This window comes from Phragmites australis, chromosome 8 (assembly GCF_958298935.1).
Source record: "Phragmites australis chromosome 8, lpPhrAust1.1, whole genome shotgun sequence".
Lineage (NCBI taxonomy): Eukaryota > Viridiplantae > Streptophyta > Magnoliopsida > Poales > Poaceae > Phragmites > Phragmites australis.
Genome location: NC_084928.1, coordinates 33,734,313 through 33,876,926, shown reverse-complemented (window position 1 = coordinate 33,876,926; position 142,614 = coordinate 33,734,313). Strand labels below are relative to the sequence as shown.

The window sequence follows — 142,614 nt, the reverse complement described above, 5'->3', positions numbered from 1 at the left end:
AGCGACTTCATCAGTGCATCACACACAGTGTTATTATTACAATGTTTAACTTAAACAAAATAGGAAGACCTCAAAGCCCTTAACTAAAGCACACTAGCAAAACACAGCGAAGCTCCTATCTTCCACAGGCAATCGACTGGGGATCCACCAGCCTAGCAATCTTCATCTTTATCGATGTAGTAGTCTGGTTCTCCTTTATTATCTGAGTAGCGTTTGATATATATTTGGATGGCAATAACAAGTGTGAGTACATGTAGTACTCCGTAAGTGTGAGAAATAAATGACATGCAAGCTTAATTAAAGGAACATGCTGCGACATGTTAAATTTGCATAAACGCCAACTATGTTATTGTAGAGTTGTAAAAGCACCATATTTACCTATGTGATTCATAACTAGACTTCCAACTCCTAGAAACATCTCCGCATGTTTTCTAACCACCTGCCAACCAACAAAACCAAACACATCCATCTAATCATGTGAGGATCCAAGTCTCTCATGAGTGTGAGCACAACTGATATATTAGATTTTACACTCTACAGAGGTTGTCCAGCTTCCCCATGAGTCGTGAATTCCTTATTTTCGTGTTCGTGAAACACTTAACACATGCCCATGGTGTGTCACCGGGAATATCACTGTAAGGTTATTACAAAGTTTCATCCAGTATGTGCACACCCGCTAGGTTTCACCACCGTCAAAGTGGTATTCATGCCACCCAGAAGCCCCTTTTGCGTCTTGTAGTTTTCATCAAGTTTTCACACTTCCCTTCCACTACACATCTCACACCACTAACCAAATGGTTCTGGCCTTAGCTGTCCCCACACATCCGTTCTTTCGTTTGGTACGCACAAAAACTAGGATCCGCTAATTAATAGGCCAAGCCTATCTCATACTAGGTCTTGTGCTTGGTTCGATATTTCTTGGGTTGTCACTCCATGAACAAGTCCTTACTTAGATCACTTGAGCAAATACTAAACCAACTACATAACCATCATCATCAACAACACTACTTTATTCAAGGCCTAAAGTTCCATGATGCTATACTATTACCATAATTCCCAACTCATAGTTGCATAGTTTATTAGTCATGTTTAACCATCAACACATGCATACCCTTGTGCGAAGCTAAGCATAAGCTACCCCACATAACCACTACTGATAACTAGGCGATAAGTAATATATGGTACTCCCTCCGTTTCGCAATGTTTATCTATGGCCTCGGAAGTATTTGTCTCAAATTGTTTGTCCATTGCGGTAACCAAGGATGTTTATGGTCTATTTTACTGCTATACCCTTGAGTGTATGCATGCATTTACTCCAACGCTGGTGAATTACTTGCTCTCATCATTGCATTGATTAGGGGTAACATGGTCATATCACTGCCATTTTTCACTCGATTTCAGTATTTCTTGGTTTGTACGCAATGATGGGTGTGGACAAATATTGCGAAACGGAGGTAGTACATGGTACTACAAGTAAATAGAATTCAGTATTAACAGCATGCATGTTTGAAATAAAGAACACATTTGAAAAACAAGGATAAGAATGTTCAATGGCACTTGTCTCTTCCAACTTGCTCCTCAGACTTGGTCCTTGTGATTCTCGAACTGCTCTTCGTCTGCTCTCGACACACATCAGAAAAGCACACAACAAAACTAAATAAGAACAGTACACCAAACATCATTAAAACAATTTAAAAATACTATGGTTGGATAAGTATAATTTTAGAAGAATTTAGACGCAAGAATCACCTAAATCAGAGTTAGAATAGAAGAGAACCAACTTTCGAGAGATTGATTAGGTTGAAAATGAAAGACTGGTTTACTAGAGTTATCTTCCTATAGGAATAGGCATTATCACGCAATCATTATGTCAGGCTTGACAACATCATTGCACAAGGTTCAAAAAGTATAGGGCTACCTAGTCTTCGCTGACTGGCTAAGGAAGATGATTTGGTGTTGACTTGGCATCCTATGCAAGCACTGTCTTGGGTTAAAGAAGGGGTACATGGAGATCTAGTCTCGACCACCTATGATGGATCAAAAAGGCCAGAGGTTGCACTTATGGACTAAGGATACTACCAGTGACTCTGTGTAGCGGCGGTGGCTCGGGTTTCGTCGGAGATGACGATCGGGCACGTGGCCACTGACATCGATGTTGGGCTTTAGTGGTGTTTCAACGAAACTAGGGAAACATAGTTTAGAACATGGAAAGTCTAACTCAAAGGTATGGTAGGTTTTAGAAGGGGTCATTCGAGGTAGCAGCATAACAACGATAAATGCTCACAGCTTCGATCGTGGCCGTGTCCAGATGCATGCGTTGTTAGAAATTGGCTATGAAATTTGAGAAACCGTTTGAACAAAGACTTCCATATATTCTAGGAACACAATTCTATAGTACGGGTTTTGGTAGATCATCCCTTGAGAGGAAGAACGATCAGTGGAGATGAGATAGGTGGTGGTTGTGATATTCTGTAGTTGGCAATCATGTTTCGATTGAGTCGCTGCACAACCGGTCAAAGGCTCCTAGGGTCACATAGAAGACTTCATGGAACATGTAGTGACACATATAACACATCCATACGGCTTCTGGATTGACTGGGAACGCGATCGCAAACTCGGTGTGCGGGCAGAACGCATCTAGAAACCAGACAGCGAGCATATCGACCTTGATCCCAGCATTTGACTGCTCTACTGGACTACCTGGATGGTGAGAGCGTTGGTAACATCATGGGTCATGCTCTGGTGAAGGGGCATGGTGATTTGACCTCTGGTCAGCCGGGAACATTGATGCCAATCGGCGACGGCGCGGTTGTCCGCGACGACGACAACCATGGCGGCGTAGATCGGGGTTTGGCCGGGGCTAGAGTTTCGCTAGGGACTTAGTATGATGGTAAAACATGGGTAAAGAAGGAGAAGGAGGGGTCCTCACCTTACTTTGATGGTCAGGGAAGGTGGATTCACGGATACGATGATGGCAGCGGCGACGGCATTGACGAACGGCAATGCACGGACAGGGAAGCTGTGGTGGCTAGGGAATGGAGGCATGGAAAGGAGGTAGGGGAGGACGTTCAACACCTATTTATAGGGCTAGGGGCGGCTGGTTGAGGTGGAGTACAAGACGGACACGATTTCGGTTCGAGTTCGAGTCGGTTAGGATTTGTTTTTTCGGAGCTCTCTATTCTGAGGACGATATCTCCACTTTTCAGACTCCAAATTGAACTTTTTTTGGATTCTAAATTGTATTACTCAAAAATATCTACAACTTTTTTATTCATTGGAACTTTTGAAAACGCCATTTTGATTTCCAAAAATATGTCATAATATAAACTATTTGAACTGAAACTTATCTGCGCAACACTGATTTTGGGGCCATAACTCCTATCTCTATTATCCAAAAGGGGACTTTCGTAGGTTCAAATCGAAGCCCTCAACGAGACCTACAAGTTTGGTATTGTCAAGATTTGTATTTGAGGAAATCTTAATCTCCGAAACTGCATGGGAAGATGAGGTTGTCTAGGACTCTGCGAATATCCACAGATTTCGTGGATCGTTTGTGTTGGACCTTCTAAATGACTTGTGTGCTGTAGATGACTTGTGTACTGGCTAAGAGCTTGGGCTTGGGCAGGATTTGGTCTAATGACACCTTAGATATATCTTGGGTTTTAGAAAAGAAACTTTTGCAGAGAAATTTAAATAGAGTTTGAATTTGAATTGAGCTTAGAGTGAATTTGAGATAAACGAAAAATGAGGTTGAACAAGAATAGGAGTAGATAAGGAATTTAAATTTGGATTTAGATAGAATTTGAGAAATAGGAGAGATTGGCTTTAAAGAAAGATCTGGATAAGATTTGAATTGAACTAGAGAAATATCAGGTATGATCAAGAATTGAATAGATGATGAATTTAAGGTTTTGAATTCTAATCATTAAGATCCTTAACTAATTTACTATTGAGTTTTGTAAAAACCGTTTCAAAAATTTTTCACTCAAAACACCAAAGAGAAAGAAAAAGAAAAAAACTCTAATGTATTTACCTGGCTCCTCGGTACTAGTCGAGCAGTGATTCAACTATAGTTTGCGAGCTTATGACTTATTTATTGTTTACAAGAATAATGATGATGTCGGGAAGTATGAGTTGTGAGGATGAGGCGAGATGTGGGCTGTGATAGGGGTAGCTCGGGAGAGGAACTCGAATGCCATAGACCGCTTGCATCGATTAAGCATCGACCGTTGTTGCAGTTGGCTCTAGCACTTTTCATACTAACCATATATCTAATATAGGAATGATGAGCCGAATACCTTGTGTAGCTGTGATCCTTTGGCTTCAATGTCTCGGGTGTTGTCTTCATAATAGGCTTGTAAGGGTATCTAGTTTGCTCGAGGAGTAATTCTAGATAACCCCTGCACCTCGAAGCACATGTCCCAATCGGTCAGAGTTTACTTGGAAAATATTGTCACGAGTACCCCCTTGTGTGGGCATGTGTGATCACGCAAGCCGAATGGTTCTCGAGCCGTGTGGGTAAAGATGTACCCCTGCAGGGTGTAAGAATAATTTGAAATCATGTGCTCTCGATCATGAGTATGCTTCTGTCCATTTGCAGCAGTCGTAGAGTCCGATGATGGATGATGGTATGGTATGTTAGGAAATGGTTGGTGATGAATATTGTTGAGATAGGATGGTTCTGTTTCAGATATGTTCATGATGTTGATTTCAGGATAGAAGCGTATATGCGATTAAGTGTAGATGCTTATACTTTGTGTCAAAAATTGCTTTTGCATATGAATCTACTTAACCTTGCGGTCGATTCCTTGCTAACTCATCCAAATGCACAATCCTTAAAGTCAGGCTATTATATGCACCCATTATGTATTAAGTTATGCAAGTACTTTCATACTCATACTGTTTTTACAGGTGCTACATGTGAGGAGGAGCTAGTGTTTAGTTACTTCATGCCTGTCGATGTTGGTAACGGGCAGGAGTAGTGCAAACTACTCAAGTGACAAGGTTTTGGGGTGGTGCCTCAGGACAAATGGCTTCACCCATCTTTTGTTGTTCATAGATTTTGTTTTTCACTGCATAGTAACTCTAGGTGGCCAGGAAGTGAGACTTTTCTTTTATCCTCCTAGTGTTCGAGTGTTGTAAATTATTGTAAATGACAATCCTCTGAAGAAAAGTATTTATGCTCCAAACTTGTACCGAATTGTATACATATATTGGTTCCATTCGTATACGTTTTGATCAAATGTCAAAATAGTGGGTCAGGTGTAGGTAGCCTAACCATAATTAGAATAAGTTTGTCTTGTATGCGTGTTGTGCCTTGTCTACTGTCTGCTTAATGTGATAACCTTGAGCTACATGATGCTTCTTAATTTATTATCTTAGTAAGAATTATGAAAAAAAATATTATTTTTTATTATGAATTTTAGCTATTGATTAATTGTATTTTACATAGACTCTTTATTTAGGTATTTCATTTATTAAGACTATATTTGATATGGATACTTATTTTTTATTTTAACCCTAATTTTAATTATTATAATTTTTATTTAGACTCTTTATTTATATATTTTGCTTCCCAAATCGTATGAAAATTGAACAGCTGATTTTCTATAATTAATCGTATTTGATATAGACTTTTTAGTTTTTAAATTTAGCTATTTATTAATCATATTTGATATGAGCTCTTTGTGTAATATGGACAGTTAGATGTTCGTAACAATGAATGATCTAGATTTTTTTTTTCAATTAACATGATAATTTTGTGACTTTGAGAGCAAACAAGATTGATATTTTTCTCATAAATAATAATATAATGGATTCGTTTGCCTAGTTATCACAGTTTTAGCGGTACAAGCTTCTACTGCTTCTTCCTACGTGCTTTTCATATAGCAGTACACAAGCACTTTCTTTCTGGAATGTGCGGTTTCTACGGTACGGTCTACGGACAATATACTCGGGTAGCGAAAATGTATCCATCGCACATTATAGTAATGAATGGGAGAGTAACAGTGACCTATTGGACGGCATGTGTCATCATGTATATCGTATTAGAACAATATATTAATGCATAAATGAATTAATTACTGAAGATATTACTCTCCCTGTATGTGGAAAACGTGTGAGAACCGCGTCCATCTCAACAGAGACAAGTTTGATTTAAATTTAAATTTAATAGAGACAAGATAAAATGATTCAGGTATTGCAAGTCTATAACTTCTATAATTCTTATGTTACATAAAATTTATGTTAATTACATATAAAAAGAAAACCCTTGATTATATAAGAATTCCAACTTAAAAGTTATTAGGAAATTACAGCATATGAGATATGGTTATTACAAAAATATAAAAGAAAAGAAAAGCCCGCAGCCTTATCACCGTGGATGGATACTTGCGGAATAATTTAACTTTGATATATGTTTTCGCTTCAAACGTGACATGGATTCATTTTTCATATGCTCAATCCGCTTAGCATTTATGCATCATTTATATTGCATAATCACCTAGCAAAATGTAGTGAAGGATGTTTTTAGTGTCTGAGTTACTATTAATAAGTGCATATAATTTATGTACTTAGCGTAATGGAGACAAAATGTATTTATTTATTTATTTGACATGTGTCCGTGTTTCTTCTCATGACATGGTGTTCATTAGAATAGAACTCATTGGTCGAGCAGAACTGGAATGGAACATTTCAATGGTATTTTAGTTTACATGTTATATGTGGTATATGATTAATTTCATTTGTTTTAACTCAACTTTTATTACTACTAGCATATCGAGGTACTCGAGAATATAGAGTTCGTACTTTTGCCCGGTTTACATGGCGCACCTAGATGTAATGTAACTGAGATGGCATGGTGTTTGTAGATATATAACCCATGTGCTGAGCATAAACAAGACAAAAATTATCTATTTACATATTTCAATTCACCCAGACTTTTATTCAGGACATGGAACCAGTATGCATAATTCAATCTAGGCAAGGTTTGTTAGTTGATTTTTCTAAGTCCGTATTGGTGCTTATGACATGTATTCACCAAAAAAGAACCCATGTGCGGAGCACATAGTATTTGAAATATTTTCTTTACATGGTGTGTTTCGACGTGATATTTTATTTACATTTGTTTATTTTGGCTCAACCTCCATTACTATTAACACTTTGTGGTGCTCACTAATAGAGATTGAGCCCATGCTTCTAGTGTAACTGGGACAAGTGTGATTTGTTATGTTTTTTAGAATGCCGGTTGGTACTCATGGCATAGTATTCTTGCGCATAGAACACATGCAACGAGTGCAACAGAGACTTATTTTAGTTAGATTTGTTCTTTGGTGCATCATTTCATAGCAACACATATTTGTTGGTAAGACCGAATCGAAGGAACAAGATGCTCATCCTGTCCTGGCTTTGTATCCATGACTATAGATTAGGGTCTTCATGCATCTCACTCGTGACCTGTATCCATGAAAGGACCGACGTAACGAAGCCTTTGCACCTACCCTTTGTATCCATTGTAGGGAACAATCCAGAGGAATTTGCGATTTATATCAACTTGTTGAGCCTCCGCGTAAGAACCTCCTACGAGCGTTACTCTTCTATCTTCGCTGTTGCTTTCTCTGTAAGATTAAGAGTGGTAACTAAAGAAGGGTGAATAAGCGTTTTAATAAATTTCTTACGAAATTGATGATCTTCTCTTATTCGAATATCCAATGTACCTCTACAAGAGAAACACAACAAAACATAATATAAATACACAACGAAAAAACTACACATACACAAAAATTTCGAAAACTCTGAAGAAATATCAAAAACTAAACTAGAAGATTTAATAAAAAGTAGGTTTCATAGTTGGAATCGAACACTAGGTTCCACAGTAAATAAATCTATAACTCATCCCTATATGAAGGTTGAATATTGAGAAAAGATCACTTAAAGATCAAGAAATGAATATCGGGTGAAGAAGATCTCCTAGATGATAGTCTAAAAACAAGGAAAGTCAAGACCCTATCACATATACATGTGTATGTGAATTTTATGTCTTTAGCATCAAGAAGAATAACATCTCAAGGTGTTAAAATTTTAACTTAAAAATAAAAATAAAAAACAACACTGAAGAGAAAAAACTTGTATACAATGCAAGAGAACCAAGCGAAAGAAACTAGAAGGAGAGAAATTCAAGCATATAAAACAAAATAAATTTTATTACTCAAAGAGGTCAACCCTATTTTTAGCAGATTATAAATATTTTTCTCTCAAAACTCTCATATATTACATAGGCTAAGCACTCATCACCCTCTCTTCTAAAATCCTAGCACAATACTTTCATATGGGTGGCATAAGGGGCTCAAATGGCTGAGTTATCCTCTCGTACAACCCTACCTCTTTATTTATAGACTTAGAAAATTTGATTCCTAAGTTTTCTAACTTTTTTCCAAAATACCTCTCTTGTAGTATACTCTTACCTAGCATCAAGAGTATTTTGGTCTATTTTCTTCTCTATTAATCGGACGGCCTCAGTGCCTTCACGACTTAGCTTCGTCTCGACGCAAGCTTTATGATGATACCACATACCCATCCAGTCCTCCCACAGTTTTGAGACCAAACCGCGAAACCTTAGCACACTTCTCAAAGTGTGACTAGCCGCCACTTGCCTCCACCTGAAGCAAACGCTCCAATGATAATGTGTGTCCTCCGTCTTGTGATCTTGACTGCCAGCAAGTCTCTCTCGCTCCCGATTCCTCAGGCCACCTTGTCACTTGCACCGGCATCCTCTTCACTTGACTTTGTCAACACGTCGTCTTCATCCTCCGTTTCATACTTTGCTTGACCTTCATGTGTACAGCGAGGATCACCCTTGACTCCGCTCAGTCCTCCTTGATCATCCAACACTAAGCACCCGCTTAGCTTCGATCACCCGCCGTCGACTGGCAAGTCCCATCCATCACCTGCACACCTTAAAACAAGCAAACATATTTCTCTACACTCTAAAACATCTTCAAGTTAACACAAAATCAAAAACTTCAACCCAGAGCACATCCTACAGAAAACATGAACACTGGATGTTTCGGTGTGTTCTGCTCTTGAATACCGGATCATCCGGTGAGTGTAACACTATCTGTTCCAGGAAAATTTTGCTCTCTGTAATAAAAGGTCCGATGAAAGCTTCTGATGATCTCATGTCCATCACCGGATAATCCGATGTGTGTTAATCCACCAAACCACCCTTCTACAACCTCTCTGCAACAAAAGGTCTGGTACATTCTACGACGTTCACAATCTCAGCACCAGACTATCCGACATACATAATCAAATTTGGCGCCAAAAATCTCCTCTCTGTAGAAAATACTCCGGCGCTCTCAAAGTTCATCACTGGACCATCCAGTGTCTGTTTCTATTTCTGCTTCAGCACTGAAAATACTCTAGTGCTCACTTCATCATAACAGCGGACTATCCGGTATGGTAAAAAACCACACACCGGATGCTCCGATGAGGTATAATTTTTTGACTCTGAAATAGTCAGCTCTAATTTAAATTTTAGTTAGTCATAAATAAGATCACACACATAAACTCATGCCAACCAAATTATTTCAAATCCAACATTATCAATAACTCATTATATGCAAACTAAGACATATTCAACTTAATTTCTCATTCTCTATTGCTCTCATGCTCAGGCTTTCTGCGCTCTCTTGGCCAATAGTCTCTACATGAATAACTCTTCACCCTCAACCTTTTCTCGGTATTTAGAGCAAGATGAGAGGTGGTTCGCTTGTGGGAGGATACGGTGACTTCTCCCAGTGATTTCTTTTTCTTTGATTTGTTTATTTGTCTTTGAAAATCTTAAGCGGCACTTGTACCCATGATTACAGTTGTTGGGCATGTTGTGTGCATAATGTGCAATAGATTTTTTCATTTGATTGTCTCAGGAGACCTACCGACTAGAGCCTCTGTGTGCATTGGCTGCCAAGTGGACCATGCTTCAGTTTGAACACTTTCATTTTAGTACATGTAGAGCTAATTAACATCTCTACCTGCCCATGAATGTGTATCCTTCATGGGAAAAATACTCTCTATAACTGACATGTGGGCCTATTGGAAAGATAACATTTTAGAACTAATATTAGCATTAGTCATCCATTGTGACTTCCCAATTTGTTTGGAAATTTTTTGTTATACTTTATTTAATTGTTTCAAATTAGAACAGATTTTAGTAGCTTTTTTTTGCACAACTAAGAGCTCTTGACATGAGCTATATGGTATTTAAGATGAGTGTTGACGTGTAAAGTTGTCACGCCAACATACTGAGCACCTCATGTGCAATATCTGGCGAGCAGCATCTAGGATACCCCGGTCGTGGCACTGTATCGTCGGACCTTCGTCGTCACCCACGCTCGGGAGAGACCCGTCGGAGTGTAGATGGTCGGCGGCTTGTCCTTGGTCGTTGGAATCAAGAACATATAGCAATATAGATTAGAAAGAGAATGGGACTACAGTAACTAGGCTTTGCCCTTCGGTGATCTTACCTTCCCTCGAGTCCGATCTCGGGAAGGCCAATGCTACGCCTTGAACCACTCGGCCATCTCTCCTACATAATCTTCTTATTGACCTGAAACTGAGTGAATAGCGAAAAACGAAAGGTAAAGTAGATTGATTTGATCGATTAGTTGATGTCCTCAATCGGCCATGACCTTCTCATATTTAAAAGGCAGTATGTCTTAACCGTAAGAGATCAGAACTCCTAATTCAAACCGAATAAGACTTACAGGTATGATTTGGCTATGCCTATCTGATCTTCAAACTTTCTATAACAAATATATATATTCCATTTAAACACGTAAAACTCTCATATATCTACCCGAATACGTTTTAATGTAGTTCCATCTTTTTAGATTTGACCAACTCCTCTATCTGTCTGGAGACCAACTGCAGGAACAAACCATGATCATTGGTCGTAACCACTGATCGTGTTCACTGGTCTGAAATTACTATTCACCAATCTGAAATCAGTGTTCACCGGTCTAAAATCACTATTCATTAGTCTGAAATCATTGTTCACTGGTCGAAAATCACTATGTATTGTTCACCGGTCAAAAAAAATTTAGAACTGAAATTCTTTATAATATGTCAATTTTGATCAACGACAATGAGGTAATTATTTTTTTCTGAGGTATAATGCGATGGTTTGTGTGGTTTGATTTTGTTTTCCCTTCGGGTTTGTCCAACTGAGAGATGGATTCTTTTCACTTGGAACTAATTTTTGTTAGATCTTTCTCGCAAAAGATTTGTTAGATGTAGCATTGTTTGTGCTAGTATTTGATTTTATTTTGCAACACAACTTTTGTTGCTTGTATGAGCGGTTTGTGTTGTTTGTATCAGGCTAACGTGCGATACCCTTCTCATGATGTGGCATGGCAAGGGGGTGGCACCTCTATTTGCAGTGCTTAGGAGACTAAAAATATCTAAGAGTCCATGCTTTTCCTAAGCAAATATTAGGGCCTAGAAACTTTCATAGGTTGTTTTATTAGCAATTCTAAAATGCAAATGCTCCCTAGAAACTTTCCAAGGTTGTTTTGTTTACATATGAGCATGATCGCAGAACAAAACGATCGATAGGTAGTCAGGTAGGCAAGCTTCTTAGGTTAATTAGTCCAGTTAGCGCAGGCTATGATGACGAACATATAATCGATTCACCGCCATGCTAGTGGGAAATGAGTTGCAAGAAAAATTAGGACCTATAAAAAAGAGAGATGGGGATGAAAGGAAGTAGTAGTTGTCCTGATAATTGACAGGCAGACCAAATCAAAGAACCAAGTGCAGTCGCTGGTCTAGGTAGTCCTCTACTCCTTATGCATCATGTGGCACGCATGTAACTGATCAGAAAACAATGTGGGGCCATGCTATTTAAATATTATTTAACGCTAGACAATCCAACACGTCAAATCAACCCGCGATCAGAGAAAACCTCTGACTTTAAAAAATCAATTTTGAGATCGTAAAATCGACGACCAGAAAAAACTCATCTCAGGATTGTAAAAGACCCATTCTGATACTGTAAAAACCGTCAAGCATGATCGTAAAAAATTCTCGTGACTATAAAAACTGTGTAGTCTATAAAAAATAATAGGATTTTACGGTCGTGGATGATGGTTTGCTTGTTTGATGACTAACATGCTAAATAGCTTATTTATCACGCTAGAAGTTAAATATGTATTCTTTAATACAAAAATGTGCTATTGTTGTTAAGTCTTTGTATTCAAGGAAAAGGTGTAACTAGCTAGCACTCTTGCAGTACCATAAGTCATGTTGTTTGTTCCTTTGCCCTGTATTCTTTCGGCAATGCTTCTTGTTGAGTCATGTCTTCACTATCCTTCAGAATCAGACATTGTCGTTTAATCATCAGTTTAAGTTATGCGGCAAGGATTCGAAAGTGTAGTACTCCACATTGGCACGTACCTAAAATTAGACTGCTCTGTTCCTGACGAAAATTATCCGACAGATCAGGTCACCAAGAAGTGGGTTATGTGAGAATGCCCGCACAGGGATGCAAAACAAAAGCTGAACGCCAATTCACAACTGAATGAACAGAGCTGCCAAAAAAAAAATCTCCTCCTTCAAGGTTCAATTTTGATATTAGTTTCGAAACTTCTCAATTGTAATGCAAGATGGTCAAATGACAAGATTATCAATTATCAAAAATCTACTAGAAGAGAATCAAGAGATCGAGCTCCTAGTTGACCAACGAAAAGCCTAGACTTGTACTAACTCATCTTTTGACCTAGGACGCCCCTCTGTCGGTATTTTTCACCATCGACATGATGAGAATGCTTCAACTCGCAGTCCCTTTTTTCCATCTCGGACCACCATAGACAACGCCCTTGCCTGCCGGCAACGTCAAGCACTGATCTAGACAATGCAGTACTGATGGTTGCTGCTGGCCATTGCTGACCAGATAGATCATGTTTGTACAGTTGTACTACTACAAAGTTCACCATATTGTACTGCACTACCGCCGCAATGTTGGGTGCAAATATGCATCCATTTGGAATCGGCTGGTGAACTGCTAGATTGCTTTCTTGTGTATTTTTCTCTGTCTTGAACAGTTCAAGTTCAGGCTACTAGCTTCAGAAAAGCTGGAGGACCAACCATAATTAGGTGGACAGACCAACACTTACATGAGACGGCAGTGCTTCTGCTCGCAGCTTCACTCTAGATTTAGAGTTCGTAGATTAAAATAAAATAGTTTAAATCTATATTTTTAATTAAAATAAAAATAATAGCTTACCTAAACAATACCCTAATCTTAGCTTCACAAATTCTTAAAGCTAGTAATACCCATCTTTAAAAAAATCTTGGAGCTAAAATTCTACGAAACAGACTTTGAAAATGAACTTTGGTGGGTCCACCGTTGTCCCACGGTCCCACCTGAGCTTTCCATGGAAGCACTTCCCTTCGTGTAGCTCATCTTGTTCTTCAGGCTCCCTGTTCTTGTCCGTTGCTTTCGAGCTGCCCAAGGACAAGCTCAGGCTATCTAGCAGGCACAATCGGCTACCTACCTCGACACGGAGTGCTGCATATAATACCATGGAGGTGGTCCACAGTCCGTACATGAAGTAATCAGCTCAATCATCTGGTAAGCGAGGCGAGTGTCTACACTTGATTAGTACTAGCATGCTATAACTGAACTTCTCTTAAAATCGAAAAGAGGCAACTAGAATTGCTAGACGATGAATTAACGCAGCATTAGCACCGACCAACCATGATCTGAGCAGATCACTGAACGCGCTTGCTATAAGGGACCATGCAGCATGGGCAGGTTTGGTGGCCGCTCGGCAGAAATGTCGCTGATCCATCGGTCGATCTGGTTGGTGATCAGAGCCTGTGAAGCGCTCCAGGTCAGTAGCCACTCGAGCTCCCCCTGCAGCAGTCGAACAGTTGGCGAGCGCACTGCGGATCTCGCTACGCCACACGTAGTCGCCCCTCTATCTTTAGGCGACGACGACGATTCGGTGCGTGCCGAGGCGATCCGCGGCAAGAGAGAGGGAGAGGGAGAGAGAGTCGAAAGGTGCCTCGTGATCTCGCTCGACTCTACTTTGGGCTAGCTGCCGCACCGTGTCGACGAATGTTGAAGAGAGGTGGTGCGGACTTTGGCGTCATTTACATGTAACTTTTGAGATTAGGATGAGTGGACAAGCAATTGCGTGCTAGATTGCCAGTAGAATGAGATCGTGTTGCAAATAGTATTATAGCCGATACTTGCCATGGCGAACGAAATTATATGAGGCCATGTTCCTCCCCCACCTCATCCCTATCTTCTACTTTTGCAAAAATTAGAGGGCTAAGAGAAGGCTATAAAAGAGTGGTAGCCGGTAGAAGGGCGGCTGAGCCCCTCTCGCCCTCCTAGAGATCTGCCGCTGCATACTTGCTAGCAGAACTATTAGGAATCAAGCACGATGTGATTAAATATCAGACATAATTTTTACGTAAAAAATTTTTATGGAAAAAAATCATAAACGTCAATCGATGATCCTCGCTATATCAGAATGTGTACAATACAGAGAATATGATGAGCATCTCAACTCTCCTTATAGCTTACAAGATATATTTATAGAGGTGGACACATATAACTCGAGTTTAATATGGTCGAGTCTAATATAGACTGTTTCAGAATGTGAACCGAATATATCCCTTGTATGGTCAAACAATAATTCGGATCACAATATAACAAATTCTATTTTATAGCAAATGAAGAATCATCAATGAACTCTCTTCAATAATAAATATCACCAACGTAAAAAATCTCTTGGACTCAATCTGTAACACCAACTAAACTTAAGCATAGCTCAAATTTAAAAGCAAGAACTGGTTTTATCATCATATCAACAAGATTATCATGAGTGCTTATCTTGCATATTTTAATATCACCTTGAGCAATGACATCTCGAATAAAATGATATTTCACATCAATATGTTTTGTTATTTCATGAAACATCTAATCTTTTGTGAGGCAAATACCACTCTAACTATCATAGAAAATATTAACGCAAGAATTATCTCTATAAAATTTAGTGTACAAACCTCTCAGCCAAACAGCTCCTTTGTATGCTTCAAAAAATAGCCATATATTCAGCTTCAATAGTTGACAAAACAACAATAACATGCAAACAAGATTTTTAACTAACAGTACAACCACCAATGATGAAAGCATAACATATAAGAGATCTCCTCTTATCCAAATCATCAGCATTATCTGAGTTAACATAATCAACAAGTCAATCTCTAGATTTTCCAAACTATAAAAAAGCATTAGAAGTACCACGTAGATATCCGAAAAATCATTGAACAGCCTTGCAATACTCTTTGCCAGGATTAACCATGAATCTACTAACAACACTCAGTGCATGAGATAAATCAGGACAAGTGCAGACCATGGCATACATAAGTGAATCAACTGCACTTGAATATGAAACTCTAGATATTTACTCAATATCATAATCTGACTCAGGACATAAAGCTGAAGATAATTTAAAATACGCAGCCAATGGAATACTCACTGGTTTTGCATTATGCATATTAAAATGACAACAGATCTTCTCAATATAGCCTTATTGACTAAGATATAACTTGTCGGCTTTTCTATCTCTAATGATCTACATGCTAAGAAATTTCTTTGCTGCACCTAAATCCTTCATATCAAATTCACTACTCAACTGTAATTTCAATTTGGCTATTTCTAACTTATCCTTTGCAGCAATCAATATATCATCGATATAGAGAAGCAAATAAATCGCTGAACTATTAACAGTTTTTAAATAGACATAACTATTATAATCAGAATGCTTAAAATCATTAGAGAGCATAAAAGAGTCAAACCTCTTGTACCACTGTCTAGGGGATTATTTCAAACCATAAAAAGATTTCTTTAATTTACGGAAAATATCTTTTTTCCTAGGAATAACAAAACCTTTAGGTTGATCTATATAAATATCATCATCCAACTCCCCATGTAAGAATGCAATTTTAACATCTAATTGCTCAAATTTATAATCATGTATAGTAACAATACTGATTAAAGTGCGAATAAAACTATGCTTCATAACACAGGAGAAGACATCATTATAATCAATACCTAAGAATATGGCTATAATCTTTTGCAACCAACCTTACTTTATACTTTACTGATTCATTGGAAGAAATACTCTCATTTCTTTTGAAAATCTACTTGCAACGAATATACTTCTCTTTTGACAATTTTACTAAATCTCAAGTCCTATTTTTTTTCCAAGTGACTCCATTTCATCTTGCATTTTAGTCATCTAATTATTGCAATCAGTAGAAGTAATAACCTCATTATAATTAGAAGGTTCTATATTACCTTCAACTTCTTCTGCACAACTCAAAGCATAAACAACAATATTATACTCCTTAATTAACCTCTTAGCTGGATTAATTTATCTTCTAGGCCTGTTAACTGCAATAGAATGTTGTGTAGGTTGCAAAATGGACAAAGAATGTACAACACTAGATGAATCATGATTAATAAACACTACTACAGAAATAATTTAGTGAGACGCCCTATATAGACAGTTACTATAAAGCCATCCATACAAAGATTATCATAGACAGCTCTAAGTAAGAATCGTCTGTGATAATGACGAGGTGCCTCCGAAAGTGGAGGACACTTTTAGTACAGATAGTTCCTATTAAGAAGCGTTTGTACTCTTAATACAAACGACTCGTATTTAGAGCCATCTATAATAAAATGAATATCACATATAGCTCCAAACAGGAACCGTTTGTACTATTATTACAGACGACTCGTATTTAGAGTCGTCTGTGATATTCGTTTTATTACAGATGACTATAAATACGAGTCGTTCGTAAAATTAATGCAGACGGCTCCAAACACGAGCCGTCTGAAAAAATAGCCGAGAGTAGGTGGGACACTTTAGTATAGATGGCTATAAACATGAAGCCATCTATAATATTAGAGTACATCATCTCCTACCTCCAGATCGAAGCAGAATAGTATCGACTGAGTGAAGAATAGTGTGCAGCTTTTGGAGGAAGAGGCTGGCGATTTTTAAGAAAAATTGTTAGATTTCGATGAAAACTTGAAGATTTATTGGCATTTGTTACTCCAAGGTAAACATTATGTTCTAATTTAGTTTAGATGGTCTAGATTTGGTTTGAAGAGCTAGCTACATCTAGATCTAGATTTTTTTCATGATGATATGGTTTTGTTTCTATTCATTATTATAGATGATGTAGATTTGTGTTCTAATTTAGTCTTATATTTTATTTTATTCATTAGATGATGTAGATAATTAAGTCTACATCTACATCTAAACTTAGATTTTTTTTTTCATGATAATCTAGAATATATTAGTTGTTCTAGGTATATATGAAGTTCAAAGTATAGATCAATGTTTAATTATGTGTTATTTTTTTAGATAAATTTTGGATTTTTTTATATAAATATAAAATTATCAATAACTATATAGTATTTAACGACAAGTTTTGAATTACCTGTTGTTTCATTCAAAGGTCATGAATATGTATATTACTATATGACTGATATGTTTGCTTGTGGTCTTTGCTAGCCCTTCATTACCAATTGGCTTGTCAGCAGCTGGTAATTTGTGGAGGATCTCTCTCTCCCCCTCTCTCTCTCACTCCATTATTTTGTACGAGTTCCTAGTTCAATAATTCTGTCAGACAAAAGAAAGTATGAAGTCATTTCAATGAAGTATGGCATATCGGCATGCTTTTAGCCTGTTGAGCTTACCATCTATAATTGCACTCCTGGCAATATAGTTATTTCAATCTTATTGATTTCAGCACTTCTGGCAATCTCCACAGTCTTTGCGCCAATCACAATTAACACGACAAAAAGAGCATATAAGTTATTCAATGGTGCATAGAATGATCTAATTGGTGTTTTCAATTCGAACAGTGTGCTCAATCATAGAAAGTGCATCAGCCATTATCTGGCATGGATGGCTATAGTCAGTGAGACCATTTATGACATGTACATATGCATATTTAGTCAACTCCATAATATCATAATGGTACATTATAGTTCTTTTAGCTTTGTTCCAATCTTAACTGTGAGAAGATCCTTAGAAGTAGCACCCATAACAAGAGACTATAGGATCCATTTATTCGAAAAAGGGTGTATATTTGGAAAGGGTAGTCGACTATAAGCCTATACTATATATCCACATCTCATTATCTTTTTTATTTTCTTTCTGAGATTGATACGCATTCTATTGCCACATATATATTCTAAGCTTTCGAATTGTCAATTTGGGTTTGTTCCTAATAAGCATGTGACTATTCCTATTTTGAAGATGCATCTGGAGATGAACTTGAACTGCCTCTGGCCTCTTCTCCTCAACAACAAAAGGGGGTCACTGCTCAACAACATGCAGAGGCCACTTCTCAGGAGCAAATAGAAGAAACTTGGGCATAGAAGCGAAAGCGAGTTGGCCGAGGCAAAAACCAAATATCCACGGGTCACTACACCATAACTCATATCAATGAGGCAGATGTGCCAACACAGTCTCAATAAGCTCAGGCGACATTCCGTAGAGCATGCATCTCACTTGGACGAACAAGGGTCAGGATAACTGTCGGAGGGTGAACTCCTGTCGCAGGGATCCCGAGAGACCCCTTTTTAGAGATTCGGCCGGGGGATGATCCTGAATGAGTTCGTCGGAGAAATAAATGGAAGTGGAAATAAATGCAACGGCCGGTGGTGGGGGATGATCGACCTAGTGCAAGGGAAGTAAATGCACCGGAGTTTAGACAGGTTCGGGCCGTACGGGGGCGTAATACCCTACTCCTGTGTGGATGCAACATCCTTCCCTGAGGGGGATCCCTCAGGGATATGCCTGGTTACAAGACTATATTGTCTAACTAAGAGCTTGAGGCTCCCTTGTTCTAGCTCTGCTCAGGCTTGCTTGTAGTGTTCTTCGTCTAAGTGTGGCACAGTCGATTACTTGGGCTTGTTCCTTCCTACGATGCTTCGAGTCAATCCGGTGTCTTGGTCCGCCCTCCTCTTCTTTCTGTACGCCCATCCTTTTATGCACTCGCTGGTCACGACATACCCCAAACGGGAAAGAAGGGGCACAAGTTCCAAGACGTCACGACTGAGAAAGGCGTCATCATTTCCTCTGGGCGAAGTGACAGGGGCGGTGGAAAAACACGGCGCGCGTCCGACCACCCGTCACTGTGGACGCCCTGGCGCCGGGCGCCATTGAGAGGGCCCACCGAGCAGCCACAGAGGCGCCCGGCACGCCCACCCTGTCTTGTTCCTCTGCCAGGGCAGGGTGGCAGGCAGAACGCCTTGATCCTAGCAACGTTATCCCGAGATACACCGGATGGTACAGGACGGGACCCGTGCAATTAATGGCCCCACGCCTCTCTGCCAAAGCATGGCAGGGACTGACACTGCGGGGGAGCAGTTGGGGATGTCAGGATGTCAGGCCACGCATGCCCATTAAATGTGGCCTTGGACCTCTGAATGGTTGACACCTCGTCGGTGGGCCCCTCGGGGGCCCTTCTGGGTCGTCGGGGCACCGGGTGCTCTCGCACGAACCTTCGGGGAACCGAGTGCTCGGGGGCTGTCACGTGCAACCCCGAGCACCCTCTCCCGAGCACTTTTGCACGAACCTTCGGGGAACCGAATGCTCGGGGGCTGCCACGTGCAGCCCCGAGCACTCTCTCCCGAGCATTTTTGTACTGACCCTCGGGGAACCGGGCGCTCGGGGGATGCCGTACGTAGCCCCCGAGCGCTCTCTCCCGGTACTTAGCTCTTCTGACCATCGGGGGACTAGGGTACTCGGGGGCGAGTGGGCACCTCCCCGAGCACTTTCTTCCCGGTACTTGGACTCTGCGGGTCATCGGGGAACTGGGGTGCTCGGGGACCAGAGGCTGTGGCCCCGAGCACCTTCTCCCGGAACTTAGATTCTGCGGGTCATCGGGGAACTGGGGTGCTCGGGGACCAGAGGCTGTGGCTCTGAGCACCTTCTCCCGGAACTTAGATTCTGCGGGTCATCGGGGAACTGGGGTGCTCGGGGACCAGAGGCTGTGGCCCCGAGCACCTTCTCCCGGAACTTAGATTTTCCTCATCCCGCAGGAGGGACCTCGCAGGATGGTGACACGTGGCGGACGGCTGGCCTGACCTTGGGACTCAGGGACCCCCGATTCCTGACACACCGACAATAACCTACCCAAACTAGAAGACCATGCCGCAGAGCGAGAAAAGCTTCTTGTGGGAAATAATTAAAGTCCAATTTTACTTCCCTGAAGGATGCTCCTTGGAGGATGTAGAAAGACATACAGTAGCCAAGATGGTCAAAGCTTAACTCGTCATTATAACCTTCATAAGTGACAGGTCATAACTGTGACCCGTCACTTATGATGATGTCATAAGTGATGGGTCACAGTAATGACCTGTCACTTATTATAAGTCATAAATGACGGGTCACGGTTATGACTCGTCATTTATAACTGATGAACGGTTTTTGTGTTTTTTGATACGAAAAAAATCAAAAAATATATTTTTCACCGAGCCAACCCAATTCAAAGCAATCACCACTCGCCACATGTCCCTGGCTATTTTTCAAGCTATTTTCATAATGTGCGTACCATGGAAATCGAACTCACGACCTACCCTCGCGCGCATCTCCGTCTTACCACTTTACCCTCGCTTGCGTTCTAAAGAGAGTAAGATGTTTTATCCTTTTAACCTTTTTACAGAAGGTCATAAGTGACGGGTCATAACTGTGACCTGTCAATTCTGACTTGTAATAAGTGATGGGTCATAGTTATGATCCATCACTTCTGAGCTTATACAATAGACACATAAACCAGTTGACCCATCACAGTTATAATGTTTTTTTATTCTATAGAGATCTACAGAAAAAGTTACATTTGATCCCCCACTTCGTCAGGTTCGGCGAATTTTTCAAGACCAAAAATGGCTTGAAAGATTGAGTCCTCGCCTCCAAAAGTTTATGCACCATTTTCGGAATGCGTGTTTGTGTCTATAGCCGTCATCCTTATATCAAACTTGAGAAGAGTTCCTATTCTAGTGTTTGTGAGGTCAGAAAAAATAAGAAATACTTGTGAATACACTAATATAAATGAAATTGTTTTAGAAAAATGATATTTGATTTTACCATTTTACTACACATTTTATGGTTTGCAAATCAATGGAAATTGTACTATTGGATACAGAAAATTATATTGTTATTATTTTTAATTAATACTAGCTAGATTTATAATTGATACATTATGAAGGATATATTAGACATGTCACAACTACGTAAAAAACTGAAGAGTTGATGGGCTAATACATCTAATATTATTAAACTGATTGACTAATACATCTAATCATTGACTAATTAAGATTCCTTCATCTGTTCTCAAGGGTCAAAACTTATCATTAGTGATGAGTCAAAACTTGACCCATCACTAATGACTCTCTTGGATGACCCTCACTAATGAGTTAGTCATTAGTGATAGGTCACAACTTGATATGTCACTTATGACTAGTTCAGGATAATCCGTCACTGATGAAGAGCCATAAGTGATGGGTCACAACTTGACTCATCACTTATGACTGGCCTAGGATGAACTGTCACTGATGACGAGTCATCAATGATGTGTCACAACTACGACCATCATTTTTAACATAAGTGACAGATCATATTACGATCCGTCACTAATTTTATTTCTTTTTATCTATTTTTCACATAGTGTCCATTGGAAATCGAGCCATCAGTAGACATCATCAGTTTTATCTTTTCCTTGGCATACAATGCCTCATAAACTTCTTTCAAAGTTAGTGTATCATGACTGTATAATATGATATCTCTAAAGTTTGTAAAAAAATTGAGCAATGAGCATAAAAAAATAAGACTCAAGTCTTCATCATCATATTTTATCACTATGGACCGAAAGATGATTCAACACGGAATCACCCTATTGTAATTTATGCATGAACAACTTCATCTTTAGATGCATTTTGCTGATCAGATCCTTAGATAAACAGATCAATTCCAGCTTTAGCTATAAAGTAGCAGCAATTTTTTCTTGTAAAACCTTCTGCAAAATATTATTTAATAAATAAAGATGAATTTATGACAAAGTCTTACTATCTTTTCTATTTTCTTTATCGGATCAAGACTTTTGATCTTGTTTCAAAAATTATCAATCACGTTATTTAGATTAATATACGTAAAAATAACTCGTATCTTAACTTGCTAGAGAGAAAATTTTGTATCTTAGTCTAGCAACAAAATATCTAAACCATAGTCGTGAGCGCGAAGCAATATAAGCCAGAAAACAAAGCGTGAAGCTGAAATCCTGGTGCACTGAACTGGGTGCACAAAGCAAGAAGTTTGATTTTTTTCCCTTTCGAGAGAGCGTCACCTCGAGACTTGGATGAACTTCCTTTTCTCTTTCCTCGGGTAGAGCAGACGCACGAACAGCCTTTTTTTTAATCTTTTGAACTCCGAGGTGAATCGGAAAGTGGTCAGCTGAACGGGTTGGCTGCTCGGGACTTGGGCCGGCTGGGAGATCAAAGCCGATGATTGGGATGAATGCTTCCGTCAGGCCGGGAAACGCAGCAGATGTCTCTCTCGGAGCGAGGCAGCAGATTTGTTTCGCGGGGATCGAAGTACAACACGGCGAGTGTGGATGAAATCGTCTGACTTCAGCACGACGAAGTCAGGAATGAACAGGGAAATATGGCAAGTAAAGTCAGGAGTAAACAGTAAAATATAAAGGACGAATAATATTATGATTTTAGACACTGTATGAATTAAAAATGTTAGAGGATAAATAGTACTATAGTAAAACAGTGTAGCAATGATGTAGCATATCCGTCCATTTCAAATTCAACGGTTTACATCAATTTGAAGTTATTGACTTTACCAAATCAGAGGATCCTATTCTGGCATGTGAATCCGATGAAGAGTGCCACGAATTTGACAAATCCCAGAGCGATGCCTTCTCAGCTGGAGGCACGATATCAAGCCGCGTGCAGGATAGTGCCAAGCAGTAGTTGACAACAATACGCTCAGCGATGGCGCGAAGATCTAGAAGGCGCCAAAAAACGATAAGTGATGAGTCGATGTAATTTTTTTCTCGTTTCTCAGATATATCAATCTGGCTCTGATTTCACTGGTTAGAAATCAAACACAAGATATAATTTTACTTGAAAAACTCCTCAGGAAAAAAAATTATATACGCCTATTTTCATTATATTAGAGATGTATACAATACAATAAATTACAATAAATATAGTAATTTTTTTTATAACTTATAAAAAATATATATATATGGATATATATAACTAAGTCTAATACAAACCGTTCTAAAACGTGAGCCGAAAACTTCACACGTATAACCAACAAAAATTTAGATTCCAATCCAATCAGAACATCCGAAGATGGCGGGTCATGGAACGAGCCCCGCCGCCAGCGTGTGTGGGACGCGACGGGTCAACGTCGGACGTGAGCGGAGCCGGTTGCCGTGTCTCGTCGACCCATGCTTGGCTTGCAAGCCACACCACGCCACACCACGCCCCGACCAAACAAGCCACACCGCGCGCGCTCGGCCCCGGCGTTTCTTCCCACCTCGGCAACTCCCGGGCCCCGGCGTCCTTGCAAACTTCCAGCTCGCCGCGACCAAACACGGGGACGGGCCGGGCGGCAAGCGTGAACCGCGTGACAGGGGTGCGTCGTGTGTGCAAATGGCGAAGCCAAGGGGTAGGTGGACGGGCCGGGGCACGTGCGTTTATTCGGCTCGAAATTATCCGGGTCCTCACTCGGCACACGGGTTTCATTCATCAGCGCAATAGCGCCCCTACCTGTGTACTTGTAAGCATTGGCGGAGCGAAGAGGTGTTTTGGGTATGTTCGAACACCAAAAAAATCCTAGATATTAATGATATCTAATTTTATATTAGATATAAAATTATATGGCATTAATCTAATTACACGTGATCAGTTATGTTATTATACTTGTGCATACTCACCGCTTGTTCTTTGACTCTGTCAGTACTGTAAGATGCACGTATTAGGACTTCTATTTGAAAGAGTATCTCTAATCGACTTTCTAAATCTCGCTTTTTATATCTCTGTATAGGGAGTCTCTCTAAAAAATTATCTTTATTTATCTATATTGTTCAACCGATTTCTTAAATCTTATTCTCTAAATTCTATTTATCTATATTTTATTAATATCTTATAAATAGAAAATGGCATATAAGCGGTAGGGATGAGCTTTCAGATGGCGCGAAAGATATTTCACTAGAGAGGAGGATAACAGTTATCGATGACGAACGAGGGGAGGTGCTCTTGTCCTCCTTAGATATGGTGAGCGAGAGAGACAATAGCGAGCTCGATATAAAGCCAGCTAAATCTGATTTTTTTTTTACCGAATCATCAAATTTGGCTATAACAACTCATTTAGCAAGTCGGTCAGAGATGTTGTAAGACACGTAGAAAATAAGGACCTGTTCGGAAGGGAATGATTTGGTGCAGAAATTTATATGATTTAGCATAAAAAAGACGCTAAATGTCAAACTAAAATGAAATAGTATATTTTACAGGACGTACACTATAAAACGACTATCGCCACAATGTAGGATGTCGTTTACCACGAACCATGACTCAAAGCAAACTAAAAAGTAGCTATTCCGCCGACCTACTTACTAGTTGAAGGGGAGTATGTTGGTTTAGCTCAACTTCTCCACCGCCATTTTAATAATAAACATTACTAAAAGTTAGTTTCTTAACCGAGAAATAAGCCTAACTTAGGTGGTTAGGAAAGATAGTTTAACCTCTATTAGCCTAACTTAAATGGTTAGAAAAGATAGTTTAACTTCTAATCACTAGAGATCAAATTTTAGATTTCTTTCTTGTGTATCTCACTTTACTAAAATTTCTTTTAGTGGTAGGTAGTATTTTTGTCGATATGAGACGTCTGTGGTGACTTTATTAATCTATAAGTTCCGTATTTCCGATCTTATATGGATACCGTGTAAATATATGTGATGGTATAAATGTGTACATATATGTGTTTACAAGTTATACTAATATTTTTTAAAAAAAAATAGTTTCTTAACCACCGCATCTCACGCTTCACCTCTTACATCGCTGTCCTCATATGCCCTCAAAATCATATTAAAAGCCCCCAATAAATCCCATGTTTCTCAATCGGAAAATGTCAACCCCATTTCAAAAAAAAAGAAATTAATAAAGGAGCACCTAGTCTTTAACATTACATATGCAATTATGCAAAGTACATCTAGAATTCTACAATAGTACATCACAAATACTAGAATTATGCAAACTACATCTAGACTCACGAATTCACAATACTGACGTCGGAATTCAGCAGGCCCGTCAAATGTGAAACCAAGTCAAAGGAGAATTAAGCCATGTAAACATATGAAAAGTCAAAAAGGAAGAGGTCAAATGGCAAATTTGCCACTCCCAGGTCCCAGCTAAAGGCAAGCAAAAAAATAAACATTTCTAGAAAGCCCCCTGCACTTTGCAACCACCCCAGTTAGCCCCTCCATCGCCGCCGGTTTTCCCAGTTTATAACCAACCCCCACCTCCTCGGCTCCGCCCACCAAATATTCCCACCCCCCCGGCTCTCGCTTGCTCCGCCGCATGTCAAGCATGGCCCACCTGCAGCTCTCGGCGGTCGCCGGCGGCGGGCGGCCGGCGGAGGCGTGCGGGCGCGGTGACGAGATGGAGGACGTGGCGCTGCTGGACTCGTACGACGAGGAGATGGGGACGCCGCCGGGCGGAGGGGGCCGGGAGGAGGACGCGGAGGCGCACGTGCGGGTCATGGGCATGACGTGCTCCGCGTGCACCAGCGCCGTCGAGGGAGCCGTCTCCGCGCGCCGCGGCGTGCGGCGCGTCGCCGTGTCGCTGCTCCAGAACCGCGCCCACGTCGTGTTCGACCCCGCGCTCGCCAAGGTGATGATGAAACCCCACGCGTTGATGTGGCGTGTGATCCTTGCGTGCTCGCGCCCGTGGAGGCGAGGTTCGTACGTCTCCGGAGCGATTGGGAGCTCGCTGACGCTTGCGGGGTGGTAACTTTTTGAATTCAGTCCTCCTAAATTTCAGGCGACTGAAAACGAGGGGCTTCTAGTCGATGTGTGTGAATGGGTGTGAACGTGCATGGCGTTCTTCTCCGTGCTAATTCTCCGTCTGCGGTGAGAAGGTCGACGGGCGGGAGGGCAGGCCGGCCCGGCGGAGGACGCGGGTGCGGGTGTGGGGCGGCGAGGTGGCGGGGACGCCACCGGCCGCGTGGCGGAGGACCGCCGGATGTGCCAGTGCCGGGGCGGGGAGTCGACGGTCCCGGCGGGCGCGGATCCGGCGGCGGGGACGCCGCCGGGGGCGGGCGGGGCGGGGGAGCGAGGGGAGGCTGTCGCGCGAGAGAGAAATGTCGCGTGAGGGAGCGGAGGCGGGAGGTTGAAGAAGATCTGCGCGCCAAGGAAAAACGGTCGCCTGAAAAATAGCATCTCTTTTTAATTATGTTTTTTTGGGGTTAAATTATTGCGTCTGCGTTTGCGATGGTTGGGCTGAGTTAGCGTGTTAGAATAGGAAACTGCATCGCGTCTTTCGGCTCGGGAGCGTGTGGTTTTTTAGTAGCGGTTGGGGAGTCAGGCATTTGCTTCATGAAGTATTTACTTCATGGGATCGAGTGAAGTGGGAATGAGCTAATAATTTTTGGTTTAAGTTGAGGGATGCGGTATTGTGAGGTCGACACCTTGGGCTATTCAATGTCTGTAAAATGCAGTGTTGGTTCTGTGATTGGCTATTCCAGTGCTATAAGTTTTGTGGTCTTTTTTCGCTTTTGGGATTGCGTGAGCTGTAACATTGTTGGATGCTCGTGATGGACTGTGGGTTGTCTCATTTTGGGAGTTCAAGGCTGGCACTTAGCTGCAGTTGGTTGATCGTACAGGTCGAAATGGGGATTCTGGTTAAGCTGCACTACAATAGCTTTTGATTGGCTGTTAAGCAATGGAGCTGCTGAATAATATTTTCATAAAAAAAAGGTGCTGAAGTCAACTTTAGCTCCTTAGTTCTAGGAGCAATACTCACCATGTAGGTTCAGGAAAGCTACACTACTATGGTAATTTTACTCGTTATGAAGTAATGCCATCTATCTTGCATAGTTGCATGGCAATTCCACCATGTTCTTTGGGAATTACAATCACTGCTTCCATATTGTTCTTGCCTTTTTTTTTTAATTACAGGCAGTGAGCCTCCCTTTTTGAGAATTACCTTCTTCGTTGTGATATAATGATTTGTTAGCCTATTGTTATGCTGGGAATTGCACACAGACTAGTTTAGCACTTCCTTGACTGGAAATCACTGAGTGATGGTTGGTGTTCATAAGAATACTTGTTGAGCTGTGGAACAAGTGATGATTAGCTTATCGCTATGGTGGCAGTGAAGTTGAGTGTGTTCCGTGCATCACTCTTTACTGGCACTTAAAATATGGTATTGTTGACTGTTAAGAAGAGTAGTTATCAAGTTGTGGAACTAGCAAGTTTGTATATTTTTGGACTAATACTCCTCCTGTAGTAATATTACGCAAATACACCCTTTTTTCTAGGTCCAATTAAGTACAGTAGCTTGTGCATCATCACTTACATTTTTTTCGTACTACCAATTGAAGATATACATATAGTTTTTTTTGTGGTTGTTAGAACTTAGAAGCCATTCTAGCCTTGGAGTTCAGTATTCGTCTGAAAAATTGGATGAGATGTACTTTATTTGTTAAAATGTGCCACCATTGTTGGAATTTTGACCATGATGGCCAATATACTTGCTAGACTCATAGCTTTTAGCTCTTGAGTGCTATTACATCATATTTAAAGCTAAAATACCTAGGCATCTAAGGAAAGCACGTATCTGTGATCCGCATGCATATGTTTTGGCTAGATTCTGCCCATCCACATTGATTGGCTTATTTGGGTCACTTCAATTGCTGCAACTTTATTTTGGTAACTTATCTATGCAGGTAGAGGATATAATTGAAGCTATAGAAGATGCCGGATTCGAAGCCGAAATTATCCCAGATTCTGCTGTCTCTCAGCCTAAGTCACAGAAGACTTTATCAGCTCAATTTAGGATAGGAGGAATGACATGTGCTAATTGTGTGAACTCGGTTGAGGGTATCTTGAAAAAGCTACCTGGTGTAAAAGGAGCAGTTGTTGCTTTGGCAACATCATTAGGGGAAGTTGAGTATGTTCCTTCTGCCATTAGCAAGGATGAAATTGTTCAGGCCATTGAGGATGCTGGTTTTGAAGCTGCATTCTTGCAGAGTAGCGAGCAAGATAAGATTTTGCTGGGACTGATTGGTTTGCACACAGAGAAGGATGTAGGAGTATTACATGATATTCTTAAGAAAATGGTTGGCTTGCAACAGTTCGTTGTAAATACTGTCCTCTCAGAAGTTGAGATTGTATTCGATCCAGAAGCTGTTGGTCTAAGATCAATTGTGGATACAATTGAGATGGGAAGCAATGGGAGGTTGAAAGCGCATGTTCAGAATCCATACACTCGAGGGGCTTCAAATGATGCACAGGAGGCCTCTAAAATGCTTAATCTTCTCCGCTCTAGCTTGTTCCTTAGTGTAAGTTTTAATCTTGCCTCTTTATTTTTTTTCTCACCCAAGAAAACATGCAGTTTAGGCCAATGGTTTAAGCAGAATGCATGTTTAGTGATGATTTTTTTGGAACGTGCTTGTTTAGCGATGATACCCTTGGCATTGTTATCAGTAGGGAAGGCAGGGCATATCTGTTGTGTCAGCAGCAGGCAGCATAAGATAGGGCATTGCCTGCAAATGACACTTCCAACATATTTAGTTATTTGGGAAAACAGAATTAAATATTCTTGATTCATATTTTTAGTTATGACCAAATGGCCCTCCTGTGGCATCTGACTCAATGGGTCCTATCTGACCATTGGCATATTTAAATAATGTTTTGCTGCTTATTTTTGCTTGCATATGACACCCACCAAGACAAGATGCCTTAGGGAGGAAAAATGCTGTTCTAATTTAATGTTTGGGAAAGTAGTAAAAGAGGGTATTCACATCTAATTTGACAGTTAACTAGAAAGTAGGGGGCAATGCAAAAAACCAGGGGTCCATTTTTCTAATAGGATTATACATTGGGTGTTAGATAATACAACTAAAATGTTGGGGTGTTAGATATTTTCATTAGTTGTATTTTTAAGTTGCTTCCCACAATTACAAAATACTTTTTAACCTGTTGTATGCTGCTGCTTGCCCCCTGACTGTCCTATTGTTTCCTTGCACCAGATTCCTGTATTTTTTATACGTATGGTCTGCCCCAGTATACCTTTGATTAGTACATTACTAAGCATGCACTGTGGACCATTTCTTATGGGGGATTTGCTGAAGTGGATATTGGTAAGCATTGTACAGTTTGTTGTCGGCAAACGGTTCTATGTAGCGGCTTATAGGGCCCTGAGACATGGCTCTACAAACATGGATGTGCTAGTGGTTCTTGGTACCACCACATCATATGTATACTCTGTTTGTGCACTCCTTTATGGATCATTCACTGGATATCAACCTCCCGTATATTTTGAGACAAGTGCAATGATAATTACATTTGTGTTGTTCGGGAAATATCTTGAGGTGCTTGCAAAAGGGAAGACATCAGATGCTATTAAGAAGCTGGTAGAACTGGTCCCTGCTACTGCTCTTTTGCTTCTGAAAGACAAAGGTCTCTAGTACAATTTTATTCCTTGTCATATATACAATTACACGACACCATCTAATAGTTCTATAGAAATGCGTCTTATATTATAATTATACACAAACTCACATTATTCATTTCAAATCCAGAAGGAAAATATGTCGGGGAGAGGGAGATTGATGCACTGTTAGTCCAACCTGGTGATGTCTTAAAAGTGCTTCCTGGTTCAAAGGTTCCTGCTGATGGTGTTGTAGTTTGGGGAACAAGCCATGTCAATGAAAGTATGATAACTGGTGAATCTGCACCCATCCCCAAAGAAGTATCCAGTGTGGTGATTGGGGGAACAATGAACTTACATGGCATCCTTCATATACAGACAACAAAAGTAGGATCTGGGACAGTTTTGAGTCAGATAATCTCTCTGGTTGAAACTGCGCAGATGTCCAAAGCACCTATTCAGAAATTTGCCGATTATGTGAGTACTCTTTTTTCTACATGGTATCCAACATTTGCTTTATCAGTAGGTATCACATGCCCTGCTGATCATGCAGTTTTCCTAATGTAACTTGAAATCTCGAAGCATTGTTTACGAATTACGATCTGTTTGCTGTTTCCTGCAGTTGAAATGATGCACATGTGACACTGTTTATATTCCCATTTTGTGTATTTAAATGCGTTCTAGAGGACAATAGTTTACTCTTTCTCAACTTTTGAAGCACATGTTCATTTCGTACATTGCTTTCTACTTCTATTGTTACTTGTCATAACATATTTATTTTATCAGAGCTCCTAGAAGACTAGTTTACTTGCGAAAAAAGCCTTATGCCTGCTGAAAGTGTCACATCATATTTAAGTTGACTATTGATTATTGCTGACCTTACCTCCATTATTATTTTAGGTGGCTAGCATTTTTGTTCCAATTGTCATCACGTTGTCTGTAGTAACATTCTCTGTGTGGTAAGTTCAATAAATACTGTGTAATTTGGTGTGATGTTATATCCGAGTTTCTCACATGCGCATTGGCTACTTATGTAGGTTCTTCTGTGGATGGTTTGGAGCATATCCAAATTCATGGGTTGCTGAAAATAGCAACTGCTTTGTTTTCTCTCTCATGTTTGCCATATCTGTTGTGGTGATTGCTTGTCCTTGTGCCCTTGGTCTGGCAACACCAACTGCTGTGATGGTGGCAACTGGAATTGGGGCTAATCATGGAGTGCTTGTAAAAGGTGGAGATGCATTGGAGAGGGCTCAAAATGTAAATTACGTGGTTTTTGATAAAACAGGGACACTAACACAAGGAAAGGCTGTTGTAACAACTGCAAAGGTTTTCTCAGGAATGGACCTTGGAGATTTCCTCACACTAGTAGCATCCGCAGAGGTGAGGCAGGCCTGATCTTAGACTATTCGTATGATTAACAGCAAGTTGTTTGAAAAATTACTTGTGTTCTGCTGTTTTTATTTGTATACTCTTTCAAATCAGTATGTTGTGAAAACATTTTACGTATTGCTCATTATTTTGACAAGTCAATGTTTTTTTTGTGTTTTGCTCTGTACTCAGGCAAGCAGTGAGCATCCTCTTGCCACAGCTGTTTTGGACTATGCCTTTCATTTCCATTTCTTTGGCAAGATTCCTTCATCAAAAGATGGCATTGAGCAAAGAAAAGAAGAGGTGTTGTCTCAATGGCTGCTTGAAGCTGAAGACTTCTCTGCAATCCCTGGCAAAGGAGTTCAGTGCTCTATCAACGGGAAGAATGTTTTGGTCAGTCAAAAGCTACCATTGTCTTTCCAAGTTTCCATGTCCTTTATAAGTACTACCTTGTTCCTCCACTCCGTTATATAAGGCATTTAGCTTTCCAGTTCTGCTCCAAAACATAGCATGCATGTAGATTTAATGCTATCTCTCCATTTTGCGCTGTTTACTTCATTGTCCTAAGCATTTATGCAGCATGACCACCCATACAAATTATCATCTCAAATATTTCCAAGGCACATAATAGAAGGCACTTGCGCCATTTTTTCGCTCTCTTGAGGATTCCTCTAATTAAGAACTTTTTAACCTCCTTGCACAGTCAAAGTATGGCTTATTTGAATGGACCAGAGAGATCTGATAGCAGTGTTATAAAATGCTAGTTGAGTAAATTGCTGATTATCTGGAAGATAAATGTTTTCAGGTCGGAAACCGTACTTTGATTACTGAAAACGGTGTAACCGTTCCCCCAGAAGCTGAAAGTTTCTTGGTAGACCTGGAAGTGGATGCAAAAACAGGCATTCTCGTGGCATATGATGGTGATTTCGTGGGGTTGATGGGTATTACCGATCCCCTGAAAAGGGAGGCTGCTGTTGTAGTGGAAGGACTAAAAAAGTTAGGTGTTCATCCCGTGATGCTCACAGGGGACAATTGGAGAACCGCCCAAGCTGTTGCAAAAGAGGTTAGTCTCTGATTCTATTTTCGCTTCGAATAATTCATAAGGTTCATTTGTTAGCTTATCTTTTCATCTGTTGGCGTTATTGTGCTTTGGCAGGTAGGCATTGAGGACGTGAGAGCTGAGGTCATGCCAGCCGGAAAGGCCGACGTTGTTCGCTCCCTCCAGAAGGACGGGAGCATCGTTGCCATGGTTGGGGACGGCATCAACGACTCCCCAGCCCTGGCAGCAGCCGATGTCGGGATGGCTATCGGAGGGGGCACGGACATTGCCATCGAGGCGGCGGACTACGTGCTGGTGAGGAACAACCTGGAAGACGTCATCACTGCGATCGACCTCTCCAGGAAGACTTTCAGCCGGATCCGCTGGAACTACTTCTTCGCGATGGCCTACAATATTGTCGCCATCCCCGTCGCCGCGGGCGCGCTGTTCCCCGTCACCGGGCTCCAGATGCCGCCGTGGCTGGCCGGCGCCTGCATGGCCTTCTCGTCTGTAAGCGTAGTATGTTCCTCGCTTTTGTTGAGAAGGTACAGAAAACCGAAGCTGACGACTGTATTGCAGATAACTGTAGAGTGATTGTTATGAATACTATATCTCCCTTTACCGTGTTAAGAAATGAAATGAAAATGGCGTCTTTTTGTAAGTTGTAGATTTTCAGTGGGTTCTGTTGCTTTACATATTTTTCCTTACCATTCCCCTGGTAATTTTGGGTTATCAGTGGTACCATGGCAAATTCTCATTCGTAATTACAATGCCTTCGGTCTCTTTTTGCTATCTTTTTGCTATACATATCTAAGTATGAGAGGTAAATAATGAGAGATAAAATAAATTTTTAGAATATATAAAAGATAAATATTAAAAGGCAATTAATATGAAGGAATGAAGATAATTTTTATACAAGGACTGTTCGATCAACTCGGTAGATATTCGATTTGATCATAACTCATGTATTTTGTAAGTATAGATATAGATATGGAATAGATTCAAATCTCATCAAAATGATTGATAAAGGACGTGATTTGTTGGCCTGGAAATTAAACGATACGGGAAACCCCAAAGTACGAACGATTGTGCACATCTTGTGGGCGTCGGTGTGTTCGGTGTTGGGGCTTTGCTAATGGAGTATGCCAAAGAGATTACAGAAATATCGGATGGGTTCCGTCCGCCGCCGCGCGGAAGAAGGCGGTCCCGCTGCCGCTGCCCACGAGAACGGCGGCCACGGCACGGGGCCACCCGCCGCGCCGTCGTTCTTCGCCCCTCGTGCACGCACGGTTTCACGGATTGCGCGGGTCCCGTCCGAGCGCAGCCCTCGCGGTAAGGTGTTGCCGCCAGCCGCGCCGTTCTTCCGGCGTGGAATGCCCGACGATGTTAACGATGAGCGAGCCATGAGCGACCTTTTTTATTTTTAAATCCGAAATTGCAAATATATGCTTTCTTTTTGAAATTTTGCAACTCTCCGTTGGAATTGGAATGCATATATTTGCAATTTTTGGATTAAAAAATTATAAAAATAAAAAACTCATCCATGGGCCATGCACGTGCAAATTTCTTGGGCCCGTTACGTATTGGGCCGCACCCACACCACAAAGAAAAAAGAGTAGCCCGGCAGCCCATGGATAACGGAACCTGACGGGCGATAATCCTGCCCGTAGTTTCAGGGACTCCACCGATGACGCAAAAGGCAACCATGCATGCATCTGGAATGTTCAGGCACGTACAGATTTCTTGGCTAATCTACTACGATTTCGAGTTGCATGCCATGATGGCACACTCTTTCACCATTGGCCACAAACGCTGCTTGAGTTGAGAACGAGCTGGGATAGTGGGGCGCAGTGCCATTCTTACGTGGAATCATATTACGATACCTCTCTCTCTCTCTCTCTCTCTCTCTCTCTCTCTCTCTCTCTCTCTCTCTCTCTCTCTCTCTCTCTCTCTCTCCCCCCTTGAGTTGAAATTCCTACGCGAATGTATATATATCATATGTCGTCACATACTCTAACCGAAAATGGATTCTAGTGATCGATGACGTGCCCGCAGAACATATTCCCCAGAAGGGTGTACTGGGTGATCAATCACAGATAAAACTAATGAAGCTAGTTAGTGATTGAGAATAATACTAACACACAGTGGAGCCATTTATGCAGACGCGCGAGCAGCGGATCAGCGGGCTTGATTAGTGTTTGATCAATAATCCAGCCGAGTCTGCCAGGTGTCAGGCAGTAGGGGAAGCAACGAAGTTATGGAGGAGGCTTCCTCCTCCCCATCGCCCTTTTTTCCCCTCCTTTTTCTCTTAAAAAAATGGTGGGGGAAGGGGCTAAGGGGAGCGACAATGGCAGTGGGGCTTGAGCCTATCACTGAAGATCTGCCTACCCTGAAAGATCCGCCACTGGTGTTATGTGCCTGCGGTAGTAATACTCTTTTCGATCAGATTTACTTATTATTTTTTAAATTTTATGATTTTTGATGTGTAATTTTTACTATTATTTTCTATTAAAAGATAGTTATAATATTTAATAAAAATATAATATTGTGAAAATATTTTTCAAAACAAATCTACCCATATAATTTTTATATTTTCTAACTAAATATTCTAAAAGTTATTAACACTCAAAGTTTTAAAGATTTAATAGAATTTTAATTAAAATAATAAATATTTATGATCGGAGAAAATACGTCCAACCCACGTTGCATGCTGCTCATATAATATCGCCCTCAACTCGTTGAGCAAATCGTCTGGCAGAAGGGCAAGCTATAAAGTTCAGTTGAAACGACCGACACTACTGCTCTTGCCGCGCTGGTGATCAACGGGTCATTTGCGTGCAGGCCACATACATATTCTGCTACGTTATTTCAGAAAGGAAATTTTAAAACAATAGCTCGGTCGTGGTACATGCACCCTGATTTCTCTTTCGCGTCGGATCAGATCACATCAGGTGCAGCATATGCACGCAGGCGGTATTCGGCCAGGTAGAAGAGACGTTTCCTCCGAGCTCTCACCAGCCGTGCGCTCTTTGGCCGCTGGCGGCAGCAGAGCCCAACTCCAACACGGCCATCGTCGACCTCTCACATCACATACCGGCCTCACCCACCGCATCAGCCCCACAAGCCAGCCGCCCTGGAGTGCTACTACTTCCTCTATTTTTAAATACTTGATAATTTTAATTAAACACGTATATCTAGGTAATGAGGGAGGTAACAATGTGGATAATATGGTAGGAGTATTTTAGGAAAGTATAAGAAAATATGTATTAGAAAACGTGAATTGTTAAATATTTACTAACAAAGTTTTAGTTAAAAATGTTAATTTTTTGGAAAGGAGGGAGTAGTTGGAGACTTGCTGGATTCCAGATTCTGCGTCGGACTGTAGAAGGCGAGATTCTCTGTGGCGCTCCGTTTCCCTCTCACCCACTCGCGAGTGCATGCACCTATCATGTACAGTGGTTTTAATTTAATTTTACAATCTTTTTTGTTCGCCTAAAAAATACTAAAATTTGTAAAATTTCATCGAAATTTTGATTATTTTCACTCAGTGAGTGTTACATATCAATAAAAATTAAAATTAAATATTTCCTTTCTCTTAAAATTCGTGAAATTTTAATACTGATCTGCGTGTGTCTGGCCAGGGTCGTTTGGGGGTGCGCGGTCCTGGCAGGCCTTTTGGGACCCGTGATCCCAGGGTGCTCCGTTGCCAAACGGAACGCGGTACGCTTCACCGTTGGTGGAAAGCCATGCCCTTTTCATTTTTTACACAGGCTCATCGTGTGAGAAAGAAACCGCAAGAACACGATCGAACGCAGTTATGTTTCAGCAGAGACCGGGCACACATCATCCTCTCCAAAAAAAAAAACCAGAGAGATCGAACACACACCCACGACACTAGAGAATTTATACCTACATTTCTAGCTCAAACCTAGCAGATGTGAGTAAAATTAGCGAGAGCTCTGTCAAATAATAGTTTTTAGTGTTTAGTGTTTAAAATATTTTTATAAAAATAATTCTCTAAAATAAACTAGACGTGCTGATTTGTTTTTCTGCATAATCACTTTTTACATAGATTTTATCCTAAAATATTACTATAATATCACTTTCAACTACAAAATCACTCCATATAAAATATTACTATAATATCACTTTCAACTACAAAATCACTCCATATAAAATATTACTATAATATCACTTTCAACTACAAAATCACTCCATATAAAATATTACTATAATATCACTTTCAACTACAAAATCACTCCATATAAAATTTAATAACTTCATCAATGAGGCTTTATATTCAAAACTAGCACACACACGCACATAAAATTTATTTTCTCGAGGCGGTGTGCCCCAGCGGAGCAGACGCACGCACAAGCCAACAAGCCCAAGCGGCGCTATAAAAGCAGCCACCTTGCGCCTCGGCCACACCCCCCGTGGGAGAGAGAGAGGAGGAGGAGCCAGTGAGCCACCACCCCACGGAGGCCACACACGCGCGCACTCGCCGATAAGCGGCGGCCCATGGCTCCTTCCTGCTCCGCCCCCTCCCGCCCCAGGCGCCACCACCCGTCTCTCCTCCTAATCCTTTCCGTCTTCGCCCTCCTCCTCACCTGGAACCCAATCTTGGCAGGTGGGTGGTTCATTCGTCTCAGTGGCAGCCGTCCACATGCTTCGTTCTTGCGTTTTATTTTTCTGGAACTTTCCTGACCAGTGGATTTGCTAAACTTGAACAGGGGGACTGGAGCTTGGAGGAGACGACCTGTACAGAGAGATTCTGAGGGACGAGACGGTGCAGAGGCTCAAGGAGCTGGGCAAGGTCAGGCTGTCGATCGATTCTGGGTCCTTGGAACATTAAGTTCCTGATCCACTTTTCCAGCTCGAGACGCGGGACTCTTGTTGGGTTGTTTCGGCTGTTCAATCGGATAACATGGAGTTCAGTCGTTTTCTATTTACTAGTTGCATGCTCGCACAGTTGAACATAGGAAGATTTATGGAGTCATATGGAAGAATCAAAGTAATGAACAGAGATTTGGAGTGCTCTGGTGTAGATTGCACCTCCCCTTTTTCTGAATTCTGAGATTCGGCAGCACAGGAACACTAAAGATCACTTTATAAGAATATGAACACATTAACTGATAATAATTTTCCTCGCCAAAAAAAAAAAAAAACTGATAGTACTTGCTCCCTCAAGAGAAGATGGGTATTTCATCTTGTAATGAAGATATTCCAGGCCAAATCACGCAGATACTTAGATGTATCCTTTTCTTTTTTCCTTTTAGCAAACAATTAGCTTGGGTGCAAATACTACATTTTTTTTTCAAGTTTTCGTCTTTCGTTTCGTCGTGATTCTTGGTCATTCCATCTAATATTATCCAAGCCTTGTTTTCTGGAGAAGATAACCTTAGTGCCTTACGCTATAGAGGTTGCTCAATTTTAAAGTTCTTTACCTGAACTTTTAATTAGCTGCAGCGACAAATTCCTGGTTTCCAAGATTTGGTTTGTTTTCTAGCAAGATTCGTCTTTTGGCTATGGGACCTAACATTTCAGCTATGCATCTACAAATTTTTGACACGGCGTTGATTTTTATGAATCAGATATCCGATGGCGAAGGTTACCTGGAAAGGACTTTCCTGAGTCCGGCTGCCATCAGAGCCACTGCTGTCATCATCAGTTGGATGAAAGATGCTGGACTTACCACGTATGTGTGTCTGCACTTACAATCATTTTCTCGAACCTTCATCTTGACTTACCTACCAATCTCTGTTCAATATGTAGGTGGGTTGATCAAATGGGAAATATTCATGGTCGATTTGAGCCGGCCAATTCTACCAAAGAGGCCTTATTGATTGGATCTCATATGGTGAGTATTTTTTTTATTAGTTCCGTGACTTCACTAGTTAAAGAGCAATACAATATTGCAATACCTGATATTTCTTTCCTTTGCAAAAACAGGACACTGTCATTGATGCTGGCATGTATGACGGATCTTTGGGTATTATTTGTGCAATCTCTGCTCTGAAGGTTTTGAAAGTTACTGGGAAACTGCAGAGGCTAGCTAGACCAGTGGAGGTTAGAGAATTTTCTAGCGTTTCCAGTACAGTAGTCTTGTTACTATTATATCATATCATACGATAGTATGTTTGTTTGCTCCACTACAACTTTGTGAGCGGGTTTATGCATGATGAGCCACATGTGTCCTATAGATACGACACTCATCTGCATAGAACTTGTCTTTTTACTCTTTTAAATATTTGAGGAATATTTCACATTGTTTCCTAGTCGCTTCCAGTCAGCATAGTTTTAGTACCATCTTTTATTCAGTTTATCTATATTTAACTTTGAGATGTTGATCGGATAGCTAAGTTTAAAAGTACTTAGGAGGTTCCCTCACACTGTTACAACATAATCAGGCATGGCGAAAGACTATTCAGAATATGTAAAAGCCAGGAGGAATCTAGTTTTATAATGTATCCATCTTTTGTTATTCTAGCAATCCTGATAGTCAGAATGCACAAGCTGTCAGGTGTCATGTATGTGATTCATGCAAAACAAATGCTAAAGCATCATCTCTAGATCAAGGCCGGCATGTTTCAGTGTGCATTACAGCGTCAGTAATTCTTTTTTGAAACAAGAGCGTCAGTTATCCTGTTACTGCATGATTCCAATGCTTTAAGCTAAAATGGCTTTAAGTAGTATATCGAACCATGACAGAGCATGCTTTGGTTAGCATTATCGATGTCTGAAATATAGCCATAACAGAGCCTGGTACTCACTTTTCCTCGGTAACCCTCAGGTTATTGCTTTCAGCGACGAGGAGGGTGTTAGATTCCAAACAACTTTTCTGGGAAGCGCTGCTGTAGCTGGTACACTACCTGAATCAACTTTACAAGTATCTGACAAGAGGTTATCCTTTTCGCGTAAACCAACCGAACTATTTTGTGAAATGGTTTACTGATGCAGTCTACATATTGTATTCAACTTCTTCAGTGGCACAACCGTGCAAGATGTTCTGAAGTTGAACTCTTTTGAGGCTACTGCTGCTGCTCTTAGTCAAGCCAGGTACAACCCGGAGTCTGTGGGGAGTTATGTTGAGGTATGAAGGATTTCTATATCGTTTTCATCTAGTTACCTGACAAAGTACTTACAGCTTTTTTTTTTTTTTTTTTTTTTTTTTTTTGGCGCTAGGTTCACATGGAACAAGGGCCAGTTCTGGAAGCCCTCCGTTATCCTCTTGGTGTTGTAAAAGGAATTGCAGGACAGACGCGGTTAAAGGTGCGTTAGAGTTCTGATATTCTGAATAAGTAACTACTCTGAAAGAACTACATCAGCCAAAACTAAAATATGACCATGCAGAATTGTATGGCACACTATCTAAGATCAACTTTTGCAAAGCAATCAGCATGCTTCTTTCGTTATGAGTCTTTTCTTGGCAAAGTGTATTAGTAGTCAACATGAATCAACCAAGAACAAATAATGAATAGAAAATTAATTAAATAAGCACCTGGGTATTAGTAGTCAACATCCGTCTTATTTCTTAAATGTTACTTCGTGTGCCATCTAAATCAAAGAATCACTTCTAGTTAAGAGTATGGCTGTCGTAATTGCTCTGTTTAATGTTGACTTCAAATATTCAAATCACTGTGTCCACTGTGGTTGTAATATTAGGCTGTCAAATATCCAGTCCCTATAGCACAGCTAGGCTAAATTGCTGGTGCTTGCTTGTTTCCAAGTGTAGATGCTGAACTTCAATTAAAAAGAAATAGTTCCAAACTCCCAATGCTTAGTATTTTTTTGGGGTTTTTTAGGTAATAGTAGATGGTTCACAAGGGCATGCTGGCACAGTTCCAATGAAATTGCGCCGTGATCCGATGGTTGCAGCTGCAGAGCTTGTTGTGACTCTGGAGAGCCTCTGCAAAGAGCCCAACAAGTTCCTGGCGTACGACGAGGACTGCGGCTGCTTCACGGAGGAGTCCCTCGCCGGGCTAGTGTGCACCGTCGGCGAACTACTGACCTGGCCTAGTGCCAGCAACGTAATACCGGGCCAGGTAAGCTACTACCACCTTGCCAAGCATTCTTCACCCTGCTCACCTGGTGGTTCAATCATCTGAATCTTGGAGTCCTGCCTGAGACAGGTCAACTTCACGGTGGACATCCGCGCGATGGACGACAAAGTGAGGGAGACGATCGTCACGAGCTTCTCGAGGCTGGTTCTCCAGAAATGCGACGACAGATTGGTTGACTGCGCCGTCGAGCAAAAGGTGTGGGAAACTGAATCGCCGTTCTTGTCCATGATGTGTGCGCAGGTGCAGATTTTGTGCGAACTGAGTTGAGTCTGACCTGTTATCTCCAGCACTCGGCGCCGGCGACGCCCTGTGATCCGGGGCTGACCTCCCAGCTGAAGCGCGCGGCGCGGTCAACCGTGTCGGCGATGTCGGGGCGCACCGCGGCCGGCGAGACACCGATGCTGATGAGCGGCGCGGGGCATGACGCGATGGCGATGGCCAGGCTCACCAAGGTAGCACCGACGCGACGCGTATGCGTGCACGTAGATCAGTTGGGTTTCGGCACCAACTGGTTCCGGATGGCTTTACTTATACACTCTCGAGTCTGTGGCTGCAGATCGGGATGCTGTTCGTGCGGTGTCGCGGGGGCATCAGCCACTCGCCGGAGGAGTCGGTGATGGACGACGACGTCTGGGCCGCGGGGCTCGCACTGGTTAACTTTGTTGACCAGAACGCGGTAGCAGAGCTGGAAGCTGAGCAGAATGCAGCAGCGGAGTCGTGATCATGGTGGTGACGACCGACGATTCTTTGGCGCTTGGTAGGCCTGTAGCCTGCAACTGTACATAGACTGTCGTTCGATCGAGCAGAAATAAAACACTTGTGCTTGTGTGAACCGTAGCAACTGGGAAAGGCGCACGTCTTATTTTTTTTCCCTATACTGCTCTCTACGTTTACGCTAGTTTGGACACGGATTCCTGTGCTTGTGTGAACCGTAGCGACTGGGAAAGGCGCTCGGGGCTTCGTGCGTGTGGATGGGTCGGGTCGCGTCGCGCGTTGGACGACACAGGTCGGGTGCCCCGGCCCGCCGGCGCGCGGCAAGCTGAGCCGGTCCTCGCCGCGGACGAAACCAGGAGGCGCGGGCCGGCTTGTTGCGCGTGCAGAAGGGGCGGGGCAAGAGGCCGGGAGAGTGATGCGGCGCGCGCATTTTATTTTATTTTTCAATATTTATAAAACTATATACCTATTTTAAAATATTATATATCTAAGTTATCATCGCACGTAAGTTAGGTGTCATAATTAAAAAATAAAGATATCACTCTTTTAACTGGCGATAGCTAAAAAAATAAAAAAAAACACTTCAGTTTCATTGCTCATAAAATTTAGAATATTATCGAAATAGTTATAAAAAATTCTGAAAAAAACGTTTGTTGTAGAGGATGCTATGATCTATCTTTACAATAAAATTCAACTCAAACCAATATTTTTACAATGAGAAAAAAGATAAAAAAAATTATACACAGTATGTGTACAATGAAATTTATCTTTCTTGTTTTTCATTATACAAATCATATTTTTGTCTGAATTTTTTTATAGGTAGATCATAGTATCATCTACAATATATAATTTTTTCATGATTTTCTATGACTATCTTGAAAGTGTTTTGAATTTTTCATATTTTTGAAAAAATTTAGAGCTAGATCACAGTAACGCCCTGTCGTCCGATTAACGTAAATAGACATGTGCTTTTACAAATATTAAAAAATTAAAATTAAAATTAAAATAAATAAATAACGCTCACGCAGGGGCGGGGCGAGGGTTGTGAGCCCACGGAGCCAGGGCGAGCAACAAACGGTTGGCTACTTGGCACCGCGCGCCGGGCCGCGAATCCAGTTCGAGGTAGGCGAGTGCAGATTGGGCCGTTGCGGTCGGTGAGATGGGGCCGTGCCCCGTGCTAGCCGAAGAAGCCTTACGGCCGGTTTGGTAAGGTTTCGTATTCTTCTCTAAACGATTTGGTACCAGTTTCTTCAAACGTTTATTTAGTGAATTAAAATTAATTTGTATAATTTTTTAGTTAGTTGTATGAATTTTGATTCTCGAGAGAATGAAAGTTGTAAATAATAAAGAAGTGATTTAGAAATGAGTGAAACCATATTTTATATGTTTATCTCTCGAAGTGTAAAAAAGAGAAGTATTTCTTTCGTTTTGGATTTAAATCACTTATCAAAAGTACCATTTGACAGGTATTTTACTAATTTTGATCAGAATCTAAAACGTTTCTGTTGCTAAACACGTAGCTATGTGTTAGTGCTCCCGCCCGTGTGCCGTGCAGTATGGTGAGTCGGGACGGTAGTTGCGCGTGACAAAAGAGCCCAAGAGGCAGCCTACACGTCGAGAGGGCTGTGTAAAAGGTTTGGCCAAATTTTACACCTTTAATCACCATCAAATCGGGAGGTTAAATGGACTTTTGCCTTTAATAAAAGGACACTTTGGATCTGCTTATATTGAGAGTAAATTTGCTTGGGAAAACTTTTCATTTTCAATTTTTAAGCTTAAAAAATGAAATTATGATTACACAATCTGCAACCGTGCCAATCTCCCTCCCAGTAGAGACGTCTCCGTGCCAGAGTTGACTTTGTGCCCACGACTGAAGGCCCTCCTCGCTATTGTGTGTTCATATTTGTGCTCTGTATGTCATGTTATTGTGTTACAACTACAAAAAATATCTTCACTACTGACTCTAAATTGACTTTCACTATCAATTTTAGAGCTAACAGTAGGCAACAGGCAACTATCACTACTGACTGAAACCTTCAGCCGGCAGAGATAGTTCATACTCAAATCGACTTTTTTGGCAAAAAAACAAAAAACTTCTTTTTGCACGACCATGCACCCCTACAATTTTCCGCGCGCGTGCGGTTCTGGTATTCGAACCCGGGATTACTCAGCTCGTGCGATACATTTTTACCATCCCACTGGAGAAGTGCTTGTGATGACAATAGCATATGCAATTCTTTTGATCTCTTTTGTCTGAAAGTTGAAATGATTTTTTTATATCTAAATAACATCAAATGAAAAAAGTTTTCAACTAGAAAGTTGTAGATCTCATCGAAGACTATATTTTTCATATAAAGTTTGTCCCTATTCGACTTCATATGAAAATATTTTGATTTTTTAAGATAAGGTGTCATATATTATCACTATCAGTTCGTAATATAGACCAGCAATTATACCCATTATTACCGTCGATTGGTAACACGGACCAGCAGTGATACTTGATAAATTATCACTGCGGTTCGTGGCTAGAGCCAGTAGTGATAGTCAATCCATCATTGCGGTTCATAAGAAGGACCAGCAGTGTACTATCACTTTCAGTTCGTGGCTAGAGTCGACAATAATAGTCAAGTTTTACTGCTAGTTCATTTCGAATGTACTTTTAGTGCCAGTCTTTGATATGAACCAACAGTGATACTCTATCATTACCGTCTCGTAAGGAACCGACAGTGATAGACTAACATATAAGTTATATTTTGTAGTAGTGTGTGTTCATATTTGTGAAACATCTCAAAATTCTATGGTTAAGCAAATAAAAATAATCATTGCATGCATAGTTCTTCATAACTTCATTGAGATAGTGTTTTTAAGAGATGAAGATTTTGAGATGTGTGATTAAGATGAAAACTTCATTCTAAGGCATGCATCTTCATCTTAAGGAAGTGATCACAATAACTTAGGAGACAAAACTCGTGACATGAATGTCTTTCGTAATAGTATCGTTGATGCTTTATTTACTATGAGAGAATAGATTGTTAATGAGGTTATTTGTAAGGACAAAAGTATTTTTTTATAAATGATGTATCATTTGTTATTTCAATTTGCGAACTCATATTTAAAAATATAAAAAACATCATACAAAATAATAAATAGAAAAAAAAATGCACTCACAATAGCTAGGTGTATTATAGACATTGCACACAACAAAAATACCAATCCAACTCTTCCACAATCCAAAATGCCAAACAGCCTCAACTTTTTACAATCCACCTTATAAAAATATATAATATGTAAGCTGCTTTTTAAAGTGTACAGGTAAAACAAACCTGCCCTAAGTCATGACAGACACCTCTATAAGGCTTAATAACTAAGATGTCCTGGAATTAAATTCAGAGAAGTCTACAGGTAAGCCCAGGACCGTTCCTAACATTTTGGAGGCCCAAGGCGTACAAATGTGGAGGCCCTCTATATCAATATGAACATGCAGCAATATTTTTTCTTTGTCAATTATGAAGCTAATATGACTAGTGAAAAGAGCATTACAACATCAGAAGTAGCGATTATACATATATAAATCTTACTTTGGCAATACACGGTGAAATGCTCTTACAGCTCTCCCCTTGCACGGTTGCACCCGACATTCCCCATCTTGCGATCTGGCTTAGCCCTTTATTTACCGCTCTCTAGACTTCCCATTATACAGAGCAAAAATGCTCTAATTTTATCCCTTTGCGTCAAAAGCTCCCGAGATGAAATGTTCTAATTGTCTCTGCCACAGTTGTTTGGGAAAACATGCTATCGGTCATGAGAGAAAGGAGGTACAGAGAGTGACAACAGGGAGAGAACATGAATGGGACTACAATAGATTCTTTAAATCTCACTCCCTATATCTTCATATATAGAATAGTTTATTAAAAAAAATTCCTCTCTATTCTCTACGCATTCCAACGACTTCCTAAATCTCACTTCTTAAATTTCACTCACCTATATTTTATTAGTATATTATAAAAAATAATATTTGCAATGACTATATTTGCTATCTGCCATATAACTAAATCACCCGGAAAGAAATAATGTCAATCCACCGAACAAACTTCGATATTGCTACAAACAATATATAAAAGCAAAAGAAGAAGAAAACTTATAAGAAACCATTTTCAACATATATCCATATACTTCTCTGGAAAAGGACAATTCCAAATGCAAAACTAGCATATTCTTGTCCACTCTAAACAACTGATATCTTGCATACCGCTGCTTCTTTTTATAGCAAAGCAGAATTACCACAGTAGCACAAACCTTGAGCAACCGTCTCTTGTACTACTTCCAACAAAGAAATAGAGAGAGCACCTAAAGTGGAAGAACACAAGTCAGCATACCAAATTGCTTAAGCTGGTCACGCCGATGATTAAGCATGGCTAAAGTTGGACCTTGATGCACCAAAAAGCGAAGCTAAGGGTGTGCTTGTTGCCTATATGGACCGTATATATAGGTTGGGAGAAAGCAGACTGAGTAGAGTTATGTTTGTTAAAAAAAAAGTATTTAGTTGGTTATATTGTCTAGACAGGCTGAGCTGAGCTGAGTTTCTGTTTAGTTGACTGAATCTGAGTTCGTATGAGCGGATGTAAGAGCCAAGATTCTGATTGTTTGCTCGCATTAAATTGATTTTATGATACTAACAAGTGGATCTGTTTGTATGAGTGAATGCAGTAGTCTACATTCGTCATGCCGTTTAAATCGAGCTTCCCTTCCGAGACAAACTGTGGACGTACATTTGCATCCACCGAGTCAGACTGGAATAATACATATAGGCAACTAAATATATTTCTATCTAAAATTATACGCATCCACCAAACAAAAATCCATTTATACGGATAACCAAATCACCCCCTAAGCCTAGAGACCAAACCTGAGGCTACTCCACACAGGACTTTCTCCTATAACTACTGCATGAGAAAGTTCTTCAGCTCGCAGGCACTCGGCGTGCACCAGAATGCACAAAAGACGGAGAGGTGTGCAGCGAGGAAGTCACGCAGCTTTTGGCAACTGACGATGGACCTTTCCTCCAAAAACTACCTTTCTCCAACCTATGAGAGTTAGCTCCCACTCCACAATCCTGAAGGAGCATGGTGGAAGAGCTGCTGTTGTCGTAGCAAGATCTTATGGATGCCAAATGAGTGGCTGGATTCCGTTTTGCAATTGAATAAGCTGGAGGGTTAGTGTGGCCAGCGAGCTTCAAAGCAAGTTCTCAGGAGTTGAAGAAGCAGACAGAAAAAAAATCTTAAAAGTCGAAGCTTCTAGATCTAGGATGACGGCAAGGGTACCTGTGTCAGCCCCGAGCTCTTGGTGAGCCACCTGTGGCGACTCAAGAGAAAGACGAGGACGCCTCCAGATACCTACTGCGGTGGGCGGACAACGGCGGTGGTGGTGGGCGGATTGATAGTTGGATCTAGAGGGACTGGGTGTGTTCAAGCCGACGGCAACAGATGGCCCGAAGGCGGCTCTGGTTGGAACCGATGGTGTGAAGAAATGCCGAGCTCGTTTGCCGGCAGATGAAATTGGCGAGCATGGAGAGAAAATGGCGAGCCCAAAAAATAGCGAGAGGGAGTAGAGAACCGGTTGGAGATGGGTTTTTTTTTTGTGCCGATTTGCTATTTCTGTCGATGGGGAGCCGGATAGCAACTCGGCTAGAGTTGCTCTAAGGTTATCCAATTGTTGTTGCAATGCTTGAAAAATAAAGGAAAATATTTTGTACTACCGAAAGATCATGTGTTTCAAAATTTATCACTGAAAAAATCTGGCCCGTAAAATACTACCTAAAGATCACCATTATGTTCTTACCGCTGCATCACATTTCATTTGCTTCGATGGTTTTTCTCTTTTATTTTGCTCAAGACCCATATGTGAAATGGTGACTTTACCCTTTGCCAGGCCAGAGTTTCTGCTCTTATAAGCCAAGTGATATGTTCTCCCCCTGCTTGTAGATATGACAATTTTGGGCATTAACCAAATCTCCAAAATCTAACTTGGACCATTCCTTTTCTTTTAACAAATATGATATGTAAAATTATTATACTTAAAAACTATTTTTCACGGTAAGTCCAGTTATACCATTTTCACATGTCCAATACAAATAGTTCCTTCTAAATCAGTGAGCAAATTTGAAGAGGTATCACTGAACTCTTCCTAAAACGTTGTATATTTACTAATGTGGGAGTTGTGAGTAGATCGCAAAATGTTGCCATTAGCCCAGACACATAACACCGCTATTGGACTAGCTGCCACACCGAAACTAGTACTAATTAAGGATTCATTTGGTTTGTGGCAACAATTTGTCATACCTTCGGTAATCATATTTGGAATTTTTTCATCTATATCTCTATAGTATAAGCTGCACGTGCAATTCATTAAAGAGAAAATTCTTTTGTGCAGGTAAGGAATTTAGAAGGGTACTTATTAAAATGACAAATTTATTATTTGTACACACTACTACACAATGATTTGTACACACTACTACATAATGATTTATACAGACGGTTCGAAAATCTCGTGTGAGACGTTTTTTTATCCATTTGTACTAAAAGGTTTGTACAAATTAGATTCCTAAGTCAAATATGCAATATCTAACCTTATGCGAATCTTCCTTACTATCTCACATATCATCGATTATTGAGAGAAAGGATATTCTTTCATTTTGATCCTTGTTTTCTAAAACATTTAATGATTATTTGGACTTCAAAATGACTTAATGAAAAAGTTATCAACTATAAATTTGTAGATCTTATCGAACTATAATTTTGATATAAATTTTTTTTCATGCAACTCTGGATGAATATTTTATGAATTTTTAAATATCTTATTAAAAACATGCAAACCGACAAAGTACAGATAATTTCAAACAATTTTAGTTTGTAACCGTCTGTAATATTAGTACAAACTATTTGAAACCGTCTGTATTGGAGCGTCCTACTTTTTATTGTTATTTTCTCAAACGGTTCTAGTTTAGAACCGTTTAAATGGATTCTATAGTATTGAACCATCTATGATACTATTTGCACAAACGGCTCTGTAGATCTATCTGTATAGAGATGTCCTATTAAATGGATTCTATAGTAGTGACATTTTGCACTGGGCTTCTAAGATATAAAAGGAATTATGTAAGTGTTATACAATTCGAGAGGATACAAACTGATATATAAACCTTAGTTGCAAACATGGGTGGATGCAACAGGGGGCTAGGGGGCTCCAGCCTCATATCCTCGGAAACACTTGAGAGCTCGTACAGGCCCCTACAATTTTTGGCATTAAAGAGAAAGAAGAGGAGGAGGAGGAGAAAGAGAAGTAGGTGAGAAAAAAGAGGAGAGGAAGGAGGAGAAAGAAGAAGTTAAGTTCTACCTAAAGTTTGGCTTTGAATCGGTCATTGCTTGCAAACAATCTCGACTGAATGCAGTTTACACAATTTGAAGGTTCTCTTCGCTACTGCTATATCATATGCAGATAGTTCGTTTGTTGGTAGGACCTGGTTTACCATGGCATCGCACTTCTTGTCAAGCTTGTACAGGAGATTAGTGGCGAAGAAGAACCGTGTAACACTATTTTTATGCAGGGCAGAGGGGTCAGGGCTTCAGTTCTCCTGACATATTTCTTGAGAACATAGAGTAAAAGGGTCACATTGAACGTAATCATTTTCTGGGAATGAAAATTGTAACAAAATTATTTTTCTGCAATAGCTAAGAGATGAAGAACACTAATCCATGAACACAAGTGGAACTGTGGAATTGGCCAATCACCAGTGAACAATCCAGTAGTATTGTTAAAGTGTGAGAGAATTATCTTCTGTTACTCATCAACTTAAACTTTTAGGATAATTAATTGGTGCATGCAACTCAATACATATTATATTTCGGTGTCATTTTGAAAATAGGCAGGTGTCCTGCTTATTTCAAACCTATTTTAAAAGCAAACACTGATAGTAACTTTTGACCGTGGTTTCAGATATACATACAATCGGTTTGGCGAGCAGGCACTGGACAAAAAAGAATAAACGTGGGATTATTTGTAGAACTGAAAGTAGAACCGTTTACTTTGAAAAGTTGCCAATTTGGTTTAATTTTACTTTAGTTTAAGAGAAGTAATGTTTTCACCTTCCTGCAAGGCATTGAAGTCTGGAGAAGGTTCTGCCTTCTGCGTGTGCATCCCCGGTTCCACTCGTCTCTCCTGCAGGCTCCAGCTGGGAATCAGGGAGAGGTATAGTCATGGGATGAAGGATTGCATGCAGGACTTTCACTTTCACAGGTCCAAATCAATCATAGGGTTGTGTGACCAAAAATGCCCTGCCAAGATTCTCCCTCTTTTGTAACAAAATAAAGGTTCGTTCCTTCTTGTCTCCCTGCTGCGTGTGCGTGCAGCGTGCATTCAGCAAAGGGAATTGAATATTTTGCTCCGGGAAAGAAGGCAAAGCAAAAGATATCATGGATGCATGGAGAGTTACACGTACGTACGTGCGTGTGTAATAAGCATCTCTATATCTCTGCCTCTCGCTCGCAGTTCACATACGTACGAGCGAGGGTAGAGACGTAGAGTAGCCAGTAGGCAATACACGTATGTAAGTTCATCTTCTTGTACAGTGTTGTGGTAGTACTGTCGTTGGCTAGCTCGTAGACTCGCAGTGTAGTAGTGCAGCTACATGCTTGCGTGCTTGTATGTAGAAACTAGTGATGTATGCATGTGCTGGTAATATCGATCACCACTTATGATGACAAGTGATAGAGCTACCGATTATGACTGAATGACGTTGAGATGTATATCGACTGACGTAGTACACACTAAATGTAAGCTATCCCATTTTTAATTACTAGCTAGAAAATTATCCAAATATCTTGTTCCTGTACTTTCACATATAAACACTATTACAGGATCAGTAAAAATAGATAAAATGTCATAAACGGTTTTTAGACATGTCATTAATAAAATATCCTCATATGATTATTAAGATAGACGTGTTTGTAACATGAGCGCCATCTGCGTATACCAAAATTCAGTGACGATTTTTATAAATCTGTTTGTTTTTATCATACAAACATAGATATATTTTCTAAAAAAACATTATATGACATTGTCACAGATAGATTCTTTTAAGATCACTGTGTCTATACGATAGATACAAATGGATTTTCTGAAAACTCGTATATAGTTAAAGACCTGTGTACTATTTTAAATTTAACACCTCGCTCTCCGACTTCCCATACACACCAATCACTCATCTCCCCTCACTCTTTGTCTTTCCATACACACAACCGTTTGTCTCTCCTTGCTCACTGAATATAAAGCGATGAGGAGCTCATCTTCCTCGCTCTCCCTATTGCCATATGAGAGTTCATTCCGCGACGGTTAGCTAGAATTTTTTCCACGTCAGAGGAGTGATATCTAGGCGTTGAATACCCTTCCCTGCACTGAGATGAGTAATGTAGGGTTTCCATCGCGGTTTTGTTAGGGTTTGCTTCGATATGTGTAATTAAGGGTAATGTGGTGTTTCCGTCGCAGATCTGTAATGTCTTTTTTCACTACTATCATAGATTTGCAATGTCATTGTTCATTACTATCAGGCGTTGGCATGATGAGTTGTCCATATGCCTTCTTCCATGGTGCGGATGCTTGGCGTCGATATCGGTCGTGTGGACTATATATTCTTCACTGTTGTGAATGGCACCTCCGTGAACCCAGTTTTTGCTATGAAATGCGTTCTACACTATGTTATTTCATAAGGGAATTTCTCAATTGTTGTTCGTCATAATAGAGATATTTTAGTGAATTGCAAGAATGGTTTGAATGCACATTTCTTGCTTAACCATGGCTGGCGATTTGACAGCAATGGATTTTAGTTTTGGTATATGACTGAGTTAGTCAGAATAGAGCTCAATCTGGATGACTGCGAGATGATGATTAAAGATGATGTTTGTGTTGACATTATGTTGAAACGCAGACGACTGAGATGATGCCAATCATTTCTGGAAGATGGCATCATCCAATGATGTCAATCATCTCATCCTTCTAGAAGACGACGTCAACAATGTCAATCATCTCGTCCTTCTGAAAGACCGCATGAGATAAAATTAGGGATTGTATATAGCTAGCTAGGTTTATGTTCTGAACAACAAGTGATGTGCTGAACAATGTGAGATGTTCTTATTATTTGTGATATGTAAATGACTATCATGATGTTCTAAACAATGTGTGATGTTCTGAACAATGTGTGATATTGTGATGTTCTTATTATTTGTGATATGTAAATGCCTATGATGTTGTTTAATTTATATATCATGAAGTGTGTATGCCATAGCATGAGGGTAATCAATAAGCAAAATAGCTTATCAGGGAAAAGGGTCATACAGATGATTTTTTTTTAAAAAAATCCATCTATCACACTTTATACAGACAAATAGATTTTTTATTTTAGAAAATCCGTTTGTGACCCTTGTAGGATCATGGAGGCCAACTAGAAAGAGGGTGAATAGGTGGTTCTAAAAATTATAGCAAGATTTAACCGATTCTAATGCAGAATTAAAAAGATTGGTTACAACACATATAAGCCTCCCAAAATTTATATCTCAACAAAGTGATCAATTCTACGTCTATGTTAAGGTTTGCAACCTAGAGTTATATGCGAACAATTATAATTTTAGGAATGCGAATTGCATAAAGTAAATAATATTAAGGAGATACCAAAATTTTTACCGTGGTTTTGGAGACTTGCCAGTCTCCCCTAATCTACATTGAGGTAGGTTCAAGCCTTTAACCGCTCCTCTTTCAAGTCACCAATTCTCACACTGAGATGGACTTGACTTTTAAGCCAGATTAACCTAATGAACCACTTACTATCTCAATTCCACTAGAGTTGCACTTTACCTCTCCAGCAATGCGTGCACAAAACCTCTCACAATCACATTGGGCCTTCTCACAAGCTTCTTTGAGAAGATCACCGAATCACAATGCTACCACACCGTATAGGTGTTGGCAAACACCAAGAGTAACAAGCCATGACAAACTTTACTCTCACCAAGTGCCTAAAACTCAATCTATAATGCAAATGTACTTGCTTGTCTCACAACCCTCTCTATGTACAACACATGGACAAATATGCGAGAATGACTTCACTTAACTCAAGGATGCTCAATGGGGTAGGAGAGTATCTCCAAGTCACTAGATAAGAGGTATATATAGGCCACACCACCAAAACTAGTCGTTATACCCGAGATGACCCAAACCTCTTTATTTGGTGGTCAGACCGCAGTACATAACCTAGTCAGACCGTCACTCATGGCAACGTCTCTAAAATTAGCCATTACAATCTTTTCAGGCCTCTAGCGGTCAGACCGGCCACTTTGGCTGTCTGGCAGTCAGACCGCTAACCGTTCCAGAGAGATGAAAGTTCTCTGTAAGTTCCAGCGATCAAACCACCAACCTCTCTAGGAAAATGAAGTTTCCCTGTCAATTCTAGCAGTCAAACAGGCATTCTTGGCAGTCAAACCGCCACTTCTAGATCAACATAGGTGACACACAAAAAAACATAACTTTTCAACCCGGTGTTCGATTTTGGTGATCTTGTACTCTACATAAAGCTTATTGAGAGAGTTACACATCTTAGCTGATTGCTTGATCCTAAATACATTGGATAAAACCTATAAACATAGTCCAAAGATCCACCAAAAGAAAAACTACATGAACCTCAATCATCTGCAAAACAAATTTGCAAACTAATGGTTCCGTGCGACCAAGGGTTAAAGCATTCACTATGACAATTTGCAAAACACATTGCAAACTTAGTGACATGCCACACGGAGTAGGAACATGGACTTGAGCTATTTGCAAAACACATTTGCAAACTATAGCATCTGACGAAAGAGAGTATGCACATGCAAGATTGAGCTTATCAACACATGGTAAAACTCAAATAATCGTCTAGACCCCTTTTAGTAATACGGCATTCTATTCTAGTAATCCGGTCTTTTTCTTCTCTAATCACCTCATGACCGACAAAAGAAAATTATCCCATTATATACCTTTGCCTTGAGCTATCCCATCGAACTTAACAAACACATCATCCAAGTCCCAACGCTTCCCATAGCTCTTTTAGACTTGTCATCAACTCCTCACTTGAGCTTGATGACTATGTTCATCCTTGCTTCTCATGCACCAAGCATGGAAGATTTTTCTTTTCACATCATATTCATCCGATTCACCACCAAGACATGAACCACAATCATCAAGCACGTAAGTTTTTCACTAAATTTATCTTAATTTTACTCTTCCAATTCGACATGCTGTATATATTAATTCAATGCTTGCCTTCATATGGAACCTAACCCTATTCACTCAAGAACATAGTAATTTAGTTAGTCCATAAAAGCTTAATTGATAATCTTATTCCTTTAGTCACTTGTCGAGGGTTAATCCCTGACAATAATTCTGGGGTGTACCGGTTGGTGGGCTCGTGAACAATGTTTGCAGTGTGCGTGTGCTTATGATGAACTAAAGAATACGGGGGTTATCCAGGTTCAAACCTTCCCAAGGATAACTACCTTACTTCATGTGTATTTTGTTATCAAAGTTTGCCAACTAGTTATAGATGAGTTTTACGACTCCTCCTTCTCCGTCCCTTTACAAACCGAGTCCTCCTCTCTTTATATACTAGAGAGAAGGAGAACTTACAAGTGGGTCCTACTTAGCAGACCCATGCCTGGCCAGATATTCTACTCTTGGATTATCGTCAAGGAGAATCGGGTGAACCCAACTTGCCCTGAGAGCTCTGCATGCATGTCCCATCCGCGGAACACCGCCGCACCTGCCTCCCCTGATCGCCCATCATGTCCCATCGTCGTGCGCTGCAAGTTCATCTGCCAAGATGTCCTGTCCCTGCGCTCCATGAGTCTACCTGCAAAATCATCCACTTGTCTGGTCATTCTACAAATCATGTCCCATCCATCGCATGGCGCAAGTCAATCTACAACACCCACTCCGTAACAATTAATGCTATAGGATGTGGCACTACCTATTTGCGCTGGCCACGACTTTGTTCACTAGAGAAAGTGCTCTGTGAAGGAAAATGCTTGAGTAGACATCAATAAATACGATTATACAAGTTAGGTATGGGAGTCCCATGACTAGCAAGGGCTGGTTGCGGGACCATATTATATCGCAAGGAGGCTGGTCGCATAAGCCTCACGCTGGTCGTGCGAACTAAGGGTTGATCGCGTGATGGGACAGGGTTCAAAAAATACCCTCCGTCGGTCGCCACATCCCTCGTAGGGCCTGTTAGCTAGGATGCCCCCTTACTTTTTTTTGCGGGAAAAGGGGAATATATTAATCATAGCCAGAAGAGATACAATCATCATGAATTAGATTGGTTACAACACTTTCTTCCTGCCCTACCCATGTCCTGGATAATCCATGAATATGGGCATAGTTAGCTAATTCGTGACTAACAAAGTTCTGGCTACAATCTACTTTTTTAATCTCCAACACCCTTTTGTCCGGTGAACAGACATCTCACCTCCCTAACCACGTGGGCTAGGTTTGAACAGTCCTCCTCCCGAGTTTTAGCTAGATGTACAACCATGGCACAATCTATTTCAACCACGATCGGCTTTGTTGTGTACTGAAGCGCTAGCTCAATACCCTCCTTACATACCACTAGTTCAGCTTCCAACGCATCTTCACAGTGTAAAATAGACTTGCAAGACATGATGACTCCTTCCCCCAAAATATCTCGATGTACCATACCAATACCTACACTCCCATCCTGCAAGGAAAAGGACCCATCAGTGTTTAGTTTGCACCATTCAAGGGGTGGACGTGACCAAAGTTTGATTTCTCTGTGTAACGCCAAATTGGTACGCTGCAGCTTCCTCATCTCCTCCAAGGAGACTCCATTTACTTGCTTGCCTCTTCCCACATCACTGGAAGGATATTGCTTGATTAATAATAAAGATTGTACATAGCTCTCTAGGAAGCGCCGAGATGATTCCACTGGTGGTGCCAGCTTGTAGTGGATCACCTCATTCCGAACATGCCAAACACGCCATAAAAGCATAAGTAGCATCATACGGCTTGTACAAGGAATATTATCTAATAAAAATAGTAACCATTGCGTACCTGACACTTGAAGCTCCTCATCCGACGGCAAACATTGCACCTGCCTCATAGCATTCCAAAGAGCTCTTGCATTTGAGCAGCGGCACAATGTGTGGTAAGTATCTTCTCTTTCCATTCCTCAAATGCCACAAACATCATCTAGAGCGAGACGACGACGTCGTTTATTATCTTGAGTAGCCAAACTGTTTGTAGCCACTTTCCACACAAAAATGCGGACCTTCTACGGAACATGGCATTTCCAAATATGATCCCATAAAGGCTTACAGCCATCTAGGTATAGGCTAGCTACAGCACACCCATACTCACACTTCAGAATGTCCACAACCAGCTTATAAGCACTCTGCACCGTGAAAATCCCAGTCCTCTCAGGATGCCATGCCAGCAAGTTGTCCTCATTTCTTCCTGACGTTTTGATTTTAACAACAGCTTCTACATCAACCGGCAAGAAGATCTGGTTTAGCTTCTCCATGTTCCAATTGCCCTGCTCATCCAAAAGAGCAAAAATGTGTTTGACCCTACAGGTACCTTGTGGGTTGATGACCCTGCGGGAATTATCCCTCGGGATCCAAGGGTCTCTCCAAATTCTGATCAACTTACCATTCCCAACACACCAAATCAAACCTTGCTTTAGGAGCTCCAGCCCATACTCAATTGCTCTCCATGTAGGCGATGCATTTCCTGCAAACACACTATCCCCCAAGCAACCATTAGGATAATAACGTGCCTTTAAAACTCTTGCACACAGGCTCTCCGGCTTGTGGATAAGCCTCCATGCTTGGCACGCTAACAGTGCCTGATTAAACAACTCCATATCTCTAAAGCCCATCCCACCTCTACTTTTCGAATCCGTTAGCCTGTTCCAGGCAGTCCAATGAGTTTTCCTTTTCCCATTCTCCACGCCCCACTAAAAGTTTCGAGTTAACTTAGTTAGATCTTCTAGAACTGATTCAGGAAGTTTGAACACACCCATGACATATACTGGAATAGCCTATGCTACAGCCTTAATCAAAATTTTCGTGCCCCCACTGGATAAATAGCTATCCCTCCACTGAATAAGCCTTTTGCTTAACTGCTCTTGTAGGCTCAGGAACTTCCCTCTTCTCATGGTACCCTTAGGCACTGGCAGACCCAAATACTTGGCTTCAAAGGATTCTTGTTCAACACCAAGAATTGATTTAACTGACTCCCGAATGGGTCCAGGACAAGCATCTCCAAACAACATGGACCATTTGGCCGGATTTATTACCTGTCCTGTACTCCTCCCATATTGGCACAATACCCTTTTCACATTTGCAGCTTGATAATCATTTGCTTTAAAGAACAACAAAGTATCATCCGCAAACATGAGATGAGACACCCCCAGCGCATTGCGGCAAACGCGAACAGGGGACAAATTCCTGCCATCAACCTTGGCCTTTAACAAATGTGACAAACCGTCAACCACAAAAAGAAATAAGAATGGGGAAAGGGGATCACCTTGTCGAAGGCCACGAGTTGGAACAACTGCATCCAATAGGACTCCATTAAATTTTACGGAATATCTCACCGAGATCACACAAGTCATAATCCACTCGACCCACCGGTGAGCAAAGCCTATTTTTAGCATCACTTGTTCCAAAAAAGACCAATCGACTCGATCATATGCTTTCGACAAATCCAACTTATAGGCACAGAAGGAATTATCCGGTCTCTTTGTGTTCTGTATATGATGAATACATTCAAAGGCAACCAAGGCATTGTTTGTGATCATGCGTCCATGCACAAATGCACTCTAGTTTGGCGAGATAATATCATCCAAAATAGGCCGCAATCTGTTGACCAAGCACTTAGAAACAATTTTATAAAGAACATTACACAAACTAATGGGCCTAAAATTTTGAGGTCAATCGGATTCTCAACCTTTGGGATTAAGACAATAGAAGTATTATTAACCCCCTCGGGCATTACCCCAGTATCAAAGAAAAGGCTTACGGCTCTTACAATCTCCTGCTTTATTGCAGCCCAATTTCTTTGATAGAGTATTGCAGGAAAACCGTCCGACCCTGGCGCCTTAATTGGCCCGATCTGAAAAATAGCATTAGCAATCTCTTCTTCAGTGAACTTCCTACACAGCGAAGCATTCATGTCCTCCGTTACCTGCTTATCAATCAACTAAGTGATCATGTTAGGATTAAGCGAGGGGTCTTTGGTATATAGTTCCTGAAAGTATGAAGTAGCCATCCTTTCCATTGTGGTAGGAACAATTTGGATATTCCCATCACTGTCACGTAGCTTGGAAATTATGTTCTTCCTCGCTCGCCAAATAGCCTTGTTATGAAAAAACTTTGTATTATTATCCCCTTCCTTAAGCCAAGAGATTATTGATCGTTGCAACCATAGCATTTCCTCCCTATACAAAAATCCATTCATTTGGTCTTGTACCCTCCTCATCTCTGTTCGATCGCCCTGACCAGATTAGAGGCATTTCAACTCCTCTCTTAGCTTCTCAATTTGTCCACCAACATTCCCAAATTTTCTACTCCCCCATGCCTGCAGAGTACACATAATGCTCTCCAAAGCCTTATTTATTTGTCCCAAGTCCAGCTTAGTGCCAAATCCCGCCAAGCATCAGAAATGGTCTCGGGCAAGTCAGCTTCCCTCTCCCACCAGATTTCATAGTGGCGAGATTTTCTCCTACTTGGTGTCACGTCCCAAATCTGTAACTACATAATTAAGCATAATTATGCTTCTTAAGACTTATGTTTAATTTTGTGTGATTTTGTTTTTTAACCATAAAGCAATTCGATTAAAATCATTTGGATAAGAGAAAGAAATTTGAGAGAGAAAAGAATAAAAATCACATTGAAAATACCCCTTTCCTCTAACACATGGGCCCCACAAGTGGCCCCACCATCCCAACCACCAAAATGGGCAGCACCACCTGCTCCCCACGCCCTCACCGTGCAGCAGCTGCAGCTCCCCCCTCCCCCTCTCTCTCCCACTCAAGCTCTCTCACTCTCCCTCGGATTTCTCTCTCTAGGAGCAAGATCAAGGTATGCATGTGGTACCATTGTATTCTCTAGCTCATGAGCTACTCATCTATCCAGTTCATTTTCATTTTCGTGGAAGAATCGAGTAGTTCTTGAAGTTCTTGATCTTTTTGGAGCAAAAATAAAGTTTGGTCGAAAATGAGTTCTAGAGTCGCGTTGCTAGTTGATGAGTAAGTTCCAGGACCCTTGGACTACCCCTAACATGTTCTCTTTAGACTTGGAAAAGATCGCAACTTGAATCGACCAAAAATCCACTTGAGAACAGCTTTTCCGGGCTGACCCGAATATTCCGGCCTCACCCGGATACTTCGGGTTCAGCAGAAATTGTCCATCGAATTGTGTTCAAAATTGGTTAGGGTTTAGGGTGCGAGATTGGTTTAGAATCCTTTGGATGGGGCATATGCACGTTTGGGTAGCACAGATTTGTAAAGTGAGTCGAATCACCCGAGGGAAAAGTTGTGGAGAACCCAAGTTTATATCACCCGAATAATCTGGGTAAGCCCGGAGACTCCAGATAATTGCGTTAATAATTAACCGAGAGCCTCTCCCAGAGCCTCACTCGGAGTGTCCGGCACATCCCGGATAGTCCGGACCAACCTGGAGGTTCCGGGTTAAGTTGGAGTAGTGGCTAACCGAGAGCCTTCACCGGAGGATGGCTTGGAGGCTCCAGAACCTGGATATTCCGGATTCACCCGGATACTCCGGGTCAGACAAGCAAAAGGGTAGTTACCGAGCGCCTCTTCCGGAGGTTCACCCGGAGGGTCTGAACCCGGATACTCCGAACCAACCCGGATACTCCGGTTGGCTGTTATTTTTTTCAGATTTTGTTTAGATCGTTTAGTATTGCATTGATTCGCATGTCTTATACTTCTAGCATGTTGTTGAGCATTGTGGCATACCTTGTTGCATTCATTCATGCTCATCATTGCGCGCATTCTTGTTTAGTGAACAAGGAGCTGGAGCGTGCCGTGGTTGTAGTTGAAGACGAGTCTAATCTTCTAGATTTCTACGAGTGTTGCATGGGTAATTTTAGGCAGCCACCCGAGCAGCAAGGCAAGCAACTAAGCATATTGCACCTTTGTTTAATTGAATAAAGTTTAAAATTGATAAATTATGCTTATGTATATTGCATGATTAGCGAGTCGGTGTCGGGTATAAATGGGTAGATCCTATGTTGGTTGCATTCGCTCTACCTTGAGATATTGTTTACCCGCACCCTTGTAGCCTTAAGAGTATGTTGTCATCTAAGTACATTTTCGACTTAAATGGTTAGCAATGCATAGGTTACCGGTAGAAGTCGAGCGGTGGAATGTTCCATCGTTCGCGAGCGATAGGTTTAATTGTTGATCACAATGTTAGATATGGGTTGATGATGGTTGTATGAGTGGTGAGTATGAGACGAGACATGAATGGTGCTAGGAGGTGTTTATCCTGCCCGGATGTGGAGTTCCCCTGGGTAGGTCGGGAGAGGAAACCGGACAGCGTAGACCGTTTACGTCGTTTAAACACCGATTGTCGGTGTAGTCGGATTTAGCACTTATCATACTCACCACATGCCGATCTAATGGTAAGGCGAGCCGAATACCTTTGTAGCTGTGGTCATTTGGGGTCTGAACATCGACGGTGTGAGCGGGCGGGCTATTAGTGGTACTAGTTTGCTCTGGGAGTAGTTCTAGTACCGCCGCGCCGAGCGATGCATGTTTCAAATGATCGGGGCTTATTGGGAAAGGTTGACATGAGTACCCCCTTGTTTGGATATATGTGGTCATACAAGCCGTATGGTCCTCAAGTCGTGTGGGTCCAGGAGTATCCTACTGTAGGGTGTAAAAACATTTTGAAATGTCGCGCTCTCGGTCATAAGCATGCTTCTATCTATCTGCATCAGTCGTAGAGTTTTCGTTTATGGTTGATGGTTGGATATGTGGGAGATGGTTGGGTTGGTCCTTGTTTCATGTATGTTCATAATGGTTCTTTTATCTATGTTCAGTTGGTTATGGCAGGTTAAAGTTATGTTGTTGTTGGTTAAGTTTGTTGCTCACACATATATGTCTAAGTTGCTTACCGCTTATGTTTAACTTAACCTTGTGGGTTTTCCTTGCTATGGCTCAATGCATAATTCTTGGAGTCGAGCTATGTATATGTGCTCTATATGGTTTAAGTCTTGCGAGTACCTTTATACTCATGCTTGCGTTTTCAGTGCTGCTGGTGAGGAAGAGGTGGTGTTTGGCTACTTCGTGCCTGCCGATCAGGGTGGCGGGCAAGAGTAGTGCATCCTACTCTAAAAGTGGCGTTTTGAGACGGTGCCTAAGGGCATGCGGCGTCGTTCTCTTTTGTTGTATAGTTTAACTTTCCGCTGCGTAGTTGTTGTTACCTTTTGTTATAAATTGTTGAAAATGGTTGCATGCTAAAGACTTGTAATATAAATATTAATTACTCGCCCTTTCTTAAGCTATGTTGTGATGCTAATTGTTGGAAGGCATGTGTTCCGATCTTGGGCACAAAACACGTGCCGGGACTACCGGGATGATATTCTGTTTAATCATCGAGGTTGTGATTATGAATAATGATCCTCCTGGTGATTAATTAGAATATTATTTGGACGGTTCCCCACACTTGGCCCTTGAGTTTCCTGTTGCAACCGAACCATAATAGGACAATGGTCAGAGCAAGGTGAAACAAGGTGCTTTACCGAAGCATCACTAAACAAATCTCTCCAAGAATCATCTACCACTGCTCTATCAAGCCTCACCTTGACATTCCCTATCCCAGATCTATTATTGTCGTGTAGGGTAGGCCCTTAAAGCCCAAATCTCTTAAACCACAAACCTAGAGAACATCTATAAAGGCTTGCATTTGGCGTTCCGATCTCAAGGTGCTCGAAATGTGCTCAAACTGCCAAAGTGCTTCATTAAAATCTCCCAACACCAACCACGGAAGGTCAGAACTTTGTTTAACATCACATAATAGATTCCACATATGCTGCCAGAAGGTCAGAAAAATTGATGCTCACGTGATGATAAAGAAGCTAGAGAGAAATAGACCTCGGAGTTTGAGGATGGTATCAAAAAGATTGATAATAAACGTGAAAAGTTACTTGTACAGATCAAGTAACTAAATGTATGAAACTGTCAATTAAGTTTTATAGACCAACCCATGTGCTATGTGCTTAAGAGTAAGTGGGGTTAGGTTCCATATAAAGCCATGTATTGAATTGAGATATTCAATATAACAAGTTGGAAAAGCAAGTTCAAGACAAGCTTAGTGGACAACATGTGTGCTTGATGCTTACAGTTCATGTCTTGGTGGTGAATCGAATGAAGATGATGTGAAAAGATAAGTCTTCCACGCTTGGTGCATAGGAAGCAAGCAAGTGAACTTCATCAAGCTTTCGAAAGATCAAGAGATGATCGAGAAGGGAAGCGAGGATGAACATCACATCAGGCTCAAGTGAAAAGTTGATGATAAGCCTAGAAGAAGCATCAGAACTCGGATGATGTGTTCGTTAAGTCTAACGAGATGGATAGCTAAAGGCAAAAGTATATAGTAGGGCAATTTTCTTTTGCCGATCATGAGGTGATTAGAGAAGAAAAAGACCGGATAACTAGAATAGAATGTCGTGCTATTAAAAGGGGTCTAGATGATTGCTTTAGTTTTGTCATGTATTGATAAACTCAATCTTGCATGTGCATGCTCTCTATTGTCGGATGCTATAGTTTGTAAATGTGTTTTTCAAATAGCTCAAGTACATGTTCCTACTCTGTGTGGCATGTCACTAAGTTTGCAAATGTGTTTTGCAAGTTGTTATAGTGAATGTTTTAACCCTAGGTCGCATGGAACCATTAGTTTGTAAATTTATTTTGCAGATATTGTGGTTCATGTAGTTTTCCTTATGGTGGGTATTTGGACTATGTTTTTAGGTCTGAATAAGCTTTCCGTAGAGTCCAAGATCATCAAAATCGGACATCGGGTTGAAAAGTTATCGTCGTTTATCTGAGTATCAACTGTGCTGATCTAGGAGTTGCGGTCTGACCGCCAAGATTGCCTGTCTGACCACTGGAATTGACAGAGAACTTTCATTTTCCTGGAGAGGTTGGCGGTCTGACTACCAAGGTGGCTAGTCTGACCGCTGAAACTAAAAAAGAATTTTAATTTCTCTAGAAAGGTTGGCAGTCTGATCTCCAAGGTGGCCAGTCTTACCACTGGAGGACTGAAAAGGCTGTAACGACTAGTTCTATAAGCGTTGGCTTGAGTGACGGTCTGACCGGGTTGTGTGCTGTGGTCTGACTGCCAAATACATATGTTTCGGTCATCTTGGATATAACATCTATTTTTAGTGGTGTGGCCTATAAATACCTCTTGTTCATCGACTTTGGTAAGAACTCCTACCCCCATTGAATATCTTTGAGCTAAGTAAAGTCCTTCCCACACATTTATGCATGTGTTGCACATAGAGATGGTTGTGAGGCAAGAATCAAGTGCATTTGCAGTCGAGATTGAGCTTTAGGTACTTAGCGAGAGTCAAGTTCATCTAGACGGCATGGTGGAATAGTGATCCGGTAATCTTCTCAAAAGAGCTTGTGAGAAGACACTGTGTGATTGTGAGAGGCTTTGTACACACCTTGCCAGAGTGGTAAAGTATAATTCTAGTGGAGTCGAGGTAGTGAGTGGTTCATTGAATTAATCTGGTTCAAAATTTGAGTCCATCTCAGTTTGAGAATCGGTGACTTGATAGAGGAGTGGTTAAAGACTTGAACACACCTTAACGTGGATTATGGGAGATCGACAAGTTTCCAAGACCATGGTGCCTTCTTTGTGGTTTGTCTACTCAAGCTTATTTACTTTACATTCCTGGAATTATAATTTCTTACATGTCGCCCTATTTTGTGAATCTTAACATAGATATAGAATTGATCACTTTGCTGAGACATAGTTTTTAAGTGTTTTATATGTGTTGTAACCAACTATTTTAACTCTGCATTAGAATCGGGTAAATCTTGCTAGAAAATTTAGAACCACCTATTCACCCCTTTAGTCGGCCTCCTAGATCCTACACTTGTCCCTCACTTCGCTCCCATCACGCATCTTGTAACACCCTTTGTCTAGCATTTAGAGGATAGCTAAACTTCACTCGAATTTTACTTTTATAATTTAATATCAAACTTAAATCAATTTGTATATATATCTATGCATATGTGTGTGTGGGGCAGCGAGTGACTACAACAAATCTTGCCTATTATGATGATAATCAGGGAGACAAATGATGTAATTGTCATAAATAGTGATAATATGTTACGTCTACATATGTGTAAACATGGCCAAATGGGCCGTTCGTGCCGGCCCGGCACGGGCCCGACTCGGCACGGCACGGCCCAAACAGCCCATCGGTGATCGTGCCGTGCCAGCCTGGCCCAGGCACGATTTTTCGGCCCGACGGCCCGGTCGGCCCGACGGCCCGGTCGGCCCGACGGACCAGAATAGATAAAAAAATATAAAAAATGAAAAATATATAGAAAATAGATAAAAATATAAAAAATAGATAAAAATATTAAAAAATAGTTAAAAATTAAATATATATATATATATATATAATAGAAAATACGTGCCGGGTCGTGCCCGTGCCGGCCCGACTCGGCCGGGCCGTGCCGCACGCTCGGCCCAGGCAAGACCCGTGACCTCGTGCCGTGCCGGCCCGGCCCGTCAGTGATAATATGTACACGCCTTGCCAGAGTGGCCAAGTGATTGAAATCATATCATATTTGAGGCACTTCCATTTTTCTTGTGAAGTATGAACCTATGTTCTTGAGATTCAGCTTGAAAAATCAGGAATTGGAATGAACCACTCTTCCTTATTGATGTATGCCTTGGCGATGATCATTTCTGAAAGTCTTGATTGCTTATCTCCCTCATATCGATTCTAGCTACTAGTTATATCCTTTTTTCTGGAAAGGTGTTTGCTGAAATGCCCAAATGAAATATTGATATTTCTGTCAGAACTAATAATTGCCATTTTTAACTTTGAAGAAAATGGATAGAGTTTGGATAAATAGCACATTGTTCTCATCTTCCTATTTGCATGGTATATCCCAGTTTATGCAACTTGTTCGGGACCATTTTAGTAGTGATGAGGAATACTATGCCCATGTCGTCGATGCCTCAACCACAAACTCATATCTCAATCAATAGTTGAGGATCACATTCATGTTTATGGTATGTCAAGAACCTATACTCGATGGATACACTACGGAGAATCAAACAAAAGATATATATATCTATATATCTAAAATTATTGTAACATTCTAACAAAACCATTATTGTAACATTCTAACAAAACCCTGGTTATTTGTGACGAAAAAAGAGGTATCTACGATGATGCTGATTAATATTTGATGACAAAGATTAGCTTCATAACATATCAACAATTTATGACAATGCTCATATCGTCACAAAAAATTGACCATTTATGATGCTCACAAGGAAAATCGTCATGGTTGACGATATATGACGCATCATTTATGACGAGTGTCATGACGCCTATTTTTTGTCACAAATTTGTTTCTATGACAAAAAATCAAAATTTTCTTGATATTTTGGCTTCGTCGCGATAGGCCATATCTGTTGCAGTGGTCACATCTAGCGTGTGGAGCTCTACGGTGCAGCCGTGATCCGGAGTGGTAAACATGGTGACATCGTCGAGATGTGTTTGTTACTTTGTTGGAGCCTGGATTTGTGTTTTGTTAGTCAGATGTACACAATGTCTTTCCATTTACAATGATGTTGGATTTGATTTCCTAAGTACTTGGTTGTGATTTGCAAAGTATTTGTTATTGGCATGCCTGTGATTTTAGTGACGTGGAGAACCAAATAGGTGGACCTTTTCTTTTTTGCTTCCATAGCACATCGCAGTTGGTGCTTTTACTTCTGTCCGTGTGACATTTGCCTATATCATAGACAATTTTTCACAAACGTCTGACGGTTTTTTGACCGTCTGTGATGACTAGTCCAGTCATAGTGCCTCACTTGTTGCTTAAAATGTTTATAAAATAATTCACAGCACAAACATTACAGTTTAATTTTCTTGGTAAATAATATACATGAGGTTACTGAATAGTTAATGAAAATCGAGGCCATCACCTGTACTCAAACATGTGAATAAATGAAAATCGGAGTAGCATAAGATATGCACAAAACACAAACATGCAGCTTCAACTCACACAAATGAGACTGAAATGACACCAAACAACCAATGAAGAGTTGTTTTTTTCTTGCAGTCCTGTTCACCATTTCAGTAACACATGATTCAAACGAAAATGTCCAGTGCCTAATCAATGTTGCCCATCTCCTGCCAACATATTCACAACGCATGCATGTATGCATGCATAGAATGACAGGACAAAGCTAGCAAAGACTACTGCCTACCCGGTCAGGTATCACGATTCACAAGTTCAAAAAAACTAACATTTCTTTTATCATCTTCCATCGAATTTAGCAGAGAATGTGCAGACTCATTACTCGCTGTTTGCTTAGATTGGGATGTATCACATGCGATTCCGTTCCCGAACAAACTTTTGTGCCAGTTTGGCTGCAACCTTGCAGTTGCAGGGCTCACATGAATTGAAATCCCTCAGCATCCTGCATATAATTTGCGAGCTGCAGATCTTGTATGCTCTCTGGGACTAGCTACTGCACTTCACTTCACAGTTCACTCCTGCTCCTGCAGTAGTAGCTCTCTCACAGGTAGCCTCACACTCCCCAGCTACCGCAGAGCGTTCGGCATGATGAACCCTCACGGCCTGCTTGCCTTCGTCCACTCGTCGTCGTCGTCTGAGACGGTGGACATGGACCCTCGCGTGTGGCGCCGGCTGCCGCAGCCGCTGGTGGACCGCGTGCTGGCGTGCCTCCCGACGCCGTCATTCCTCCGCCTCCGCGCCGCCTGCCGCCGCTTCTACAACCTCCTGTACTCCTCACCTTTCCTCCACTCCCACCTCCTCCTCTCCCCGCACCTCCCCTTCTTCGCCTTCGCCGTCCCCTCCGTGGGGAACCTCCTCCTCCTCGACCCCACCGGGCAGGCTCCCTCATGGTCCCGCCTCCCGCTGCCACTCCCGGCGCCCGGAGTCGGGCAGGCGTTCTCCCCGGCTGCCGCGTCCGCCGGCCTGCTCGCGTTCCTTTCGGATGCGTCCGGCCACAAGACGCTGCTCCTCGCCAACCCCATCACGCGCCTCCTCGCGCCGCTGCCGCTCTGCCCCAACGCGCGCCTCTCCCCCACAGTCGGCCTCGCTGCAGGACCCACCTCATTCGTCGCCGTCGTGGCCGGAGACGACCTCGTGTCCCCCTTCGCCGTCAAGAACATCTCCGCCGACACCTTCGTCGCTGACGCCGCCTCCGTACCGCCATCTGGCTTCTGGGCACCCAGTTCCCTCCTCCCCCGCCTCTCTTCCCTCGATCCCCGGGCCGGTATGGCCTTCGCCTCCGGAAGGTAAGCCTGAACCAGTGTGCGCAATTTATCCATTCCATATTTCCATACACACGACGCGAGAATTACATGCAAGTGTTCTACTGGTTGTTGCAGGTTCTACTGCATGAGCTCGTCGCCATTTGCAGTGCTTGTGCTCGACGTGGGGGGCAACGTCTGGAGCAAGGTGCAGCCGCCGATGAGGAGGTTCCTGCGTTCGCCGGCGCTCGTGGAGCTCGGCGGCGGCAGGGAGAGCGAGGCGAGGGTGGCGCTGGTCGCGGCCGTCGAGAAGAGCCGCCTCAGCGTGCCACGGAGCGTCCGCGTGTGGACGCTGCGCGGCGGGCACGGAGGAACAGGCGGCGGGGGCGGGTCGTGGACCGAGGTGGCACGGATGCCGCCCGACGTGCACGCGCAGTTCGCGGTGGCCGAGGGCGGGCGCGGGTTCGAGTGCGCCGCGCACGGCGACTTCGTCGTGCTCGCGCCCCGCGGCCTCGCGAGCCCCGTGCTCGTGTTCGACTCGCGCCGCGACGAGTGGCGGTGGGCACCGCGGTGCCCGTACCCTTACGCCGGCAATGGCGCAGGCGGCACGGGGTTCAGGGTGTTCGCCTACGAGCCCCGCCTGGCGACGCCGGCCATCGGCCTCCTGGACGCCACAGTACCGATGGCCTTGCATGGTATGCAGGGCTAGGTGCGCGCCATATGCGGCTTATTATGCATGGCTTAATCAATGGCAGTGCTTTACATGCATGAACTAATATATCTAAGTCGTGATGTGTTGTGCTTGTGTTTCTTAGTGCTTTGCATGCATGGACGAAGTGTATGGTATTTCATGATTTATGTATGAGAATAATTACCGAATTAGTTATGTATCCAACTTCTTACTGCATATGTAAGTATTTTCAATCTAAAATGGAGCAGGTAAGAGTGCGGTAGTCTGCATACTCCTGGCTCGGAATTGGTTTCTGTGGCCAATGATACTAGTTGCTAGTCCAATCACCAATTAAACTTCTGGTGCTACTCTACTTCGTGTGCATTTTTTTTATTTGTCTTGTCATGAGATCATCTGACGAACTTCATATAAATGTGTTGCTGATAAGGTCGCTCTGTGGGAATTGAAGAAGCTATTTTGATGTGTCATCCACAATGGTATGCGTAATACAAATAGTTATGCTGTTTTTTTAATGCGTTTCCCAATCACATATATTGATTACAGGCCAAAATGAATGTGATATATTAACTATCAGGTGCCAATCAGCCAATGCCATGACATGTATGCAAGATGCTCAGATTAGTTACATCACATCTCAGAAGTCGGAAGCTCTTTTAATTGAATTCAGTAACCAAATTAAATTTATGTGCTTGCTCTCTAGAATTTAGGAGACAACGTTTATTTTTTACCTTAAAATGCTAGCTTTCCAGTAGATTATAAATCTTTTGAGAGTGGCTGTAAACTTCAAGAAAGTAATGTTATATAGTCTAAATTTACTGGAAACTGAACTAGATAGCAAACTTCTTATGAGTAAGTTCAAATCGAAACTCTAATAGGTTGTTTGGTTTGAACAGTCAATACATCCTTACTTCCATATTGATTACAATGGTATATATTGGTATCATAACATGAATTTGATGGGACTGCCCATTTGTCATACTAGATATGTTACTGTAAGAAATGAGGTGGTGATACATCAATCTTAGAGGTTAGATGTGTGACCAACAAGCGATATGTTTCCAAACCTCTTTTGAGAAAACGTTGCCATCTATTAAAGAAGAATAGAGTTTTTTACATTAACACAGCAACTGCCGAGTGAAATCGACAGGGAGCAACGACTAAAAAGAGAACAAACAGGAAAAAATAACACCGAATGAATGACATATAGATACAACATCATAGCAGGCTTAGAAGTTTGATGTCATCTTTGCTCCGAGTTTTGTCGTGATATCACAATCACCAAAGTAGAAACCTGAACTGGCTGCAAGCTCTTGTTCTAAAAAATGTGTATGTTCATTTCTTTCAAGATGTTCCAGCGGATATAGATGAAAACTGAATTGTCACTTTCCGGTCATTCCTTGGGATCGTTGCTATCGTCTCTTCCCACATGGTGCAACCGAAGCATGGTCGTGCAGGAGCATCGCTCTGAATTCTTGTCTCTGTGACCAACAAGCGATATGCTCCGAAACCTCTTTTGAGAAAACATGTTGCGATCCAATGTGTAAAGCTGATTCTTATATTTGATCACAGAGTGGGCATGAGCTGTTATGTGACCTGTTCTTTTGTGCTAGATTGTTCGACGTGTTTAGCTTGTTTTGAACCAACAACCAAGAAAAAAACTTACATTTATTCTCCACATTAGCCTTCCAAATTTGAGCAGCTTTGAATGTGCAGAATGAACCTTGAAATTGTATGAGATATGCAGATTTTGCGCTATAAACACCATATGTTGTCCATTTCAAAACAATAGTATCTAGGGTGTTCGGCTGCAGGACAACACCTTGGATTTTCACCCAGAGATCGTTAAACTCTTGTTGCTACATGGATATTGTGATGCCTCTCATGGAGCAGATCTAATTATCATTGTATAGCTCATGCTCTACTATTCGGTTCTTCCTTGTAGCGATGGGGAAGAGATTGGGAGCTACATCTTTTGGAACCTGACCCTGCAACCATCTTGAATCCTAGAATTCTGCTTTGCTACCGTTGCTGATGGCGACAACAATAGAGGCCGCAAATGGTTGTTGATCGATTTCATCACAAGGAATAGTAGCTCCAAGCCAAGATCTTCTCGGCTGTTGCCATTCATACTACAACCATCTCAACCGTAGTGTTCTTCCAAATGCTATCAAATTTTTTAACTCGAGCCCATCAAGCTTCTTAGGGCAGCATACCTTTTTCAGTTTACTAAACAATGTCCTCCCTTCACTTGTTATGATCCCTTCCACAGAAAAGCACGTCTTATTCAACCAATTCCACAAATTAAACTAGGAGATTATGTTGAAAAATAAGACCACATTATTCATCAGTGGGTCTCACTCCTTGAACCAAACAGCCTATGAGTTCTTATGATCTCAGTAGTTTCCCCCTTGCAATCGAGGTCTTCGGAAATGCATTTGAAGTTTGAACCAATTCTAAGCTGCTCTTCAGCTTCAGAAATCAGAACCATGGTAGCTTCATTTCAACTGTATCAGAACTTCTGCAAAATCATACATAAAGGAACTTTAACAGCATCAATTTCGCATCTTGCGCAAAACTTCATTATTCTCAATGAAATCATAAAACCAAAATATTATATATATATATATATATATTCATGTGTGTATATATATCATTTCTAACCTCCAGGTAGCTTGCTCCTAGATTTTCTGAAAGCATATGTGTAGAGATGAGCAGGGATACGGAACTATGCATCCATGCACAGTGGGACTATTTTTGGCAAGGTACAGTAGAACGGAGGAATCTCTTATGGGGAATGCACATGAGTTTAGTACTGTAGTATATGCAGGTACTAGTACTTGTTGGCTGGATCGGAGCCTGCCAATGCCCACGGAAATCGCTCTCTCGGCGGTTCGGTGCCGCGCGGATGCCTAGCTAGATTCTTTTCATTTCTTTTGCTTCGGTCTGACCCTGAGGAGAGAGAGAGAGATTGATTGATGGAGCAGTACGTGTGTGCAGTGCAGGCTCGCCGCCTGCTACCCTGCCTGACCCTGAGCAAGACAAAACAGAGCTAGGACTCTAGCTTTCTGGTACTATTACTATCTAGCTAGAGTTTTCTTTTCATTTCACCTGTCAGTAGACTGTACCCTTCAAAATATACTAGTATGTCAATAGACAGATGTACGAATGTCATTTAGGTCCATTTGGGCAAGGAATTTCTGTGGGGGAAAATAGTTTCTTTGTAATATATATATATACTTCAAGTGAAGTTCCTTTGAAAATTATGTGTTCCAAACCAAGCTGAGTAGTGCCAAGGAGGGGAATTGGGATGTGGTGTATTTTGAGTATTGCCTACCTGATCTTGTAGCTACCACCTTCCTTATCCAAGTTAGCCTTGACTTCTGCCTAATTCTAAAATTTTCGATAGCAACAAGGCCTAGAATTCTTCTTATTAGATGTCTTTTGAGTTGAATTTCATCTTCAGAGAGGCATCTTTCCTCATGGGCCAAATCTAGTTGCTTGACTACATCTGTGGCAATCAGATACGCCAGTTTACGCTGGCTTAGCAATCTCCTGGCCAGGCTTTCAGTTGCATAAACCTTGGCATATACACCAAAAAGTGGTGGTTTTCCTGATTGTGAGGTTAGAAGCTGTACCGCCAAAATTACTGCTTCAACAAATCGATGTATCTTGCAGCCTATCGGAAGCTCGGGCCATATGCTCACATCACTTTAGTTTATATTAAAGATATTCAAATGGATCTTGTTAATTGGGTCGATCCGAAGCATGATAGTGTAGGTACGATCTAAGCACGATTCGGCCCGAGGCTAAACGGGCCAGGCCGGTACGGCACAAGGCCTCGGGTCATGACTGAGCCGAGCGCGCGGTACGACCAGTTGGCACGGCCAGGCCTGTATTTTTTGGGCTAGCACGGCACGGCCTAACCCGAGCAGGCACGAGCACGGCCCAAACCGGCCCGGGCACGCGGCGGCCTAGGAGGCACAGCCGGCCCAGACGGCACGGCCCAGCGGGCACGCCTGGGCCGGCTGTAGCCGTTGTGTGTGAACCCGGCACACGGAGGCACACGGGGGTACGGACGGCACGGAGGGGCACGCGGGTTTAACGGGTTAAACAGGCCTAGAACAGCCCTTTTAATCCGTTAACCTGGTATTTTTGAATTTTATAGTCGATTTGTGATCGTTTGAGCTCCAAAAAATCTAATTTTTTTTTTACAAAAATCACTATTTTTTTACCTATAAATATATTATCACCCTGCCCTTCCATTGCACACTAACAACACCATTTGCTCTCTTGTTTACTCGTCTCATTCTTGTCTTAAAGTTCTTGAGAATTAGCGATAATTTGGCAAAATTAGTTTGAATTGTTGCCAAAAATCCGAGTAATTCCAAACCGTCATCCTGCTGTCTTGACGTTGAAGAAATCTTGGTGATTTTTTTCATCATTGTTCATTCTTGTGTTATTATAAGTTTTATTAATTGATTATTTCTAACTCTGAATATTTGCATTTTTTTTAGTGCCATTCGACATTGATCATGGATGCTGGTGATCATGATCATAATACATCCATCGATCATGATTTTTTTCTCCAAGGACTCACAGGGAATTACGACCTCTTTGATAACAGTGTTGCAGGTGATGATGGACCCGACGGTGAACCTCCGGTTGGTTCACATGCAGGTGATGCAGCAACATCTCCATCGTCATGCTCTACAAGTGCACATGTATCAGTAAGCACCTACTCTAAAAGATCAAGAGCTGGTACTTTCGAAGTTTGGTAAGACTTTGAAAGGTTCTACATAGAGAAAGATGGGGTAACTGTGATGTATGCTAGGTGTTATACTTGAAAACATGAATTATCTGTAAAGCCCTCAGGTGAAACGGGATATTTGAAGAAGCGCGTCACAACTTGCAAGCGAAAGAGTGGAGCAGCCATGAAGCAGACGGTGCTGCAGTACAACCTCGACGGCTCTGTTCATCATTGGGAGTATGACTCTGCCAATGCTCGAAAAAAGTTATACCCTTTCATTACAAGAGCGAATCTACCACTCAACATCGATGAGTCTCCTACATTTGAAAATTACATTAAGCAAGCTCATAGTCTTAGATTCACGTGTGTTTCTAGACAGACAACTAGTATGGATATAGTAAAATACTACAATGCTTGTCGTAGCAAGCTTAAAGAAATATTGCAAATATGTACATTTTCAGTTACTTTGATCTCAGACATACGGGCAGGTAGGGCTAGAGAGGATTGTCTTAATATTGTTGCTTATTTTATTAATAATGATTGGGAATTAGAAAAGAGAATAATAGGTTTCAGGTTGATTGACAATGCACATACTTGTGAAAATATTGTTGAAAAAATATCTCAAGTAGTTGAAAATTTTGGTCTGACAAATAAAATATTTTCTATCACTTTAGATAATGCCGGTGCGAACTCTAGAGCCATGAATATTCTTACTCCATTGTTTAGTATATATGCTGAATCTTTCTTGTTACATCAACGATGTGCTTGTCATATTATCAATCTTATAGTACAATCCGGTTTGAAAAGGTTGTCGCAATACCTAGACGATTTTCGTACTGCAATATCTTTTGTAAACTCCTCTAACCAACGAATTACAGCATATAAGCAATATTGTGTTGCAATGGGTGTGCGTCCACGTAAGTTTACTGCAGACATAGCGGTAAGATGGAACTCTACTTTCATGATACTGAAAAATATTGTACCATATAAGAGTACATATGGAGTGTTTATTCATACACACTATCATCAGCATAGGGTCAAACTTTACTCACTGAAACACATTGATATGTTGCCAAAATGATACTAGAGTTTCTTGAATTTTTTTATAATTCAACTGTAAGTTTATCAAGAGTTTATTATCCAACATCTTATTTAGTAGTGCATAATATTGTTGGAATTTCTACTCATTTAAACATGTATGAAAATAACAATATTCTAAGAGATCGTGTAGTTCATATGAAATCTAAATTTTTAAAATATTGGAAAGAAATTCTTTTATTGTATGCATTTGCCTTTATTTTAGATCCTAGAGCTAAAATCGTAGGTTTTTTTTAGAGTTTTCACAATTCTAGGTAATGCTCTTGACCATGATTATTCTACTTATTATACTAATATTCGTTCTAAGTTATTCGATATTTATAGTAAATATGAAACAAAGTATGCCGGAGTTCACTTGCAACGACCTCCACTAGCACCTAGAGCCAATAAGAAGACAACAACGTGGGAAAAAATATTTGTTGGAGGTTTTTCATCAAGAAGTTCAGAATCTTCGTCACGACCTTCTATGACTACGAGTGTTGGAATTTCAACATCTAGAGGGGAGCTAACTACCTTCATCGACAACGACGTTATCAGCCATGCACAATAAAATTTCAACATACTACAATGGTGACATGAGCACAAGACGAATTATACAGTGCTTTCACTGTTAGCACGAGATTTGTTAACGGTTCTAGTATCTACAATTTCTTCTGAGGCTGCCTTCAGTCTTACTGAAGGATAATCGAAGATAGAAAAACAAATCTCACAAATGAGATGGTAGAAATACTCACCATAGTAAAAGACTGGTAACAAGTTGAAACGCGAATGCAACACACTGCAGATAACACTGAGCTTGAAGCTTTATTCGAAAATTTGTATCTGGATGTTGTTGACACTTGAGAACGTGTAATTTATACTCTTTTTTCTTTTGTTAGAAAGGCTTTTAATGAGACAACCTATCAATAAAGCTCATTTTTAGAATTAATTATATCTTCCTATTATTTCTAAATTTTTATGATTTTTCTTCATTTTTTTTTTATCTTTTTCCTATTTTTGAAGTGCTGCTGGGCCGGCGTAGCCCAACCATGCTGTTCAGATTGCTCATGCCTCCGTCGGACCGCATGTGCCTCCAGGCCCATCGGACCGATCGTGCCACCGGGCCGCAATCGTGCCTAGACTTGTCTGACACGGCACGGTGATCGATGGACCGTGCCGTGAACCAAGAGGGAGGCACGTGAACTGACACAGCACGACCCATTACAGTAGTCAGGCCGTTCGGATCGTGCCGAGCTGGGCCCATATCAGACTGACCCAAACAGCCCAATTAACCATCTCTAATTTATATGAGATCAGACCTAGCTCGACACGATCTAATTAGCCATCTCTGACTTATATGAGACCTTATGTTGACTCCACGGTTGTAATAGCTCACATCTCTTGAGTCCCAAGTTGAGTAGGATTGGATCGCCTATTACAACGATATTTTACATGAACACTGTGGTGTGTTAATGCATAAACGAGACACTGATCAGCCAGTTGTCTCTGTTTGAGTGGAACCAAAGCAACGAAAAAGACTAGTACAGACCATAGAACAACTTTTGTCCCCCCCGCTTTTCCTTTTTCTATTTTCCGTTTCTTGAATTTCTCTTTGACCACGCAAGCACAGGTGCCAAAACTTCACCTGGAGAAAAGGCCGGGGAATCCAAACCCTGCGCTGCGCTGCAGGCGCGCGCCCAAATCAACAGTGGAAAGACGTAAACATTTGCACCGGCAGAGCCAATTTCTGAAGATTTAAGTATTCAACCCATGAAGCTTTAGCAAAAGAGCTGCAGCCAGTGAATTCTTAGGGTTTGTTTGGCAAAGCTTCAAGATCTACTTCTAGAGTAAAATTAATGTGAGCTTTGTTAAACGGTGGTTTGTAATTTTTAGCTCACAGAGTAATTTTGTGGAGGAGTAATTCTCTAAAATGAACTAGATATGGGAGTTGAAAAAAATAACTTTCTTTTATTTACGCTTACTACAGAATCACTTATTTCATAAAATTTACTATAAAAATCGCTTTTAATTACAGAATAACTTTCACAAGAAGATCACTCTCTAAAAAATTTAAATAAGAAAAATTCTACCAAGTAGATCCTTACGGAATCCCCTTTACCTGCCCACTTCACACTTTCTAGCACTATAACAATCTCACTCACATGCAATGCAAGACACCTACCTCGTGAGCATCCTCGATCATCTCCTGGCAAACCCATGGGACCAATTATGATCAAGAAGAAGCACATCCTCCTCCTCGCACTCATCCTCTCCTTTTCCCCCATGCATGCATGGGAAACGGATTGGACGGATGGCGCCTCAAGAACTAGAGAGTACATGCACCCCAACCTTGTGAACTCGCCGTCGTTGCCACCATACAATGACGTGATCGGCCCATCCGCTCCTGCAGCCGACGACGTTCCGCCGCCGCCGCCGCCGCCGCCGCCGCCCTACTGTGTGTACCCTCCCCCCGCAAAGCCTGCCTTGCCGGCCCCGTTGCCGCCGGCGAGCCCGCCCGGCGCGTCCCCGCCGTCCATCGCGCCGGGCAGCCCGCAGCCGCCGCCGCCGGCGTTCCTGCCGCCGGTTGCGTTCCCGGCGCCTCCGCCGTCGCCGGCGCCGGCGCGGCCGGAGCTGTGGTGCGTGGCGAACCCGACGGTGGCGACCGCGGTGGTGCAGACGGCGATGGACTACGCGTGCGGATCGGGGGCGGACTGCGACATGGCGGCGCCCGGCGGGCCGTGCTACCTGCCGGACACGCTGATGGCGCACGCCTCCTACGCCTTCAACAGCTACTGGCAGCGCAGCAAGGTCACCGGCGGCACCTGCGACTTCGCCGGCGCCGCCATGCTCGTCACCAGAGACCCAAGTAAGCATCGCACACGTTCACATCACGCCATGCGAACACGAAAAATCCACTAAGCTAAGAACGCATGCCATTGTCAAGATGATTTGTTTATGTTAAGATTTATATTGAAATGATAGATGAAAATAATCATACAATAAGTGAAATAATTATTAGATAAATAAATATTAAAAATCAATAGATAAATTAGTATCAGATAAAAATGATACACGGTTAAGATAGATCATGCGTGCAAAAGACTTTCATTTCCCTACAGCTTGCGTGTGTCCCTGTTACGAACTCAAAGATTGTTTGGACGTGTGGGCCGAGGCCTGTAAACTATTTGGGCCAAAAAAGATTCCTTATTCAAGTCGGCCTGCACTGAACTACGCATGGGTGTCTCGGCCCATTTGAATTTAATCGTTCGCAATATTTTTTAGAAGAAATTTAAGTCGCGTTTTTCTCGTTCGCAATATTTTTAGAAGAGATTTAATCGTTTCTGTAGAAATTTCAAATATGTTAAACGTGATTTTGTTCTGTTTCTGCAGGTTATGATGGTTGCCGGTACGTGTCCATGTGATTTGAACGGATTGCGTCACAAACATTTTTTGCAATACTCTTCGTGCCATTAAATCACCACCTGCCCTGTGCATAAGTACATACTTACGTTTTTTTTGTTGTCCTGTCCTGTAATATTCATGAGCGTAAACATTTGTGCTTTGCTAGTATGCTATTTTGTGAGAAGAGGAACTGGATTACTGGCACGTCATTATCATTGCTGAAGTTGCAAAAAAAAAAAAAAAAGCAATGGCTACGTTTGGAGCACAAAAAGATCTAGTGTTGCAGGAAATGGGAAAAGCATTCTAAACCAGTCCAAAAGTATCTCAATATATTTGAGAAGACTCGTGTCTCATTGTCAAAAAGGGTCGGTTTAAACTAACAGCATGCTTCGAGCAGCGTAATTTCACATATATATTTTTAAGAGACACTGACACAGTACAAACTAAACAAGTATTATATATTCTCAAGTTTGGAACCATGCCTAAGTACACAGTATACTAAGACATGCCACCAAACTAGAGGCATCTACAAATCTTAGCTTCATTTGCTTGGAATCAACATCTCCCTCTGAGTTGATTCACCTTGTATTGAGAAAAAAAAGAAAAAAAACTCTCTAGATTAACTAGTAAAAAAACACATTGAACCACTCAATATTCATCTAGACGCACAACTTAGATAGTCAGTTATATCGTAACTACCATCTAATCGTCATCTAAACATATTACATCTAGACGTATTAGGGCATGTACAATACAGAGATTCTTATACAGACTTTTAAAGAGAGAGAATAGCTCGGGTCAACACTCGCATGAGAATAGCTCTAGATGTCGACCGCCTGGTCGAGTGGCGACGCGTTCCGCGATCGCATACGCTATCCTCCACCGTGGCACACTTTTCCGTAACTGTTTTTAAACGCTCTGCCACGTCACTACGTTGTACACGCCCTTAGATGTATCTGGACTGAACGCTGAGTCCTAAACGTCAAGCGTCTAGTCGTCGTGTAGACGACCATTTACACGAACACCGGACCAGCTTCATTCAGAGCGATGTTTCGTGCAGCTACTTAAAAACAGAAGCAGTATGTCTGTTGTCCTAGCCATGCTGATGTGGACATGAAAAGCAGTAGGTCTATTGATGACATGGCACACCTATCCTTTCCAAAACTTTCGTTCTCGCAATATCAGGAGAGATGTACCTCATTGGCTCTCTGCTTGAAATCCGATGAACCAAAACCGTGGACCATCACCGCCGGTATCTCGTTCCCAATCCCCCAGATTTCCACTCCCCACTCCCACTACTTGTACCACCAAACCCCAGCCCCAGAACCTGGAGCTCTCCTAGGCAACGAACGGCAAGAATCGATTTCTGCGATTCTTTGGAGGCCCCTGGTGCCGCTGGTTTCTTGAAATCTCAGCCACCAAAGTCACAATTTTTATTTTTCCCCTTCCTGGTTGGACAGCTGCTGTGGCTGAGAGGTAGTCGATCTTTGGTTTATTCTTTTGTTGGTTCTTGCCATGTTCTTGCGCAGAAAGATAGGATCTTGCGAGGTGGAGCACTGCTGAAGTGCTGATTGCCTGGCCGGATCTTGTGTTTCTTCTGTTTCTTGCAGTTGCAGGCATCGTTGGTGACCGGACAAAGAACCCTCCATCCTCTGCTTGAGGTGATGGGGCATTTCGGCTTTGTTCCTGGCACTTTATGGTAGATCATACTGTTTAAGATTTGCTTGGATGTGTGTGACATAGGGCACTTTTTTTCCTTTTTCTTTTTTAAGCAAGGAGGTGGGTGATGACCTTACGTCCTTATTTTTCTTGAGAGATAAAATGAATGGACATCCAAGATCCAAACCATGGTTGCTTAGATGGCCTGGTGTTTTTTTTAGGGAATAGATGGTCTGGTTTGTTAGTAATAATTGAGAGAGAGAATTAGGGATAACTGGGGGTTTTGGAAATGCCTTGGTAGAGATGACATATTCGTTCGTGCTGCCTTCCTGCCTGGTAGCTGAGATCATATAGGTTGAATTTCTCTGTGCAAGTATGGCTGCCTGGTAGGTTACATTCATCATAGATGCCCCATTACTATTACTTTATGTTGTGATAATATGATTGGCCAGTATGGCTCCTTTCCATTTTATTCCCCTTTTATTATTTTTTATACGATTTCCTATCATACCATTTAAGCTCGTAGATCTGTGTCATTGGTTTACTTCAGCATTGATCATTTTTTTTTATGCTATCAGATTGCCCCTTTTTGATTTTTCGTTCATCCATTGCAATGAATATTAGTTGAACATGGAAGTATCTTGGATATTAGTTGAGATGGATGGATGGATGGATGAGATTTAGCTTATAATGTTGTTGTCTTTCATGCATATCATATATATGAGCTCGGCTATATGTAAAAGTATTTCTGTAGATATTGAAATCATGCCATATTTCTAATTGCCTGCCTTTCTGATTCTGCATAAATGGTTGATTTCGTCGTAGTTTTCACTATGTGACTTTGCAGATAGATTATACATAAAGGCCATAGTTCAGATCATTATCAAGCATGTCTCTACTTTCAAAGTTACGCCTGATCACCGTGGATGTAACTGGTACTCTGATCGCTTACAAAGGACACCTTGGGGATTACTACTGTATGGCAGCTAAGTCTGCTGGGATGCCATGTCCTGACTATCAGCGCATGCATGAGGGCTTCAAGCTCGCATATACTGAGATGGCAAGACAATACCCATGCTTTGGATTTGCTGCAAAGATGCCAAACATTGATTGGTGGAGGACGTGTGTTAAGAATTCGTTTGTTAAGGTAAGATTGTTTTTGGTAAATATGGAGCTTTTGAGGAACTGGTTGTGCCTCTTTTAAATTGTTCAGAGGGCTTAGTGATTCAGTTGCTCTATAATCTATTTTATACTGCAGGCTGGCTATGAATATGATGATGAGACATTTGAGAAAATCTTCAGGCGCATTTATTCCTCTTTTGGCTCTGCTGCACCATACTCGGCGTTTCCTGATGCGCAGCCCTTCCTGAGATGGGTGCGGGAAAAGGGACTCACGGTTGGTATTGTCAGCAATGCAGAGTACCGTTACAAAGAAGTAATCCTGCCAGCTTTAGGGTTGAATCAGGTTCGATGTCCACTGGATTATACATCACAGTTGCACACTTCTGTAATGATTTGGTTTTTCATTGTTCGTAAATGTGGTCTAATTAATACTCTAATGCATGTCTTGGTCTTGCAACTAGGGCTCGGAATGGGACTTTGGGGTTTTCTCAGGCATTGATGGTGTTGAGAAGCCTGATCCAAGAATTTACAAGATAGCGCTGGAAATGGCAGGAAACGTTGCACCCGAAGAAGCTCTCCACATCGGCGACAGCATTCGGAAGGACTACACCCCTGCGAGGGGCATTGGGATGCATGCGCTGCTCCTGGACCGATTCAAGACTGCCGAAGCTGAGAGCTGGAGGCAGTCTGGCGGGACGGTGCTCCCCGATTTGGTTGCTGCTCAAGAGTGGCTCACCAAGAACCAAAGTGAAGAAGCAGCAGCAGCTCAAGTGCTGAACAGAATGTCTGAAAAACTAAAAATGGGGGCTTAAGCCCTCAGTGCTCCTTTTACGCCCTAGGTATGAACTGAAGATCCAAAGAAACTTGTACTGATGGGAGGAGATAGGTGATGGTTCTTGACTACTTGCTAGTGTAATGAGCTTGAGGCCTTGAGCTGCTGTCTGACAGTAGCTTTTGGGGCCGATGCTGGTTGCTGAATATGGCTAGCGAATCAGAGTGTCATGAATCATGTTTCGACAAAAAATTCTGGTTCGGTTTTCCATTCTTCACCTGTGTTGAGCAATAAAAAGGAAGACTACATGGACTTTGCATATGCATCTCAGGTTTTCTAGTTCCGTTTTAAATTATTCACCTGAATGGAGCGAAGAAAGAAGATGACATGACTTGGGCACTTAGCATATGCAACTCATGCGAGGTAGACGGGCATTTCGGCCGTGCAGCTTGCACTTCCAAAATATATTAGATGTCAACAAAAGATGGCTGCATATAGTTATAGTTGCCATACACGTCCGCTGAAACCATGCACCATTTGGCCGCCACACAGTTACCAATTTGTACAGAATTTAAATACCCCCTTGAGGACGATATTACGGCCAACCTACAGCATTAATCTGATACCACACGATTATCAGAAGTTGGATCCTCGGTAGCCGAAGTATGCACTATCTGATCATCACAGAGTGGACCGTTTTGAGTACTCATACCACGAAACAAGCAATCAGGGATCAATAGATATTCTCATCATCACTGCTATATGCAGCTCTAAATAATACAAGAACCAAAGAAACAAAATGACGTAGTCGCGTAGATCCCTTTGCAACAAAAACAAATGTACATGAAGTTCCAGCCTGAACCATAGACCTTACGCCCACCGGCAATTTCAGGTATCTTGTTTCATACATGTTACTTTTCAAGTCGTCGGGCCATTTACGTGTTATGGGTTCCAAAGCGTCTTAGCGGCCTGCAGGGTGTCTGTTCCAGGACAAGTAGTTGTGGTCTCCCAATTTCCTGCATAAGGTCACAAATTAAATTAGCAACATGCAAAAACACCCAGGCAGACGTGTCAATAGAAAATAGTGCTGGCTACTTCAACACGCGAAGATATGTCCCACTGAGATCATTATTATGATAAAAGATTCGATCATGACATGACATGTTGCATATTCAAAGCATAATACCAGGATAAACCTACTAGTGCTGCAGAAGTACCACAGCTTGCCTGGTCTCTCACCAAAATTTATAGGAGGAGGTGCTCCTATAGAAGTTCTTTCAACAAATGAACCAAAGTAGTACAACATGAACTGTGCTCCTACAACCCAATGCCTCAGTGCCACCTCAATCTCAACAAGGCTAGGAGATGCTAAGATATAATGGCTGCACCAAACATAATCAAAATTATTGCCTACAGGTTTTCCGCAAACTTGATAAGCTAAACCCGGATTATTTATTGCATGCATCACACTCACGATATGGATGTCGCAGTGGACCTCACATTCATCTATGCAATGAACTTACAGACTAAATCTAGAAGCTTACAAGTATATCCAGTACACAGCCTATCAATCCAAGCGATTGCAGCAGACATAACTTTAAAAGTTACTAACCTTGGTTTTATGAAGTATAGCAAGGTGAATGTGAATGCCAGGAAAATGCAGAGTCCACCAACTATAAGGTACGCAAAGCCAAGAAAATCATTCTTCCCTCCAAGCCAGGTTGCAGTGGAGAGGACCAGCTTTTTCTTGCCACCGAAGCTATAAGTATTGTAGTTGTTACTCAACCTCACTATTATTGTGTCATTCTCCTTGAGATCAACGTATATCCTCCCATACAACTTTCTGAATGTAGGAAGTGCTGCAGTCCGCATCCAAACGATGAGGTCCTCTTGCTCGCTCAACTGTCACATAAAATACAACTGACATGAATAACTGCCACAGATATTCCATATGCAGATATCTTTTCTTTATCTATGTCAACAAGAAATCAGTGAAAACATAGTTGATCTTGGCAGAAATTATGATGTTGCAGATCTATACTAAATGAACAAGAGTCTCCCTATGACAAGCATATGCCACAATGTGATGGTGCAGAACAAGAGTTCACATACCGGGATCTTTGGGTCAAGCTTTGCTCCACCTATAAGTGCACCATTCTGGAAGTTGCTCGGATAGACATCTTTGCCAAATTTGTGTTCCCTATCACTCTTCCAGGAGATGTCCTTCTTGTCCACTGTCAAGTTCTCACTACCACGTGTGAAACTATATGTATCATTAAACAAGCTCCAAGCAATGAGACCACAAGGAACAATCGGTTTTCCATCAGCCGTGGTCTTCTCCGGTTCACAAGCGGATGTCTGGTTAGCTTTACTAGCATCTCTTAACTGCGCATCGTTTCGGCTCTTTACATACCTAAATTAGGAAAATGTTATGCATGCTAAATCTCCAATACATCCTATTCACTTCTTTTTCTTTGGCAATAAGATATCCAAGTTAGCAGTTAATTTGTTATGTATCATGCCTTTCAATTTTAATAGCATTATTTATACTATTGCAAGGATAATTCACCAACATCAGGAAAGCGAATAGCTGCCAATCTGAGCAGAAGGCTAAAGATTGAGCTAATTGCCTGAAAATCTCAAAAGGCATCATACCTCCTATGGTTCTGGTAGAAGTTATCGAGTTGGTAGTATACAAAAATTGGCTGATTCATATCCTTCGTAACCTGGAGAGAGACAACTAATTCAATTTTTCAGCCAAGAAAGTTGTACCAGAAGATGTATGCTTATAGTTGCATGTTTGTTCCAACTTTATAAACATTTCAAAAACCTATTTAATTCCACTTTTACTCCTTCTATGCCCTAATCGTTTAAACTGTGAATCAATACCCAGGAAAGTCTAAGCTTATTACTGTAAGAGTCCTTGTGCAGTCTTTAGGTATGCTCGAATTCTGGATGTAAGCAAGCTTGTTATCAGTCATGTTGCCTGGCACACACGCCTCATCGTACCGATCGATAATCTCAACAACCTGCAATCATTTAGCATAAATAAATAAATAAACAAAAACTACCACAACGCCTATTTTAAGTCTCAACATAAGGTGTAAAAGAAAAGGCACCATACATCTCGTGCAGCTAGCAGCGAAACAGCACCAATGGGAACAAAGATGACCCCAATGATAAAAAACACCGAGACAACCTACACAACACAAGTCGAAACTCGAAACATCAGTGAGCCGCTCCAACATGAGTTTTTCTTATCCTCCAAAACAAAGAGCGTCACAATCTCCAGAACCAGTAAGCTTACCCATTTCGGAGTAAGAATCGGCTTACAAGCCGGCAGCTCCTGCTGTGTGAACTTGGAATCTGTACATAAGAATTTTGGAGTAAGAATGGGCTTGCAAGCCTGAAACGTAACTAAGTCACACCACAAGCTTAGCATTTCTCTACCGGATCATCCACATCTGTGACCTCATAAATTCATTGATACCCATTGTCCGACATACAGAAGCAAATAATACCATCATGTACCAACTAGATTGACGGTTTTTCTTCTAGATTGAACTAGCTATAACCACTAAGCAAATAATACTATCACGAAGCAACTACATTGACGGGTTTCCCCCGTGGATTCAACTAGTCATAATCACTAAGCAAATAATACGATCATTAACAAGCAAGCTCCCATGCTTAATAATATGGCAGCTAAAAAAATCTCATTATATTAACGCCAAGAGAGAGCACAAGCGCATCTCCAAGCCCGAAGGGGGCCAAATTAACACCATACCACTAACCCCAGCCTATAATCTCGGCGACACCTCACCGTCCCTTGCGTCAGCCTGCACGAAAGAACCACCAAGAAGGCAGGGAACAGGTAAAAGATTAGGCGGGAGATCTCACATTTGGGCATCCTGGTGTTCCTCCTGTCCGCGCCCACGCCGCCAGCATCCACGGATCCACCGTTGCTGGTGCCGGCCGCGTGGCTGCTCATCTCGCCCGAGGAGCCAAGGAGACCCGGGAAGGCCGAACCCGGTCCGGCGGCGGGAACCGTGCTCCCCGGCGGCGGCTTCTTCCCGGACTGGGGCGATACGGGAGATGAGGAGCTCGTCCGCGATCTGGCTTGCTGGCTGCGAAGGTTAAGGAAGCAAGGGGGGGGGGGGGGGTGCAGTGGTTTGATTCCGAGTGCTAAGGACGAGGAGGAGGTGCTGGAGTGGTGGTTGGCTTGGCTTGGGCTGGGTTCGTGTCGAGCTGGGGAAGACGACCCAGGCGCAGGGGGTCAGGGCTGGGTTCGTGTCCTCCAACTGCTCTATTCTTCTTCTTCTAGAACGTCTTGTTTCCTTTACTATTTCTATGTTTGGGGTTACGCTTCTAAAATGTGCATTTTAAACCGGCAAGAAGTCAAGAATATTCTCCATCACTTTTACAGATACTCCGATCAAATTCTAAATTGGAACAAGTCCTCTATTTTTTTATAGAAAAGTGCATCTTTCTACTCAAGCGAAAATTCAAGATATATTACATGTTCCTTTGGTCACTCAGAGTGCTATTTATTTGGTGCATCCTCTCCATTCCCACAAAGATAAGAACAAAGCTTATAAATTCATTTATCAAAATTTTAAAAAAAGAGGTTACAACGGTTAAAGCTAACAAACTCAGCATGTTGCTAGACTCACTTACATAAATTCGGTTTTTGCTTCCATTTCCATTTATTATATGGCTCCTATACTCCCTGTTTATAGAAAATACTCACTACTCTTTAGTATATATGGAAAGCTAGAAATAATCTCAGATTTAACGGGAAGGAATGGAATGTACAATAAGTGCACGATGCAACTAAAGTTTTAGTTTAAGGTATAATTCTTTATGTAGATAGAGGACATGTTAAAATACAATAAGATGTATACGAGGTTCAACAACAAATGCAATTGCAAAGGAGGGGACAACACTATGATGAAATGACTATGGCCCCGTTTGGTAGAGCTCTGGGCTGGTCGGGGAGTGATTCCGCGCGGGAATCACTTCTCGTTTTGTATAGCGAGGTGTGAGCTGAAAAAACTAGATTCCACCTTATTCTCGACTGATTCTCCTCGATTTCAACACAATATCCTCTCAAGAATCACTTCCACCACTAGCATACCAAACGATTTTACAAACAGAATCACTTCCACCACAGAATCACTCCCACCCTACTTCCACCACAGAATCAGAGCTCTACCAAACGGCCCTTATGCAGACAATGCCAAGATCTCTACTTCCAGGCCCCCACTGCTACACTGATATTGCTACTATTCTAGACACACAAACAACAGCTCCACGGAAAGTAGGACTAGGGATCTTCATCCGCAATGTAGCAACGCATACCTCCACTTTCACAGGTATATTTAGGGGCCGTTTGGTAGAGCTCCCAGAGCTGATTCTCGGCTGGAATCAGGGGGAGCTCTGCCAAACAGCAGAATCAGGCTTTAGCTCCCCGGCTGGAATCCGTGGGAGTGATTCTCTGATTCTGCTGATTCTGGGAAGCTGAAAAAAGTAGCTTCTCCTGATTCTGATTCTGTTGAGAATCATTTTCTCTGGCAAATTTTTTTTAGAGAATCACAAGAGAATCACTTTCAGCTACAGAATCACTCCCACCACAGAATCACTCCCACCACAGAATCAGGGTTTTGGAGAGCTCTACCAAACAGACCCTTATTTCTAAATAGATATTTGGTATATAAGACCCTATCATGGCAGAAGCATAGGCCACCAGATTAGCTTCCAAGGTGATCAAAGCCCTCCGTATGGACCAAGTGACATATATCTCAGACAATCAACTTTTAGTGATAACTCTTCAGAAAGGAGACATAATTACTGCACCAGATCATTAGAACCTAAGACCGCATCTAGCTGACTTCATGAAAAATAATCAAGAAATTCATTTTAAGGCGTGTAAAATCAATAGAAAGATAAACAAATTTTTTCATAGCCTAGCTAGAAAAGGCTTGTCATCAAGCTGATAGAGTTGATCCTGTTTACACTTGTAATCATATATTCCATGATGTTCGATGCTCTATTCTTGAGGCATTGCAGAACTTGACTTGGGTCACCTTCAGCCGTGTAAAGTTTCTTACGTGTGAATGAAAATCCGGTGTTTATAGAAAAGGTGCATTTTATGCAAAAAGAAAAGTAAGTGCGTTCCTTTAGAGGTATTTTAGAATAGACTAGCTAATTGCTTGTATGTTACAACGAAAGCATAAATATTGAGCACGGTAATATAAGTATAAACTCAAGGTATGTAAATATGGATGCGCCATGTGAGTCTTACCGAACGAATACGTCAAGGGTGATGAGATTAACCGTCAATTTTTCTCCTAATTGCTTTATTTATTTTTATTAGTAAATGGGTCTCATATCTGTAGCTAGTAACGAGGCGGAAAGATTAGTGGACGAGAGTGAATGAAAAAAATGGATAAATTATTCGAATTTTAGAAAATTTTATTAGATACGAGGAGAGTATATATGAAAAATATGTGACACGAGAACCAAATCGTATTTTATATAGTAGAGTGTTTTGTGTTATTTTTTTTGGTATTAGCTCCTGGTATCGTTCCAATTTTATCTGAGGCTTTAAGAAAATTATTTATGTCTATATCCCTGAGACTGGCTATACAATTACAATTAAAGAACAATGGCGTCTTAACAATATCTTTCTCTAGAATCAAGGTTGGTAGCAGCGCAACCATTCGCAGAAAAAATTACTTGAGCGACAGTTTTTTTTTTTTGAAGCCAGGACAGTTTTTTAGAATCATTTGGTCCTTCATCTACAACTACATGGTGAATAAGCACGTAGCGTTGACATAGAGAACGGTGACGCAAGAGACGACCTTTTTTTGCATAACATAACCCGGCCGGGGCCAGGACTAGAAGAAGCTAAAATCTTATTTAGAAGAGCTCCAGCTTACAGTTTTATGTTAAAATTTGAGATTGTAGATTAAAATAAAATGATTTAAATATATATTTTTAGTTTAAAATAAGAATAAAATGACTCATCTAAATACCTTCTTATATTCAATACTCTAGCTCCATAAATTTATAAAACTAAAAATATCCCACTTCAAGAATTCCTACCGAATAGATCCTCTCGTTGCTAGTCATTGGTCCAAAGTCAATCGATGCTAGCCCGTAAGATTTCTTAGAATGTACTGCACGGAAACGTTGTGATAAAAATAGAAGAGTACTCAAAAACAGAAAGTCCCTGGAGGGCCGTGTTTTTGTTCTGAACTGGGTTGGGGTCTTGTACGGGCCGGAGTAGTGCCTGGCCTAACCTCCCAGCCCAATTTGTGATGCTACGTGTTCGGGGGGGGGGGGGGGGGGGTTGGTGCTTCTGCCGAGATGAAGCACCGACAAGCGGGCCCAGGGTTGGTGATCCAAACGACAACCACGGACCAGGCACATGGCTCGCCGATCAAGCCGATCGAGGCGTGGAAGGGAGAGATATTTGCATGCCAGGTCCTTGTACAGCTTCATATGATCATGTGCCGTGTGCGCCCAATACATACGTAGTTCCGAGATGAGATGACCCGTCCCGGTTCTTGTCCACCGTTCGATCGATTCGTATCGCCATGGAGTGGTCCTTGTTGAGAAGAGAAACATCGGCTGCATATTCCGAGGGCCATTGTTGCACACAACGGCGGATCTTCAAGAGGAGGGGGCTCGGAGGACTCAAGCCCCCTTAGCCGCGGGAAGGCAAGGAAAAATAAGAGGAGGAGGGAAAAAAGATAGAAATATATTTTTACTATCGGCTTTAAAAACCCTCTTAGCCCCGGGAAGATAAGGGAAAATAAGAGAAGGAGTGAAAGAAAAAAGATAGCACTGCTATAGAAATATATTTTTACTACTAGCTCTAAAATCATCTTCATTGCTAGTTTTAGAGCCAATAGTAGGTAACAAACAGTGATAGTAGAAGGACTATCACTGTCGGTTCTTAAACCGGCAGTGTTGCCCCTTCCATAAAAAATAATAAAAAATGAGCTAGCTCGGTTACCGCTCCCGTTACCGCTCGACGCGGTGCTCCTGCCTCTGCTACCGCCTGGCACTGCCACCATCGGAGAGGAAGCTAGCGTCGTGCCCGTGCTCTAGCCCTTGCCGCCACCACCCTCGACCACCTCGCCCTATGGGTGCCAACACACTGAGCAGTCGCCCCCATGGAGGACCTCGTCGAGCTCAAGCCACCCTCACCGCCCCCGACCACCTTGCCCTATGGCCGCCACAGCACCGAGGAGCCACCTTCACCGCCCCCACCGAGGAGCCGCCCTCACCACCGCCACGCGCAAAGCACCACGCCCTATATAGAAAAACGCTGCGGCACGAAGGCCGCCGCGATAGCACATAGCACACGGATCCACAATACAAAACACGAAGGCCATCGTCACAACACACAGATCCACATCACACAGATCCTTGTCACCGACCACCACTCTCCATCAAGCTCGCCTACGGCCCAAGCTCCTTCCCCTTCTCGAGCTCTCTCCTTCTCCATCACACACGATCGAGCGTTGCCGTCAAAGCTCGTGTCGCAGCAGCTCCTTCGACAAGCGCCACCACGCTCCTCTGGCTGCAGCGTCAACCCCGTCTCCACCTCATATCCTCCCTTTTCGCCTAGGGATGAGGGAGAGAGAGGAGGAGGAGGACAGTGGCAGTCAGGCACCAGAGCGCCCTCATGCCATGGATCTCGATCGAGTTGAGAGAGAGAGAGAGAGAGAGAGAGAGAGAGAGAGAGAGAGAGAGAGAGAGAGGAGGGGATAAGAAGAGATAAGGTGGAGAGATTGAGTGGAGGGGATAGAGCCAAACGTATAAAATATCAGCTCATCCCAGCGTGAGCGGACGCGAGGCCGGGTAAGACAAATCTGGATTCAATGAAAAATTCGGGTCCGGACTCCTTATCACTGCCAGTTTGAATTAAAAATTGTAAGTGATACTATAACTATTGATTTTTAATATGAGCCAGTAGTGATAAGTTATTTTCACTATCAACTGGTTTCTAGAACCAACAGTGATACATTTTTATGAATCGATAGTGATAGTATTATCATTGTCAGTTTTTGACGATATGGCAGTGATGAGCCAGCATATAAGACCTATTTTGTTGCAGTGGAGGAAGGAGAAAGAGCCTCTTCATGTTAGCTCTGGTTCGCCACTGGTTGCGCAAGTCGACGGTGTGGATGTATCTTGCGGCTAGGGGCGGCTGCTGCTAAGGAACCGAGTACGTCTGCCTAATTGCACATGTGTGCACGGCATGCTTGCCAACCCCAGCCAATGCAATGGGCACGCTCGCCAGTTGACCCCGCCCGGTGGTGATAAACAGCAAATCAATCGTTACATCACCATTCAGTAGTTGGATCGCCACCGACGGGCATGCCCGCCCCTTATTCCTCGTCGGTGGATGCCCATGCGTGCGGTGGGAGATGGCTAGGCCGGGCTAGCTAGCAGAGCGTAACCCTAGTATGTACGCATGACATATTCTTCTTCTTGTCCTTTCTCTTTCACCTTGCTATGCATGCATGCCGTACGTGAAAAAGATCAAAGCCAGTTTGATAACCAAGCTGACAAGAATAGAAGGCAACTCCAGACCTCGTATCAATTGGATTAAAGAGGTTTATAAGATTCTCAGCGAGAATAGAACAAAGGATTACATTAAGACCCCGCTTGGTTCTCTAAATTAGGCCTAGATTTGGCAAATAAGAATTAGGACTCAACAATTTCTGCCGTTTGGATGGGCCACCGAATTAGAATTAGAAACAAGGCTCAATTCCAGTCATTTTAGTGGACCATTGCCACGTGAGCCCTCCCAATTCAGACCTCCCGCGTGCTGAATTATCTTATATTCTCCACCCCTGTGTACCCCTTAGTTCGCGCCCTTGTACCACCTTTGCTCGCTCTTATCATGGTGGCGGGAGAGTAGCGACGAGGTGACGAAAAGGGCAACGACCCAGGTACCTTCACCGCCTACTCATCTCTCTCCGCCCCTCATCTTCTCTCGCTCATCTCTCTCCTCCTTGATTTCTCTTCTCTTTCCTTCCTCCCTAGAAACTGAGCCCTCTGAATCCTAGAAATTAGGGATGAAAACGGACGAGAACGGTCGGAAAAACTCTCTAACCATTTTCATTTTCATTTTCATATTTTCTCTGCCGGACGGAAAAGAAAACGGGATAGGCGGGAACGGGAAAAAAACAAAAACGGTCAGACATAATTGGAGGGTCGAAAACGAATCAATCCGATCGGAAAAATGCCGGTATCGGTCGGGATTTGAAAACACAAAATGAAAACACCGACCTACAGAACCATCAAGACATATCAACATGTATAAGTTTAACATTATCTTCAGATAACACTGAATTAATAAGTTTAATGAACCAATCCAATCAACAAGTCGCATTAAAGTAAAAAATGTCATATGATTTTTTGATTCACATTACATATCATTTTTATCAATATTTGACTCAAACAATATAAGATACGAAGATACAACAATATAAGCCTTAGGATCGAGCAGTAGCTCGGTTGGTTTGCTCCCAGTGGCAGACTGACAGGGACGGCCAGTCATGGGTTCGATCCCTAGGATCAACCCACGAGCCTCATTGTGGGTTTTTCCTTAGTAGTTAGGGGTATGCACACACGTGCCCGTTTAGCGAGAATATATCTGTAACGTGTATGCTTAGGACATGCACGTGTGTGCATGCGTTAGGCGTGAGTGTGATGTAAGTGGGTTATGTACGTCATGTTTTGTACCTCTCTAAAAAAGAACCACATAAACCTTAACTCGATACTCGAGCATATAATAAACATAAGTGATAAGTCTCAGCCAAAGACATAAGTGAGCATAGGAGTGAAAACGGACGGAAACGGTCTGAAACCCCCCCTACCGTTTTCACTTTCACATTTTCTCAGCCGGACGAAAACGAAAACAGGATAGACGGGAACGGGAAAAAACGAAAATGGACTGAAAAAAACGGGATACAACACTAGGATGGAACGGGATTTTCCCGTTCCGTTTTCATCCCTACTAGAAATCGCACAGGATGCTCGTGGCTCAGAGGGCACGTTAGGGGGGGGGACCGATCGGGATGTGCTCGATATGCAGGATGTGGCAGAGGATGTGCCCAATAAAGGGGCTTATAGAGGAGGCTCTAGATGTGCAGGATGTGCCCAGTAAAGGGACTTTGTCGGTGTATCAAGAACCAGGGGTCCCTGAGTCTCGAGACCGGGCCGGCCATCCGCCACGCGTCACCATCCCGCGAGGTCCGCCTTGCGAGATAAGAAGAAGCTAAGTCCCGGGAGAAGGTGCTCGGGGCCGCCGCCTCTGGTTCCCGAGCACCCCAGTTCCCCGATGATCCGCGGAGTCCAAGTACCGGGAAGGAAGTGCTCGGGAGAGAGTGCTCGGGGCTGCACGTGGCGGCCCCCGAGGACTCGGTTCCCCGAAGGTTTCCCCCAGTGCTCGGGAGAGAGTGCTCGGGGCTGCACGTGGCAGCCCCCGAGGACTCGGTTCCCCGAAGGTTTCCCCCAGTGCTCGGGAGAGAGTGCTCGGGGCTGCACGTGGCAGCCCCCGAGGACTCAGTTCCCCGAAGGTTTCCCCCAGTACTCGGGAGAGAGTGCTCGGGGCTGCACGTGGCAGCCCCCGAGGACTCGGTTCCCCGAAGGTTTCCCCCAGTGCTCGGGGCTGCACGTGGCAGCCCCCGAGGACTCGGTTCCCCGAAGGTTCGCGCAAGATCGTCCGACGACCCGAAGGGTCCCGTCGTCGGGGTGTCAGCCAGTCAAGGGCCCAATGCCGCATTTAATAGACACGCGCGGCCTGACATCCTGACATCCTGACAATCTCAGCTGCCCACGCCCTAGTGTCAGACCCTGCCATGCTCTGGCAGGGGGGCGTGGGTCCATTAAATGCACGGGTCCCGTCCGGTTTCACCCGGGTGCCTCGGGATAACATTGCCAGAATCGAAGCGCTCCGTCTGCCACCCTGCCCCGGCAGAAGGACAAGACGGGGTGGGCGCACCAGGCATCTCTGCGGCTGCCCGGTGGGCCCTCTTAATGGCGCCGGAGGACCTCCACAGTGGCGGGTGGTCGGATGCACGCCGCAATTTTCCACCGCTCCTGTCACTTCGCCAAGACGTAATGATGACGCCTTTCTCCGTGGCGCCTTGGTATTTACGCCCCCTCTTTCCCATTCTGGATAAGTCGAGGTCGGCGCGCCTATAAAAGGAAGGAGAGCGAAGCCAAGAAAGAAAGAAGCTAGAGAGGACAAGATAAAAGGAGGAGACAGATGGAAAAACAAGGTGAACAAGGCAAGGAAGCCCAGATCAAAAGGCGAAGAACATCACAAACAAGCTCAAGCCAAGCTAGAACAGAGAGCCTCAAGCTTTCTGTAAGCAACTCACCCTTGTAACCAGATACATCCTTGAAGAATTCCCTTCAAGGAAATATATAGCACTCATACAGGAGTAGGGTGTTACGCCTCCGTGCGGCCCGAACCTGTCTAAACCCCAGTGCACCCATCTTTCTTGCACTAGGTCGATCATCTCCCACCACCAGCCACTGCATTTATTTCCGTTCCCATTTATTTCCCCGACAAGCTCGTTCAGGATCATCCCCCCGGCCGAATCTCTAAAAAGGGGTCTCTCGGGATCCCTGCGACAGGAGTTCATCCTCCGACAGCTGGCGCGCCAGGTAGGGGGGAATATCCCTGGATTTGTTTGTTTCGCTTTTTTCCACAGGAAAAGATGGCTGGTGGGCACCGTCTCCAGCGTTCCGGCTCCACTTCCAGTGACGGAGTGCTGCCCGACGCTCGGGAGAGCCCAGTCGCTGCTGCGTTCTATCAGCAGCCGCTATCCACGTGCGCGGTTTTTCCCGCTCAAGGGGATCAAGGCGCTGAGCCCAGCAGGGCCGCCGCCGCCGCTGCTGATGCACTTTTTGACCCCCAGCGAGAGGACGGGACCCCGGCCGCCAGGTCCGCCTCTGGACCACGTCGGGTGCCATCCCGGCACAGGCTCGCATTCAGCGAGGCCGGCCCGGGGAGCGCGCTGCTTGCAGCACATGCTCTTCTCAGGCACCCGCCCGTTCAGGCCACGCCAAACACTCCGGAAGGCCGGTGGATCCAAGATGTCGTCGCTTTGGTTGGCACTGCCCATCGCCAGGTGCAGGCCGGGAGTCCTCGCACCACCTCTCAGCGTGGTGCCGCCAGAGCCGGCTCCTCAACGGGCAACGCCCGCACGGGCCGAGGGGCCTCCAGGCGGAGTGCCATCCCCCTGGCCGTGTCCGAAGCCCGGGACCTCCGCTTGCGCCTTGACGAGCGGAGGGGCCACGAGGACGCCCTAGTTACTCTCGAGCGCCAGCGGGAGACCCGGCAGGGGGTCGGGGCAGAGGACCAGGCTTCCTCTCTCCCGGCCCAAGGCCACCGGGAATCCCCGGCTCGCCGCCACTCGCCACCGAGGACCCCCGCTCGCGCTACGGGGTACGGCGCCGGCTGCCGTGCCTTCACTGCCGAGCTCCGCCGGGTCAGGTGGCCTTTCAAGTTCCGTCCCGAGCTGCCGGAGAAGTACGACGGGTCCATCGACCCCGTTGAGTTCCTCCAGATCTACACGACGGCCGTCCAAGCGGCCGGAGGCAGCGAAAAGGTGATGGCAAACTATTTTCATGTTGCCTTGAGGGGCTCCGCCCGCTCTTGGCTTATGAACTTACCCCTAGGGTCTATTAGCTCCTGGGATGACCTGTGCCACCAGTTTGAGGCCAACTTTCAGGGCACGTTTACGCGCCCCGGTTTGGAGTGCGACCTCCACGCCATCCAACAGCAGGAAGGGGAGACGCTACGGCACTTTATACAGCACTTCAGCCAGGTCCGCAACACTATTCCGCGAGTGGCCCCCCATGCTGTTATTGTCGCTTTCCGGCAGGGCGTCCGCGACGAGCGGATGCTCGAAAAGCTAGGTACGCACGAGATCGAGACCACTGCGGAGCTCTTCGCATTGGCCGATAAATGCGCTAAGGCTGCGGAGGCTAGGGCGTGGCATGCTCCTCGCCCCGCCTCCGACCAGCCAAGTTCTTCCCGCTCTGACAAGCGGGAAAAGAAGAGAAGAAGGAAGCGCGAGGCCGCTCCCATCGAGCCGACCCAAGGCTCCACCCATATGGCGCCGCAAGCGCCCGACCGCCGGCAAGAGCGCCGGCCGGGCGTCGACCGACGCCCCGCAAGGACCCCTGCTAGGGCTCCTCCTCGGGCCTCCGTGCCCACAAGGACCCCGGCACCAGCTAGGGCACTGGCTCCCGCAAGAGCCCCGGCCCCCGGCCGAGCTCCTGCTCCAGCAAGGGCCCCCACTCCCGCGGGGCCCGAGCCAGGTAAATGGTGTCCCATACACCAGACCAGATGGCACGACCTCACGGAGTGTCGTACGGTCAAAGGACTCGTGGAGCAGCGCCAGAGGGAGCGCGACGAGTCCCGCGGAGGAGGCGATGCTGAGGTTGCCCCCGACAACACCGAGCTCGGTTTCCAGGAGCCCGAGCACACCGTCGCCTTCATCGACGGAGGCGCCTACACACCTTGCTCGCGCCGCAGCATCAAGGTCATGCAACGCGAGGTGTGCTCAGCAACCCCGAGCGAGGAGGCCGCAAGGCCCCTGAGGTGGTCGGATGCTCCGATCACGTTCAGCATGGCTGATCACCCCACCAGTACTGCAGCCGTGGGGCGGCTACCTCTGGTAGTGTCTCCCACTATCTGCAATGTTAAGGTCGGCAGGGTGCTGATCGACGGTGGTGCCGGCCTCTACCTCCTTTCCAAAGAGGCTTTTGAGAAGCTGCAGGTGTCCTCCCGACGCCTAAAGCCGTCGCTCCCCTTCTGTGGAGTGACCCCTGGGCACTCCCTGCCCCTCGGGCAGGTTGAGTTGCCTGTAACGTTCGGGAGCCGGGACAACTTCCGCACGGAGTGCGTCCTCTTCGATGTCGCGGAGCTCCCTCTCCCCTACAACGCCATCCTCGGGCGCCCGGCGCTCTCCAAGTTTATGATGGCCGTGCATTATGCATACCTTACAGTTAAGATGCCCGGCCCCGCAGGCTCCATCTCCGTGATCGCCGACTCCAGCGGCGCCGTCTCCTGCGCTGAATAATCATACATGGCTCTGGTCTTAGCGCAGGCCGAGGTCGATGGCTCTACAAGGGGCTCGGGACCCTCTTCATCCAAACCCCGACTCGCCGCCGACGCCTCTGTTCCAACGAAGGAGGTTGTGGTGGGCGAAGATGCTACTCAGGTCGTCCGGATCGGCGGTGACCTGGGCAGCAAATAGGAAAGCGCGCTCGTCGCCTTCCTCCGGGCTAGCGCAGACGTGTTTGCCTGGCAACCGTCCGACATGCCCGGGATCCCTAGGGAGGTGATCGAGCATCACTTGGCGGTGCGTCCGGACGCCCGCCCAGTGAAGCAGAAGGTCCGGCGGCAGGCGCCAGAGCGCCAGGAGTTTATCCGCGAGCAGGTCAGCAAGCTCCTCGACGCCGGATTTATTCGAGAAGTCCTCCACCCCGACTGGCTAGCAAACCCAGTCATCGTCCCGAAGGCCAACGGCAAGCTCCGCATGTGCGTGAACTACACCGACCTAAATAAGGCTTGCCCTAAAGATCCCTTCCCCTTACCTCGCATTGATCAAATTATAGATTCAACTGCGGGATGCGATCTTTTATGCTTTTTAGATGCAAACTCTGGGTATCACCAGATTCGCATGGCCGTAGGGGACGAGGAAAAAACTGCTTTTACCACTCCGGTGGGGACTTATTGCTACATGTCAATGCCTTTCGGCCTGCGCAACGCTGGATCCTCCTTCCAGTGCGCTATTAGTATTACTCTTGACTCGCAGGTTGGCCGCAACGTCGAAGCTTACATCGACGATCTCATGGTCAAAACCCGAGACCGCGCCACCCTGCTCGAGGACCTTGCCGAGACTTTCAACAGTCTCCGCTCTACCCGCCTCAAGCTCAACCCGGAGAAGTGTGTCTTCGGGGTACCGGCGGGCAAGCTCCTTGGGTTCTTGGTTTCTGGCCGAGGAATCGAGGTCAATCCAGAGAAGATTCGGGCCATCGAGCAGATGCGACCCCCGGCTCGACTCAGGGAGGTCCAGCGTCTCAAAGGCTGCATGGCAGCCCTCGGACGCTTTATCTCCAAGCTTGGGGAGCGAGGGCTCCCCCTCTTCAAGCTTCTGAAGAAATCCGGTCGTTTCGACTGGACGCCGGAGGCCGAGCAGGCCTTCCGCGATCTAAAGAAGTACCTCACTTCGCCACCCGTGCTGGTGGCTCCCTCTCAAGGTGAGCCCCTATTACTCTACGTTTCGGCCACACCTCAGGTCGTGAGCGTAGTGCTAGTGGTGGAGCGCGATGAGTGTTCAGGGCCGGATGCTGGGTCCCAGCTCCCAGGGGCCCCCGACCACTCACCTATCCTCGCGACTCCTCCCAGCCTGGAGTTGAGCCCGAGTGCCCGGCCAGCCCCGACCGTGCCGCCAAGCCTGGGGGCTGCGCCAGCCCCCCGGGTGGAGCCGCCGTCCGGGCTCGCCGGGTGCAGCGACCGGTGTACTTCATCAGCGAAGTCCTCCGGGAAGCCAAGACAAGATATCGCCAGGCGCAGAAGCTACTCTATGCCGTGCTCGTCGCCTCCCGGAAGCTGCGCCACTACTTCCAGGCGCACAAGGTCTCGGTGGTTACCACTTATCCACTGGGGCCCATTCTCCTGAACCGGGAAGGCACCGGGCGCGTTGTCAAATGGGCGGTAGAGCTGGCGGAGTTCGACCTACACTTCGTCAGTCGCCAGGCAATCAAAAGCCAGGCGCTCTCCGACTTCTTGGCAGAATGGACGCCCGTCCCCTACATCGTCCCGGAAGAGATCTCTGCCTATCCCGGGCACGACGCGCCCGGGCACTGGGTCATGCACTTCGACGGCTCCCTCTCGCTGAAAGGCGCAGGGGCCGGAGTGGTTCTCACCTCCCCAACAGGTGAAGAGCTCTGGTACGTCGTGCAGTTGTGGTTCCGCGCATCCAACAACATGGCGGAGTATGAAGGTCTCATCGCCGGCCTCCGGGTTGCGGTGGGGCTCGGGATTCATCACCTCCTGGTCAAAGGGGACTCCCAACTAGTCGTCAACCAGGTGTCTAAGGAGTACCAGTGCACGGATCCTCAAATGGCGGCGTACGTGGCTGCGGTCAGGAAGCTCGAGAGACGCTTCGATGGCCTCGAGTTGCGACATATCCCTCGCCGCGACAACGCTTTGGCCGACGAGCTCTCCCGCCTGGCCTCCTCACGTGCGCACGTCCCTGCCGGAGTCTTTGAAGAAAGACTCGCACGGCCTTCCGTCCTGCCTGCCGAACAGGATGAAGGGGAAACCTCGAGCTCAATTCAGGGGACCCCGGCGGTGCCCTCAGTGGGAAGCCCCGTCAGGGCGCCGCCGCCCGGTGAGTGCGCTGCGCTCTCCGAATGTTCTCAAGATGCCTCGTGGATGTCTGACATCCGAGAGTACTTGAAAGAAAAGTTCCTACCCGAGGATGAGGCGTCTGCCGAAAGAGTTGCTCGGCAGTCCAGACGCTATGCCATAGTAGATGGGGATCTCTACCGGCGTAGCGCAGGAGGTGTACTCCTGAAATGCATCTCCCGGGCAGAAGGCGGCGATATTCTCGCTGAGGTCCACGAGGGCGAGTGCGGTGGCAATTCATCGTTCCGCACACTGGTCGGGAAGGCCTTCCGGCAAGGTTTCTACTGGCCTACAGCTCTCCAGGATGCTTCCGAGCTGGTTCGGCGCTGCAGGGTGTGCCAGTTCCATGCAAAGCAGATTCACCAGCCAGCTCAGGTTCTTCATACCATTCCCCTGTCATGGCCTTTCGCGGTCTGGGGTTTGGACATTCTGGGTCCGTTCCCCTGAGCAATCGGGGGCTATGCATACCTATATGTCACCATCGACAAGTTTACCAAGTGGCCGGAGGTGGTCCCAGTCATCAAGGTGACCAAAAACACGGCGCTCCAGTTTATCCGCGGCATCACCAGCCGCTTTGGCATCCCGAATCGGATCATCACCGACAACGGCACCCAGTTCACAAGTGCCCTGTTCGGGGACTATTGCGAAGACCTCGGCATCAAGCTTTGCTTCGCTTCCATCGCTCATCCTCGGAGTAACGGGCAGGTCGAGCGCGCCAACGCGGAGATACTGAAGGGCCTCAAAACCCGGACCTATAACGTGCTCGCTAAGCATGGGAAGGGATGGGTGGATGAGCTGCCAGCCGTGCTGTGGGCTAACCGGACTACGCCAAGCCGCGCCACCGGGGAGACTCCGTTCTTCCTCGTCTATGGCGCCGAGACAGTCCTCCCCTCCGAGCTCACTCTGGGCTCCCCTCGAGTGCATGCATACTCTGAGGGTGAGCAGGAACAGCAAAGGCGTGACGACGTGGACTACCTGGAAGAGCGCCGGCGGCGTGCCGCTGTCCGGGCGGCTCGGTACCAGCAAAGTCTGCGGCGTTATCATCTGCGCCATGTCCGGGCCCGGTCTCTCGAGGTGGGGGACCTAGTTCTCCGACGCGTCCAGTCGCGCGAAGGAATGAATAAGCTGTCCCCTGTGTGGGAAGGTCCCTTCACCGTGATCGCGGTCCCGCGGGCAGGTTCTTTCAGGTTAGCGACGGAGGAAGGACAGCCACTCCCGAATCCATGGAACATCGAGCATCTCCGACGCTTCTACCCATAGATGGTCGTGCTCGTAGCTCAGGTCAGCAAGGCCGGGGGCTTCTCCCCGTCCAAGCAGTCCAAGGGCTCCGCCCCTTTGGGTAAGTCGCTATCGCCCAACCTTGTAAATATTGTACATTCGGTATTTCAATAAGCAATCGCTGTGTCGAGATATTTTTTCTGGATTCCATATGTTTAATTTGTCTGGTGAGGTGCTCGGTTATGCGAGAAAAAGTTCGCTCTCTCTCTTTCCCCTCTGATAAAAGAATCCCAATCGGTATGCATGCGAGCAGTCGCCGCTGACTTACGTCCGGCATGGTAGGCTGTGGTGTTCGGTGTCGTGACAGGCTCCCGGGCACTACCAAGTTTTCGGGGTGCTCTAGGTAATCCCATCGCTCGAGCTGCTCGAGTAGTCCGGAGCTCGGGCCCCCGGAGCGGGCTGTCGGTGCTCGGTCTGGTCTGTCATACCCGGGCGCCACCGAACCATAGGACCTCTGGGTTATGCCTCTGTCCGCTCTTGCCCGCCGGTTCGGGTATTCAAGAGGTCTCGGGTCGAAAACGAGAGCAGTCTATAGCAAGTACCGCACTAACAGAGCGCACCAGACAAAGAAATTCTATATTCTCTCTTAAGTCACAGGCTTGCAATCACGAGCAGTTCGGCCGCAGGGGCTTAAATGCCCCGGTCTCTGGCCGGCCCCAAGGGTCCTCAGGTGGTCCTACCACTTAGGCGTGGGTGGTCGAGATCACCCGACCCCGGGAACCTCGTATACCTCTGGGCACTCGGGCGCTCCGTTGAAAGAACCAAGTCCCCGGGCACCCGAGCTCGGAAGCACACCCCTCCTGGATCGGTTGGCCAGAAGGCCGACAGCTGTCCGGTGAGTAGTTATATTCAGACAAGTCTGCTTTCAGTAAATTTATGTTCCCGAGTCATTCTCGGGGGCTCTCGCGCTTTAATCTGTTCGGCGAGGTGGTCTCCTCGCACGCAAAAACCCTGCCGCGTGTCTACTTTTTCCCAGAACGACAGAGCGGTTTGTAGAAAGGAGTACCGCGCGTGCGGTAATGTCTGACCGAAGCCCTTCGTGGTGGTCGTGGTGTTCGGTCCGCTTTTAAGGACCCCGAGCACTACCGAGCCCTCGGGTGTCCTGGGTAATCCTATCGCTCGAGCTGCTCGAGTAGTCCAGAGCTCAGGCCTCGGGGGCGGGCTGTCAATGCTTGGTCCGGCCCGTTTTAAGCCCGGGCACCACCGGACCACGAGGACTCTTGGTCACATTCTCGCCCGCACGCGTCTCATTTCTACTAACTGAGTGGTTGCAAAGTGAAAAAGTGTTCACTAGGCACGGCATGTTCCTAGCGGGATCGATCTATCTCCCGGGCAAGGAAGTCTGCGTCTTTGTTTCTTAACTTAGGCAATGCGGACTCGCGAGAGCTCGAAGGCCGACTACGCCGGCAACAGCGATCAGGACAACTTCGTTCTCGGGGACGGGAAGGTCGGGAACGGCCCGACTGAGTACTCCTCGGGACTTCCAGGCAAAACATCAGAAGAAACATCAAGCACTCAGAGAAATTGGAGTTGCGAGCCCAAGGAAAAGCTGCCATTATGTTCACAAGACATATACAAGGCATTTCCTAAGGGTTCACTCCTATATTTACATTCATCAAGACAACAAAAGAAAGAAAAAAAAAAGCTACAAAAGACCTAGTCGGCGGCGAAGGCGTCGGTTGAATCCTCTGAGTCGTCCCCGGGGGCTGGCGGCAGCGGCACCTCTCGCCTGAAGCCGACCGCCACCACGGCGGCGGTACTCCGGACCGCTACCCGGGCGGCCTCTCCCTCAGCCTCGACCACTCCCTCCCGCGCTGGCTCCAGCGGGAAGTTCGGGTCCCTGCTTCGGTAGCAGGCCAGGACGTGCTCGGCCACTGCATGTGCCAAGCCACGTCCCTCCCGGGCGGCAAGTTCCTGGACTACCCAAGGCAGGGCCTCGAGGCGCTCGCAGACCTGCTGCAGCCCCAACACTTGTCGTGCGGGGCCGTCGCCCTTCTTGTCTTCAACGAGCCGTCCGAGACCACCCTTCTCTACGGCCCGCCGCATCCGCCGGAGTACGTCTTCCAGCATATGCTCTAGGTTGACCCGCGAGACAAAAGCGATCTCGAGCTTCTCCTTGGCGGCCCGCAGCTGCGCCTCAAGTCCCTGGTCCCCAACCGGACCGGAAGAACCGCCGACTGCTGCGGAGCCGGCAGCCTGCTTCATCTTGGTCACCATCTCGGATAAGGCGCGTTCACGGGCGGTTAGTTCCGCCTCGTGCTTCGTGTTCTCCTCCGCCCTGGTAGCAGTGGCCGCTGCCGCCACGGTAGCCTCGCCCTCTCGGCAACTCAGTTCGTCTTCTCGGCGATTCAGCTCGCCCTCTCGCCGGGCCAGCACATCCTCCTGCTGGGCCACCGAATCCTCCCGAACGCCGAGCTCCGACGCCGATAAATCATTGTCCACCTCCCGAAGGGAGACGTCCTCCTCCCAGCGGTGGATCTCTTCCCTAATCTTCCGGAGGTCGTCTTCCCAGCGCTGGAGGTCGGCGCGCGTCTTCTCGGCCGTGCCCTCCCGGCGGGTCAGCTCGGCTTGCCGCTCCTCCGCCACCTGCTCCCGAGCTGCAACTGCTACCTCCCTCTCCTGCGCCTGCCCCATCCTGGCAAGGGCCTCGGCAGCTTGCTGCTTCGACGCCTCAGCCAGGCGGGCGGCGTCTTCTCGTTCCCGCGCGGCTTCTACCCGCGCGGTCTTCAAAATTTCTTGTTCCCGCGCGGCTTCCGCGTGGATGTCTTCTAGGAGCTTCTGCTCCCGCGCGGCCGCCGCACGGGCCTCCTCCTGGGCGCCCGCCAGCTGCGCCTTCTCCAATACCAGGCGGGCACGCTCGGCCTCGAGCTCCCCCTCCTTGGTGTTCACCGCTGCGCCCAGCCACCCGACCGCTACCTGGACGCCTTCAATGGCAGCCAGGAAGGGGTCGGCGGGCTGGCCGGGCGCCGGTGGGGCCCAGGCCTCTCCGCAGAGTGCCTCCGGGGGGTTCGAGCTCTCTGAAGGGCCCTCTACCGTCATCCGCCCCGGGCTCTCCGCGCCGGGGGTAGGCTCCGCCGGCGTCGAAGACTCGGACGGCGGCCGCGTTCCCGCATCGGCCTCCCTGTCCGCCGGCCCCGGCAAAACATCCACCTCCATCGTCCTCCGCCCCGGGCTCTCCGTGCCCGGGGTAGGTTCCGCCGGCGCCAAGGATTCGGACGGTTGCTCCGTCCTCCTCTCGGCCGCCGCCTCCGCCTCTCTCCCAGTGGCCGCCACGACAATTGGCGCCTCCGCCGTCCCTGTGCCCGCCTCCGTCGGCGCAGCCGGTGGGCTCGGCCCTGGCCTTGGCACCCGCGCCTTCTCCATCGTAGTGGCGCCCGCGGCCGGCCTACGGGAGACAGATGAAAAATGTCAAAGATTAGTTCGGGCCAGAAATGCCCAGGAAAAAGCAAGAAAGGAGACTCACCGATACTGCCACTTGGCCGCTGGGAGTCTGAAGTCCGGGTCCGGCGCCGTCGGTCCGGATTCCTCCCGCCGCCTCTTCCGCTGGGGGCTCGGCGGGGCAGCTGCGCGGGCCTCGGGTGCCGCTGCGCGGGTCTCAGGTATCGCCGCGCGGGTCGTGGGCGCCGACGCAGGCCCCATCCGCACCAGCCGCGTTTCCAGCACCGGGAATGCCATCGCTGCCGTTGGCGACGGCGGAGAGTCCGGCACTAGAATCAGGGCCCGGGGACGCTTTCCCCGGTCTCCCGGCGCCACCTCCACGGCAATTTCGGAGGTGCCCTCCTCTTTGGCACGGCGGCTGCTGCATGCGGTGGCCCCGTCGCCAGCCCCCGCCGAGCTGTTTGTTGCCTCCTCACCGAGCAGCTCCTCCAATCCGGGGAGTTCGGAGGCTTCGGGACTCCGGCTCTTCGGCTGGTCCACGAGCCCCTGGGCGTCGAACTCCGGCAGCCTCGCCATGATGGCCACCCGGTCGGGGTTGGCGCAGAGTGCCATCTCCGGCCACGGGAGTTTCGCCCGGCCCATGTCCTCCGTTCCGGTGATCACCCTTGTCATCCTCCGCAGTTCCGCCGGCCCCAGATCCCAGCTCGCGCCAATCTGGGTCCTGGTGATGTCCTCCGGCCCAGTATAGAACCAACTCGGCCGGGCCTGCTCTCGCAGAGGCGCCAGCCGACGGCGTAGGAAGTCCACGACCACCATGACGGAGGTCAGCCCGGACTCGCGCAATTCCAGGATGCGCTCCAACACCGGCTCTAGCCTCGCGTCTTCTGGCGGCGGCGCCTCCCACGTCGATCGCCGAGGTTCTGCCGCCACCTCTGGCAGCTCGAGGCGCTCGTGGGGGTCGACGTCGACAAAGAACCAGTCCCGTCGCCACTCCTCTCACTTGCTGCGCAGCACCTGGGGAATGTAATGATCCCCCAGGCCGTCCCAGAGCTGAAGGTTGCATCACCCCGCGACGTCCGCCGTGGAGTGCCCCCTCTTCTTCCCCACCGGCCGAAGGACGAAGAAATGACGAAGCAGCGACGCCGACGGCGCCACCCCCACGAACATTTCGCAGAGATGCGCAAAGACCACCAATACCACCACGGAGTTAGGGCTTAGGTGCACCAGTTGAATGCCGTATGTCTCCAGCACTTGCAGGAAGAAGGTAGAGAACGGCGGCACCAACCCCGCCGCCACAAAGGAGGTGAAGAGGACGATCCGCCCTGGGACGGTTGTCGCCGGCGTCAGGCTCGCCGGCGTCACCACCACAGCACCTTCTTGCCCCTCCGGCACCAGCAATTTCCTGATCTTGTCCGCCGCCTCCTCGTTCCTCAGACGAGACTCCGGCAAGATGCTGTCCGAAGCCTTGTCCCGGCGTCCTCCTCCAACCCTCGCCATCTTGACAAGAATGAAAAGTGTTTTGGCGGTGGAAAGAGAGGGAAGGAAGAGTGCTTCGGTCGCCTGAGAATTTCCTAAGGGCTTCGGAGCACACAGAAGGCAAGAGCGCAAGAGCAAGAAAGCGTAAAGAGGGGGACGGACCGATCGTATCCCCCTTTTATATCTCGAAAGTTCAGAAACTGCCGCCCAAATGGTTCGCTCGGCGAAGCGTCGCCTCGTTCGGCGCAACCGCCAGGCGAATCTCTCGCCGATCGCGCGATGTCAGCGGCTGCCAGGCGTATTTTCCTCGATCCGCACGGCGACCGCGCGTGCTGTCCATATGGTCATCATACCCTTCGAAAGTTGTGTGGACACGCGTCCATTCATTTTCCCGTTGGGAGATACTTGAGGTCTGGGTCCATAAAAACCACCTCTCGAAAGCCTGCCACATGGCGTCTGCACTAGCCTCGGCCTCGGCCGCGATGAAGGGCCCATCCGCCGTCTCCGTCCCGTCGCCTACCAATGGGCCCGGGGGCTACTATCGGTGTATCAAGAACCAGGGGTCCCTGAGTCCCGAGACCGGGCCGGCCATCCGCCACGCGTCACCATCCCGCGAGGTCCGCCCTGCGAGATAAGAAGAAGCTAAGTCCCGGGAGAAGGTGCTCGGGGCCGCCGCCTCTGGTTCCCGAGCACCCCAGTTCCCCGATGATCCGCGGAGTCCAAGTACCGGTAAGGAAGTGCTCGGGAGAGAGTGCTTGGGGCTGCACGTGGCGGCCCCCGAGGACTCGGTTCCCCGAAGGTTTCCCCCAGTGCTCGGGAGAGAGTGCTCGGGGCTGCACGTGGCAGCCCCCGAGGACTCGGTTCCCCGAAGGTTTCCCCCAGTGCTCGGGAGAGAGTGCTCGGGGCTGCACGTGGCAGCCCCCGAGGACTCAGTTCCCCGAAGGTTTCCCCCAGTACTCGGGAGAGAGTGCTCGGGGCTGCACGTGGCAGCCCCCGAGGACTCGGTTCCCCGAAGGTTTCCCCCAGTGCTCGGGGCTGCACGTGGCAGCCCCCGAGGACTCGGTTCCCCGAAGGTTCGCGCAAGATCGTCTGACGACCCGAAGGGTCCCGTCGTCGGGGTGTCAGCCAGTCAAGGGCCCAATGCCGCATTTAATAGGCACGCGCGGCCTGACATCCTGACATCCTGACAATCTCAGCTGCCCACGCCCTAGTGTCAGACCCTGCCATGCTCTGGCAGGGGGGCGTGGGTCCATTAAATGCACGGGTTCCGTCCGGTTTCACCCGGGTGCCTCGGGATAACATTGCCAGAATCGAAGCGCTCCGTCTGCCACCCTGCCCCGGCAGAAGGACAAGACGGGGTGGGCGCACCAGGCATCTCTGCGGCTGCCCGGTGGGCCCTCTTAATGACGCCGGAGGACCTCCGCAGTGGCGGGTGGTCGGATGCACACCGCAATTTTCCACCGCCCCTGTCACTTCGCCAAGACGTAATGATGACGCCTTTCTCCGTGGCGCCTTGGTATTTACGCCCCCTCTTTCCCATTCTGGATAAGTCGAGGTCGGCGCGCCTATAAAAGGAAGGAGAGCGAAGCCAAGAAAGAAAGAAGCTAGAGAGGACAAGATAAAAGGAGGAGACAGACGGAAAAACAAGGTGAACAAGGCAAGGAAGCCCAGATCAAAAGGCGAAGAACATCACAAACAAGCTCAAGCCAAGCTAGAACAGAGAGCCTCAAGCTTTCTGTAAGCAACTCACCCACGTAACCAGATACATCCTTGAAGAATTCCCTTCAAGGAAATATATAGCACTCACACAGGAGTAGGGTGTTACGCCTCCGTGCGACCCGAACCTGTCTAAACCCCAGTGCACCCATCTTTCTTGCACTAGATCGATCATCTCCCACCACCAGCCACTGCATTTATTTCCGTTCCCATTTATTTCCCCGACAAGCTCGTTCAGGATCATCCCCCGGCCGAATCTCTAAAAAGGGGTCTCTCGGGATCCCTGCGACAGGAGTTCATCCTCCGACAGACTTGGAGAGGAGGATCAGGATGTGCTTGATGTGCTCAGATGTGGCGAAGGATGTCGACCTCAGAGAGGAGGCTCTCTCGAAGCTTGATGCTGAGCTTGTTAATAAAACTCAAAATTTGTTTTTTCTTTTGACTCAATCATTTTCTTTTCCTTAGCCTCCGGGAAAGAAATCGAGACATATACATACAATTTTGAACAATATCCTGTCTTTTTTTACTAATCCTTAATCGAGCCATGTATTCCTTAATGTAGGGAGTAATTTGTTTTTGACTGCACAAACTAACTTTATGGTTGTGTATTGATAGGAAATTAGACTTTGGAGCAGTAGCTTGGGGAGTAGGACAACGTTATAAGGCACTCCCTCCAGTCATAAATATTTGTCGTTTTTTATTTCTCATGATCTTCGATGTACAACTTTGACCCTTATTTCCATTAGAATATAAATATAATATCTAATAAAAATATAATATTATGAAAGTATTTTTCAAGATAAATCTACACATATGATTTTTATATTTCTAAGCTAAATATTCTGGAAGCTATTGACGATCAAAGTTTAAAAAGTTTGACCAAATATTGATCAAAGCGATAAGTATTTATGATTGGATGGAGTATTGTGCAGGAAAACACAGTCTTTCCTTTTCAGTGAATTTCTTGTTCATATGTTTGATGTGTGAGTTCAGATTTCAATTTTTTTGACATGTTCTTATTATTGTTTATCATTTTGTTTGGTAGCAAGATACAATTATCTTGTACTTGGAATATAGGAGACATGTCTTTTAGTTTGTGTGCTTACATAAGTGAAGAGAATGAGAGGAGGGAGAAGAGAAGTAAGATAATGGTAAATATTTTCCATGCTACAACCATTGCAGTAGTTGCACATGTATGTTCTGATAGGAAGCCAAAGGAGATTGGAGCATTTAACGATGATGAGGAAAGGCAAGTAGTTAGGAGGTATTTGCTGAGAGAGATGTATGATGGGTCTGAAGAAACTTGTTATGATTAGCTACGCTTAAGTAAGTGATATTTTCATGATTTGTGTACCATGTTGCATGAGAAATGTGGTATGCGTGACAGCGTGTACATAAACATTGAAGAAAAGGTAGCAATGTTCTTATATGTTGTTGATCATGGCATGAAAACGAGGAATCCGCGTGGAACATATAAGCGCTCACTTGAGACTATTAGTAGGTAATTTAAGGAAGTGTTAGAAGCTATTCTCTCATTAAGTGAGGAGTTGATCAAACTTCTTAACCCTTCCATTTACCTTCCTAAAGATTACAAATGGAAGTGGTTTGAACATTCGCTTGGAGCACTTGATGGGACTCATGTACTAGTCTGTGTTCCAGTAGCTACTCAAGGAAGGTATAAAAATAGGAAGCAACACATCTCTACTAACATTCTTGGCATTGTTGACCAAAACATAAGGTTTGTTTATGTTTTACCTAGATGGGAAGGTTCAATATTTAATTCGAGAGTGTTGCATGATGCGATGACTCGATAAGATGCTTTTATGGTACCAAATGGTAGTATTGTTTCTTTGATTGAGTATACTATTTCTCTTTCTTTGCTTGTTTTAAAGCTAACCATTTTTTTTATTCCTACAATACGAAAATACTACTTAGTTGATGCTGATTACAACGATGGTCCTAGATTTCTAGAGCCATATCGATCAACTTGATACCACTTAAAAGAGCGGGCTGGAAGTGGCAATGAGACTAGTACACAGACTAGTACACCAAAAGAATTGTTTAATCTATATGATTCCCGTGTTATGAACATGGTAGAGAGAACTTATGGGTTATGAAAGAAGAAATGAGCTATACTACGAAATGAATCTTTCTTTGATATAAAGGACCGGTTAATTGACAAGCCCATGTAGTATTAAACTGTAGGTTTGTCTTGCTTTAACATCTAGTGTTGACATTTCGTAGATTCTCATTATTAATGCTTGTTGCGTGTTACATAACTTCGTGAGAGATAGGCAACACAACATGGATGATATAATATTGGCTCAAGTGGATGAGGAGTTAGCAGCTAACCCCTCTAAGATGCAAAATGAAGCTAATTTCATTACAAGTGTTCGAGTTGCCAATGAGTGGATTGAGTTTAGAGATAAGTTAGCTGAAGACATATTTGCAGATTATCAAGCAAGGCGGGTAGCAAGAGCCAACTAGGATGCATTGACATATTTTGCTGACTTTTGTGCTTTTAGATTGACATATTTTGCACATGTATCACATATATTGTAGGCATATTTTAGTTATGTAGGCATGTTCTATTAATATAGCATCCTTAGACTTTGTAGCACCATGAATTCAGAGAAGGGAAATAAAAGTCACCACAAAAACTATCTCACCTGGACATACCAAATGGACAATGCACTTCTAGAAGTTCTTGTTGACCATCACAACAATGGTGATCACGTCCAAAATGGACGGAAGCTCATGTCTACACTGCTGCTATAGAAAATGTACACGAGAAGTGTTCTATAGAGATCACAAAAGATGACATTTTGTCGAGATGCAAGACATTTGACAAGCATTATGAGATTATTAGCAAGTTGCTTTCTCATAGTGGTTTTGGATGGGATTGGGAGAACAATAGGCTCTCAATTGATAGTGATGATCTTTGGGTATAATATGTGGAGGTATTTACGTTAACATCCGCTATTTGCTATTCTTGTATGCTCTACCATATGATTCAAAATTTGATATTCTTTTGCATAACAACAAAGTTGTTGCTTGCTACAAGACCAAAGTTATTAAAAAAATTGGGATTCAATGAATCCTCATATACTCCAAAGACCATGCTATAGGAGAAGGTGCACGGATTGGTGCTGAAAATACTCAAGAAATTTCATCAAACAATGCTACTGAAAATTAATGGTGCTGAAGGTAGTCCTAATTTATCAACCACTCATGGGGGCCAAGAAGGTAATAGGGGTGCTAAGAGGCCATGATCAAATGACACACTTGTAGGTATGCTTGCAAAAATCAATAGTTTATTTCAATCTTCTATCAAGTCAAATGAGCCTTTACATGTACCACAACCAGCAACCCTTGAAGAAATCTTAGTAGCGCTGAAAGAGATACCAAACTTGTCGTGTTCTGACTTCTTGAGAGCAATATGGTATGCTTACCCATGATGATCGCCTATTCAAATCTCTTATCGCACTAGAAATGGACATGAGGAAGGACTGGTTGCTCATGAAGATTGGAATAAAGTATGCATATCATACTAGCAGCATGTTTGGGTTCTGTTTAGTTGTTTGGGCTTTGTTCTGTTTGGGTTAGCATACCAGAAATAATTATGTTATGTTATGTTCAGAAATGTCTATCATGTATGGACTTATGTTGATGTTGTGCTTAGCTAGCTGTTTAACTTATTAGGATCTTTTGATGTATCAGCTAAATTTCAGCAGTTAAGTTATGATGAATCTATTGATGTATCAGTTAATTTACAACAATTTCCTTATTGTTGTTGGTACTTTAATTGACTAAACTTCATTAACTAGATGTCTTATCATGGATGTTATATGCTATATGTTGTATTATTTATTTCCATTTTTCAGTCTTATGGTGGTGCTATGTTCTTGCCTCAAGACTACTAGATTGATGCATTTTAGGCTATCTCTTTGATTGAAAAGGTTTGTTATGTAGAATACCGATTTTCCTCTGTAAATATGTGTAAAACTCACTATCTCACTGATATTTAATTATTAACATTTTCTTATGTAAGATCAATAATTTTGTGACATAGTAAGTGTTAACAAAATGTGTTTTATTTTTACAGAGTTATAGATCCTCTGGAAGAAGCTTTCTATCAATTCTCAAAATAACACATCCAGACAACATTTGGAATTGGCATGGAGCTAGATTGCAAAAATGAAATTCTTTTGTGATCCAAATAGCTGAATAGAATTGGAGTCTCATTTCTATTTCCACATGGCTTTGGATTTGAGGCCCAATTCAATTCATCCATTCCAAACCCGACAACCAAACAGAGCCTAATCGATTAGATATATGTGGTTGAGTTAATCCAATCGAGGATGCCCTAGACTCCATTGAATTGTTCTTTTGTTGAATAAAATAAAAATATTCATATATAGCTTTGCATCTATATATCATTTACTGTGTCCAGGACTAAAATCCACCTATAGCGAACTACCACAACTCAATACCGGCCGATGGCAGAGCATCTCTGGGTGAGGTGGGGTGAGGGGTGTCCGCCGGTAGGTAGGTACGGTGTCCGCCATCCCTTGACATACAGGTGGATCCACCACTTATCCATATATGAGTAATGCAATGCCTACAAAAGAGTTCTACAAAAATTCTACCCCACGTGCTGTGGTGGGCAACAACAACTATGCGTGCTCCACCATGTGCAACCTTTCAATTGTTAAGTGCAAATCAGCATGTATAGTTGTTGTTATCCACATCATCAACATGTAAGTAGATTTTTTGTAAAAACTTTTTGTAGGTGTAGTATTACATATTATAAATATCTGCCACAATAATCTCATTTTTCACTTTCACTTTATCTCTATATAACAAATAGCACTAGCTAGTTCACTACTCAATGCAAAAACAGCACTGTTGACACATTATCACGTGCAAAGCATAATTTTTTTCACTATTGTTCAGGCATAAACAACAGTGTGACACAAATCCAATATACTTCCTCTATTTCGATATATTTTTCCTCGCCCACCATTACGCACAAAAAAAAAGTTATAACTAAGTATAAAATTATAGTTAAAAGATCATGCTACCCCTTATTAATGCAAGAGAAAGCAACCACTTAACGCTCTATGCATGCATACTTTGGCCGCACACTTTGCGTTAAAGTTTGTTGAAACCACAAAACAGGTATTCCCTAGATATTACGAGGGGCATAAAAGGAAATATCACAACAAAACATCATCGGTTTCACTGGACAAATATTTTAAAACGGATACTCCCGAGGTCTAAGGACAAATATTGGAAAAACAGAGGGAGTAGACATATATGGATTTTTTTTGTTAAAACAGAGGGAGCTAGCATGCCTGCTTCACCACCATGCATTTTACAGGAACGACATGCCAATAAAATGTACAAATTAAACTCAAACCATTGCTAAGATATGTTAAACTAAATTACTTAAACCATCCTCTTGAAAACAACAGGTAGGGCACAATCAAACATATATATGATGCATCGATCCTCTTAAGATCATTCTTCCTAATAATTTGTAATCGACTTCGAAGTCAATCATGCATAGCTATACTCTACACTCCGATCAGCTCAAGATTCGATTGCTTAGTGATCATGCAAGAGCAAAACTTTGCTGGTTCACAACAAATTTGATACCTTTAAATACCTTGATCCTTCGTACCCATAGGACAAGTTCTTTGCCTGAGCTCCAACCATTGGACTATATACGGATCCTCTCACTTCCTACAGGTGCTTGATGTGGAGGCGACTTCATCTCGACCTTGGAACTGGAACCGTCAAAACCTTTACTGCCCATGGAGTCGCCTGCCATGATCGGTTTCACACCGTCATACAGGTCAGTGATCGGGTCCATGACGTATGTGACGCCCTCCATCGTAGAGGACGACCCCATCTGGGGATGATCGGTGCCGCTCTTTGCCTGCTCTTCGCCGGCCCACATCATCAAGCTCTTGCCACTGGAGCTGCAATGGTTAGGGCCCTTCTTGCCTGCTGACGCACTGAAGCTCTCGCCCAATGTCAAGAAGCTATCCATTGGCCTCTCCATTTGTTGCAGCAGCTGGTCCATGTGGCTTCCTCCGTAGAAGTTTAGGTCCTGGAGGGAAGAGAAGCTCATGGAACTGCCAATGTCAAGGGCTGCTTGGCTGCCTAGAGATTTGTACCCCGTGGGCCACGTGGCGCAATCGCTGGACCCGAGAGCTTGGTATGCTTTATCCAGGATGGACTGCATGTACTTCCCCAGGGCTTCAACCCTCATCTGGAGGTGTTTTTGCACCTGCATGTCATGCATGCAAAGTTCACTTTTTCTTTTTGGTGTTGAAGGAAAATGCATACATGCCAAGTTCATGAGTACCATACATATACGAAGGACAGAAAAGTTGTGTCAAGTAAACTTCCGAAGAATGTTCTTGCAAGCATCGAGAGTTCAGAACATGTGAAAGACAAAAAAAATTGCCATATATATAAGCTGTCAAGTTTATGCATGTAAACTTACCAAGAACGTTCGTGCATGCATGCAAAAGTTCATGAGCAACGTGCAGGTGTAGGGACAGAGTGAAAGAAACCAAAGTTGCTCAATGTTACCCGAAGTTGCAGGTGCAAAAGTTCATGAGCAACCATACCCAATGTTACTATGTAATTTGCATGTACCTCTAGTTCCCCATGAAACCTTCTCTGGACTTCCATCTGGATCCTTAAGGCTTCATTCATGTTCACGCTGCGTCTGAATTATCATTAACAAACAGAAAATTATCAGAAGCTTACGATAGTGAAGATTGAATACAAATAAAACTTAATTTAAGGGTATGTCATGTGAGAGAAAACCAGCTTACTCGTTCACGCTTCTTCCCATCATGCCGGAAGAAGAGGCCACGTTCCGTTGCATCTCCATTGCTGAATGAATTAAGTTCATCGGAGGATGTTACAAAAGAACTTTTATAACCATAACCATGAAGAACTGTGAAAGTATTGTACTGTGAGTACACATGCTACAAAATAATCTTCGTTTTTTGGTTGATCAAATGAATCTAAAACTAGAAGAAGTTTTATAACCATAACCATGAAGAACTGTGAAAGTATTGTACTGTGAGTACACATACTACAAAATAATCTTCGCTATTTGGTTGATCAAATGAATCTAAAACTAGAAAGATCCTGAAACCTAGCTAATAAGATTCAGAATATCAGATCAGACCAGTAAGATTTATTGGATTTAACAAAATGATGGAAAAGGTACACACATCGGTAGACAGAGCGATCAGCCAGCTAAGAACACAAAAAAATAAGTTTTCTGAAGATAAATAAGCAAAGTAGTTTAAGCAGATCTTATCTTTACAATCCTTACCAGAATGATCACCGAACTCCTTGTGCTGCTTCCCTAGCCTGAATTTCTGAGAGAAAAAGCAGCACCAATCTCAGAGAGAGAGAGAGAGAGAGAGAGAGAGAGAGAGAGAGAGAGAGAGAGAGAACAAAAACCTATTTTTTCGTTCCATAAAAAACCCTATTTTTTCACCTTGTTACATAGGTACAGCCACAAATAACATGTGTGCGCGCAGGTTTCGTACCTGAAGGTGGCTCTTGAGGTGATAGAGGGTGAGGCCCTTGACTCCCATAACCCTCATGATAGTCTTTGGAGTTGCCTCTACAGGGAAGAAAGGAAGCAAAGCAATCAAAACCGATAAAAGTTCCGTAGAAACTGAGGCATCTGTAACGTACTGTCCGGGCCTCCGAGCTGAGCGACGGCGTCGACGAAGCGGTCATGGAGCTCGGCGGTCCACCGGAGGCGGGGCTTGGGGTCGGTGGTGAGGACGAGACCGCCGGAGTCGCCTTGCACACACATAGGCCGATCATTTGAGGCCGCAGTACCAGAGCTGGGCTTCTTGGAGGGGAACATTTATTCTCCTAGCTCCTTTCTTTCCCTCTTAAACCTTTCTCTCTCTAGATTTCCTGAGGTAAACCTCTCTTTTCCTTCTGATCTGATCAGCTACAAGGACTGGAGGCCGAGATTCAAGAACATGGAATAGGGTTCGCTTCGCACGCAGAACAAGGAGGGTACAGTAGAAGTGTTACTACTATTACTCTCTTCTTCCTTTGATATGCTCTCTCTCTCTGCTTTAGACTTTACTTGCTTTGTTTCTTTCTCTTTCTCTCTCTGTGTAGGTCTCCTAGCAGAAAGCTCCTCGGGTATTATTCTACTACGGGAGAAAAGCCACCGCCAACTACGCGAAGCATCGCCAGTCTCCTCTCGTGGCCCCCCTTTGCAGAAGATCGATGGATGAGAGAGCGCGTGAGTGAGAAAGATAGAATGAGCGGAAAACCGAGACGTTATATTCAATTTAAGAAACTCTGAAACCTAATCTAACAGCTGATTAAAGCACTAATATTTTCCATGCATCTTTCGCTGCTGGGATCGAATAGTAATAGCTAGGTTGCTGGCTAAACAGTAATATCATTTGCTTGCTGCCTTGCTAGAACTTCTGAAGAAGAATGTCCAAAATTAAAAGATACTAAGGGCAAGTGAGATACTATTAAGTTTTTAGAAGGTGGAATTCAGGGTTCTGGTTGTTTTCAGATGGCCCGTCAGTAATGAAGACAACTTTAGAAGTTCTTAATCTTGATCATATATGTGTGTATGCTATCATCAGTGCATCGAATCATCATCATCGATGAGTCAAGCGATCAATGCATGGAAAAGGAGTACACTCCTCGCACCATTATGTCTAAATGATGGCCTCCAGATTGTGTGGCAATTTAAAACCTATGCATTTGCATTGAGCCCCGGGACTTACAAGTAGCCAAGTAGCATAGACATCACAACGTACCAATAAAACTAAAATGAACATAAAGTCACCATCCATCATATTGGAGCCACTGATGGCATAGTGCCCGTGTGGGAGACCTATAGCATGCCATATTTCCTTTTTGTTGGTGTCCCAGCCCAGACTCAATTATCATCTCCAGATGCAGATATGCACAGGTGGCATATAGGATACATATATACATGATCCACCTCTGTAATAGATCGATGCTTCGAAGAATCAAAAGTGAACAAGTTCAAATTATACTCTCACTCCCCCTTTACCCCCTGTTTGGATGAAGTGGAATATTGCTAGCTCCAGATTTTTTCAGGAATTAATCTGAAATAAATCCTAAAGATCAGGGAACATATGATCGGAATTGAAGATTGTCTGTCCACACGTCACTAAAAGCATCCTAATACAAGTCCCAAAGAAAACATTATGCAATAGGAAATAAAGTAGCTAGAGAGGGATGAGTAGAACACATGCACTATAAAGCTATAGCAGCTAGCTCATCAGTCGTCCCCTACACATTCTGCCACGAGGGGGGAGGAGGCATGGCATGGATTTTCTTCACCCCTAGGGAATAGATGCTTTCTTCTTTGACAACTAGCAAGGTGGCCATGGGTAGACCCAGTATTGAGTGAGCGGGGGCACATGCCCCACTCAAATTCTTAGTTTTTAGTGAACTTCATTGCATTTAGCTATTTTTCGTGAAGGTGCGAAGGTTTAATCATTGTTGTGTCCCTGCTCAATTTTTGGGCTGGGTCCATCCCTGGGTGGCCTACGCTAATAACGTAGCTAGCCTCGCTATAATATTTTATCAAATAATTTTTGATTAAAAATTAATAGCAGCTAGCTCATCAATCGTCCCCAACACACTCTGCCACGAGGGGGGAGGAGGCATGGCATGGATTTTCTTCACCCGGAATAGATACTTTCTTCTTCGACAACTAGCAAGGTGGTCATGGGCGGATCCCGTATTGAGTGAGCGGGGCCTGTGCCCCCACTCAAATTATTGGTTTTAAGTGAACTGTCCACCCTGGGTGGCCTACGCTAATAGCGTAGCTAGTCTTACTGTAATATTTTATCAAATAATTTTTATTAAAAATTAATCTCTTTAGTTTTTTTATGAGTTTAGTGTCATTTAGTTACAAAACAAATAAAATTAGAAGAAGAAATTAAAAATATGTTAGTGAAAAAAATTATTAATACTTCAAACTTATACTCGAATCATATACACGTATTTGTTCGAATCGTATATGTTTGATCAACTACCAAAATCATATGTAAGGTATAGCCAACCCAACCAAAATCGAATAGGTTTAACTTACCTGTGTGCTGTGTCTTGCCTGCTGCTTGCTTGATGTGATGACTTTGAGCTACACGGTACTTCTTAATATATTATCTTAATAAAAATTTTGAAAAAAAATCATTATTTTTTTTTATGAATTTTAGCTATTGATTAATTATATTTTACATTGACTCTTTATTTAGGTATTTTATTTTTATAATAATTTGATTTTTATAAGACTATATTTGATATGAGTCCTTATTTCTATTCTAACATCAATTTTAATTATTATTAATTCTATTTTATTTGGATTCTTTATTTAGATATTCTGCTTCCCAACGGTATGGAAATCGAAATGCTAATTTTCTATAATTTTTAATGCTCCAGTGTGAACATCTTGTTTAGCATTGAACCGTCTGGTGTAGTTTTTATTTTCTCATCTGAACTAAAAAATACATATTTTTTTGAACTTGTCCAATTCAATTTTTCTTTAATTAAGTTTCGGTGACTTTTTTAAAGTATTGTATCCATAAGATCTACTAAAATATATACTTTATAAACATATTAATCACATTAACTATGTTGTCATTAATCACTAAATTCATATACATAAACTAAAAGACCCTGCTCGCTATAAAGTCAAATAACACAACTGCATCGGTTAAAGAAGATTGTTCTTACTAATATTCCCTAGTTTCATACAAAATAAGGCAAGTCGGGTATTTTAAGTCAAACTGTGGAACATATATACAAGTACATTGATTGCATGTATACAGTATGTATAGGAAGCTAGTAGCAAATGCATGGAGCTGAGCTCTGTCTGCTCATGGCTGCTACACGCCTGCGAAAGATTCGCTACGAAAGTCCACGTGCAAAGCGCAGGAAGACGGCGTATGCATGACTAAATATGCCTAGCAAAGTTGTGTTTTACTTTTACCTCTCATGCATCAAGCTCAGAAAATCATACTATCCACTATGATGGTAGCCTGCATTTCAAGCGCATCGTCTTTGGAGATGCTCTTTGAGATAAGACATGTGAAATGCTTGCAAAGAAAAATCTTATTGACAAACATAACAACTATAATCGATATGTGCAACAATGGGAATTGCCTTGCCCTCTCCTGCTTTATTAATATAACCGACAGTTCTCGGATCGTTTCAAAAAGGAACCATGTTGCACTAACTCGTGCAAATTAAAATCGATCTGCAAGGCAATTTGGGACTAAGAATCTTGTGATCTAATTCTTTCATATGTTCCAAAACAAGCCCTAGCTAGTTGAGTTAATCCAGGGAACTGGGGGCTGGGGGCTCCAGCCCCATACTTCTGCGCAGCCAGTGAGGAAGAGAAGGGGAAAAAAAAGAGAAGAGGAAGAAGAGAGATATGGATGAGTCTCTGCTACTCTGCGTCTGCCACTGCGTCAGTCACTAGTTAATCTAATCTTGGTCCTAGAAGTGCATTACAATGGATTAGTAGTTTTCTTTAAAATTAAATATCATGGATCAGATCAGCTTGAGATCCGGTTCGTCTTTTGCATGAAATGATTCAGATCACAAAGCTCATATCATCTGCCAACCTTTTACTGATCGTGCATGGCCCATCGCACATCTAATAAGTACGTAATCATGGCGCGGCCAATCTCAGAGATTTGATGCCGGCCAGATTATTGAATGTGTGAACACACATGAGTTTTTTTTGTCAATGTCTCTCTTTGCTCAAGCATTATATTACTCCTATATAGGAGGAGTACTAGCTACTGCTTTGTGTCAAACAAATTAGGCCATTCATGGGGCCTGCTACTGCTAGATTGTCGCGCGGTTATATATTTTTGCAAGCAAGGCGCGACAAAGTGCAGTTTGTTCGTGTTGGCCGGTTTCAGCTTTCACCCGAGCTGTGAGGAAGAGATAAGAAAAGCTTACCGTGAGGCGTGGATGTAGTGAAAATAGTTTTATTAGGTTATCATTGTAATTTTGATTATTAATGATAATATAGTTATCGTAACTAATATGATTGTTAAGAATATATACTAGTAAGTCTAATAGATGCAATACATTAAGAAGTTACCGCAGCCATGATAAAAATTGACTGAATTGGAGGAATACTAGGAGAATTAACTTCACCAAATGATCCAGTGTTTAAGGGTTGAATTCACTGGAGTATTTTGTCCAGAGGCAAAGTGAAAGCTAATGACATCATCGGATGATCTAGTGCTCTATATGTTAAACTCATCATAGTATTTCTGACGAAGGAGGAGAAGACTGAGGACGTCACCGAATAGTCCAGTGATCTGCACTAGGTAACACCAGAATATTTCTTACAATAAAGAATACAAGTGCAGAAGACTGAAGATCAACCTACCGAAAGATCCGGTTCTTGATTTGTGCACACCGGAGTATAGCATTGGAGCATTTCTTGCAGAAAGCGACTGCAAGTATTGAAGAATGAAGATCAACTTACCGGATAATCTGGAAAACAGACATATGTATGCGTTTTTGTGCTTTGAAAACCCGTTCGAACTTAAGTAGACGATCGGTTGGAACTTTTCTTGATCACAGAGATAGTTGCAATGGAGCATTTCTAAGAAAAAAGATAATGTTTAACTCATTGGATGGTTCAGTGTGAATGGAACGAATACCAGATGAATGCATTGGAGCATTTTACATAGAGAGGCTGCAAAGGCTCGGATGGCTCAAGATAACTCACCAGAAGGTCCGGTGATGAATTTGAAGGCGCATCGAAGTGTACAATGTTCATAGAGGCATTGAGTGGAGTTCCAACGGCTAGTTTCCGAGTTTGTACTCACTAGATGATCCAGTGTTAGTACTACTGTTCTCACTGGATGATTCAGTGTTAACAACTTTTCTGAGTCATTGGGAAAACGGCTAGTTGACGGGTTTAGGGCTATAAACACCCCTCCACTCAATCATTTGAAGGTATAGCATGCTGCTGGAGTCTAGAGGAAGTTCATATACACTTGAGAAGACATCCAAGCTACTAAAGTGATTAAAGTGATCAAGGCAATTAAGTACAAAATTAGATAGTGTTTAGTGCTTATAGGTCTAAAGTGAGTTGTGGCTGGGTGCTACAGCTTGAAGAATGGATCAAGGAGTGATCCTAACTTGTACCGAGTGGTACATCAGTACTTTGAAGTCTTGGTAACTCGCGGGCATCTTGGACCTTAGTGGCTCAAGCTTGTTGACCCTCTAACTTGGTGTGGAGCGGCGGCAAGACACATGTATGGGGACACAGCCTTGGTGGCTTAAGCTCTGAAGTGATCACGACGGTAAGTGACCGGAAGAGAGACTAGTGGTGAGATCTTGCTTTGGTGGTTTAATGTCTCATCGTGCTTGAAACCTTGTCTTGGTGACTAGGTAGCTCAAGAGTCGTGACCGGAAGCATATTTTTTGTGGAGCTCCAACGTGAATTAGGGGTGATATTCATGTCATATGTAGTGAAAAAGACACTATTAGGCTATTATTGTAATTTTAGTGATCAATGATAATATAGTTATTGAGACTAATATATTTGTCAAGAATAAATGTTAGTAGGTCCCATAGATGCAATACATCAAGAAGCCACCGCAGTCGAGACAGTTTGATTGAATTGGAGAAGTCACAGGAGAATTGACCTCACCGGAAGGTCTGGTGCAGAGGAGTTTGTAGTCACCGGAGCATTATACACAAAGGCTGATAGCCTGACCGGATAGTCTGGTTCAGAGAAGTTTGTACTCACCAAAGCTTTATATTCAAAGACTGTTAGTCTCACCGAAAAGTCTAGTGCTCAGTGTGTTGAACTCACCAGAGCATTTCGGACAAATGAGAGAAGGCTGAGGACCTCACCGGATAGTCCGGTGATCTGCACAGTGTAACACCAGAGCATTTTTTGCAGAAAAGAATGCAAGTGCAGAAGACTGAAAATCAACCTACTGGAAGGTCCGGTGCTTGGTTTATACACACCGGAGTACGGCAGCAAGTGCTGAAGAATGAAGATCAACTCACCAGATAGTCTGGTGATTACAGAGATGAATGCACCAGAGCATTTTACACAGAAAAAGAAGTGGCACTATCTGGTTCAAGATAGCTCACCAGAAGGTCCGGTGATGGATTTGAAGGCACATCTGTCGGAGGGTGAACTCCTGTCGCAGGGATCCCGAGAGACCCCTTTTTAGAGATTCGGCCGGGGGGATGATCCTGGATAAGCTTATTTGGGAAATAAGCGGGAACGGAAACAAATGCAATGGCTGGTGGGAGATGATCACCCTGATGCGAGAAAAATGGGTGCACTGGGGTTTAGACAGGTTCGGGCCGCACGGAGGCGTAACACCCTACTCCTGTGTGAGTGTTATATCTGCCCTTGAAGGGAATTCTTCAAGGATGTATCTGATTACAAGAGAGAGCCACTTACTGAGAGCTTGAGGCTCTCGTGTTCTAGCTTGGCTTGAGCTGGTTTGAGCGTCTGCGTCCTCTTCTTCACATACCCACCGTCCCTTTTACGTGTTCTCCATCCTTTCCTTTTATAGGCGCGCCAGCCTCAACATATCCTGAATGGGAAAGAGGAGATGCGAATGCCAAGGTGCCACGGAGAAAGACGTCATCATTTCGTCTTGGCGAAGTGACAGGGGCGGTGGAGAAATGCGGCGCGCATCCGACTACCCGCCACTGTGGAAGCCTCCGGGCGCCATAAAGGGGGCCCACCGGGCAGCCTCAGAGGTGCCCGGTGCGCCCACCCTGTCTTGTCTTTCTACCAGGGCAGGGTGGCCGGCGGAGCGCTTCGATTCTGGCAACGTTATCCCGAGGCACCCGGGTGAAACGGGACGGGACCCGTGTATTTAATGGACCCACGCCCCCCTGCCAGTACATGGCAGGGTCTGACACTGGGGCGTGGGCAGCTGAGAATGTCAGGATGTCAGGATGTCAGGCCGCGCGTGCCTATTAAATGCGGCATTAGGCCTTTGACTGGATGACACCCCGATGATGGGACCCTTCGGGTCGTCGGATGACCTTGCGCGAACCTTCGGGGAACCGAGTCCTCGGGGGCCGCCACGCGCAGCCCCGAGCACTCTCTCCCGAGCACTTCGGTGGGACCTTCGGGGAACCGAGTCCTCGGGGGCTGCCACGTGCAGCCCCGAGCACTCTCTCCCGAGCACTTCGGTGGGACCTTTGGGGAACCGAGTCCTCGAGGGCTGCCACGTGCAGCCCCAAGCACTCTCTCCCGAGCACTTGGTGGGACCTTCGGGGCACTGAATCCTCGGGGGCTGCCACGTGCAGCCCCGAGCACTCTCTCCCGAGCACTTGGTGGGACCTTCGGGGCACCGAGTCCTCGGGGGCTGTCACGTGCAGCCCCGAGCACTCTCTCCCGAGCACTTGGTGGGACCTTCGGGGCACCGAGTCCTCGGGGGCTGCCACGTGCAGCCCCGAGCACTCTCTCCCGAGCACTTGGTGGGACCTTCGGGGCACCGAGTCCTCGGGGGCTGCCACGTGCAGCCCCGAGCACTCTCTCCCGAGCACTTCCTTTCCGGTATTTGGGCTCTGCGGATCATCGGGGAGCTAGGGTGCTCGGGAACCAGAGGCGGCGGCCCCGAGCACCTTCTCCCGGGACTTAGCTTCTTCTTACCTTGCAGGGTGGTGACATGTGGCGGATGGCCGGCCTGGTCTCGGGACTTAGGGACCCCTGGTTCCGAATACACCGACAACATCGGAATGTTCGGTGTCCACAGAGGCTTTGAGTGGAGTTCCAATAGCTAGTTTCTAAATTTGTACTCATTGGATGATACAATGTTAGTACTACTATTTTCACCGGATCATCTGGTGCTAACAACGTTTCTGAGCCGTTGGGGAACAGCTAATTAGTAAGTTTAAGGCTATAAATACCTCTCCACTCAGTCATTTGAAGGTGTAGCATGATGCTAGAGTCTAGAGGAAGCTCATACGCACTTGAGAAGATATCCAAACCACTAAAGTATTTATAGTGATCATCCAAAGTAATTAAACACAAGATTAGAGAGTATTTAGTGCTTATAGGCCTAAAGTGAGTTGTAGTTAGGTGTTGCAGCTTGAAGAAGTGATCAAGGAGTGATCCTAGCTTGTACCGAGTGGTATATCAGCGCATTGGAGTCTTTGTGACTCGCCGGCATTTTGGAGCTTGGTGGCTCAAGCTTGTTGACCCTCCGACTTGGTTTGGAGTGGTGGCAGGACAAGTGTACGGGGACGCGAAGACCTTGCCTTGTTGGCTCAAGCTCCGAAGTGATTACGGCGGCAAGTGACTAAAAGATAGGCTAGTGGTGAGATCTTGCCTTGGTGGCTTGGTGGCTCATCGTACTTGAGACCTTGTCTTGGTGACTTGATAGCTCAAGAGCCGTGACTAGAAGAGTCTTGCTGATCGGGAGCATATCTTTTGTGCAGCTCCAACGTGAACTAAGGGTGACATTCATGCTATCGATACCACGAGATAAGAATTTATTATATCGAGTTTGTCTCTCTACTTTATTTACGTTTTCGTATTTACTTATTTGCAATTTACCTTGCTAGATTAGGTTGCAATCATCTTAAGCGTTAGAGTAGACATACTAGATAAATCTAGAGCATATTTATATAGAAATTGAGACAAGTTTATCTTGTAAAGTTTTTGGAGCCGAATAGTTTCTAACTATTATAAGTCACCCCCACATAGGACGTCACCGTTTCTCACACCATAGATACCACCACATAAAAATCCCTTTTTACCGAGTTTGTCTCTCTACCTTATTTACATTTTCGCATTTACGTACTTGCAATTCACTTTGCTAGAGTAGGTTGCAATCCTCTTGAACGATAGAGTAGACATACTAGATAAATCTAGAGTATATTTAGATAGAAATTGAGATAGATTTATCTTATGAAGCTTTTAGAGCTAATTTGATTTAGATTTCTAAGTGTCATAATTCACTTATCTTTTAGGATGTCACCATTCCTCACAGAGAAAATATAACTCTATATATCATTACGCATGTACGGACTATCTCAACCGTTTATCCTCCACTTAATACTTATCTACTAATTGATTCTTTTACTTATCCTATAATTTTTCTTATCTATCACACTTACTTGAATCTTAATATAAATAAATAATTTTGATAAACCATAAGTCTGTATGCTAGTGGAGTTTTCCGTTTCAACCGTAAGAGAGGCGGTGCCCTTTCTCTTTTCTCCGGAGCACGTCAGGCGGCCGGTGCGCGCGCTCTCGGCGTGGAAGCCTCCTGTTAGACGCGGACTGCAAGCGATGGGATCCGTCACGCTAGCTTTTGGGCGGGGACGTGCCGGGCTGTGTAGCTCGCGGCCGGATGCCGGAACGTTACGCCACGGCGCTGCGTGAGGGCGGGCAGGGCGGCAGGCTCTTCACCGTCGATCGCGAGGCCGCCTTCGCACGGCGGGTGGCACATACGAGCGAGCGCGGCCGGGCGTTGGCACGCAATGTCTCGGCGTGATCTCCCGCCGAGGCCAGCCCGGACACAGGGCTTTGTAGCAGCCTAGCCGCTAGGCTTTGGTGGGACGCCATTACGGTGCCAAACCTGGCCAAATTTTTAGCCGCGCCAAACTCGACCGTAAGGCCATCTCCAAGAGAGTCCTCAAATCTCATTTTTTTCAGTGCTACAGTATTTTGCGTTCTACTATAGCGCTGGAAATTCATCCCCAACAGATCATCTATCCAGTGCTACAGTGCTGCTACAGTAGAAAAATAAGGGATGCTGTAATAGTATTTTGAGGATAAAAATTTGAGGTATCTGTTGGAGATGGTCTAACCTCGGCTCCCGATTTATTGGAAGAGAGGTTTGTAATGGAAGCTACTCATCTGGTTCAAAATATATGTTAATTTTAGTTACATGCAATAACTATTTTAAATATTAGCTATATTACTTTTTAATATTAAATTTGAATATTTGAAAATAATATGAGTAGATTTGTCTTAAAAAATATTATCATAGTAATATATTTTTGTACGTTTTAATAATATATTATAACGAAAAGTAGTAATCAAAATTGTATTTTGGAGATCATACCGATGCTTAAAATAACACTTATTTTGAATTAGAGGGAGTAAATCCTATTTCTCATCTCAATTTCCTCTTAAAAAATGTCATCTTCAATTCCTCTAAAAAAATGTCATCTCAAATGTTGGGTACAAACTTATTCCTAAGACAGGTAAGATACTTATTCCTAAGAAAAAGCGGACTACGCTAGAAAAAGACAAAAAGACTTATATTAGGGAAAAAAGTTATGATGACAGTTTGTTGTCGTTCGACGGAACAATGTAAATAAATAATGTGAAAAAGACTCATTGCAGTAGCTTGTTAAACACTTGAACTGCTTCGATAAGTCCTCTGAGTCGTTGAAGGAATATGTTTTTTTAATATTCGGTCTCTGCGCCGACAACACATCAAGACAAAGAGACACACACCCAAATCTACTGTATTTAGACTATGTAGCCAAGTCCTGTGTGTTTTTGTTTCTAGTTCTATTTTTCTACTATCAGAAGTGAAATCAAAAATCAAAATAAATGAGTCAAAAGTCTGCTGTTTTCTGAGAAATTAAACCAAAACTGAGAAACTCGTTAAAAAACGTTTTTCTATAAAACTAAAAAATTATTGTAGAAACAAATATCCTATTTTAAAACAACTTTTTAAATAAGCTAAAAACGTAATTTAAAAAAATCTAAAATTAAAAGCTCAAACAAATAGACCGTAAGTTCATGATTACACGAGATGTCAAAAGGCTCACTACTTCTGAGAGCTGGGAAGCATTTTGTGAAGGCAACGTTTACGATGATCAAATATGAAATTTCATCAACCTTTAACAAATGGGATTGCAGTTCATCAAGCGCAAACACCTTTTTTAGTGGAATAGAATTTCCATTGACCAGAGGACACAACAATATCGCTAGTCACCAAAACTTAGATATTCGGCAAAGTACCGTCCCATGAAAGATCTATACCCGAAGGACATTTACATCCCAATGCAGCCATGACATACGCCACCTTATTACGTTCTCTATTACAGACTTAAAAAAACTAATTAAGTTCTTTAATTCGTAGATCATTCCACTGTAAGATATAAATACGTTATAAAATTTGATTTTAGATGGGATCTAAAAAAAGAGTTATATATCTGGATAGGATCTGAAAAAAGAGTCATATATTTGTAGCCGATAACCCGTGAAAAAGTTGAAGAAGAGGATGAATAGCAAAAGTTGATAAATTTCTCAAATTTTAGGTTTTTATTAGATGGATATGGAACCGATTTATGTTTTATATAGGAGAGACTAAAACTATCTGGACCGTAGATCGTGAGCATGGGAGTGCCCCACCCGATCCAACGGCCCAAAACCCGCACGCCGTATCTCACCAGCCCATTCGCCGAACAAGTTGAGCCCAACCTTTAGCAGAACCCCCGCCTAAACCCATCCCCACCGCCACCATGCGAGGCCCCCTCGTCCTACGCCGCCGCCTTCTCCTCCTTCTCCGGCATCGGCGGCGGAGACGGCGGCATCGGACGCGGGTGCGGGTGGGGGTGGGGGAGTGGCCTGCCGCCCTCCGGGCAGCCGCGCACTCCTGGGAGCCCCATTCCCGACGATGACGGCGCGGATCCCGTCTCTGCCACCGCGTCCGCTGGATGCGGCCGCGGGGAGCCCGTGATCTCCTCCTCCACCATCCCATACTTCCCTTCTTTCTCTGGCGCCGGCCGCCGCCGTGGATCGCTGCTGCCCCCGCCGCCGCCCGCCGAAGACGCCCCCATGCAGCCGAGCTTCACCAGTCGCTTCAATGACGCCCCTCCGCACCTAGATCCGGAGTCGCCGTGCCTCGAGGCCTCGTCCTCCGCGCTCGCCCCCTTCTGCTGGCGCCGACCGCGGCCTGCCGCGGGTGCAGCAGCTGTCGGTGGATAAGGGCCCCGAGGAGAACCGCTTTATTTGGCGCTGCGAGGCAAAGCTGGCCGCAGCGTCGTCTTCGGCTCCCGGCGCGTAGCCGAAGTTATCGCCGCAGGACGCCGTGAAATGCGCTTTGGAGCTCCTGGGCGGTGGCGGGGGTCGTGGCGGCCGTGGTGGCCGCAGCCGCGGCAGGTGGCGCAGGCGCGACGACCGCGGGCGTGTCGAGGTGGACGACCGGCGAGGGATCTACTTGGGGGACAACGCCGATGGCGAGCGGCTTGGCGCGGACAAGCTGAAGATTCTGGAGCAAGCGTTCGAGGAAGCGGCAGACAATGCGCTGCCACATCCAATGGAGGATGCCTACCTCGAGGCTTGTCACACCAACAACATGGTGCGTGCGGCACAGTAGTGGAGTTGCAGAGTTTTCAAGCCTGGATGTGCTTGTGAGGTTCCTGATTGTTTTGGTTGCTGTGGGTTTTTTGTGTGCAGATTGAGTTTGAGCCAGAGTACCATGTGAATTTCGATAATCCTGATATCGATGAGAAACCGCCCATGTCATTGGAGGAGATGCTGCAGAAGGTGAAGCCATTCGTAGTTGCGTATCAGGGCATCCAAAACCAGGAAGAATAGGAGGTGATTTGTTCAACTGACCCTGCACAGTATTATGTTTCTCCACGAAAATGTTTGTGCTAGTAGATACTTTTCTTGTTGTTACTTAAATAAGGTGTGCGTTAGAAAGTTCCAAGTCTTCATACCAAGGGTAAACACTGACAAAGAATAGACAGAACAATATAGGCTACAACCACAATATTACTCTCAGTTTGCATATGTATATCATTGTGTTGTGTCTAGAGTCTAGACAGCAGTCATACTTCCCTAACTTTCATGGCTAGTATAACATAAAGTTATCCAGATTGGCCTCATTTCTCTAGATGATATTAGTATTTTGCCATTCAAATATACTCACATAGCTTTAAAACTGCACAAGCTGATATACAGATCGATTTTGTAAGCATATCTGGTCCTACATTTCAGCTTTTAGTCCACTATTGGAACTTGGAAGTCCTTACAACATCACATTACATTTTGTGTCAGATCATTAGAAGTATTCCAACGAGTACATGCATAAATTAATGGTTGTATTCAGCATGCTGCTAATATGAGTTTTTTTTTTTGTATCTTTTAACTGACCCAACTGTATCACCATCAGGAAGCTGTGAAAGATGTAATGGCAAGAGCACCCTATATGAAAGAGCTCATAGATATGTACAGCGGACCTGATGTTGTGACTGTGAAACAACAAGGAGAGGAGCTGCAAAGAGTTGCAAACACTCTTCCAGAAAACATTCCTTCTTCATTGAAGCGATTTACTGACAGAACTCTACAATCTCTTAAGGTTTGTCTTATTATGACAACTTATGCTCTGAACATTGTTCATAGTACAAACGACGCAGCAGGGCCTCAAGGACAAAACAAGAGCCGTGATCAACATCTAGAAGCTTGCCGAATTAATTAGGTTGTTTGGATTAGCTCTCAGGTTTTTTAGACCAAATTAATTAGGTTGTTTGGATTAGCTCTTGTTATGGTGGGCCGCGTCTACCAGCGCCGCAAGCGGAGCCGTGGCTGAACGGGCCAAACGACGTACGCGGAGGACATGCGGCTGCGTACGCAGAGGACATGCGGCTGCATGGTGATCACGGCCACGGGCTCCAACAGTACCTTGAGTTTAGGATCTCAGATTCACGTTTGTTATTCATTTGAGTTTGTTAGTCAGTTAGTAAAATGTGGAACGCTCGGCTATATAGCCTAAACGATGGAATAATGAAAAAGCTAGCTGGAGATTGAATTAATCTCTTCCGCTCCTAAACACATTGTCGCTCTGTGTTCGACGCCGGCCTTCAGGACGGCGTCGTGCGCTCGCCGCTGAGAACCCAAGCCACGCCCTCCCATCTCCCACGGTTACTTCTTGAGAGGAACGAGTAGCGATCGCGACAATCTGGTATCAGCAATGTCAGGTCCGATGACAAGTCCGATGACCGGTGTGCCCACCTCTGGCCTTCCCAGCACCACCACCACCGCACCCACCACCACGGCGTCGCCTGCCACGGCGGAACCCTCCGCCTCCGATCCGCTCACCGCCGCCATCCTTGGACTGCAGCGCCAGATGGGGCAGTTCGTCACGCGCCTCTCCGCTCTGGAGGGGCGCGCCTCGTCGTCCGTCACTGGACTGTCCGCGAGCAGTCCATCCCTGGTGTCATTTCCCTACGGCATCCCGGGCTACGGTGGCCTCCCGGCGGCGACGGCGGCGGCAGCGGCCACCACCGGGTCAGTCGTGATCCACACCACGGCGCTGCCTGCGGCCTAGGTACCGTCCGCTCCGCTGCCCATTACCCAGATCCATTTTCCGCATTCGCCATCGCCGCTGCCGACGTTCAGTGCACCGCCACCACCGAACCACTACGACAGCTACTCCGACGGTCGCGCCTACTCCGACGACCGCGGCGCGCCGGGGCACTACGAGGGCCACCCGGACGCCCGCGGCGTACCCCGCTTCCAGAAGCTGTCCTTCCCGACGTTCGACGGGGCGGACGACCCTCTGGCGTGGCTGAACAAGTGTGAGCACTTCTTCCGCGCCCAGCGCACGCCGGAGGTCGACAAGGTGTGGCTCGCGTCGTTCCACATGAACGGCGTGGCCCAGCACTGGTACTGCATGTTGGAGCGCGACGCCGGCGACGTCAGCAACATCTCCTGGGCCCTCTTCAAAGCATTCTGCCACCAACGCTTCGGACCGCCGCTCGCCACCAACCACCTCGCCGACTTGGCGCGGCTGCCGTTTCCGGGCTCGGTGGCTGGGTACCAGGAGGCGTTCCAGGCCCGGATGGCGCACGCCGGGCCACTCTCTCCGCTCCAGCAGGTCCAGCTCTTCACCGGTGGCCTTCCGGACCCGATCCGCACCGACGTCGAGCTACAAGGCCCTACGGATCTTCAGCGCGCCATGGGCTTGGCCCGTGCCTACGAATGGCGCGCCGGAACACAGGCGGCGCCCGCTGCTGCTCGCCCACCGCGCCCTCCGGCGCGTCCTCAGCTGCCCGCGATGCCGGCATCGGCACCTCCGGCCCCGGCCGCGCCTGTGACCGCGGCACCGGCGTCACTGCCCGCGCCTCCACGTCCGTTCCGTCGCCTCTCGCCCACGGAGATGGCGGAACGTCGGCGGCAGGGCCTGTGTTACAACTGCGATGAGCAGTACGTGCGCGGGCACAAGTGTCAGCGCCTGTTCTACCTGGAGGTCACCGACTTCGATGACACCGAGCCCCCCCCCCTGCCGGATGAAGACCACGCCCCCGGGGAGCCGCGCGACGAGCTTCCGCCGCTCATTTCCCTCTCGGCGATCACCGGCATCCGGACTGAAGACACGATGCAGGTCCGGGTGTCCATTGGCAACTACGAGCTCCTGACCCTCATCGACTCCGGGTCGACACATAACTTCATCAGCTCGGGGGCGGCGCGCCGCATAGGCCTCCACTTCAACGACAGCCAAGGCGCCCATGTGGTGGTCGCTAACGGGGACCGCGTCGCTTGTCGCGGCCTCGCCCACGACGTCGCCATCCGCATCGGCGACGAGTACTTCAACGTCGACTGCTACGCCATACCGCTCGACTGCTATGACATGGTGTTGGGCGTCAAGTACCTGCGCACGTTGGGCCCCATTCTATGGGACTTTGACGACCTCTGCATGGCCTTTTGGCACCACGACAAGCGCGTCTTGTGGAAGGGGATCGGGTCCACGCGGACCGACATTCCTACCACTGGGCGCCTCCACGTCGCGAACGGCACCGAGCCCCCCCTCCTCGACCGGCTCCTGGAGTCCTTCGCCGACATCTTCGAGCCACCGTCGGGCCTGCCGCCACCGCGCGCCTGTGACCATCGGATCCACTTGCTGCCACACACAGCGCCCGTGGCGGTCCGTCCGTACCGCTATCCCCAGCTCCAGAAGGACGAGCTGGAGGCGCAGTGCACGACCATGCTGGAGCAGGGCCTCATACGTCCCAGCACGTCGCCCTTCTCCGCGCCCGTACTTCTCGTCAAGAAAGCCGACGCAACGTGGCGCTTTTGCGTGGACTACCGCGCTCTCAACGACCACACGGTGAAGGACAAGTTCCCCATCCCTGTGGTGGAGGAACTCATCGACGAGCTGCACGGCGCACGGTTCTTCACCAAGCTTGATCTGCGCGCCGGCTACCATCAGGTGCGCGTCCACCCGGATGACATCGAGAAGACCGCATTCCGGACGCATCACGGGCACTTTGAGTTCCTCGTGATGCCGTTCGGCCTCACCAACGCGCCGGCGACGTTCCAAAGCCTGATGAATGCGGTTCTACAACCCTTCCTTCGTAAGTGCGTCCTGGTGTTTTTTGACGACATATTGATTTATAGCAAGACATGGACCGAGCACCTGCAACACCTGCGCGCCGTCTTCACCGTCCTACGCGAGCACCAACTCCGGATCAAACGCTCCAAGTGCGCCTTCGCCACGTCCTCCGTGGCCTACCTCGGCCATGTCATCTCGGCGTCCGGGGTGGCCATGGACGGTGACAAGGTGGAGGCCATGGCTTCCTGGCCACAACCAGCGTCGGCGCGCGGCCTGCGCGGATTCCTCGGCCTCGCCGGGTACTACCGGCGCTTCATCAAGGACTTCGGCACGGTGGCCGCGCCCCTCACCAAACTTCTTCGCAAGGAGGGGTTCCGCTGGACCGACGAGGCGACCACGGCGTTCGCCGCGCTCAAGGAGGCTCTGTCCACGGCGCCAGTGTTGCACCTCCCCGACTTCACCAAGGCCTTCATGGTGGATTGCGACGCCTCCGGGACAGGCTTCGGCGCCGTGCTCCACCAAGGCGCTGGACCGCTGGCGTTCTTCAGCAAGCCCTTCGCCGCGCGGCACTTGAAGGTGGCGGCGTACGAGCGTGAGCTCATTGGGCTCGTGCAGGCGGTTCGCCATTGGCGGCCCTACCTCTGGGGTCGCCAGTTCGTCGTGCGCACGGATCACTACGCGCTGAAATATATGCTCGACCAGCGCCTATCGACGGTGCCTCAGCACCAATGGATCAGTAAGCTTTTTGGTTTTGATTTCACTGTGGAGTACAGGCCGGGGCGATTGAACACGGTAGCAGATGCTTTGTCTCGGCGCCAATATGATGTCGAGCACCTGGCCGTGCTGTCCGCACCGACGTTCAGCCTCTTCGACGACCTCCGCGCGGAGCTGCAGGCCGATGCGCAACTGCGCCAGCTGCGCGACTCCATCGCCACTACGCGCGGCGAGCCATGGCACGTCCGGGACGGCCTAATCCTCAAGGGCGCGTGCGTCTATGTGCCCTCGACGTCCAACCTGCTCCAGGTGGTGCTTCAGCTCGCGCACACGGCGGGGCACGAAGGCGTCCAGAGGACGCTCCAACGACTACGCCGCGACTTCGCCGTGGATCACGACCGCGTCGTGGTCCGGGACTTCGTCCGCTCCTGCCCGACGTGCCAGAAGAACAAAACGGAGGCCTTGCGCCCGGCCGGGCTCCTGCAGCCTCTCGACGTCCCCACACAGGTCTGGTCTGACATTTCGATCGACTTTGTTGAAGGCCTTCCCAAGGTGAACGGCAAGAGCGTGATCCTCACCGTGGTGGACCGCTTTTCCAAGTACGCGCACTTCCTTCCCTTGGGCCACCCTTATACGACGTCATCAGTCGCGCGCGCGTTCTTCAACGACGTGGTTCGCCTTCACGGGTTCCCGGTCTCGATCGTGAGCGACCGCGACCCCGTCTTCACAGGACATGTCTGGAGGGACCTCTTCAAGATGGCCGGGGTGCAGCTCCGCATGAGCACCGCCTTCCATCCGCAGACGGGCGGGCAGTCCGAGGCGGTGAACAAGACTATCGCAATGTACTTAAGGTGCATCACCGGCGACCGGCCTCGTGCGTGGCTCGACTGGCTCCCCTGGGCCGAATATTGCTACAACACGGCGTTCCACTCGGCGCTGCGCACGACTCCATTTCAGGTGGTCTACGGGCGGCCGCCACCGGCGATACTTCCCTACGCACCGGCCACAGCGCGCACTGCAACGGTGGACGGCCTCCTGCAGGACCGCGACGCCTTCCTTACCGACGTCCGCGACCGTCTTCTCCAGGCTCAGAACTACGCCAAGCGCTACTACGACGCGCACCACCGTGCCTTGACGTTCGACGTCGGGGATTGGGTTCTACTCCGCCTTCTTCATCGTCCGGCCCAATCCCTTGTGCCTGGCCGGCGCGGCAAGCTTAGCCCGCGCTACGCCGGGCCGTTCCAGGTGCGGGAGCGCATCGGCGACGTCGCCTACCGCCTGCAACTACCGGACGGCGCCCGCATCCACGACGTCTTCCACGTCGGCGTCTTGAAGCCCTTCCATGGTGTGCCTCCGACAACCACCCCGGCGCTGCCTCCCCCGCGCAACGGTCAGCTTCTGGAGGTTCCCGAACGTGCCATGCGTGCTCAGCTGCGCCGCGGGGTGTGGCACGTGCTCATCCAGTGGGCAGGGCTGCCGGAAGCTGACGCCACCTGGGAGCCGGTTGAGGAGTTCCGCGCGGCCTACCCGGACTTGCAGCTCCGCGCGGAGGTCGTCGAAGAGGCTGAACGTCGGTGCGGACAGCACGGCCAGGTGCTCGACATCGTATTGGCGCCGAGATTTGGGTAGGCCGCGCGGAACTCCTCAACCGGCTCCCAGGTGGCGTCAGCTTCCGGCAGCCCTGCCCACTGGATGAGCACATGGCCGTACGATGTCGAGCACCTGGCCGTGCTCGGCAAAAGAAAAAAATTTGCGTGGATTATTTATCAAATCAGCTTCCGGCAATCTTTAATCCACGCAAATTTTTTTCTTTTGCCGGGATGCTAATTTGATAAATAAAATTATTGATAAACATGGATATTTCATTTTGTGATAGCTTTCTCCGTGTCGATTTGCTTCTAGTAATGTTGCCGCCATTTCTTTCCGGCGTATGGTACACCCCTACCTGATTTGAAGTTACTTGCGGTGATAATCAAATGATGAATGCTAACAGTTCGAAGTTACCCATTCACACACTAGAATCGTAGGACATTATAATCATATGATGGAACTCTTTCACACGCTATAATCGTAGTCTCAGTACGGTTTGTCTACTGTACATGTATACCAGCTTGTATTTTCCTTTTTCTAAATGCTCCGTGTGTGACGTCTCTTGAACCACAAGAGAGCCGAAGTGCCTACCTAGCTAAACCTCTAGAGCTCATTTCTGTGCCTGCTGCCTGGTACAAACCATTATCCTTTTTACTATACAAAAGTGAAGTGAAAATCATCGGAATCGCAGCAAAGTATTCGTTGAATATGGTTGAAATCATGAGTGCAGTTTGATGCCTGGCAACTCCTTGCTCATCTTTGGAGGAAACCGAGGCTTCACTGTCCAAGCTCTTCTTGCAAATGTCACACGGCTACCATTTTAGTGCCTGAAATGCGTCTCGGCATCAGAATTCAGGTCCATACGTGTGCCATGAGAGTGTTCATTCTGAACTTGGTTGGAGAGTGAAATTACCTTAAAGCTTCCGAGTCATGCTGGCGAAGAGGCTGGTTCTCGTTGTTCTGGCTGTCGAGCGGCATGTACTGGGACATGATGGACATGATCTCCGAGTCCATGTACGACTAGAAAAAAGAGAAGAAAAAAACATCAACGAGTTTTCATCTGTATAAATCTTTCTGCATCACATGCTTCAGCCCCATCTCAGATGGACTCACCCTGAGCCTGTACTTGTAGAAGACGTAGCCGGCGATCCCCACGCCTGCGACGCACGACACGGCCAAGATGGTGATGAACCAGCCCAGCTTCGACATGTTGTTAGCTGCACGACAGGTCCAAAAAGTTTGTCACCGTCGAATGACAAAATACAAAACCGATCTACATGTAGGTTACTGGTATATTGATCTCTGCGTTACCGGTTGATGTTTATATGAATTTTTAATGTTTTCTAAGCCTTTCTTTTTGGTTGGGCTTGTGACCCATTTGCTTTGGTGGGCCCAAGCCCATGCGGTGAAGCAATAGATAGGCACTAGCTCTGCTAGGTCAAGGGAGCAGAGAAGGTGTGTGTGCTTGGAGAGATGGCGACGGCCAATGGGGAGGCAGCGGCGGCGCAACCACCTCCATTTCTCTTAGGGTTGTGGGTTGGAAGGCGTCACTGCTGCCTCTATATGTGTAGCCGGCTTCTTCTCTCTGAGGACACACAGAGAAAAAACTCTTTTCCCCATCTCCTCCCCACTGCTTTCTCTGATTTGGTCTGTCGATCTAATATTGAGCCGAGTGGAGCTCGGTTCTGGAGGTCAGAGCTTCGGTACTTAGGAGATCGATTGGTGGAGGTGTTGTGTTGGTGCTCCTTAGAGTTGTATTCATCGAGGCTCACTTGTACTTATAGTGGTGGTACGGTTGATGCGTTGTATCTTTGTCTTCCTCTCACCGGCGGTAACTAGCGGGTGATCTGATTTCTGGGATAGCAGTTATGAAGCTGTGCCTTGCCTCGCTTATTGACTCATTTGATTGAATATCTATGTGAGTATTCAAAGTTCACCCCATTCTCCCTCTCTGTTGTTTTGGACAATAGGGTTGATTTAGTAATGCTCAATGATGTTTAGAGATTCTGAGACTGAGCATATTCACTAAGATACACTAGCTTAAGCTTGCGATTTCTCTTGTTGTTTGGCTGGCTTTGGTAGTACTTGAAGGCTAATTGGTGTGCATCATCTTTGTTTCTTGTACATCGTGATACAATCTGTGGATTGGAGCATCAATGTGCTGGTTGTTCCTCTAATCCCTAGTCTAGTGCTACAGTGAATTCAGAGTATGCTTTACCTGCTCGTTTCTGTCTTTTGCAATTGGTAGTTCAATTCTCGTATCTGTCTCAACAGTGATTTTGATTTTATTGTTCATTTTGTGCACTTTAAAGTATCACTACATCACTGTCTTGTAAGAGCCTTTAAGTTTTGAGAGCTCAATTTAGATTTTTTTTTGCTAGTTGAGGGTTTAGGAACATATCTTAGTCGATGATGTATTCGCCGTTACAATTAGGGAGCAGGATCATATTAGTCATGGGGCTAATTGTTTTACTGAGAGCAATTACACAAAAGGTTCATAGGTGCTGTTCAATTCATATGTTACATATGATTTCTATGACTGTTACAGAATTACTGTATTTCGACGTACGCTAGCTTCATATGTAAAGATTTTATACTGTTAAGCTCTTTTTTTATACGTATAGAATAATATTAATACTCATATTATCGTATTATATACAACGTTACCTATGCACACGTCCTCTCCTCGTATGTAAAGCTGGTTGCCCTTGCACTTGCACTCGTAGTTGCCCCACGTGTTCTTGCAGTGGCAGTCGGGGCAGGTGCACGCCAGCTTCTCCTTGCACTCGTCCAGATCTGAAATCGCACGCATGGAGCAGGTAATTTCTCGATCAATTCAACCACCTTGGTATGGTTCATGTTCAGCATGAGAATCGGACAGGTTTTACCTTGGCATTTGTGGCCGTCGCCTTGGAACCCTGGCGGGCACCGGCACCCGGTCAATGCGGTTTCCTTAGATTTGTGGCAGAAGCTTGCGATTAGCGAGGGTCACTAGCGAAGAATCAAACCTTGTAGCAATCCAAGGAGAGGAGGTGTTACCGAGCAGGCGGAGAAGGTCTGGTGCCCTCTCGTCTCCGACCAGCACCCGCCGTTGTTCAGAGCGCACCTGCCCGGCCCAACCGCTGGAGCAAGAGCAACCGGATGAAGCAGACGACGGCGCATCGGCATCGAGAAGCCAGCAAGGTTTTCAGTGTCGCGTGAAGCAGCAGAGCGACGACGCGGCGGCTGAGTGAGAAGAGGAAGAATAGGTTACCTTTGCAATCGGCGTAGCCGTCGCCCTCGTAGCGGACGCCGTTCGCCACGGGGCATTCGCACACCCGGCCCCTGTACGTGTCCTGCGCGCCGCGCCGGGAAACACATCATGTCAGCCACCGCGCCGGCCGTCGGCGACAGAGCTCGGCAAAGGTAACGCTGTGACAGCGACGTGGACATACCCGGCAGGCGGTCACGTTCGTGGCTTCGTCTCGCCAGCACCCGCCGTTCCTGCGCAGGCACTCGTTCGTCTCGATGTCTGCGGTTCGAAGAGAGAGAAAGAAAAAAAGTTGGTCAGATTTCGAAGGAACAGCCATGTTTCCTGTTTCGCTGTTCATGAAAAGAGTTTCAGAAATCAGAGGTCTACCAGGGCTCAGGCAGACGCGGGGTTCGGTCCCCTCCTTGAAGCCGGCGCACACGGCCTTCAGCACCGCCGTCCGCTCTAGTTTCCCTTCACAGAAGCACAGCACAACTCGAATCATTTCGCTGCAAATAGCTCTCAAAAGATGCAACTTTTACATCGGAGCAGATGCAGCAGCCAACCTCTGTACTGAACATTGTTGATGACCAGGGTAGGCAAGATGGTCACATCTCCTCTCGACCCGGTACCGATCTGAAACATTGCAACATCACGCATCAGGTCTGTCAGATTCAGACCTGAAGATTCAGCAATAAAATATTTTCATTCGGAGGAATTTTAAGGATCAGGCAGATCGTCGTGACGAACCTGGTCTTCCTGCTCCTTGGACAAGACGGCGTTGTCGGCGTCGGCCTCGGGATCGCCCATGCACTCCAGCACCTTGTTGAGAGACAACCCTGTTGGATTCCATTCCACCAAGTTGCCAAGACCGATCAAGAACAGCCGAGATCAGATCGTGGAGCTAGCTGGTGATAGCAAGTGGTGCTCACCGAGCGCGGTGACGACGTCCTCGGCGCACGCCTTGCTGTACTTCTTCTCCTTCATGGAGCAGCGGATCTTGTAGTCCATGACGTAGTCCCACCACGTCCAGGGGTGCCCGCTCTCGTTGGCGACGCGGTGCACGCACAGCTGCCGCAGGTTCTCCACCACCACGTCCTTCCCCTCGTACCCCGCCCCGAAGTCCTGCTCGGGGTCCGGCGCGCAGTACCTGTCGTGCCACCACCGTCGATTGATCAGCCGTCGCCGTCGTCGGCGCAATCAATGCAACTATGCAACCACTCCGATCGCTGCTCGGCTTCGTACCTTCCGTGGTTGATGCACTGGGACTTGCACTGCTGCGTGAGCCGGAACGCCTCGGGGCAGTACCAGGTGATGTAGTGCGGCGTGAACCGCGCGTATCCGCCGCGCTCCAGGAGCTGCGCGTGGCCGCGGAACCCGCGCACGAACGCCATCTGCTCGTCGCACCGGGGCCCGCACTCGTCGTTGCTGTTGGTCCACAGCTCGTACTCCACCCGCTCGTCCGGGTGCGGCATCGACTCGCGCCAGTCCAGCTTCACGATCACCTCCTCCTGCCCGCCGTCGGCGGCCGTCTCCTGGACCATCTTCTTGAGGGACACGCCGAACGCGCGGTTCACCAGCGCCGACGGGATGTTGATCTTGTCGATGTACTCGGTGCCCGGCGACGCCTCGGGGCTGTCCATCGTCAGCAGCTGCTCGTCGACGTTGTCCGCGATCAGCACCGCCGCCGCGCCCGCGCGCTGCGCGTTCCACGACTTGAGCGCGAAGTAGCATTCTGCACGTAGTGGCAAGCTGACTTGCATCAGACGGCGGCCGGTGAATGAATCGTACCCCAACCAGGGGTGGTCGGTAAATGAAACAACGACCAGAACCACTGGTCGGTAAATGGAATAACGACCGGGGGTCGGTAAATGAAATAACGAGCACATGATAATCTTCAAGGCACTCAAATTTAAAAAGAGAATAATTAGAAAAAATGATTTTTCAAGAGATGCAGTGAGCGTACCTCCACGGTCAAGTAGGAGGATGACTGGGCGGCGGGACTTGGACTTGAACTTGGTGTCGAACTCGACGCAGCCGGTGGCCTTCTTGTCCGGGTAGAGCACGACGCCGGTGAGCGTGCCGCCGTAGTCGGGCACGCCGAAGTTGCCGATGGCCGCATCGTGGTGGCCCCGGATGTGCTCCGGCCCCAGCACCCTCACGCTGCTCTTCTCCACCACGAACCGGCCGCTCACCGCCACGATCAAGAACGGCACGGCCACAAGGCCGGCAAGCCACGTCACGCGCCCACCCATTGCCGCCCGACCGACCAGCCACCGCCTTCCTCCTCTCCCCGTCAACAAGAGGAGGGAAGGAGAAGAAGAAGACTTCAAGCAAGGAGGAGGCCGACGATCCGAGTTCGGTAGTTACTAGCCAACAAAGCAAAGGGTAGGTAGGTGGTTGCAAGAGAAGAAGAGAAATTATTGGCAAGCTATCGGTGCATCTGTGCAAGAGGAACGGACGGATGAGAGAGGAAGATGAAGAAAAAGACTTGGTGTTTGCTTCGGTGAGATGACGAAGGAGAAGGTTGCTTCGATCGTACTAAAATGGTGTTTGGTCCGGGGCATAGGTGCCAACTTGTGACGTAAAAAAGAAGGTGACAGGGAGAGGAGGAAGATGTGTGTAAGAGGGAGCATCCAACTGCTAGCAGATGTGAGGCTTACAGAGTAGGAGCATGAAAGGGACCATTTTTGGAAAACAAGAGGTGGTGAAGAGATCAAATCAAGCTAGATGCGAGAGAAGTATCAGAAAACGAGAGAAGGCGAGGGAGAGGAGGCTGTGGTTCGGAGTTTTTTGGACATTTTTGCCTCTGATTTTATTTTTCTGTTATCTCCATGCTATATATCTTAGCCGTGTTCCAAATCTTTTGTGAGGGTATTTAGGCCGTGTACCTTGCTCGTTTATTGGATAAAATTGCAATTTTGAATTCTAGTCTAGTCTATATGTTACGACTATTTTGGGTTAATCGTAATCTCTAAATCTAATTGATGTATTTGTTATTTTTTCCCGCCATTTTTTGTTGTTGTTTTTACATGGATCAGGATCAACTGACCTTTTATTCGCAAAAAAAGAAGAAGATCAAGTTATATCTGGGGTGGCTATAAATATCTCGCCGTGACATGCCATGGTCACATCATGCATGCTCATACTTTCTTGCCATGTTCTGACGCTTGGAATATATGCCACATCATGCACAAAACAATTTTAGTGGTTACAAGCGTGCTGTACACACGTTGCTTGCAAGAAACAATTTTAGCTGGTACTGCTGCTATATGCGTGCCATGAAAGGGAAAATGCATTCTAAACTAAATGTTTTTCTTAACGTCTAAACTGTAGGGAAAATTGTAAGAAGGGGTACAATTGTGGAGGTGGTTGTTGTCGAATATCTAACTATAAGTTATATACACATAATGATTACATCATATACAGACAGAGTATATTGTACGCCTGATGGATAAGTCGGATATTGCGGATCCGAATCTGCGGATCCTGATATAGTCAGAGATCATGACAACTTGTACTAGGAAGGTCTCGACCGGGTTAGCCGACTCAGGTACGACTAGTATTCAAGCTCGATTTGACTGTCTTACTTTGATCGACAAGATAAAAAACTCCCTATCGACTACGGTTGGGACTAAGGCGGCGCTAGGACCCCTTTATAAGGCGGCGACCTTGACCCCCGGAGGAAGAGAATATACAAATCAACGCCTACTGACTACATATCTCGACGCAAGCATCAAGACTCTTAACTTCTGGAGATACTTGGCGACTTCAACCGTAGATTAGTTTAGATCCGATCTACTACATTATAATAGGTCCAGTCACCTTGTTTATACTCGAGACAATTCATATACAATATCATCCACACAAGACGTATAGTATTACTCCACATCTGAGGCCCGAACCTGTATATATCATGTGTCTTGCTTCCTGCTCGATACCTAATCTTGAAGGTACTCTAGTTCAATTATGGATATATTATCATGAACTAATCTTCGACAGTTGGCACATCAGGTAGGGGCCTTCGTTTATTATTCAGGATCGATCATATCTCAAGTGCACGTTCATGTTGGATTCTCCGACACCGGCTTCTACGACCACTTCGAGTCGACGGCGGTCATCTTTGCATCGCCTCCAGTCGGTTCGAAGATCACCTTTGGAGCAATGGCATGCCGCTGGGATGATCAAGGTGAACTGATCCACACTGGTATCATCGAATCCAACCCATTAGACATATACCGCAAGGTAGGATACCTCGAGTGGGATCCTAATGAGCCTAACGTTCTTTAGTTCATGGACAGCGACAACAAAGGTGAGAGTCAGGACAGTGGCGATGGCGACTCCATTGATAGCCAGAGCAGCCGAACGGATCAATTTGTGTTTATGGCTGGAGCCAAAGGCACACCCATCAAGCAAAACGTGAAGGATCCAGACACCATGATGAACGGTGGTGGAGGAATCCTCGAGGATCCATCAGCGGCCGCCGCCGCCTAAGGCAATGGTGTCGCTAGAGGACTTCACCAGGGACGTCCACAATTGGGGCTATGCTGGCTCCCGATACCGCATATCATTGATTAGCAGCGGAAAATTAGGGGAACCCTGATATTTGATGTCGACTTGGCCTAGGAACGCCCGTGGTGCAGGTTCTGCCTCCACCCGTAACGATTCTAACATCAAGGAACGAACTCCCTAAACATAGTGATCGCGGAGCGACATCGGCTCGACCACAGCCAAGTCTGGGTAGTGGTGGGTGCTCATATGATTTTGAGATTCTTCCCCGAGTTGGATCCGACAAATCCCCTAACCCCGATAGGCAATCCACTCAAGACTCTGCTCAATGCAGCTCAGATCGAGGTGGCTCAAGTGAATAATCCCAGCAGCTCTAGGCACCCCAGCCAGCAAGTGCTGGTTCAAGGAGTCACAGATGCGAACATCTATGAGTTGAGGGATATTAAATAGGAAGATCGACTGGTCGAGCTTAAGCACAATCCTACGGGCCAAACTATAATAGCCCCATCCATATGTGCATGTGAAAATGATCTGATGTCGTATAGAGGGGGGTGAATAGGTGAAACCTGAAAATTTTACAAATTAAACACAGCATATTAGCACAATGCGAACTCTCCGTAGATGTTTTGGGAACCTCCGCAAATGTACGGAGGTTCTGCAGAAATCTGCGGATGCTCTAGATATTTCTAGAAAAACTCAAATTGATGCCTATGAAAAAAACAACGTGGATCAAATCCACAAATTACCAAGCACCAAACGATGTATTCCAACTTATTTCTCCAAGTACCTACAACTCAAACCTCACAAAGAGATAGATCGGGTCGAAACCCTAAAAATCAACAGGAACAAGAATATGCAACAAATCACAAGAGATTGACAAATGAGATACAAGGATTTGTTCATCAAAGTTCGACCACTCCACAAAGAAGTGCATACGTCTCTGTTGAGGTGCTCACTAAGAGCTGAGTTTCTTTCAACCCTTTCCTCACCCAAACGACCATAAAGATCAAGCTAGGGTAGGTTACTCAAATTTACAGGGGTGATACAAATGTCTCAGAGCTCACCACAAGATTGGGAGCTCAACGGGCAACGCCTAGCCATCTAGGTAGGCAAACCACCAAGAGTAACAAACGTAAAGTCACTGGCTTGACGAAGAAAATGAGTGCACAAAAGATGGATTTGAATCTTACTAGCACTACTCCTTGATCTCACTCAATCCTGCACAAGATTTCACCTAGAATCACAAAGGGAAGTGGAGAGGAGAGCTTTGAATGCTCTTGAGCTGCTTGTCTCAAGTTAGGTCAAAATGAATGAGCTGGGTGCAGTTGGAGAGAGAGGGTGTGGGGTATAAATACTCTACACTCAAAAACTAGCTATTACACCTGTGAAAATGCGAACTCTCTGCAAAAATATGGATACTCCGCAAAAGTGCGGACCTTCCGCACACCCTTAGTTAACCCAAACTCCACTAAAATGCGGACTATTCGTAAAAATACAAACACTCCGTATTTGCACATTTTTAAAAGATTAGGCTAACCTAGGTGCAAGTGTTGTGTTCGATGTGTCTCTCATAGGTTTGTTAGATCTTTTGAGCATTGTTTCTAAGCAAACAAGTAAATTTTGTATCTCCTTAATAGTACAACATCCTAAACTCAGTTTCAAAAGATAAATGAATTTAAAACTATAAGATCCATGTGTTGATTTCCTTTTTCCTTTTTAGGGAGATCACCATGCGTCAAATTCTCACTTGATCAAATTACACCTGTCCATACTTCATAAAACTCATTAGTTCTTTAATTATTTTGTCATTATCACTAAAACCCACTTAGGGGTCTAGATGCACTTTCAATCTCCCCTTTTTGGTGATCGATGACAACCCAATTAAAGATTATAATATATATATATAATTAAAGCTTTTGAATCCTTATGATATAGAGAGCTCCCCTAAAAATGTGCATTTGAATGAACTTCAAAAATCTTGGCCTTCAATGCTAATTGCACAATTTTAGGATAGTGTGGAGACTTTCCCTATATCATAGCATCTGTGCCATGCAAAAATAGCAGTTATGTAAGATCATGAATAAACGTGATACGCATGACACGATAAGCACAACAATAACCTAGATTTCTATCCAAGTGCGGACCCTCCGCAGAAATTTGCGGACACTGCAAAAATACGGATTCTTCGGAAATTTTTGTAGACTCTCCGCACTTGACAGATTCTAAACTAAAAAAATGCATTACAGCACAAGAACACATGATCTTGCTCTAGCATAATAAAACTTGAAAGATAGAAAGAGTTATTACAAAATGAGTACATGAAAGATAAGCTTTCACCCCCCTTTGGCATCAAGCGCCAAAAAGGGAGAAAAAGAAAGACTATGAAGATCAGCATCTACTCACCATCATCCTCGTCCCTGTCCACCTCATCATCATCGTCATCTTCTTGATACTCGCCCACTTATTCGCTTTCTTCTTCTTCTATCTCACCATAAGCAGAGGGAGTACGGGAAGAGCAGGGAGCTGGAGGAGGAACCTCCTCCTCCTCTTCTTCTTCTCGATCAGCTACCTCCCACTCAGTAAACAAATCTCCAAAATCAGGCATTTCTTGATGAGGGGAAGTGGGAAGTTCTAAATGCCCTTTGAATTCTTTTACTTCTCTTATTAGCTCATTTACTTCCGTGGCATTGTACTTGCACATAGTGAAGATTGAACGAAGCACATTTTTGATGTATTTGCCACGCCCACAAGAGCCACCACCACAAGATTGCGAAGAGGAGGGTGCACGAGATAGAGGTGGGGCTACATGGGATGAGCTTGCACCATGTGATAGCTTAAAAGATGCCTTTTTCACACGGTAGTA

The 142,614-nt window shown here is 45.1% G+C and overlaps 8 protein-coding genes and 2 pseudogenes across 14 annotated transcripts; 7 read left to right on the top strand and 3 right to left on the bottom strand.

Moving 5' to 3' along the window:
• The first annotated feature begins 25,643 nt into the window (after positions 1 to 25,643).
• Positions 25,644 to 32,838, top strand: LOC133927183 (cation-transporting ATPase HMA5). Of its 2 annotated transcripts, none has more exons than XM_062373519.1 (9): positions 25,644 to 26,002; positions 28,059 to 28,673; positions 29,364 to 29,793; positions 29,916 to 30,241; positions 30,665 to 30,723; positions 30,802 to 31,144; positions 31,325 to 31,525; positions 31,938 to 32,195; positions 32,289 to 32,838. In XM_062373519.1, the coding sequence occupies exons 1-9, from the start codon at positions 25,691 to 25,693 to the stop codon at positions 32,763 to 32,765; spliced, it is 3,021 nt and encodes a 1,006-aa protein (XP_062229503.1). In that variant the 5' UTR covers positions 25,644 to 25,690; the 3' UTR covers positions 32,766 to 32,838. The 2 variants fall into 2 exon arrangements, with proteins under 2 accessions (XP_062229503.1, XP_062229504.1); XM_062373520.1 differs by lacking the exon at positions 25,644 to 26,002 and adding an exon at positions 26,431 to 27,164.
• Positions 32,839 to 36,590: 3,752 nt separating this feature from the next.
• LOC133927182 (probable allantoate deiminase) lies at positions 36,591 to 41,066 on the top strand. The gene is made up of 12 exons (XM_062373518.1): positions 36,591 to 36,801; positions 36,905 to 36,987; positions 37,766 to 37,869; positions 37,947 to 38,031; positions 38,124 to 38,240; positions 38,965 to 39,074; positions 39,159 to 39,264; positions 39,357 to 39,443; positions 39,977 to 40,216; positions 40,304 to 40,429; positions 40,522 to 40,686; positions 40,791 to 41,066. The coding sequence occupies exons 1-12, from the start codon at positions 36,693 to 36,695 to the stop codon at positions 40,953 to 40,955; spliced, it is 1,497 nt and encodes a 498-aa protein (XP_062229502.1). The 5' UTR covers positions 36,591 to 36,692; the 3' UTR covers positions 40,956 to 41,066.
• Positions 40,958 to 46,230, top strand: LOC133927775 (zinc finger protein 7-like; annotated as a pseudogene).
• Positions 46,231 to 65,960: 19,730 nt separating this feature from the next.
• LOC133927774 (protein ABERRANT PANICLE ORGANIZATION 1-like) lies at positions 65,961 to 67,262 on the top strand. Its single transcript, XM_062374170.1, has 2 exons — positions 65,961 to 66,598; positions 66,692 to 67,262. Exons 1-2 carry the CDS (start codon positions 65,961 to 65,963, stop codon positions 67,260 to 67,262), a joined length of 1,209 nt encoding a protein of 402 aa, XP_062230154.1.
• A 7,998-nt stretch (positions 67,263 to 75,260) lies between these two features.
• On the top strand, positions 75,261 to 76,563 carry LOC133925986 (uncharacterized). Its single transcript, XM_062371720.1, has 2 exons — positions 75,261 to 75,934; positions 76,459 to 76,563. The coding sequence occupies exons 1-2, from the start codon at positions 75,286 to 75,288 to the stop codon at positions 76,488 to 76,490; spliced, it is 681 nt and encodes a 226-aa protein (XP_062227704.1). The 5' UTR covers positions 75,261 to 75,285; the 3' UTR covers positions 76,491 to 76,563.
• Positions 76,564 to 77,631: 1,068 nt separating this feature from the next.
• LOC133927181 (uncharacterized) lies at positions 77,632 to 80,344 on the top strand. Of its 6 annotated transcripts, none has more exons than XM_062373515.1 (5): positions 77,632 to 77,946; positions 78,081 to 78,131; positions 78,981 to 79,276; positions 79,388 to 79,594; positions 79,713 to 80,344. In XM_062373515.1, exons 3-5 carry the CDS (start codon positions 79,019 to 79,021, stop codon positions 80,061 to 80,063), a joined length of 816 nt encoding a protein of 271 aa, XP_062229499.1. In that variant the 5' UTR covers positions 77,632 to 77,946; positions 78,081 to 78,131; positions 78,981 to 79,018; the 3' UTR covers positions 80,064 to 80,344. The 6 variants fall into 6 exon arrangements, with proteins under 6 accessions (XP_062229499.1, XP_062229496.1, XP_062229498.1 ...); XM_062373512.1 differs by having other exon boundaries at positions 78,977 to 79,276; XM_062373514.1 differs by having other exon boundaries at positions 78,081 to 78,169; positions 78,977 to 79,276.
• Positions 80,345 to 80,732: 388 nt separating this feature from the next.
• On the bottom strand, positions 80,733 to 84,322 carry LOC133927180 (ALA-interacting subunit 3-like). Its single transcript, XM_062373510.1, has 8 exons — positions 83,924 to 84,322; positions 83,331 to 83,389; positions 83,148 to 83,222; positions 82,936 to 83,052; positions 82,679 to 82,749; positions 82,136 to 82,436; positions 81,636 to 81,925; positions 80,733 to 81,039 (listed from the first exon to the last, which is right to left on the bottom strand). Exons 1-8 carry the CDS (start codon positions 84,012 to 84,014, stop codon positions 80,985 to 80,987), a joined length of 1,059 nt encoding a protein of 352 aa, XP_062229494.1. The 5' UTR covers positions 84,015 to 84,322; the 3' UTR covers positions 80,733 to 80,984.
• Positions 84,323 to 110,760: 26,438 nt separating this feature from the next.
• On the bottom strand, positions 110,761 to 113,492 carry LOC133927179 (myb family transcription factor IPN2-like). Its single transcript, XM_062373509.1, has 6 exons — positions 113,070 to 113,492; positions 112,919 to 112,995; positions 112,699 to 112,744; positions 112,187 to 112,247; positions 112,005 to 112,077; positions 110,761 to 111,630 (listed from the first exon to the last, which is right to left on the bottom strand). Exons 1-6 carry the CDS (start codon positions 113,245 to 113,247, stop codon positions 111,058 to 111,060), a joined length of 1,008 nt encoding a protein of 335 aa, XP_062229493.1. The 5' UTR covers positions 113,248 to 113,492; the 3' UTR covers positions 110,761 to 111,057.
• A 9,269-nt stretch (positions 113,493 to 122,761) lies between these two features.
• Positions 122,762 to 128,810, top strand: LOC133927773 (uncharacterized; annotated as a pseudogene).
• Positions 128,811 to 132,403: 3,593 nt separating this feature from the next.
• LOC133927178 (vacuolar-sorting receptor 6-like) lies at positions 132,404 to 137,900 on the bottom strand. The gene is made up of 14 exons (XM_062373508.1): positions 137,209 to 137,900; positions 136,488 to 136,977; positions 136,175 to 136,392; positions 135,993 to 136,081; positions 135,809 to 135,878; positions 135,633 to 135,716; positions 135,448 to 135,524; positions 135,267 to 135,348; positions 135,053 to 135,135; positions 134,902 to 134,965; positions 134,681 to 134,809; positions 133,127 to 133,230; positions 132,927 to 133,033; positions 132,404 to 132,840 (listed from the first exon to the last, which is right to left on the bottom strand). Exons 1-14 carry the CDS (start codon positions 137,495 to 137,497, stop codon positions 132,834 to 132,836), a joined length of 1,893 nt encoding a protein of 630 aa, XP_062229492.1. The 5' UTR covers positions 137,498 to 137,900; the 3' UTR covers positions 132,404 to 132,833.
• Positions 137,901 to 142,614: the final 4,714 nt, after the last annotated feature.

Coding starts and splice junctions, on each gene's coding strand:
- LOC133927182 (XM_062373518.1), top strand. CDS start 36,693: ATGGCTCCTTCCTGCTCCGCCCCCTCCCGCCCCAGGCGCCACCACCCG. Junction 37,870..37,946: donor AAAGATGCTGGACTTACCAC/GTATGTGTGTCT, acceptor TTCAATATGTAG/GTGGGTTGATCAAATGGGAA. Junction 39,265..39,356: donor CTGTGGGGAGTTATGTTGAG/GTATGAAGGATT, acceptor TTTTGGCGCTAG/GTTCACATGGAACAAGGGCC.
- LOC133927180 (XM_062373510.1), bottom strand. CDS start 84,014: ATGAGCAGCCACGCGGCCGGCACCAGCAACGGTGGATCCGTGGATGCT. Junction 82,437..82,678: donor TTCTACCAGAACCATAGGAG/GTATGATGCCTT, acceptor TTCCTAATTTAG/GTATGTAAAGAGCCGAAACG. Junction 81,926..82,135: donor AGCTTGACCCAAAGATCCCG/GTATGTGAACTC, acceptor TTTATGTGACAG/TTGAGCGAGCAAGAGGACCT.
- LOC133927183 (XM_062373519.1), top strand. CDS start 25,691: ATGTCAAGCATGGCCCACCTGCAGCTCTCGGCGGTCGCCGGCGGCGGG. Junction 28,674..29,363: donor GCTCTAGCTTGTTCCTTAGT/GTAAGTTTTAAT, acceptor TCCTTGCACCAG/ATTCCTGTATTTTTTATACG. Junction 30,724..30,801: donor GTAGTAACATTCTCTGTGTG/GTAAGTTCAATA, acceptor CTACTTATGTAG/GTTCTTCTGTGGATGGTTTG.
- LOC133925986 (XM_062371720.1), top strand. CDS start 75,286: ATGGGACCAATTATGATCAAGAAGAAGCACATCCTCCTCCTCGCACTC. Junction 75,935..76,458: donor GCTCGTCACCAGAGACCCAA/GTAAGCATCGCA, acceptor CTGTTTCTGCAG/GTTATGATGGTTGCCGGTAC.
- LOC133927178 (XM_062373508.1), bottom strand. CDS start 137,497: ATGGGTGGGCGCGTGACGTGGCTTGCCGGCCTTGTGGCCGTGCCGTTC. Junction 136,393..136,487: donor CAGTGCATCAACCACGGAAG/GTACGAAGCCGA, acceptor GTGGCACGACAG/GTACTGCGCGCCGGACCCCG. Junction 135,349..135,447: donor CGAACGTGACCGCCTGCCGG/GTATGTCCACGT, acceptor CGCGGCGCGCAG/GACACGTACAGGGGCCGGGT.
- LOC133927181 (XM_062373517.1), top strand. CDS start 79,019: ATGTCTCTACTTTCAAAGTTACGCCTGATCACCGTGGATGTAACTGGT. Junction 79,277..79,387: donor TTAAGAATTCGTTTGTTAAG/GTAAGATTGTTT, acceptor TTTATACTGCAG/GCTGGCTATGAATATGATGA. Junction 79,595..79,712: donor CAGCTTTAGGGTTGAATCAG/GTTCGATGTCCA, acceptor TCTTGCAACTAG/GGCTCGGAATGGGACTTTGG.
- LOC133927179 (XM_062373509.1), bottom strand. CDS start 113,247: ATGTTCCCCTCCAAGAAGCCCAGCTCTGGTACTGCGGCCTCAAATGAT. Junction 112,745..112,918: donor ACCTCAAGAGCCACCTTCAG/GTACGAAACCTG, acceptor TTTTTCTCTCAG/AAATTCAGGCTAGGGAAGCA. Junction 112,078..112,186: donor ATGGGAAGAAGCGTGAACGA/GTAAGCTGGTTT, acceptor ATGATAATTCAG/ACGCAGCGTGAACATGAATG.
- LOC133927774 (XM_062374170.1), top strand. CDS start 65,961: ATGGACCCTCGCGTGTGGCGCCGGCTGCCGCAGCCGCTGGTGGACCGC. Junction 66,599..66,691: donor ATGGCCTTCGCCTCCGGAAG/GTAAGCCTGAAC, acceptor TGGTTGTTGCAG/GTTCTACTGCATGAGCTCGT.